Below are 144,179 nucleotides of genomic sequence, written 5' to 3'. Positions count from 1 at the left end.
TTATATACTATATATTATTATATAATTATAGTTTATATAATATATTATATTATATATATAAAAAGTATATATGGGCTGTGTTGGCATGCGGGCCGTAGGCAGCACGACCCGATTTACACCTCTAAGTTCAAGCTCCTTTCCACCGTAACATTGGAAAATATGATCCATTTTTAGATTTCATTTGGGCTCATTTGTATATTTTGTAAGAAGCTGTTTGGAGACTAGTTTTGGCATATTAGGGTGATGTTTGGCATCGATGACGACTCCTCTTTATCGATTATCCACAGATTTTTGGAATCGGTGATTTTTTAAAATCACCAAAAATTATTGTTATATGCCATGTTTTGTACTGCTTCTCAAGGATGGTCATTTTTCCTTGAAATCATCATTTTCTTAGAGACATGTCAGATGCCATGTCATCCTCTAAAAATCGGAATCATCTAAAAATTGGGGAATCACCAAAAATGGTGATCCTTCAAGATGGGCTGATTTCAAGAATTGTTTTTTGTCGATTTTCCAAAGATCTCAAAACTCGACCAACTAAATAGATTGAAAATCACTGATCCACCCAGTATCTAACCCACCCAACCTACCCATTTACTTGGCAGGTTGGAAATGGGTTGATCACCCAACCCGCCCATTTAAACGGGTTGGGTTGGGTTGGGTTGTGGATAACCATTGGGTTAACCACTACATATATAAGTATTAATTCCTTAACTTTTTTTTTTATTTAAATTTTCTTCATTTGAATGAAATAATTTATAATTAATGTATTATTTTTTATTAATTATTGACTAGATTTAGTTTTGTCTCGAATCAACACAGTTCACCCAATTCGAAATAAATCCAAATCAACTTGACTCAAGTCCAGGCTAGCTCAACTTGATCTAAATATGAACAGACCCGATCACCTCGGTCCGGTTCATTTGGATCGGTCAACCTGGTTCGACCCAAACCTGACCCAATACAGTCAGATCCGGTCGACTCAAATCTGAAATGGGTACGGGTGGATGGATCGACACCCTCTTGCTTTACTCTGTTTGGATTGTCCGGGCCGATTAATATTCGCACAACCCGACCCGAATCCGAACAGATCCGATTTACTTCTCTGGATCCACTTCGGGTCAATCGATTCGGTCCCAAACCCGTGCACAAACCTAATATGGGACGGTCCAAGTCAATCCACTCTTGACTGAACCGGTCTGGTCTAGTCCAACTGGAATGATCTAGATCTAAATGGTTCAACCACCCTTGATGTAATTAGCTCAAAGACAATCCAATTAGATAGTTCAAGTTGGTCTGACCGGTTTGAGCCTAAGTGGTTCAGTCAAATTTGAAATCGAACATAGTCAAATGGCTTCGCCGCTTGTGTAATAATAATATACATGTAATGTGATTTGAACCTTCATCACTTGTGTAAATAGCAATTACTATTATCACCAAGCTATGACCAACTTATTTGTCAAGAGAGAGTTAGTTTGTCTTTTAAGTACATAAATATAAGATTAATGGGTTTGGATAGGTTAGATTGGGTTAAAGCAGATTTGGATTAAACCCAATCCATTTAATTTTATATAACTGGGTCATTAATAAGTTGGCGGATTAGATAGATTGGGTAACATAAACCAAGCCCAACTCACCCGCCCAATTGCCACCGCTAAGCAAAGCAGTTAAAAGATAAGACAAATTGCAAACGAATTTTGGAAGTAGTCCTTGTAGGCCATTACCTAAAAGGTTGAGATACTCGAGTGTATGCGTCTTCTTTTAGAACTTTTAATATTCATTAAAGGCATTGCCCTGTCCTTCTTAGACCCAAGAAGTATAAAAATTTGATTCTTTAATCACATATGTTAATTTCTGTAATTGTTCCAAATTTTTATATTTTTCTTCAAATTTCTATTTTTATCATCTTTATTATTCTTCCTGCAATTTTGATTTTTCTATATATACATATATATATATATTCTGTTGTTTTTTATATTTTTTATAATTTATTATATTTTCTGCATTTTTATGTGCTTTCTATTATTTCTTTCAATTTGGATTGAATCGGATCCAATCCAATCCATTTGCATTAAATGAATTGAACTGGATTTTCTTCTATTTGATTTGGGTTGAATCTAAATCGGATTGTTCATAATGGACCTTTATTGGATTGGATCGGATTGGACCAGCCCATTGACAGCCCTATCTGCAAGTGATGGGTTCAATTATATCGAGTGTGAGCTTGATGTGTGTTTCAATTACCATTGAAAAGTTGCATGCATTGGACAGCTCTATCAACCAGAGTGATTATAGAGGCACCATCCCATTATTCGATAGGTTTGCTTGGGTATTGCAATCAGCTTGTTGCGGAATGCAGTCAATAAATTTGATGAACCACTAACACTATTAAAATTGTACAATCAAGAGATCAATGGTGACGAAGAGGATGAGTCAATGGTGATTAGGTCATGCACTGCCACTCATTAAAGTGTGATAGTTGTGTGGTTTAACTAGTGCAATTAAAAAGATGCTCTCTCATGCATGTAATTTATATCCATGGCATATGGTCTATAATTTGTTGTTTATTAATTTATTTGTCAATTAAATTATGTCAGATATTAATGGTGGAGCCACTGCTACCCAAGTTCTGCACTGGAGGGTTAGGGCTCGGTCTTTGGTTGAATATTCATGTGGGACTTGAGCTCAAAACCTTTAGGTATGTTCTTAAGTTTATACCAAACAATGAACATCCCTAATTCTGATGTCTCATCATGAACACAACACAAGTTATCTTCTTTGGTCTAAAACCATGTTGAGGGGTTGATGGGATGTAGTTAATCCTTCCAAAGGAATTGCTTATGCATGTGGGCCTTCAATATCAAAACCCTAAATAATGTATACCAGATAAAAGGCTTGGCTTAAAGAGGATGACATCATCAATTACCAAAATCCTAACCCTTGATTTGGGAGAAGTGATCAGATGGTAAGGGGCGCCCTAAAAAATTGTGTTTTGTATCGTTGGTTGGATATGATCATAAAACCCAAGCAAGCTGAGGACCCACCTGAAGTTGAATTGTGTTTGATTTTATGTGATTCCTTGGTGGGTTGGCAACACAGAGTGGTTTACTGGTTTATAATGCTTGTATGCATACAAATGATGATGTTTCCAGGGGTGTTGGACCATACTAAAAAAAGTAAGCCAAATGGGGAAATAACATATGATAGGTGTGAACTGTGAAGTAGATGATGTGTTTGTACTTTAATTACATTAAAGTCGGAAAAATATCCTAAGTAGAAGAAAAGTAAACTCATTAGATGTTTTAGTTGGGTCGGTTGCACCGGTCTGTACCTAAACTTTTGAACACAAACGTACGTGAATAAATCAGATCATATCTTGCTTGAAAGTTGAAACGGTAGAAAAGGAAAAACCATTTCTAAGGTTGCCAATGTAGCCTCAACAATGCAAACAGAATATATTTGTACAAACCTTCTGACCTTCCTGAAAGGTTTGGGGATGCATGCTAGTGACCATTGGATCAATATATTCACCTATTTTATGCGTGTGACTGTGTGTAAGAAGTGGGGTCCAGTAATCTCTCTCTCTAAAATTATCACTGGTGATAACTGATAAACTGATAATTCTCTCTCTCTCCTCTGTCTCCCATGCACAGACCGACAGATGGATTGTAGTATGGTTACATAAGATGGTATTTAGAGAGTAATACTGCTTGGAAAACAGATGGAAGAGGTGGGGTGAGGGAGAGGAAGATAGTGAAGGTGGAAATAAATTTGTATTTATCATCTGACGTAATAGCTTCATTATTCTCAACCGTCTCAATTACTCTTGCATTAAATTGTTTTTATGAAAATTAAATCCAAAATAGCGCCTTCTTTTCAATGCTCGAACTACCCAACCCCACTTCCTCCCCATCCCCTCCAACCCCATTTAATCATTTTACTTTGATATTTGATAACACCCCCCTCTCTGTCTATCTTTCTATCCATAATCCATCTCTGTTATTAGATCTGTAATTCTTTTTTTTTTCTGCCCCTAACAAAATCCTATATGAATAAATGTCAACAAGAGAGACTAGAGATTTCTTCAAGGTTCAAGGTAAAAGCTCCTGTTTACATTGCATACACATGCTTAACAAAAATAATCTTTGTTTTAGAAAACCATGTTCTTCAATTTATAGCTTTCAAAAAAGGTTTTTATAATTTCTTAATGCAATTTGTTGGTCTATCCTTGTTTTTCGAGAATTTGACTGTTTACCTTTTTATCACTTCCCTAAATATTAAATATTAAAAAACTAAAAATAGATATTATATACATATATACAGAGAGAGATAGAGAGAGAGAGAGGTGTATACGTAACATCTGATGATGAGAAAGTCTGGGCAGTTGCAGTTAACCCATTTACATTATCTTCAGCCAAAGTGGGAGAGAAGCAGAACTAAGTAGAACACTATCTATATTGATATTGCCGATATTCCATGGTTAGATCGTGAGTAAAACAAGAAAAAGAAAAAAAGTAGAAGCCGGCCGTGGGGAGAGAGAGAGAGACTATAGGGACTAGTGATAACTAATAACAGAGGTAGAATACTAGTTCTTCCTTGTCTTTTTGGTATTCTTACTGCTACTGCCGCTGTTGTTGTTATCGTTAAGGAAATCCAACAAAACGGTGCTCTTGCATTTCGGGCACTTGGGGTCGTCTTCCGACAACATAACGTACATGAGACAACGAGGGCAACCAACCAATACCATTGAGGTCGCTTCAGGACTGTTGGAATTGCGGTGGGTCTGTTCTGGACTCTGCTCCGATGACACACAGGAGCTTGGTGGAGACGGAGATGATGACCGGTCAGGCGATTCAACTTGCGGATTGGCTCTTGGTGGTGACAGGTTCAGCTTCAAGTCTAGCTTTGGGCTCTTCCCGTTGCGGCTCATGGCTGCCTCTGCGATCGAATGGCTTTGGGTGTCCTTGCTGGTGTAGCAGATGACGCCGGTCTATGCATACAGAACCAAATTACAGAAATCATCTAAAACAAAGTCACCCCATATCTTTCGATCATAATGAAACAGTATCATCTAACCAAGCACAAACTAATTCAACAAAGATGAAGAGATAATAGTAAGTATGATTGTCTTTGTATTAATAGAAATGGAGACCGTGAGATTCAGTCAAGGCACGTTACCTTGGGGTCAAGCAACTTCTGCCAACCTAAAGGAAGAGGAGGAGAAGGCTTCTGTAATTCAACCGAGGAAGAAGCAAGCTTAGAATGGAAGAGATCGAGCGTGACTGGGATGTTTCGGCCAGGATGGGCTAGGCCGACTGAAGTGGTGACATAACAACCATCAACACCACCAAAACCAGCATCAGTTATGGGCGTACCGCCACTCCATTCAACACCACCACTAGTACCACCAACACGGTCTAGCTGTTGTTGTTGATGATGATGGTGTTGAACCTCTGTGGCCATTATATAATGAGCTGAAGGAGAGAGAGAGAGAGAGGGAGGGAGATGGGTTTTCCTTAAATCTTAATTTATTAATGGAGAGGGTTGGAGGGTATATAGAGAGACAGTAGAGAGAGAGAGAGAAAGGAATAGAAATAGAGAGAGAGAGGGGGGGGGGGGGGAGGGAGGATTGAATTGAATTGAAGGATTGGTAGAAGATGAGTGTAAATTGAGGCCAGGAAATGTATTAATTGTGGAAAAAATCCCAAGATGTTTGCAGAAGAAAAAATGCAGTAAATATTGCAATTACAAGTGCAGGGTGCCTTCATTCATTGCTCACATAGTCGGTGTGTATGTGTAAGTATGTGAGAGAGGAGAATCGAACCCAACGGGCAACGGCTATAAGAGGGAAAACAAAGAGTATATTGAACTCAAATTAAAGGAAGGCAGAAGAGAGAATAAAATAAACCAGAGAAGATTTTCAATTCTTCTCTTTCATCTCAGTGGCTTTTATCTATCTTGCTGTTCCTTTGCATCTTCTTTCGTTTCTGGTTTGGTGTTTTGGTTGTTTTCAATTTGAATAAATACACTGAAGGCAGCTTGTTCCTCTCAACTTGGTCTCACACATTGGCCTTGAGGGGCTCATGAGTCCTAATCTTCCCATCAATATGGTTCTATATCATCAACTTCTCAATTCTCATCACGATATTTTAGTAGTAATTTAAAGTAAGTGTGTTTTTAATTATAATAAACAAAAAAATATCAATATGGGTAGGTATATACTCCAAATATAGGTGATTACTTGCCTACATGGCAATTGTTCTTTGACCATGTATTTATTTGAAAAATTATGGGGCCTATATTTAGGTCATTCATCAATTCTTTTAACTTAATTACCATCTCAAAAGACGAGAAATTGATGTTAGATTTTCATTTCTTCTGTATTTTTTCCATGTTTTTGAGTTTTCTTTACAATGTTAAGTTTCAGGTCATTTTCACAATTCTGTGTTTTAGTTCCTGAGTTTCCTCTCTCTCTCTCTCTCTCTCTGGGACTGTGGTATTGGTTGGAAACATAGTTTTTCTGGGTGAAGAGACATATCTACTCTTAGGTTTTTCTTTGGTAGTATTTACATGCATTGTAGTTAAGGAGGGTTTTTTTTTCCCTTCTTTTCCTAGTAAAAAAATACTGGGGCCGGCTAGCTATCTTATTTGGTCAAGTTATTTATTAATTTTAAGTGGGTTTATTGTATTAATACAAATAGGAATCTTAAATAAGTAAACAGAAATAGGAGTAAATGAGACTGGTTACTTAGTAAATGTATTGAATAATAAGCTGCTTTTTAGTAAATGGTTATTAAAATGGGTTTTTATGAAAGCCACCAAGGCCTAGTACTCGTGGAGCTTCTTCATTTATTCCATCTTATTTCTGGTCATGATGGGATAAGTACATATTTATGTCAGTCATTTACTACATGAAGATGGTATTTTCGTTAAATTATGAGGATTAGAAGGTCATTTTAGTATTAGACGTTGTTTTTTTTTTGTTAGTTCAACTACCTAACCAACGGTTTGGAAAGATAATATCAGCCATCCCATATAAACACCTTAACAAATATAGCAATATATTATCTATGAGAAGTATCCGTCTCTCTATCTACATGGACCAGTAGGGCCATCACGTTCCCAAGAACCAAACCACCCACAAACCAGGGGCCTGGCCACCCCTCATTTTGGCTGAGTCGGGTTTAGCCGTGGCCCCTTAAAGTTTCATCAACTTGGCTAGGTTTCCCAACCACACAGACAGCTTGTTCAACCAGGTTATATCTGTCAGACCAGCCATGGACGGATACATTGAGGATATTACTGATTTCAGTGAATAGAATCAGTTTTCTATATATCAAGGAACATTTCAGCTAATTGTCTAGTAATTCTGAATGGCTGAGATAGGAAAATAGTATAAAGCAAAATAATGGGTAGGGGTTAATGAAGAACCTCTTCATCAAAATGGGTTGACTATTTTTTTTTGTTATTTAATATATATATATATATTGAAGAGAATGGAACATTGCAGCAAATTCTAATTAATATTTGCACTGTTACTGTAATAATAATTCTTGTTTCTATCCAAGAACTACCAGTTCTTCTTGAATGAGGAAATGCTAAAAGGTATTCTCTTTGACTACTGAAAAAAAATAATTGACCCTAATTTTCTGGATCTGGTGAAGTATTTATTTATTTCTTCCAAATATGTGCCTGTTTTAGCAGGGCTAATGTATTTGCATCTTCTCTCTTTCTTTCTCTATTATTCAATTTTCTGTGTTTTCTTTCTTTTGGGTAGAGTAGGATGTTCTTAGTAATTGCAGAGGAGAAAAAAATATCATACCTTTCAGATCTATCTCTACAGAGATCCAGGGTTATTTAAAGCACACAACAGTGATTTACAGAGCTCTAAGGGTAATGTAGTAATTGCAAAGTGGGTGAATTTGTTTTGGACGCTTCACGAGAAAGGGGGGATCCATTAAACACCTGTCTTAATTTTTGGGTTGAGAGGGAGAGGTGAAGGGTGTTTAATGGAGTGGGTAGTGGCCATAGTATATATTGAGGTGTGGCCTTAATAATAATTCAATATATTTCGAGTCAATGTTCAAGCTTGAATATATAAAATATCACCACCTATTAACCCATCACGTTTGGGAATAATACCAACTGCTTGATACATTCAATGTAAAGCTTCTTCCTGTTGGCTTACTGACATAATTGTTCAAACCTTTAAATTTATGATGTAATGATCTCTTTCACTCACACAACACAACAGTAATACATCCATATTCACAGAGGGAGAAAAAAGCAAGGTCCATGGTGGTTAAATCTAATTAGGTTTATACTATTCTTGATTCTATCTTGTTTGACTCTTGGGTTGCTTTCATTAATGAGATAATTAATTTATTAATATGGTTGATTAAATCTTAGATTTATAATTTATGTGCATGTAGCTGGCTGGGTAGCTTTTCTTTTAATTTTAATTAGTAAACAAGACCATGACTTGTCAAGATAGGTTGAGTCATTCTGCAAGTAATTATGCTTATCCTTCACTCAAACTAGTTACTCATTGAATTAAAGTTCCATGTGCTTGTGCTTTTTTGTTTCTTCTTCCCATGTTTTGATTTTTGAAACCCACCAAAGCTTCCAGCCCCTTCCCCCCAAAAATAATAATAATAAATAAATAAAGAAAAAGAATAAAAAATAATTTAATTATTTGTACACGAGCCCATTTTCATTGGGGAAAATGTCATTAATTCATAGAATTCAAATTCTGTACGGCTAGATCCTTGTTTGGATTGGTGGAATTTGATGGTGAAAGTGGAATTGTACACCCTTGGTTCTGCATGGATTACTTCCTCTTTGGGGTTTGGATTTTTTTTTTTAACTGGGGGTTTGTAATTCAGCAACTAGCTATTTTAAGCTTGCAAATCCAACATTTTTGTATGAGTTTCAACTTTCTTATCTTTAATTTTGTGTGTGTGCGGGAGGGGTCTGGATTTCAGGGTTAGAAAAATGGAAATATTGGAATTTAATTGGTTGCAGTTTCGTGAAATTCAAGATGACTATACCCTCAAATGAATATTTCCTAATTCCTCAAAAGTCAGAACTTGAAGATTTGAAATTCATCTTACTGCTACATGTTAAAAATGCACACAAATGGTGGAATTCGGGGACCAAAACATAAAAATCACCATAGCAGCCCACAGTGTTTGTCAGTCTCCATTGGCCTTCTGGGGCTCTATAATCTGGGTTATTGGAAGGAGACCATTAACGCACATTGTACAGGATTTATTTAGGACGACAACGAGGACAAACTCCAACCAAGGATGTGACATGTCACAAATAAGGTCATTCTAGTCATTATGTGTGCAGCAAAGGAGGCTGTTTTGGTAATTACGCACTAACATTATTATCCATCTCAAATTGTACATCACATCAAATCCCAGCTGGCTACCTGCACAAACTGTCACATCCTAATTGGCACCCTTTACTTCGTACTGGTTCTATGCAGCAGGTCTTTATATAAGATTTGGATCCTTCATTCCCACACACAGTTCTGACTTGGGCTTGGGTCCTACTCCTACACAGGTAGAAAGTAGAAACCTCTATCAGTTATTCCCCATTTCATGGGGTGTCGTGCAAAGGGTAATTTGGTCTGGAGGCTAAAAAGTGAAGGGTATTTTGGCCATTAAAGGGACCTGGGTAGTTAGGGTTTTGGGTAGGATAGCCAATTGAAGACCAGAGGAGTGAAATTCCAAACTCACACACTACTTAGCATTTGCATGTTCACTACTGCCTCTATGGGTGCTCTATTCCATTTCATGTTCATGTACTTGACCAAGCTGTGGTCCGTTCTCTCCCTGCCTTAAATGTCTTATTATCTGTTTCTTGGTGCTATACTATCTCGGTAGAATGTGTCGTCAGCTGCAGAGAGAGATGTTGCATTGACCCTTGACAGGAGGGTGAAGTCTCTTGAATTTGAGACCAACCTGGCCTTTGTATGAACATTCAATAATGTTGGCTACCCAACTGTTGGTTGGTGACAAGCCTGGTCCTCTAGAAGAGATAGATACTTTGAGGAACAACTTTTCATCACGGCCTGGTTTTCTTAGTTCGGCTCTAATTACTTCCTCTATTTATGAAGGCAATATCGTGTTGGATTTCTACTTTTTAGTATTCTAGAGCCATGCATCTTTTTAAATTAGGGCTGTTCATAAGAAGGCCCAACCCGATTAAACCGATCTAACCTGAGTCGGCTGAGTTATCTTCAGCATGGGTCAGTTTCGGGTTGTAAAACATTATAAACTGATGGTTCAGGTCGGTTTCGGTTTTCTTGTATAAAAATCGAATTGACCCGAACCGAACCGACTAATTGTCCCTTTATGAAGTTTAAATTAATTAAGCCCCCATAACTAATTCTCCCTCTTCAAATCTATTACATTGGTTAGATTAATGATTATAATTAACTGTCCTGAAGTCTCTCTACAGAATTCACCCAAATCCCAATTAAGACAATTAAACTTCAAAATGAATATATAATCAAAGGGATAGGTTGGTGGTTTTGGAGATAAAACTTAATTACTGAAAAGATATATACCATATATACTTCTATAATAGGCATTATTATTATATATGGGTTTTGCTCTTCTTCTCCTCTTCAAAGTCCAAACTGTGGACTAGAGGTATATCCTGTTTATCAAAAACAAGGCTTTTCCTGCATTCACTACCTCACATACTGTGGTGCCACAGTCCCCACATATATATTGCAATTGAGTTTCTATCAAACATGGTTGAACTTAGAGCCGAAGCCGACCCAAACTGACCCAACCCGACTCAAACCGACTAGGTCGGTTTTGCTTAACACTAGGTCGATTTCGGTTTCAAGTTCAGGTAACCCGACCAGGTCGGGTCGGTTGGAAAAACCTCACTAAACCGACCCATGAACAGCCCTACTTTAAATGGTAGCCCCTCTGGACTGGCATCTTGGTTCATGCTACCCCAACTGTGTGGCTTTAGCCCTACACCATTTTTTTAATGCCACATGACACTTCACCACTCACATTGCGTGGTATTTATTCTGTTAAAAATCTGAAACTAGCCAACATGCATTGTGTTTCTTGTTATGCCATATGGCACGGTATCGAGACCGTCATGTCATAATGGCTCAAGTGACTAAACTGAATGACTTATTGCCAACGTTTTAAAAAATTGACTCGGAAACGGTTGTTCTAATCACCGGTTTCTGGTTCGATGGTCTGATCGTCCGATTCGAACAGACGATCTTTTCTAACAAATAAACTAAAAATATAAAAAAAATGTCAAAAATCATTGAACGGGTCAACAGGTTGACGATTTAATTGTACGAGTCAATGGATTATTGACTTTTTCAACAGTTTTTGACAAAAAACCCAAATTTAAAGTAAAATGGAACCGATTGTCTAAATGGTTCCCGAGCCAAACAGTCTGACCGCAGACCGTCCGAATCAACAACGGTTCGAAAACCTTGGTTTTATCTAATAAAACATTTAGGTATACAATAATTGACCCAATATCCCGTTCACGGTTCAACTGAACTCACACCCTACTAATGACTTATCATTAAAGAGATAAAAAAATTACTTAATTCAGCCACTTCAGATGCATCCATATTCTGTTAAGCTCGGACAATTATGTTTTTGTTCTTTTGATGAAAGTTTGAAAGATGTATAGTTTGAAGTCTACAAGTGAAACACAAGTTTAGTTTATTCACCCGCACGTGACGGGGACCAAGTGCTGGATCAATGTACTCTCACTTTCAGTTTCAGCGTCCTTCATTTATGCAACACGGTCTCTCTCTTTCTCTCTCCATATGATTCTGAACATTTGACCAAGTGATATTCTCTTAAGTTGGTCTCTCCTCTAATTTTGACCAAGTCTTTTTTTCTTTGATAACTTGAGATAAGGAAAGACAAAACTAGCTGAGAAAAAACCTGCCTCAGAAATTTCGGAACTGAACGAACAGGTCGAGAAAAGTTTTATGCCCTTTATTCGCTAATGAGTGGCTCGTGAGGAATTCTATTGGGCTCGAAAAGTTGGGATTGATTGGATATCTATAAGATAAAAATAATACTTTTTTCCATACCACAACCATATAAGAAAAAATAAGAACAAAAATTTCTTAACTAGCCAAGGAGAGATAGCCGAATTTTTGAGTAATTCTTTTGAATCTAGATTTGGATCAGGTGGTTCTGATGGCATTGAAGAGTGTATTGTGAATATTGATCCTCCTATTATTGGGAGGTCAGTTTGTAATACGGTTAAAGCTTTCTTTCACTCAGGAAGAATGAATAGGATCCTTAACAAAACCTTCATTACTATCATTCCCAAAATTTAGAATCCTGAGACTGCAAATAATTACAGGCCAATAAGTCTATGTAATATTATTTATAAGATTATCTCAAAAATCCCGATTAATAGGATCAAGCCTTTCTTAAATGACATTATTTTCCCGTTCTAGAGTGCTTTTGTCCAAAACAGACAAATCACTGATAATATTCTTATAGCCCATGAAAAGAAAAAAAAAGGCAAAGAAGATTTAATGGCTTGCAAAATTGATATGGAAAAGACTTATGATGGGTTAGAATGGAACTTTATAGAAAAGGTTTTGATTAAATTTGGGTTCCATGAAAAGTGGACTGGGTGGGCTATAGAGTGTATTAAGTTGGTAACTTATCAAATTCTTTTAAATGGGACTCCCACCAGAAGTTTTATTCCTTAATTATAGAGGAATCAGACAGGGTGACCCCCTATCCCCGTATATTTATGTAATTTGTGTTGCAGTTCTCACTAGGAATTTGGTTAAGAAATGGGCCCAAAATTCCTATCATGCAATTTGTAGATGATTGTCTCATCTTTGCAAAAACATCGATTCCTGCTTATCTCAAAATTAGGGATCTTTTAGAAAGGTTTGCACGAGCTTCTGACCAATCTCCAAAATTTTCAAAATCTAATATTTTCTTCTCAAAAAAATATCCATCATAGAATAAAAAAATTTATCAAGAGTCATCAAAATTCCGACAGAGAGGAATAATGACCTTTACTTGGGAACTCCAGTTTTTAATAGTAAATTCAACAAAAATACCTTTGAATTCCTAAAGGAGAAAATTAATGGAAAGCTAAAGGGGTGGAGGAAGAACTCTCTCTCCCTTGCGAAAGAATCACGCTAATAAATTCATTTATTAGCATGATGCCTCAATTTATAATGAGGTCGTACAAAATTCCTAAGAGTGTGATTGATGACATCAACAAATACCAAAGACAATTCTTATGGACAAATAATAGTGAGAGGAAACCCTTCCACTTAGTTAATTGGACTGGTGTATGTGCCACCAAAAAATGGTGTGGTTGGGCCTCAAAAACATTGAATGGGTAAATGATGCTTGTCTAGCAAAGTTTGGATGGAAAATAGTCAAAGATAATGACAACTTGTGGGTTCAAGTTGTCACGAACAAGTACCTTAATAAAGAGAATTCTTGGGAAATTAACAAGAGAAAGGAAAATTCTTGAGCTTGGAAAGGAATCCTCTCAGCTAGAAATCTTCTAAGGGAAGGCATTGGATGGGAAGTAGGCAATGGAGAAAAAATAAAATTTTGGAATGATGTTTGGACTGATAATACCCCAATAAGAAGTTGTGTGAATAGGACGCCATATCTAATGAAAACTTGAAAGTGAGTGAGGTGATAGATATAGAAAGAAGAGTGTGAAAAGAACAAGTAATAAGGAACTTAGTTCCACACCAAGTGTGGGAAAAGATAAGGACAATTTTCATTCCTTTGGCTCCTAAAGAAGACAGATTAATATAGAGATCAAATTATGGATGGGGAGTTCTCAATTAAAACTGCCGATTTAAAGGCAAGTACTTGAGATAATATTCCTCTTAGGAGACCTAGACCTAGTGAGATCGCAAATGTATGGAACCTAAACACCACCCCCCAAATACAAGACCTTTATGTACCTCCTCCTCTCTAATAAACTTCCATAAAAAAAGAACTTTCTTAATAGAGGAATGAAGATTGATGGGTCTTGTAGTATTTGTGGTGAAAGTGAGGACGATTTGAACCACATTTTTGTCAATTGCAACCATGCAAAATAGATTTGGCTGATTACCCAAAGTACATTCAAGTTCACAAGTGAGTTAAGTTTTTCAATTCAGGAGGTGTGGAAAAAGTTGAATGATAATGATCTAAATATTTGTCAAAATTCAGATATTAAGGAAAAATTTGTAATTTTACTTTGGCATATTTGGAAAAATAGAAATGAGAAAACTTTCAAAAATAAAATCTTACCTCCGGCTATCATTCTTGATAGAGCTCTCAGCTCTTTTTGGGAGATTAAATCATCTCCCAAGGAAAAGAAGAAAAAGGACAAGAGTTGAATCCTGGTCAAATGGATGAGTCCATGAGATAAATTTTGATGCCTCGTGTGTAAATGGTCACTGTTCTATAGGTTGTGTTGCAAGGGATCACTTGGGAAATATTCTTGACCTAAAAGCCTACAAAATTGGATTTACCACTGTTAACTTAACTGAAGCTTGTGCTGCTTGGGAGGCCCACAATATAGCAAGCAATTTCAGAAACAGGTACATCGTTATTGAAGGTGATTCAAAGCTTGTCATTGACTGCCTCAATGACAAAACCAAACAGTCGTGGAGATTAAAGCATATCATTGAAGATTGCAAGACCATGAGATATAGCTAGGAAGGAAAAGTTCAGTATTAGCATGTTTTAAGAGAAGAAAATATAGCTATTGGTTAGCTAACAAAGCTCATGAAGTTTCTGTTTTGAATGGACTGATTCCTAGACCTTTAACATTAACTTCTTACTTAGATTTTTGGGGACGTGATACCCCAAGAGCTGTGTAGCCCATCTATTATTATCCCAATTTATCAAAAAAAGAAAAAAAGTAACCCACTAGCCAACATTGGTGTATTAATTGGTTTGTTCCAGCAGAGGTACGGATTTGATTTACACTATCACAGATTTTGAAATGAGGATTGTTAATGTTGTGTTACATTATTCATATGGCCCCTATTTGGGATTTGGGTATATCATCAAATACCCAAAGAAAAAAAGAAAAACAGTCAGCTGCTTTAGTTAATTACTCGTGGATTTGCAATGCAACAATATCCAATCTAAGTCTTTGAAAAGGTCTATCCAAACATGACCTTAATATTTGAATTTCTCTACTCTCTAGACATCCCCTCCATGATCCTGACCCTTGGAAGCTAGTGAGTCTCTTTGGCATTTTGCATGGTGTGTGCCATTACTACTACAACTTCCATTTGGTTTTTAACTGCATAGATATATTTAATTGGAATAGTTACCCTCCTATTGCCTTTGTATACATTGACCAAAATACCCTCTTGTAATGCACGTGTCACATCTGGACTGGTGGTGCTACACAAATTGGGAACACCTCCACCCATTTATACTTCAATTGCTCCTCAACATTAACAATATTTGCCAAAAAAAAGAAAAAAAATACATTAACACAATATGTTTCTACCTATATATTTTATACCATAGTACGTAATGGTACCAAAGACTAGTTGGCTGTCTATGGCTGCGAGTTAAAGCCTGACCGAATTCGATATTAGGGATACTTGTAGAAAAGAAAAATTTGATATTAGAGGTGTAGCTTGAGGTTAGGTCGAACCCAATCCGAAAATGTTGGTTGGTTGAAGGTCGGTTAGGGCTGGGGTTAGGGTTGAAAATATGAATCTAAACGTGACTTATTGGGTAAGATTATGATTTAGAATTGAAGCCTTGGGCAACTTCTTATTTGCATAACTTCTTATTTGTATATATAAATATTGAGAAAATCTATGATGCGGAAAAGATATGGTATTGAAAGAGTTTTCATCAATCAAAACCCACTCATAAATTTTGATAAATAAGACTTTATTGGCTACCATGTTTATGATTCCAGTTAATTGGTCTGGCATTTTTCAGATATCATATCTTTTTCATATTATATTTGAACCCATAAACAATATATAAATATGGGTGGAAAATTTTAATATATCTATCTATTTATCTATCTATGTATATACTTGATTGATTATGACATGATATAGTTGATTAATTACAAATTTTTCCAGTGCCATGGTCGAACCTGCATTTCTAAAGTATCATAGCTTTATTCATGTAATTGTGAGCAAGGTTCTAAATATCGATACTCTCTCGGTGTATCGGGCTTTTTTTTTTTCAAAACCGGTTCGGGGGGGCTGGTTTAAGGCTCCTCCACCCCCTGAACTGGTCAGAACCCCAATACACCCTCTATAGGGCATATTGGGGTGCTCCCAATACGATACGTATCAGCCCATACGTGTCAATACTTTGAACCTTGATTGTGAGTATTACTCCAATGGGAAAATCTATGGTGCAGTAAAGATATGATATAGAAAGAGTTTTGACCAATCAAAACCCACCCATGAATTTTGATAAATAACACCTTATTTGCTACCACATTTATGATTTCAATTTATTGGTTAGTTGTTTTTCGATATTATATCTTTTCCATATCATAGTCGAACCCTACTCCAATTTAACCTGATGTCATTGGGTTGGATTAGGTTATAGTTGACCTAATGGACCTTGACCTTCACCTTATTTGATACGAGACCGGATCTGCTCCTCACACTTCGCGCCTTACACGCACATCCGATCATTCATTGAGAACATCTCCTGTACTTATTAGTTATTATTCACGGGAGATATTCTCAATGCACGGTGAATGTGCCTATGAGGCACCCATTTGTGAGGAGCAGATCCCGTCACATCTGATACCCAACTGATCCTTAGGCTGTGTTTGGTTTGAAGGAAATGGTAGGGAAAGGAAGGGAAAGGTAGGGAAACCTATATACTTTTACCTTCCTTTCCCTACCATTTCCTTCAAACCAAACACAACTTTAGTAGATTGGACAATGAGTTACAGGTTCACCGTGCAAGCCCCAAAAGCAGGTGATGTCAATGCCAATATCTTTACTACCAACAATTGCAGCTATGTGGTGTGAATGTAGGATTAACTTGCTAGGAAAAAAACTGATTAGGTGGGTGGGAACACCCCAAATGGAAATTTATAAATTTCTTTTGATAAATTACTGAAACCTCCCTTGAAGTTTTTGACAGTTGCTGAAATCTCCACTGAAACTTGGTGAGTGCAATCATCTCTCCTGAACTTTTTAACATAGTTGCAATATGTTAGAATCTTCTAATAGAAGGCACAAAATTGTTCAAAATACCCCTACAATTACAACTGAGGTTGATTTTTATAGGAAAAAACAATACAAACTTTATGAATAACAAAAGAAAAAAAGAGTTTAAAGTTGTACCTTTACCTTTGAGTGATTGATATGAAGGGAAAATGTGAAAAAATAAATCAATTTTGGAAAAGTGATTGGAAGGACTTGGAGTAGTGATTGATATGAAGAAAAAATTTGAAAAATAAACATTTTAGTCAAAAGTAACTGCTTACCAATAAAGGGGTAGCCAACTTAGTGCAGTGGATGAATTGTCCCAGTGGTGGTGCAGTTTGAATCCCACTATTATCATCTTTGTAAGAAAAGAGCTGCATAGGTAATGTCGTACTGTTCACTTGAAAGGGTAATGACCCCTATGGGGGTATCAAGCAGTGATTAATACAAAAAAAGTTAATTGCTTAGTATTTTGGACATTTTCATGCTTCTTGTTAGAGAATTCTAAAGGAGGGGGTCTACTTACACTGTATTAAAAAGTTTAGGGGCAGTGGTTACAGTTACCAAACTTCTAAAAAGGTTTTAGTAACAGTCATAAACTTCAGGGGAGGTTTTAACAATTTACTTAATTTCTTAACGTGTACTTCAGAATCTCATATACATGATCTACAGAACTTGATTGTGCTCTTTCCACGAAGCTTCCATTCAGCCCTCAATGAATTGCAAGCAAAGCATTAAGTGATGGCCTAGTGATTACCTCTAAGCCTCTGTGTATACCAGAGAGGGAAGAGATCTAGAGAAAGAGGGGGGACTCTAGTCTTTAAGTATCCCATCTAGCTGTTGTAGTCTTTAAGTGGTATCCCATCTATCTGAGAAGCATTGAAGCACCATTTACGGATCAATTGCTTATGCCAACCAAACTCCACCAAGCACGTCAAGACAATTGAAATCCCCAACCAAGCTATTAAGAACATTCATGGGTCCTTTGTATACATATATGTATTCTCCTTTTTTAAATGCATTCAGTGAGAGTGTGAGAGAGACCCCAAATCAGAGAAAGCACTTAAATGGTGGTTTTAAAGCATCCCATCTGTAAATCTTGTTGCATTTTCCTATGAGATCCTTCAATGCCATTAACTGTAACACCAAATAAAAGATACCCAAGTAATGCCAGGCTACAGTCTCTCATATGTGACATTGGAGGTTACACACACTCTTCAACGAGTCGATGTCGTAAATTTCTAGCATGCCAAAGGGTGATTTTGTCATTAACATGAGTCAGTCCCTCATGCTTCTTTACGTGGAATTAAGGAGTTTCAGTTCATTGACCAACCTGCCACCCTGCAATATCTTATTTTGTTTCAAATCAAAGCCCAGACTAGAGTTGGGTGAACTTGGGTAATTTGGTCGGTCTGTTACTCCCTCATTCATTGAGAACGTCATTAACAGAGAGGGATTTCAAGACTCGATCACTCGATGAATGAAATAAACACACAAACACAGCTTGTATCCCTCAAGATGGCCCCCACCAAAATATCTAGACGAGTGGTGTAAGATGCAACAGTATGCAGTACCCGGAAAAGGGGGTTTTTACTGTTCAGTCCACTCTAGAAATCCTAAATCTATACAGTTGGATTGGTGCCGGTTCTGAATTGATGTCAATTCATAGACAGGTATGGGTGTTATAGGTATGGTTTTTAAAACTGATTCAGTCACCGAACCGGTCAAGGGTTTGGTTATCGGGTCAAACGGTCTGACCGTTCAAATTGAACGCCTGGCCCGTTTTGATAGAAAAATAAAAAAAAATAAAAAATGGTTAAAACCGTTCAAACGGTTTGAATGGTTAACCGCTCGATTCAGTGATTTGCTAACCAAAATCAACAGTTTTAGGGGAAAATCCAATTTTTTGGGGAAAATGGAACCGATCAACTAAACCGATCCCGGTTTTTTCAGTCCAACTGTCTGATCCAGTCCGGTTTTGAAAACCAGGATTATAGGTGAGGGTGTTTATAAATTTGAATTGTTATAGGTATGCAATTCAAATCAGAATTCTGAGGTATAATGCAGTCTAAATATAAAAAAAAAAACATTTCTAATGTATATAGAAATTATAATAAATTTGTACCTTTACAGTTGTTCTGATTATGATAAGCATATGGCTGAAACATATTTTGTTAATTGCCTTGGAACTTGGACAAAAGACAAGTTTTAATGTAATAGGTCTTCGATGGGGGATTGGGGAGAATCTTCCTGTGTCATTAACAAAATAAATTTCTGTTTAATTGGGTCAAAATGCCAAATTTTAGACATTGGTTTTCATGGAAAATGATATTTTCTTTGGCCCAACTTTCATTCTTGTTCATTCTTTCCAATAATAAAATTCTAGAATAGACAAAAATGGGTAGAAATAAGTAGAATAATAAAATGTTGCTACAAATCAAATACGTCCTTTCAAAAAGAATTGATTTTTTTATGACACGAATAAGAATAAATTTTGAATCCGTGTAATTAATTACAATTTTTTTGTGGAATCAGTTAACACTTATTTAAAAAAATTAAAAAGAAATTAATTTGTTGAATTGAGAATGCAATTGTGCAAATGATGAAAAGAACTTAGAACTTCAAAGTAGAAATGAAATTTAAAATTTGTAAAATTAAAAACAAAATTAATAACATGAAGTACAAAATATGTAACAATTTCATCAAATTGATAAAAGTATATTCAATAAAGATAATATCATTTTTTTTAAAACTAGACCGGATTGGACTGTCGAACTGGAAAAATCAGGAATCGATCACCTGATCGGCTCCGTTTTACCCCAAAACCATTATTTGGCCTAAAACCATTGATTTTGTCAATGAACTGCTAACCCGAGCAATCGAACTATCAAACCGTTTGACTTGGGAAAGGTTTTTGGCCATTTTTTGGATTTTTTTTAAATTTTAAAACTTTTTATTATTTTTATTAGAACGGGCCATCCGTTTGGACAAAATGGTCGGACCGTTCGACATGAAAACCAGACCCTAGAATGATTCTCTATCCAGTCCAATTTTAAAAACCTTGATAATGTATTAATAAATTCATAAAATCATTCAGTAATTATTTTCATTTCTCAAAGAAGCTTTATGCTGGCCTACGTCTCAAAAACCGCGGGCATAGATTTTCAAAATGCTTGATGGTCAATAGCTATCAATATGTGTTTTTACAATAGACTATTCGCCATCCGTCGATAAAAATCTATGCCGGTGGGTTTTGATATTTAGACCGACAATTTATGATTGTCAGTTGATGAAGGATGATTTGGCCCGACCTAGTAAAAAGGGTACACGTGGACACGACCTGACCAAGAGATGACAATTCAGCCTGACAGCTCAGCTCGCAACAATTGAGCTTGTGTATTTAGTCACCTCGGCACAAAGGTCGCCTCGGCTTAAGGCTCACCTCAGAGCAGGGCCACCTCAGCATCGAGGCATCTCGGTATCCAAGCCAGTTTGGAACTAAAAGACCGAAGTACCAGATCGAAACCAACAACTCGAAGCGCCACGTAACTGACTCCCGCATAACCAACTCCAGAGGTCTCTCCAACGAATCCCGAATCCCTTGAGATCACAATGAGTTAACAGACCCTGACTTTTCCGGGATCATGATAAGGACTTATCCTGACTCCGTCAGAATCAGAGGTGGAACGAGATAAGCCTTACCTGTATACTGCTCTATCCGAAACGGAGCGAACTCTATCTCCACATCCCAGATATCCCAGAACTCTTTCGTGTGCCCCATGACTACTCAACTATATAAAGGCTCCAACCCCGATGGCACAAGGTACGCATGATTTTTCTGCTCTCTAGTTCTCTAGCCCTCTATACTTTCAAAGCTATTCATCTCGCATCAGATTACTAACCTAAGCATCGGAGCGATCTCACCAGGCTAGCCACCCCAGGTTCTCTAATCTTGTTTTGCAGATCCACCTAGCTCACCGTCCAATTGGAAGCCAGAACACCCTCCAGTGGGGAGCAGTTAGATCGCACAACATCATGCAGACCGTGTATATAGAGGACTTACCTTAGCATAGCATTCTCCGGGGGGTAGAAGAGGTCGCTCCTGTAGCACAAGCAGAGCCGAGCTAGATTGACCCACTCGTGAGTTATCTGCTTCACAGGACCCTCCCAGCAGAATGCAATGCAGCTCGAAGAGTAGAGCGCCAGTCGGCTAAGTATGTCATCATAGACGGACAGTTGTACAGGAGATCTTTCATGCTCCCCTACTTGCGTTGCTTGCGACTCTCAGAGGCCGAGCTCGTTCTCCATGATACCCATGAAGGTTTGTGAGGTGGACACTTGGGGGGCAGGGCTCTCGCCCAGAAGGTATTACAACAAGGTTATTACTGGCCCACGATGAAGGCAGACACACTCGAGCTCGTCAAGAAATGCGACAAGTGTCAGAGGCATGCCAACATCCACAACTGACTTGTTGCCGACCTCAAATACCTCACCAGCCCATGGCCCTTCGCACAACGGGGAATCAACATACTTGGCCCATTCCTGCCTGCAACAGAATAGAGGAGATTTCTATTCGTAGCACTGGACTATTTTACAAAGTGGGTGGAAGCGGAACCCCTAACAACGATCACAACCCACAACATACAAAACTTATTATGGAGAAACATAGTGTGTCGCTTCGGGCTACCTCGAGTACTCATCTCCGACAACGGAAAACTATTCAAGGATGTCAAGTTTCAGAATTGGTGTGTTGAGATGAAAATTCAGAAAAACTTCACCTCAGTGACACACCCCCAGGCGAACGGGCAAGCGAAAGTCACCAACAGAGCCATACTCCATGTGTTGAAAGCTCGCTTAGCTCGAGCCAAAGGGTTGTGGGTAGACGAACTGCCCAGTGTGCTCTGTGCCTATAGGACCACCATTAAGACTGCCATAGGTGAGACTCCCTTCAACCTAACTTATGGCACGGAAGCGGTGATCCCAACAGAAATCGAGGTGCCTACACTACACTTGGAGGCCTACGACGAGGAGACAAATAATGACAAGCTCCATACCAACTTAGACCTGCTGGAAGAAGTATAGGACTTGGCATACATCTGGACTATAGCTTACCAACAAAGAGTAACTCGGTACTGTAATGCCCGGGTCAAGAAACGACACTTCCGTGTCGGCGACCTGGTTCTTCGGAAGGTTATGGTACCTGAGTCTGGTATTGGTAAGCTCGGACCGAACTGGGAAGGTCCGTACCGAGTAAGACGGGTATTCGGGAAGGTATCTACGAGCTCGAGACCTTGGAAGGGAAGCAAGTACCTCGAGTGTGGAACATCGGCAATCTGAGAAGATACTACTTGTGATCGCCGAACTGGAGAGAAGACTATGAGTCACTCCCAAAAGCCCAAGGGCCATGATGTCGAGCTAACATATGACCTCAGCACTATAAGCAAGTCTTAGTCACCTCTTCGGCATGGGCAGACAAGTCATAGTTGCCTCTTTGGCATAGGCAAATCAACCCTCATGCCTAAGGCATAGACGGTTCGGGTATAAACCCTATGACGTCTAGCCCACTTCAGCATATAACAACAGGTTAATCCCACTTGAAGTCAAGCCCGACGGCTCGACTCTAAGGGACAACCGACACCTAAACGAGTAGCCCATGCACGGACAGGTCGGGTATATACCCTACAATGTCCGCCCACCTTGGCGTACAATATACTAAGTTACCCCTACTCCTAGTCTAGCTCGTTAGCTCAACAGTTCAGGGTAACCTACACTTGGAAAAATTCTGTTTCGGTCATCCCTACTTGTAGTCCAGCTCGGTAGCTCGACAGTTTAGAGTAACCTACACATTTCTACTCCTACTTGGTTTAGTTCGCCAGTTCGGGAGTTATTTACACAGAACATTTTTGCACAAAGAGTTGAAATGTTTGTATTTCATTGATGTAAAGTTATTGAGTACAAGCCAAAAAAAAAGAGAAATTTCTACTATAAACCGAGCTCGGAGGCCCGGGGTACACTATAGAAGATTGGGAGATTTTTAGTTGTCTCGGGGCTCCTCGCCCTTGTCTGAGGCTTCAGTAGGAGGGTCTGTCTTTATACAGCTCGCATCAGCACCAGTTTCCTCGACGTCATCGAGCAGGTCGCTGTCGCTTTCTGCTTCAGAGTTTGGATCTTCAGTAGCTTCGGCAACCATTTCCTTCGTAATCCTCGAGGTGGTAATAGTACTGAGATCGAGCTGAGGGAACTCGCGCCAGGTCAACCACCTACTGAGCTTGAAGCTTTTGCGGTAGCTCATGGTTCCCACTTTGATCATCTCTTTCCGGTACTCCTCCGGGGCCTTGTATTTCTCGATGGCCTTGACCTTGGCCTCCTCCATAGCTTGAAGGAGTATCTTAGTCTGCTCCTTTACGTGGGCCTCGAGATTCTCCTCCCTCTTCAGCACCGCTTTCTGCTCTGCGAGCTCCTCCTTCTTGGACATCAGTAGCTTGATCAGCTCCTTCTTAGCCCGCCATCCTTCTTCAGCTAGTTAACTTCATTGCAGGCCAAGTTTAGCTCGACGTGAGCCTCATGGGAAGAAGACTCAGCTGTGAGAGCCCGCTTCAGATGCACCTCGGACTGGTAAGTCAGGGCGTGGATAGCAGAGTTCACCTGGCAAGAGAAGAGAACAAGAGTTATCACAAGAGAAGCTAAGTACAAAATCGAAGAAGTTAAGTCAGAAAACCTACCACCATACAGTGGGTAGTTGCTCGTGCTCCGAGCTAAGTGACCGACAGTTCGGCCCAGCCAGTAACCTCCTCGGCGTATACTGCGCTTTGGCTCTTGAGAAGGTTGTATTTCGGAGTCAGAATGCTCCGAGTTGCTTCATCGCTGCCTAAAGAAGCGGCAGCTGTAGGGGCGGGCTCCAAAGACATTGCCTCCTTGGGCGCCAGGGCGGGGAGAGCTTCCTAGATTCCTCCTCGACCAGGTCGATCACGAGAGGTTGCTCGGCGGATAAGGGTTGCTCGGGCTCTGGAACGGCAGCCTACGGAGACTCAATGCGAGCTCTTTTCGAAGCTCGCTTCTTCTTCCCCTTCTTCATACTTCTGAAAATATCGGTCACGGGGATGTCCATGATAACTGCAACCAAAGCACAGTTAGAAACAATACCAAGAAAAAGCAAAGGAAATACAACAAATGACGACCTACCAAGACTCAGACCGGCCTGCACGAGCTTGTCCTCAGTCACATAATCCACAAACTTCAAACCAAGCTCCGCCTAAGATTGGAGCGCTTCCCTTGTCTTCGGGTCTAATCTGACACCGAGGTCTTGGATGGCCGTTCTCTAGTGGGTCGGGAAAAGCCACCCCTCAGTGTTGTGGACCACAAAGTAACGCCTTTTCCAGGCTGGGACCTTGTTTGGGAGCTCGTGCAAGAGTTTGTATCCCGGGCGTGGGGATAGGTAGTAAGTTCACTTGTGTTTGGGCAGAACACAGGACGAGTTCTTCTTTATAGAAAGAATGGAAGAGAAGATATCAAGGTCGAGAGGAAGGTTATAATCGTGGAAAAGGGAGATTGTTCCTACTACATTACGGATGGAGTTCGAGTGTAGCTAGTCAATGGTAATGTTAAAGAGCTTTGTGACTTCGACTATCAAGGGGTGAAGCGGAAGACGAAGACCAACTACGAGCTGTTCCTCAAAGATCATGATCTCGTCGTGATCGTGCTCACAAGGGAAGTTGCCTAGGGGGATACTATAGACTAAATTGTTCGGAAGCCTATATCGAGCTACTAGGGACAAGAGCCTGTTCGCCATCATTGTCGACGGGCCAAAGTTATCTGGATGCCAACCACGATGCAAGGTGAATGCCAGATCACCTAAGACCTCTCGCTCCCACCGGGGTGATTCCACCTCAGGAGGATCACAGACCCCATCTTGACCCGAAGTAACTTCTTCGGTATGGCGATCTACGACCTAAGCCGAGGTACCTACCTCGGCCCCAGCAGATTCATCGCTCCCATCTAAAAAACTATCGAAACTAAAGCTAGACATGGAAAGACACGGAATCAGAAAAGAGAGTTAGGGAAGACTCACCAAAGGAAAGACCGAAGAGAGGAAGACGATCTTGGAAGAACACTGAACTGAAGAAGACACCGAGCTAAAGGATTTGAGTGCGACCTCAGACTGAAGGTTAGCGAATTTGTGGCAAAGCAAATGAGTCTCGGGCCCCCTATTTATAGCCATTGTGTCTGAGAATCAACGGTCGAGATTGAAGTGATCGAATGACTCCTAGGAAAAACGGTTGTGCGACCCCCGAGGTTGAAATCGGTTTAGCGCATGTTTTGACGTCCGCGGAGTTTATAGATAGCGTGACGTCCGTGCGTAGACTAGATGCGACCTGGGTTATTCCTAGTTGAGCCGGGCGGCCGAACATGTCCGTCCAATGATTCGCTTAATAAGCCACCGAATAGGTCCGACCATCACGTGAAACAAAATCCTCCTAGACTCGTCATGAACTCCCCGCACCGAGTCGAGACCCCTGGCTCGGGGAGTGGGGGGCAATTGATGAAGGGTGATTTGGCCCGACCTAGTAAAAAGGGGACACGTGGACACGACCTTACCAAGAGATGACAACTCAGCCTGACAAGCTCAGCTTGCAACAATTGAGCTCGCGTATTTAGTCACCGCGGCACAAAGGCTGCCTTGGCTTAAGTCTCACCTCAGAGCAGGGCCACCTCGGCGCAAGTCTCACCTCGGCATTGAGGCATCTCGATATCCAAGCTAGTTTGGAACTAAAAGACCGAAGTACCAGTTCGGAACCAACAACTCGATGTGCCACGTAACTGACTCCCGCGTAACCAACTCCAGAGGTCTCTCCAACAAATCACGAATCCCTTGAGATCACGATGAGTTAACAGACCCCGACTTTTCTGGGATCACGATAAGGACTTATCCTGACTCCGCCGGAATCGGAGGTGGAACGAGATAAGCCTTATCTGTATACTGCTCCTTCAGAAACAGAGCGAACTCTATCTCCACATCTCGGATATCCCGGAACTCTTTCGTGTGCCCCACAACTACTCAACTATATAAAGGCTCCAACCCCAATGGCACAAGATACGCATGATTTTTCTGTTCTCTAGTTCTCTAGCCCTCTATACTTTCAAAGCTATTCAACTCGCATCAGATTACTAACTTAAGCATCGTAGTGACCTCACCGGGCTAGCCACCCTGGGTTCTCTGATCTTGTTTTGCAGATCCACCTAGCTCGTCATTCGACTGAAAGCCAGATCACTCTCCAACAAAGAGGAGTTAGATCGCACAACATCATCAGCATAGAGATTTTTTTTTTTAAAGAATGAAATAAACAGTATGAAGTACCATTGTTTTTCATGTTATAAGTTAGTTCAATTTTTATGCCATGAACTACAATGAAAATGGCCTTAGTTTTTCCAACTTGTTCCCAGTTCTTAAAAAATGTTTTTTTTTTCAAAACTTAGGTTTGTACTCCGTTCGGCTATTTTATCATATGCTAAAAAGCAAAAAAGAATAAAGGTGGGTGTATTGTTGATAAGGCATTTATCACTTTTTATTTATCGATCAATGTGTTTAATGTTTTTTTATTGACATATACAGAACATACCAAGCATTATACTTAACATACACACTAACTTATTCACGTAGGTGGTGTTGGTGCTTGGATTGGCCGAGCACGACAAGGTAAATTTGTTCCGCTTCATGGACGAGCTGACTAGAAGGATCTGAGCTATGGTCGGATGAGGTAAAGCCGAGGGCGAGGATCAATGATGTCCGAGTAGGGCCGAGGCCGAGGACCGGTGCTGTTCGAAAAAGGCTGAGATCGAGGATTCTATGGAGTATCGAGAACCTGCGAAGCAAGGAATATCAGAGGCCTCGGGTGAAGACCCGAGGTGAGGATTCCGACGATCAAGTTAGTAGGGCGTAGTAGGAAGGGCGGACGAGGTCTGAAGGGTTTGGATGAAGTGGCCTGGAATTGGGAGATAGAGTGCAAGTTCTGGGTCTGGGTCCTAAAAAGTCGTTCCTCAGAAAAGATCCCTTACCTTGGGGGAGTGATGCCCTATTTATACTTGAGGTCACCTAATGGCGGACGCTGTAGACGGTCAAGATGTGATCCGTCCCTGAGTGGGCAGCCATCCGAGCTCGCCACGTGTGGTTGTGCCATTGGTCCCGTGCTGGGCATTGACCCCTACCTTGTCTGACGCACTGACTTGCTTCGAGCCTGGCCACGTGTCGACGTGCCAAAGGCCCGCCAAATGCGCCTACATCACTTGCCTCCCACTCTCGTGGCCATGGTGCGTCTGCCAAGGCAAAGCCGTTGGGGCGCATCTACCAAGGTGAGATTGTCAGGGTGCGCCTGCTGAGGCAAAGTTGTCGAGGCGCATCCGTCGAGGTGAGATCACCGGGGTGCGTCAGCTGAGGCGAAGCCGTCGGGGAGCATTTGCCGAGGTGAGATCATCAGGGTGCACCTGCTGAGGTGAAGCTATCTGGGCGCATCTGAGGTGAGACCACTGGGTGCGTCCGTCGAGGTGAAGCCATCGGGGTGCATCCACCAAGGTGAGACTGCTGGGGTGCGTTCACCAAGGCGCATCTACCGAGGTGAGACCGCTAGGGTGCATCTGCCGAGGTGAGACCGCCGGGGTGCATCCGTTGAGGCGAAGCCATCGGGGTGCATCCGCCGAGGTGAGACTGCCGGGGTGCATCCGTCGAGTCGAAGCCGTCACAGTGCATCCACCGAGGTGAGACCGTCGGGGTGCGTCCATTGGGGCGAATTCGTTGGGGTGCATCCACCGAGGTGAGACTGCTGGGGTGCATCCACCGAGGTAAAGCCGTTGGGGTGCATCTACCGCGGTGAGACTGTCAGGGTGCATCTGCCGAGGCAAAGCCGTCGGGGCGCATCTGCTGAGGTGTTGGAGTTATTTCCTTCAGCATGTTTCTTCAAGTGGGGGGCCAATGCTAGCGCTCAAACTTGTAAGAGAACTCGCTCACATGGAGGGTCTCCCCGAGGTTGAGGCCAAAATCGAGGGCCTTCCCGTCGGCGGCCACCCAAGGGGCCGTGTGCCTTGGAACGTAGTCCAGCCCGAGCATGTAACCTTGGCAATGGTTGCATGCTGCGGAAGGGTGCTCGATCGAAACTAGAACGTATACGCTGAGGATTTGAGGCGAGATAAAAGAGACTTGCTTTATTACGAAAATGGTTTTTACATAGTCGGCCAAAGTCAAGCTCTTGTGGTCACATGGTTCGGCCTGCGGATGCAATCAAGGCCGAGGTGATGACGATGACTGACTATGAGAATGGCCGTTGAGACGGGGTGATGAGATCAATGTCAACAGTGCCGAGCTGCTTCCCATCGTCATGGTCGTCGTCACGGCTGTCCCGTCATTGGTGATCGCCATGGTCGATATCGACGTCGATGTCGATGTCGGCCTCTCCACCTGGGCATTCATCGATCGAGGCTTCTTTAGCAGCGGTATACTTTTGTGCCTTTTCCATAAATTCTGCTTTGGTTTTGGGCGGCGTTTTGGTGACAGAGTTCTTAAGGGCCGACCTGGGGAGGAGGCCTTGGATCGTTGCATGCACGGAGACCATGGGGTCGAGGTCGCGGACCTCCATTTCTTCTTTCTTTAAACGGTCGATGTAGGACCGTAGGCTCTCGCCACGTCGCTATTGGACGGCCATGAGTGAGACGATGCTCTTCTGGTGCTGCCAGCTGCTAATGAAGTGGGTGAGGAAGAGATGGACGAACTGGTCCTAGGAGCTGATGGAATAGAGCGGGAGCCCGAAAAACCATCGTTGAGCTTCCCCCCTGAAGGTTGCCTGGAAAGCTCGACACTTCAATACGCCGGAGTACCCATACAGGAGCGCGAGTGCCTAGAAGCTCTCCAAGTGTTTGTCTGGGTCCAAGGTGCCATCGTAAGTCTCCAACGTGGGAGCTTTGAAATGAGGCAGAAGAGGTTCTGAGGTGATGGCGACGGTGAAGGCACCCATCCTGGTGGGAGGGTGCTGACTAGCCGAGGCGTTGCCTTGGCTCTCCTTGACTTGCCGAATTTTGTCCTTTACTGCACCGATCTATGCTCATATGTTGGTGATCTGATGGCCAATGAGCACCCTAGCTTTGTCTTGGTCTTCATGGTAGCGGGACGGGCCGGCTGCACCTCGGTTCCTTTTGGCTCGTCGGTCGTTGAGGTAGTCTCGGAGGTCCGAGGTGTGAGGCGGTTGGAGGGTCCTCGGTGGCTGACTCACACTCTAGTCTCTTCCGCCCGACATTGAGGGGTTGGCCTTGGGGGGCGCGACAGGGCGCTTAGCCGACTGAGCCCGCGAAGGGCGTCTGCGACGATGCCCCCGGTTTTCAGCGAGGCAGCCACCCTACGGGCAGCCTCCTACTGGTTGTCGCACCTCGTCCAGCCTCTACGTGAGGTCGTCGAGCCGGTCAAGGACTGTTTGGACTTGGTCCTTAGTGACCAATTTCTATGTAACTTTTCTGTGCCTAGCCATTTCGTTGGAAGCTGAGTCGTTGGGGGGAGAGCTTAGTAGTCAGTTCCCATAGACGACGCCAATTGTTGGTGCTCGAATTGGCCAAGGACAACAAGGTAAATTTGCTTTGCTTCCTGGATGAGTTGACTAGGAGGATCTGAGCTGTGGTCGGCCGAGGTAGAGCTGAGGATGAGGATCAATGATGTCCGAGTAGGGCCGAGGCCGAGGACTAGTGGGGTCTGTGGAGTGTCGAGAACCTGCAAAGGAAGGAACGTCAGAGGTCCTTGGTGAAGACACGAGGCAGGAACTCCGACGATCAAACTAGTAGGGCATAGTAGGGAGGGTGGACGAGGTCCGAATGGTTCAGACGAGGTCACCTGGAAACTGGGGAGTTAGAGTGCAAGTTCTAGGTTTGGATCCTAAAAAGTCGTTCCCCAGAAAAGATCCCTTACCTTGGGGGAGTGATTCCCTATTTATACTTGAGGTCGCTTGATAGCAGACACTGCGAACAGTTAGGATGTGATCTATCCCTAAGCGGGCGGCCATCCGAGCTCACCGCGTGTGGTTGCGCCATTGGTCCCGCGTTGGACTAACCCCTGCCTTGTCTGAAGCGCTGATTCGCTCCAAGCCCGGCCACGTATGACGTGCCAAAGGCCCGCCAAATGCGCCTAGATCAGATGGCAACAGTGAGATTTGAATTTGCGTCTCTACTAGGAAATTCCCGGCTAACAAGCAAAGAGAGCCACCATTCAGTTGGTTAAGTTCTATTAATCAGTTTATTAAATAGTTAAACATTCCATCCACAGGGATAAAATGATTAATGCCATTTTTCAATATCAGCATTCAGATTTCAAAACATTTTTTGGTAGTTAGATACTTAGATGTAAGAAAAGGCAAAAAATCATAAAATTTTAAAATAATTTTATGAATTTTTTTTCTGGCTTTTCAGGGTAAAAAATCAGTGTTATAGAAATAGATGGAGCTACTGCTACACAATGCAAATAACCCATCCCCGTCCCCTTTAATTCCCCAACCCTGGTGGTAAGGGGATTTGATACTGCAGCAAAGAAGTAGCGATCTAGAAAAATAAGGGTTTTGTTTTTGTGATTTATGGGGAGTTGGGGACGTTCTACCCTCAAACCCTTCTAAAAAAAATGCAGCGACCCTACCAACTGGACCACCAACCAAACAGAAACTCCATTGCCCCAGCTTGAGGTGGTCCCATGTTCCGATCGAATCATAGCATTCATCCACATCTTCATCTGGTCCGTTGCAAAGGGTGGAGATGTTTATTAGCCAAATAATAAGAAGTCGACATTGTGGTGTGGCTGATATCATGTGGGTCTGATGTGGAATCCTCTCCTATGAGAGTGAGACATTTCATTCATCCTTCCAATTCCTGGGCCATAAACTTTCTACAACATCTCCCCCCTGAGCCCTGAAGAAGTCAATTGTGTTGTGAACATTCAGATGATATTTGGCATTGATGATGAAGTGTTATACAGGTCAATTATGTCGATTTCTGGGAAATCAGCCAAAAATTGATTATTGAAATCAGTTCATTTCAGAAATCACATTTTCTGATTTTTAACTGATTCCGATTTTTGGAGGATGACATGGCATCCAATAATGCATTGAATAATAATTTTAATAAAAAATAATCGCCTTTTGAAAATCAGTACCAAATAAATTCAGAGCCGATTTCTCAAAAATCAACGTATATGGCATAAATGATACTAAACAACAAATTTTGATGATTTTTCAAAAATCACTATTTCAAAAATCTGTGATTTCAGAATAATCAGCAAAGAAAAATCATCATCGATGCCAAATATCACCTCAGTTACCAAGGCTTGAGATTGATATAACAGATACCTTAATTTGGAGCAAAACACCTTATGTGGATTTATGTGCTCATCGGCTCTAAGATCAACATCATATGTGGGATGTTAAAGTCCTCAAACCCTCCTTGCAGTTGTTCTTATGGAGATCTATACATAATTAATATTACTCGCCACAAAGGACATTTTGTTGAAAAGAAATTACCATTGGATCCACTTTGCCCAATTTGTCAAGCCACAAATGAAACTCTTATTCACTCGCTATTTTATTGTCATGGTCCTCAGGCTGTGTGGCTTGGGTCTTGCATGGACTTTCGAGTTGATGATTTTCAGTTCCACGATCTCAGGTGGTTTATTTTACTTTGATGGGAGAGAGATGTGACTTTGGGTAAGTTATAGGATGGGTGCCTTCTTTGAGGAGCAATGCTTATGAAGAGCATTTGGGTAGCCAGAAATAAGGGTCCATTTGATTTTTTGTTGGAATTAGAATCAAAATCCTTTGAAATTGGAATAGTCTATTAGAATTGAAGTCATATAGAATAGGATTTCATTCTCAAGGGAAGGGGAAGGAATGGCCATTTCCTCAAATGGGGGAATGCTATAACACCGGAAATGAGAATAGGCTTCCAATTCTTCCCAATCAAACAGTTGGAATTGGAATGACCCATTCCAATTCCAATTCCAATTCCAATTCCAGACCCCTATTCCTGTGAAACAAATGGACCTAAATGTATTTTTGAGGGCATGCATTTTCTCCACATGCAAGGTTCAAAATATCGATATAGTTCGATATGCCGATAGGGATGTATTGAACTGTATCGTGAGTTGTTCCCTTTTTTTAAGTTTTTTTTCTTCAACCTGATTCAGAGGGGTCAGTTTAAGGCCCATCTACCACCTCAACCAGGTTAGACCCTGAAACACCCCTTAGAGGGGTGTATCAAGAAGCCCTTGATACAATACATATTGATTGATACAACCCAATATGTATCGAAACTTTGAATCTTGTCTATATGCCATCATTGCTGAGGCACATTCATATACGGATTTTTTACATCGGGTGCAGGCCATGCTGATATGCAGTCTATTTGGGTACCCAGTATGACAATTGAATGGTGGAGCAAACCCCCGACATGGAGCTATAAAAATAAATGTGGACGCTGCAATGAAAGATTCTTCATCTGCAGTGGGCTTAGTGTTCGTGATCATACAGGTACTCTATTGCTTGCCCATGCAATACCTATTCATTCTCAATGTCCCAATTCAGCTGAAGCAACGAATTTTCTTCAAGGTCTTCTTCTCCTGAGAGATCTTAAGGTTTGTTTGACGGAGTCCAGATCTCCTGTTCACATAAACTCTGCCCATGTCTACTCATATAACATCATAATCACACATGGAGAATATCTCATCCTCCTACCTGATATTATGCAGGGGAGATATTTTCAATTCATGAGAGTACTGTGTTGTGAGTAGATGTGAGAAGAGTTCTCGTGGACAAGTGATCCGGAGTCTGTTTGACGTCATAGTTGAAGGTGATGATGCTTTTACTATATTGTTCAACTTCTGTTGGTAGATACACTACAACCACCATGTATATGGAGCTGCCCATGCTGTGGCGCGTACAAATGTTTCATAGACCTTTTACTTGGTCATCTGTTCCTTCTTTTCTCTCCAATATATCCTTGTATCAGATGCTTCGTCGAGTTAAGTAATGAATCTTCCTTCGGGCTTTCAAAAAAAAAAAAAAATGTGGGAACCACTATTGGAAATTTATTTCCAAAAGAACCATTTTTTCTTTTCCATCCCATCAGTGTAGTTTGGTTATTCATTAATGGAGTTATCATTTGAAGCTCTCCTTCACTTATCTTACATCCTCTGTCAATGGACTGGTCTTGGGTTGGATCTATCCAAATCAAAATCAATTTGAATAAATTGATTAGACACATTGAATTGGACAAGTCCAGACTTAATGGTCTAAAGTATTTATTAATTGGATTGGACATGGTCCATATGCAATAAATTTATATTGGATTGAGTTGGATTGGACCAATATCTAGTCCATTAAAAATATACGTATCAATGGATCAATTTTGGGTTGGAATCAATTTAAATTAAAACCAATTTGAATAGATTAGATGGTCCAAACATTGAATTTGACTGGTCCAAAATAATCATCAGATTGGATTGGACTTGATCCATTTGCATTGGACTGGATTGGATTGCAACAAATTCAGTCTAATTGGCATCCCTACCCTTAAACTTACCCTCATTGTGTCTTCACACTACAAGAAAAACACCCTAAGCCGGTAGTCGCAAAACCACCGGCTTAGGTCTTCGGCCTGCCGTCTAAGTAGCTGCCGCCTTAGGTCTAGACTGCCGGCTTATATAGAAAAGACCGCCACCTTTGGTAGCCGGTCTAGGGTGGTTCAAACTCTGTTAACGCGGTGGTCTGTCAGATCCGCCAGCTTAGCATTATTAAAGGTGGCGTTTCCAACTACCGCCTTAGATCTGTTCTAACTGCCGGCTTAGGTTTTGTTGAAATTGGTTTGCTTTTCCATGTGGCAGTCTAGACCGCCAGCTTAGACCCTACTTGACCACCGCCTTAGGTCTTGTTTATGACTATGCCGGCGGTTGGGTGACCACCGGCTTAGATCTTTCTCTTTATTTTTCTTTATTTTTATGCTAGGTTAATTTGAACTTCTTTGTACCTGCACTTTATTGATTCATCACTTTAACATCTACTTGATACAAATCTCATGACAATAGATATATGAAGACTTAAACAATTTAAACAAAAAAATATAATTTAAAATAAATTCTATTAATTTAAAGAATTACAATATCTAAAACGAATGGTTCAACTACAATATCCAATTGGCATAAAAAAGTACAAGGAAAAAAAAATTCAAATTATCAAATAATGTAGCACATCTTCCAATGTAAATCCACTTAGCATAATGGTTGAACCTGCAAATCATAACATATAAATTGTTAGGGAATGTAAAGTAAATGAGATATTGATAAAAAATCTTAAAATAAGACATTGAGAGAGGTGGTCAATTTAATTAATTAAATTAATTGGTACAAGGCATAAAAGCGGGTACTTAAATTTTCCATACAATTTAATTAATTAAATTACTATTTTTGTTGAAGAGGAGAAATCAATATTCAACAAATCTAGAAGGTTAAATGAATACTTTAAAGAGGTTTACATAAATCAATAAAAAGGGGGAAATACTTCTTTGAATTTATACCAATACTTTGGTGTGTAGTCTTTCCTTAGATTTTCAAACCCTTTGGAATTGGTTTTCATGCAGACATGAGAAAACATACTTCTGCAGCTATATAGAAGTATACAATTAAACTGAACAAATCATTTCTCAACTACTTGAGGTTAGGAACAGTATCGGGTCTCCTCCAACCTCTCCTCTAGAGTCTCAAGTTACATGGGGTCCTTTTACCGCTGTTTGTAGGTCTCCTGCCTCTTTAACCCTCAAGTTGTATCGGGTCTTCTTACTGCTGTCTGATATGAAGAAGGTTGCATAAAAATTTGAACATTTAATGGTGATGAATACATGCAGATAGTAGAATAATCAACACCAACGTCATGTTCTAACCAGACTGTCAGATGGTGGTACACACTTTATGGTGGCACTAGAATAATATCTGTATTTCCGTTTCTTTCTTATCAGTTGTTTTTTTTTTCTTTTCGATCAAAAATATTATTCTTTGTAAAAGCTAAAAATATAAAAAAAATTACAAAATATACCAACTAGTTGGAGTATCTAGATATGCCAAAGTATCAAGTTTACCAAAATATCTATCTCATGTTTTGTCCATGTTCAGTTCACAAGACATGTGAGTGTCCCAAATTAGCAAACCTCATCCCCTCTTCCAGAAGGGTTGATCAATCCCCTCTCCTTCAAGGACTCTAGTGAAACCTCATCCCCTTCTTGGAACCCAGCATCTGCTATATCTCTCAAGTTCACAGGGACATACTTTGGCAGCCCAACATGCATACCTTTTTCACAATTAGCAAACAAATCAGTGCATGGAATTCAAAAGAAAAGGAAATTTTTTTTTAAATAAACACTCCTAGAATCTTTGCCAAGAATATGCATATCAAACCACATCCAAGTTTGATTCAATTAATAAACACCTATACTAAAGTAGGGCCTAGTAGCCGTTGGAGCATATCTATCCAAGTCAGATTAACCATCTTTAAAAAATAGGGAAAATTGAAAAAAAAAGAAAAAACAAATAAATAAACTACATGACTCTTTGACTTGTGCACCTAAGATGTCTAATTCTTGCTCATATAAATACAGTTTGATATCCATTCTCAACATGAATTATGGCAACCTATATCAGTATTGAAACCTTCACTCTGAATTTTCTAGAGCATAAAACCTTGTCCAAAAACCTTTATCAATGATCTCAGGAATAGAAACATAGTTATTAAAAGTTATGCTCTCTCTTCCAAATCCCCCATAAATGCCTATAAGGAACATTTAACTACACCTGTTGCTAGAAGATCCAATTTCCATTTGGCTATTAAGTCAAGAATATCCTCTTGGGGTACCCAATACCAAACAACAATAAATAAACATATGATTGGCTGATCCATGATTCTGATTTAATATACAGATGGTATTTTTTTTCTCAATCAATAGCAATGTTGTTTCTCCTTTCCTTTTGTTTGTTAAAGTGATGTCCCTACCCATGAAGAGATGGCTTTGTGTGTGTGTGTGTGTGTGTGTTTTTAATAACAAAAGAAAAATCATTAAGAAAGAGAAAAAGGGAATATGGCTTTGTGGACTTAAAAACAAACTTACGGAAAATAAATGGTTGACCATGAATCATGAAATTAGAGTTTAGTGGGTGCCATGACAAGCCAACAATATGGCTGATACCTTGGATAAACAGCCTATCCTCAGGTTCTCTGTAAATTTGCTGTTTTTTTAATAAAGTTTCAGTTATCTATTAAAAAAAACATCAGCCGTACTTCTTTTTAAGTTCAGGTTAAAATTTGTAACATGTTTATCCATAGCATCGCTCATACCCTACAAAGCTTCTTGATAGAATCCAGCTAGCATCATTTGCAAATCAAGCACATGCCCATACTCCTCAAGCACCCGCTCAGCACATAACGCCCAACCCACAACTTTCAAAACTACCTAAAAAGGGAAAATCTATGTGGAGGTGTCTGAAAGCTGCAACAGTATGGACAGTTTGGGAAGAACAAAATTGTAGAGCTTTTCTAGAAAAAGAGAAGCTTTGAAGAGGTAAGGGACACAGTTTTGATTAGAGCAGTACACTGGATGAAGTCCAAAGATCCTTTTTCAAATTTATCAATGGACAATCTGCTCAGAAACCGGAAAGAAGTTGTTGAATCTTCATTACCTAAGGTTGTTTCTAATTACCAATGGTATCCACCAGAAAGAGGTTGTATTAAATTCAAATTTGATGGTAGTAGTTTGGGAAACCCAGGACCAGTGAGAAATTTTAGATATTTTCCCCTACAATTGAATGATTCAGTATTCTAATTTGAAATACTCTTTTTCACTATGTTTTGTCATTCACTGGTTATGAATGGTTATTGGTTGTTTTGGATGTGTAATTCTCCTTCTCATTCTTCTATTGTCTTTCACTTGGAAGTTTGAACCTTTTGAGTTCTTCCTTTTACATTATGATATTCCATAAAAAATTCAGATTCTTTAAGGAATAATGGATGCCTAAGTTAAATCCCTTTGTTTTATTGTTTTTTCTCTTTTCAGTGACTAATTGAATATGGAGCAGTTCCAGTTTTATGCAAATATTCTTTTCATTTTTTTAATGATTACTATCCTGTATTTTTCACTTTAGTTTTGTTGAGAAATTTCAGATGGGCTTCTTCTGTTTGTTGCAATAACTGGGTAGTTCTTCGAGTAATGCCACCCATTTTTCTAAACTTTAATTTGCTGCTCAATTGTTAGTTTGGGTTGAAGTTCTATCTCTTGGAGTACACAGGTGAATTTTCCAAATTTTCTAATGTCTCTAATTTCTGTTTCTTCACAAGGCAGCTTCACCATCCTGTAAATATTAGAAAAAGTTGGGAAAATCACATAGAGACATCTCACTTGGCGCATTAAAATGACAATATAACCTACTAAAAATCGAAATGACAGAACAGAATGTTGGTATATTAAATGTCTTTAAGGTCAGATACATCCTGAAGGCTTTAAAGTCCTTGGTCACCTGGGAATTAAAGAAGTTAAAGAACTGTCATCATCCTTCATCAACAACATTTTCAAGAGGACTCCAACATCAGCAAATTTTAATAGCCTAACCGATGCATTGGCAAGGGAAAGGATCACAAGACTAGAACTGGTTTTGGGGGCATCAGGTCAGGGGGCCAACACTTGAGATGTATTTGTAGTATTCTTATAGTTATGCCTTGTCAGCCATGTGTTTGTAATTGTCTCTATCAATGCTGGTCCTCTAGGGTCTTTTTCTATCTATAATCTCATTAGTAGAAGTTCTTTGATTGCTGTTTCTGATCAATGAAATTATAATTGCATAATCTCATTAATTTTATGAAATTATATGTTATGCAGTACCTATACTAAAAGATCTAACCATAATCTTTTAAATTTAGATATACAACACGAAACTAAATTGCTTATTTCCATGTAAAAAAAAAAACTAAAGAAAATTATATTTTAACATTTTGTCTTGAATCCTTTTCCCCATGCCTCCATTCATATTTTGAAACTTGTCCACAATATTTTTTGGGTTTCCAGGCACTTCTTTGATTTAAAAAAAAAAAGTCTTCTATTTATATGCACTAAAGCTTTACAGTTACCGATTAAAAAATTTGTTTACAATTTATCCACAAAAATCTTACAAACAGGAGATATATTTTAACCTGCAAGAGCTCTTCTGGAGGAAATCCCAGGGAATGAGATCAATAATCTATACAAGAATTGTATCATACCTGTCCATATCAGTCACAATGCTTGAATCCATAGAAGACACCAAAGAAGAATCCTTTACCTCACCACCTAGGGGGAAAACCATGAGTTACTCTCAATTGATAATTTGAGCATGATCCTGCAGGAAAAACAATTGGACTTTTAAGTAAAAATACCTTTGGTTCATCTGGTGCAAGCAAAGAAATTCTTATGAGCACAGATATCATTCCTAGTATAAACATTGTTGTCCTGATGGCATCAAAGACCTGTTTAATAATCAGTAATAAGCTTGTCATCCTGACTTAAGAGAACTCTACAAGGTAAAAGATTGATATGTGCCCCACGTTGACCTGATATTCTTGGAAGTAAACAAATCATGTAAAAATGGAGAAGGTCCAAGCAATCTGAAACACTGGGACAATAAGAATAGCATCGAATAGTATGGATCAAGTTAGTAGTTTGAAAAACTAGTAATTTCTAAGTAGGTTTTACAATGTAATACATATCTGAAACCTTCATATAAAATGAGTTGATTATAAAATCATTACCCAAAATCCAGCTGTACTAAGAAATAAAAGAAGCATGGAGTATGTGAACCAGCTATGCAACTGATAACCACCGGACATGGTTAATCTTAACAAATTGGACTTGGAAAACAAGATCAAATAAATAAAGTATGAATTTTAGATACAAATTCAACTCAACTTGGCCTTAATCCCAACTATTTGAGCTTGCAACACAAATCCTGCCCTGTCATTGTGCTCTATCAAGAGCCATATTACATGTGAAGCTTTATGAACTTTAGATACTGTTTTGAATGCTGCTACAGTAGTCCGAACCAGGAAGAGAAGGAAGGAGAAGAGGAAGAAGAAGAGAAGAAGAAAGAAAATAAGGGTCTGTCGAAATCTGTTGGATTATCCCTACAGTCGACCCCCTTAATCTTCATTAGATTCTAATGATCTTTACAAAGACAAAAATGCCCTTACTTAAGTGTGGGGCAGAGTGACTCTAATAACACTGCCACATAAACAAGCTACTTAACAAGCATAAGAAGACTAAACTACCCCTATTCGGCACACTTTAACACTCCCCCTCAAGTTGGAGAATATATGTCATATAATCCCAGCTTGTTACATAGATCACTTTCCCTGAGCTTAGAGCTTTTGTAAACAAATCTGCCCACTGGTCATTAGAGCCCACATGTTTTGTATTTATCTCTCCAGCAAGGACCTTCTCCCTCACAAAGTGGCAATCAACCTCTATGTGCTTTGTTCTCTCATGAAAGACAGGGTTGGATGAGATATGGAGTGCAGCTTGGTTGTCACAGTACAATCTCATAGGTTTATCCATGTGAAATCCAATTTCTTGTAGGAGATTCCTCAACCACACTAATTCACAGGTAGTGTGCGCCATGGCTCTATACTCGACTTCAGCACTGCTTCTGACCACAACCGCCTACTTTTTACTCTTCCATGTCACAAGATTTCCTCCAAGAAATGTGCAATAGCCTGTAGTAGATCTTCTGTCATTCACTGAGCCTACCCAGTCTGCATATATATACCCAACTACTTCAAGTTTTCCTTCTGATTTATACAATAGCCCACGGCCTGGAGCTCGTTTCAGATACCTCACAATTCTAAGGACTGCATCCCAGTGAGGTATACGAGGGTTCTGCATGAATTGGCTCACCACACTAACTGCAAAGGAGATGTCGGGTCTCGTGATAGTCAGATAGTTCAGCTTTCCCACTAGTCGTCTATACCTTCCAGGATCTTCAAATACTTCTCCTGTATCACTACTCAACTTAACATTTGGTTCCATAGAGGTCTCAGCCAGTTTTGCACCTAACAGTCCTGTTTCTTCCAATAGATCAAGAACATATTTCCTTTGGCACAGATTTACACCTTGTTTTGACCTGGCAACTTCTATTCCCAAGAAATACTTTAATGTTCCAAGGTCTTTTGTTTGAAAATGATTTTGTAGAAATACCTTTAGTTTGCCAATCCCCAATTTATCACTACCAGTAATGACAATATCATCCACATAGACCACTAATAAAATCTTCCCAGCTTCTGAGTCATAGCTGAACACCGAGTGATCAACCTGGCATTGCTTCATTCCAAAACTCTTCACCACTTCACTGAACTTCCCAAACCAAGCATGTGGAGATTGCTACAACCCATAAATTGCCTTCTTCAGTTTGCACACCTTACCATCCTCCCCCTGAACAACAAACCCAGGTGGTTGCTCCATATATACCTCCTCCACCAAATCACCATGGAGGAAGGCATTCTTTATGTCAAGCTGAAAGAGAGGCCAATCATACATAACTGCCAAGGAGATTAGTACACGAACAGAACCAATCTTAGCCACCGGAGAGAATGTCTCCATGTAGTCCACTCCATACAACTGTGAGTAACCTTTAGCAACAAGTCTGGCCTTCAGACGCTCCACACTACCATCTGACAAGTATTTCACAGTATACACCCATTTACAGCCCACAACATGCTTACCAGGTGGGAGAGTAGTAAGTTCCCACGTTTGAGTATGTTGAAGAGCAGAGAATTCCTCCTCCATTGCCCACCGCCATCTAGGTGAACTAAGAGCTTCTTGAACATTGTTAGGTATGGAAATAGAGGACAAAAATGAAACAAACTGGCGATGTGAGGTAGAAAGACGAGATAATGAAACAAAATTGGAAATGGAATAGAGGGTAGAACTGCGTTTACCTTTCCGTAAGGCAACGGGTAGGTCAAGGTCTAAAGGTTCAGCAATAGGAGCCAATGAGAGGATCCGCAGATGAGGTAGAAGCTGGAGGAGGGGCCGGTGTCATTCGACGTGTATACACTTGTCGGATCGGTGGTCGTTCGGTGGTGACCTGCACTGGATGAGGTGATGAGTCTACTCCCACAATAGCATCTGGAAATGGATCATTGACAGGAAGAGAAAGAGGAAGTGAGGGTGAAGACAATGATGCATCAGGATTTGAGAAGAAGGATACAGACTCAAAAAAGGTGACATCAGGGCAGACATAGCACTTTCGGGTAATGGGATTATAACACTTGTACCCTTTTTGAGTCCGAGAGTAACCAAGGAAGACACATTTAATTGAGCGTGCATCTAGCTTGTCTATTCCAGGACTCAGATTGTGGACAAAGCACACACAGCCAAAGACACGAGGAGTTAATAGAAATGGAGATAAAGTGGGAAACAAGATAGAGAAGGGGGACCGACCATGAAGAATAAAAGAGGGCACCTGATTAATGAGAAAACATGCAGTGAGTACAGCATCACTCCAAAACCGTTTAGGAACATTCATGTGGTGAAGCATAGACCGAGCAGTTTCAAGAAGCTGACGATTCTTCCGTTCAACTACCCCATTTTGTTGAGGGGTGAATGCACATGAGGTCTAATGAATAATGCCATACTATTCTAAATACTGTTGAAATGAAGTAAGAAAGTATTCATGACCATTATCTGAATGGAGAACTTTGATTGGAACACCGAATTGTGTGTATTTCAGCATGGAATTTTTGAAAAATGGAAAATAATTCACTTATTTTTTTCATTAAATAAATCCATGTCATTCTTGAACAATCATCAATAAAGGAGACAAAATACTTGTACCCATTATAAGACTCTATTTTGATTGGACCCCAAACATCTGAATGAATCAAAAAAAAAGGACTCAACATACGACTCTCAACTCTTGGACTGAAGGACACACGATGATGTTTACCAAACTGACATGACTCACATTGCAAAACTGACAACTGACTCAATGACGGAACCAACATCTTGAGAGCCTTGAGAGATGGATGCCCCAGTCGGCAATGCCATTGTAGAGGAGTAAGTGAAGTCTGAAGAGCAATTGAAGATCCACCATCGTCAAGGTAATACAATCCACCAGCTTCATGCCCCCCACCAATCTTCTTCCCCGTCTTGAGATCCTGGAAAACACAAGTGAAAAGAAAAAAGGTAACAGAACAATTAAGAGCTTTGGTTATTTTATTAACAGACATAAGATTGAATGGAAACTTAGGTACATATAAAATAGATGATAAGGGCACAGAAGCCATGTCAACATTACCAACACTATAGATGGGAGATGAGGACCCATTGGCAAGTGTAATAATTTGTGATGTGGAGGTTTCAGAAAGAGAAGAGAACACACCTGGAGTCCCGGTCATATGATCTGAGGCTCTAGAGTCAATAATCCAAGGAGAGGTTTTAGATGGCATGCAAGCAATACTTGAATGAGCAAGTGTGGCAATGGTATGCTGTGAAGTAGTTTGAAAGAACCGTTCATACTCATCACGCGGTACACTCACCATCTCCCTCCCAAAAGTAGATGCAGATGTGGGAGGAGTTCGGTTTGCTTGTTTACAGTCACTGATGTCAACCTCACCTGCTACAGCATGATTAGCCCATTTAGAGGGAGGGCCATGTAGGTCATAACAGAAATTCACTGTGTGTCCTTCCCTACCACAACGAGTACACTTCCTTGCAAAGTTATTCTTCCCTCTACCATGGCCTCCCCCTGAGTTACGACCACCCCGACTAATCATGGAACTGCCACGGCCTCCTCGGGAGGCATGTCCTCCCCCCTTTGTACTGTGACCACCTCCTTTAGCAATCACAAGTGCTGATCTATCAAACTGCGTGGGATTCTCTGTCTATCCCAAAGAAATTCTACGAAGCCGTGAGAATACTTCCTCAAGTGTAAAAAGGGTGGAGCTCCCTAATATTTGGGCTCTAACTGGTTCATACTCTGATTTCAGCCCCACCAAGAATCTTGTAACATCTAGTTGTTCCCTTTGCTGTTGCTGAACTTTAATATCTAGAGTGAGGGGATGATAGACATTGAGTTCATTCCTTATATTCTTCATGCAGGCATGGTACTCTTCTAGCGTTTTGTTTCCTTGTTGCAAATCAAAGTACTTCTGATAAAGTTAATATACTCTTGTTGTATTATCTTGTCCAGAATACAACTTCTTAGCATGTTCCCATATATCCTTAGCTGTATCAAGAAACATGAAGTTGGCACTGATTTTGGGTTCCATACTGTTTCATAGCCAAGTCATGATTTGAGCATCTTCTTGTTCCCAATCATCAAACCCTGGGGAGTTAGCTGATGGTATCTCATCGTTTATGTGCTTCACTTTCCTCTTTGCCTTGAGAAAAACTTCCGTAGATTTAGCCTATGGAACATAGTTCTCCCCATTCAGTTTAATTGAGGTCATCTGTACACCTAGGTAGTCAGAGGAAACCACCACACTAGGTTTCTGATCATTATACTCATCTCCTATTGCTGCCATTGTACTCTTTCACAGTTGCCTCTAACCTGAATTCTCAGCAACAAGTTGACTGTTGTTATTCAAAAAATTAATGTTCCAACACTTATAGCAACTCCTAAACACAACAGTGGGTACACACGCCTTGTTCTTATTCACAGTACTGCTGATTTCACAACACCACTGACCACATAAGCATCAATTAAACACTCACTAATCACATGTAAGCCCTCTTACATCCACTCAATAGGGATTGTGCAACATAAGCACCACAACATAGTTAAACCTGTTACACCCAGTTCAGACTAGTTTAACAGTTTTAAGAGGGCACTACACACCCACAAAAAAACTCAGCTAGGTCACAACATTACACCTTACACCACTCGGCCACTCACAGCAGCCCTAACACCACTCAACAACTTATAGCAGCCCCTACACCATTCGGCTACTGCACACATAGCCCTTTCTAGGGCAACAATGAACCTAGTTCTCTAGGTTATGATCGATACTAGCAGCTTCTTGTAGGGTTTCTACCTAGAAATATCAGTAACACAAGAAGAAGAGATAACCGACCTTCCTTTGAGAATATCAACCAACCATTCACTGCTGAAGTCACTTTTCTTGATGAAGAAGGTTATGCGCAGCAGAGAGAGACCTGTGATGTTTTAGACCTAGGGCGAACTAGTTCTCTCCATAGACTGACTAGAAATGAAGGAGGAGAGTCATGAACACTGCTGAGGTGCTTTACCAACTGAAGTAGGTCAAGAGCATGGCTCTGATACCATGTTTCGAATGTTGCTACAGTAGTCCGAACCAGGAAGAGAAGGAAGGAGAAGAGGAAGAAGAAGAGAAGAAGAAGAAAGAAAATAAGGGTCTGTCAAAATCTGTTGGATTACCCCTACAGTCAACCCTCTTAATCTTCATTAGATTCTAATGATCTTTACAAAGACAAAAATGCCCTTAATTAAGTGTGAGGCAAAGTGACTCTAATAACACTGCCACAAAAGCAAGCTACTTAACAAGCATAAGAAGACTAAACTACCCCTATTCGGCACACTTTAACAGATACAAAAATAAGGAAAATTTACGGGTGTTGTTTCATCATTATGTGAAAAAGGCAACTTACAAGGATTTTGCAAACAACACCGAGCATGATCCCACAGCACCAGAGACAACAGCATAGGAAAAAGGCAGCAACATGTTACTGTACTTCTCTACCAATTGCTCTGGTGTATAAACTGCAAAAGAGAGAGAATAAACGGATTTTTCATCAACTGAGGAATCCAACATTAGCCCATAATCCACATGAATATGGAAACTTGTTACATAAATGAATTTCCTACTAGGAGACTAACTACACTAAACATTTACCTTATTAGATGATAGTGACCATAACCTCTATCATTTTCTTGCTGATCAAAAAAGGAAAGAAAAGAAAAAAACTATCATATTCTTCAGACAGCAACCTTAATGGGGGAACATTGCAAAATCAGAAAAGTATAAGGATTGATGAACAAACGACACATGGGTCATATCCTTCAGCAGCTACTGTGCATTTCCTCTCCAAACAAATGACACATGGGTCATGGCATGTGGGTTGTGAATCACTGCTCCTCCATCCACATTCCCTGAAACAAGAGAGAATTTTAATGTGATGCAGAATAAGTTCCAGCTGTAATTTTGTGGCCTGACTCCTTTCACAGCTAAGTTAAGATGGTTGAAGAAATTTTCCTACAAAAGGTGTTTCTTGAAACACCATAAATTCTAACAAAAGTCATTAAAAAAAAAAGACCTAGGTCTCCATGATTGCAAAGGTGAAAAGACATCTTCTGTAAGCAGGTCCTATCAATCATAAATTCCCACAGTTTTTGTGCTAATGTCTTAATTAATAACTCGTTTCAGTTGACATATGGAAACAAGATTTTTGTGGCTAAACAAGGCTATATATAATACCGAGAGAAGGAAGACAAAAATTAGAAACAATAAGCAAAAATTTTAATGCAAAATAATGGCCTTAAAACCCATGATATTGAATATATAATACCGAGAGAAGGGAGAGAGAGAGAGAGAGAGAGAGAGAGAGCAACTGCAACTCTTAACTACATCATCCTGTACTAGAAGTAGCGCTGGATTTGAACACAATTGTTTATCCAAAACCTAGGAAAAGGAGAACACTACGTCTAACAAAATTCCCGTTGAACCAAATGTAGGTCAATCATGAGTACAATATTAAAGATTCTGAGTCAAATCCATACCCAAAAGATGATAAACCAAACGTAATCCACAGGAAGAGGAAACGAACAATACTAGATCCGATTGTTTAAAATAAATTCAAAGCTAAAAGTGATGGAAACATGCAAATTTATTTATAAAAGAGCATAGCCAATATATTTTGATCAGGGAATTAAAGGAACAACGATTACAAATAAAATAAAGAAGAAATCCGAACAACTTCGAATAGAGGAGTTGAAAGGGCCTACAGAGAGGACGAAGGGAGATGGCACCAATCGTCTATGCTCTGCTTCGAACGTCAGGCCTCTATTAAAATTTAATTTTCATTCCTCAATCCTTCTAGGGCTTCTCTATATCTCCTTGTTTTGAGTTCATCTTGTTCTCCATCTACTAGGCTTCTAGGTCAAACAAAACGCAAGGATCGATGCTGGAGCTTTATCCATTGGTTGATTCACGAAAATAGTGGAGCCTTCTCAAGCTTGCAATGCCGATTTTTCACTAGTTCTTAGGCATTTCCTCGGTCAATCGTTCTCAGCAGAAAGATGATTGTCTGAAGCCTTCATGAATATGGAAAGTAGCAGAGGTATTCTTCCTCCTTGATCGATCTCTTGGATTCCCTTTGGATTAAAAGTTAGATCCCCTCTCTTTGAACTTGAATGCAAGGCGCGAAGGAGCGGTTCAAATTTGGTTCAAACTTATACACGACGGAAAGACCGCTATCCAATACCTTTTGTTCTTTATGGCGGCGGCCGGCTCTAAACCGCTGCCTTAGGACGTTTATGTTGTAGTGTAAGTGGAGTCTGGATTGACTCCCCATCGCACGTTGCAACTGTACATTGGGAACATCTCCCGTAAATGGCAACATATATGTACGAGAGATGTTTCCGCAATGTCTTTTAGCCTGAGGGGAGCCAATCCAAAAGGCCCTTGTCACATATTGCTGTTTACCTGTTTATTTTTTGGGAAGTTATTTACTTGGGTAAATAAATTTATCTGAGAAACATAAAAAATGCATCTATTCATATTCTTTTATTTTCTAGGTAAATAAGACAATGATTGTTTAATTTTTAATTATAAAAAACTATTATCAATTTTGTCATATTCAAGTTTTGACAATGTAAAAAAGTTATTTATTCACGAAATGAGTATTAGTTATAAGGGCAAATGATACCTAGGAAAAATGAACATGCACTCTCGAAATCTACAAACCCCAAAATTTCCCCTCTCAAAATCCTAAAAAGGAGCACACTCTTAGAAGACAGTGGAATTTGTAAGATTCAATAATCCTTCATTAGATTCTTTTAAGATCTCAAATAAAGATAAAGGCTCAGTTTGAAAGAAGTACAAATGCAAATATGTAAAATGCAAAACCTTTTATTTTATATTATTTTTATATATATTTGCATTTGCACTCATTCTAAACTGAGCCGAAGAGATGATAACCCCAAACCAGTCCAAGGTATACTTCCTAAATAGTTGGCCCATGAAACTAATTAGGTTCAGGGTCTGATATTAATACTACACTTAAATCGCGTCAATACATTATAAACCGAGCCTACCTTCCAGTTGGATTTCAGATCTTCAAACAGCACATTTAATGCCTTTTAATAAAGAGAATGTGAACCAAACGACAGCCAAAACTATCACATACAGGACATCAACCTAGCAACGCTGTCAGCTCAAGCCACGTAACCACGTTAGTAGGAAATCACTTAATCCCAGATTTATTAACCTTTCACCAAGAGTGGACAATTCACACCCTAACTTGCCAAAAATATACAGTATCAAGTGTAATGTTTGCTCTTTTACATTTATATCTGATATCATATTATTACACTTACACATGGTAGATATAAAATAAATAAACCCTGATATAACTAAAGATCAGGGTTCGTTCAATTCAATGATAAAAAGTTGAAGTTGAAACTTACAAAGAAAAATGCAGATATATACTAGCCATTAGCTCTGCACTTCATCTTTTTAATCTCTCAAAGCAAATAGCTTCATTTGATACATCTCGACCTGTTTTGTCTCAAACAACAAATTTCGATAAATGATACAGAAAAATGCAAATGCAGTAACAAATTGCATGACGGATGGTTTCAAACTGAGAGGACAAACCAAACAAGCTTTTCATCAACGGTTGATGGATATGAAAGTACAGAAAAGTAACTCTAACAAGAAATATGGCAACAGAACCGGAAAAATCAGGCAAGAGGGGAGAGAAATATGCCGGAGAATTTTCAGTGGAAGAGTATGGGTTATTAAAGAAATTGTTGGGAGAGAGGGGATGCAAGTAATAAAAAACTATTTTGGTTGAATATTCCTTTGACATGGTATATTTATTAATATTAGAGTCTGTTTGATTAAGTGACTCGCATTATAATTAATTAATTAAAATTTTAGCATAAGACATGGATGGGCCCATGTTTATCCATGCTTCAAGCCCAATAAGCTTCCACATGAGGCCTGTTAGAGAATAGAAAAAGAGAAAGACATTGTGTTCAATTGAATTGAACAGTTGAAAGAGATTGCTACTATAGTTGCTACAACTTGACCTAGCTTTCTTCTCATGGCTTATCATATGGATATGGGGTAAGAATTCAAACGAAAATAATCTTGTAAAACTATGATTATAGGTTAAAACATTTTTTAGCTCAACCAAAATGATGGTGGCTCAGTTGATAAGTTCTCTTGCTGGTTGTAGCATAGACTTGGGATCAAGTCCCGTTTTCACTAGGGATGAGGTAACCCCAACCGGAAATTTTTGTCAGGTGCTACCATCATTAAAGTAAGAAAACTCAGAAAAAAAAAAACAGAAAAACATTAATATAAATATTCATTATTAACCATTTCCTTTTCCCACTTTAAGTTCTTTTTTCGAGATGGGATTCCGAATATGGTGCTCACACCCTATTCACAGCCACTTGCAGTTGTACATTGAGAATATTTTCCCATAAATAAAAACATACATCTAGGGAGATATTCACAATATATGATTGCAAGTGGCTGTCAAGATGGCGTGAGCACCATTTTGAGAGGACTGAATCCGATTTCTTTTTTTTCTTTGTCCTCTCTCTCTCTATCTATCTTTTGTGTTGTATTCTTTACTTTAGACTGCTTTTACGCCAAATCCAACTTTTGTTTCAACCTTTTAATTAAATTAATTTTTAAGATTATAAGAGAGAATTGGAATCACCTACCAACAAAATATGTTCCAATACCCTCCATACATGATCCGGAATTGCACATCTCACCATGAAACAGGGACCCGTCATGTATGAAATGTGGAGTATTAAATTATATTGGAAGGGTGTTGCAACATATTTTGTTGATAGGTGATTCGGACTCTATAAAAGGTACCTATGCTTTTAATGAAATTTGATAGTTTTACGTTTGGGACAAATCTTTATATATTTTGAATTGATCACACAAATTTATTTAATTGGAGTCAATTTTGAAAAAAGGAATTTAAATCTAAAGTAAATTGTGAATAATCTCCAAAAATTTTAGAAAGAGTTCAATTGCTCACCTCACGATGTAATTCGGCCTATGGTTAAAATCATTATCTAGTTTTGGGTTCCACGAGGACTATGGTTCAGTCAATCAATGCCGGCCACACGTTATCTTTTTGTTACGGAGCAACGGCATGGGAAACATTTAGGGCATTTTTATCATAAAATTGCTTTGAGAGGGTTTGTTTGGTCATTCATGGCTAGTTTTTTCATTAGAAAAGCAATAATGAAAAAGGTATACCACTTCTGGCATGACAACTAACACTGAAGGCAAACTGGCCAGGGAGTTGATGGCTGGAATTCACTATACAATCAAAAGATAGAGTTTCTAAGTAAAAAAACTAGAGTAGGCATGACAACTAACACTGAAGGCAAACTGTTCTGTTTTATAGACATTTGGAAGGAGTATATAATTATGATCGACGTAAAATTCTATTCCAGTTTAGATTTGTTGGCGTTTAGATGGAATAGAGTTTTATATTGTGAATCGATGTAAAATCTCATCAAGCATAAAGTTTTACCTCGATAATTGATGTAAAAACTATATCAATTTTATCGATGTAAAATTTTACAATTTTTTACACTGATTTTCAAAATATAACGGTCACCTATATATGACATTTTACACCAGATCCAAACGAAACCTTAAGAATTAATAAAGCATGTTTGGCCAACTTCTGAGCAACTTGATTAAAAGAATGTTGAATCCATTGAACTGAACAATGAGGGATTCTAGAAATGATGAGTCTGCAATCTTCTACATAGTGTGTCCGATCTTTGAAGGAGGTGAGAGATCATATATCATATATCAAATTATTTGTTAGGGAGAGGGTAAGGTCATATATCAATTTTTTTTGAAATAAAAAAAAAATGTGAAGCAGAGTTTTAAATATTAACTTATTCTCACAAAAAAATATTTTTTCGTGAGGAGCATCGACGGGAAAGATTTTGGTGGCATTGGGTTTCTTCATTCGAAACACATGAAACGATAAAAGGGTAAAATGGGTATTAAAAAAAAATGTATCAATCAACTGTTTTCCGTCTAACATATTAACGAAAGAGAGGTTTGTGTTTAGTTTTTCAAAAAATTCAGAGGAGGTTTTTATGATTGTCAGAAACTTGAAGAGAGGTTTTTATATTTTACCCTAATATTGGTGCGGATCAATTTTTTGTTAGGTTGGGTTAGCTAGGGATGAAGTTTTTGACAACCCAACCTAATCTATCCTGACCCAAAGTTCAAAACATCAGTACAGTAAGTACTTGTGTAAATACTTGTGTTTTATATCAACCCCTCAACCCTCGTGCAGGTGAGATTCAACCCCAAGTATTTATTACAACCAGCAGGAGACCTTATCCACTGTGATGGGATTTTCTACAAGCAAAAACTCTGTACATACTCTAAAAGTATAGAAATCTGGCAGAATTTTTTGCAAGCAAAAACTCTGTACACACTGTAAAAACATAGAAATCTCACCCTATATACATTGAGAATATCTCCCCATGAATTTAATATAAATGTATAGGAGATATTCTTAATGTGCAGCTAGATGTTATGTGAGCAAAGTTTTTTCTTTGCAGGAGACCTGGGCTTTGGCAGAATTTTTGTTTTCAGAGCATTCTCAAAAGAAGTTGCATTCTCAAAATGCTTATTTCACTTTCCAAAACACTTGGAGAAAATTTGATGGTGTGAATAACAACATTGGGGCTCAGTTTGGAAGCAATACAAATGCAAATATGTACAGGGTAAATACATACAAAATATAAGGTTTTGCACTCTACATATTTGCATTTGTACTCCTTCCAAACTCAGCCTAAATAATAGTCTTGGGGGGGGGGGGGGGGGGGGGGGGGCGTCTGGTTCAAAGCCATCCCTATTTATAGTTCTAGAACCACAAACAATCTTATCTAAAACTAGAAAAAAAAAAAAGATAGAAAAGAAACTAGTTTTCATTTTCAAAACCATCCAGAAACAAAACTCATTCAAGAGGTAGTAGGACCCAACAGGCAACATAAATCACCTGAACATGACCTCTGCTTGGTGACTCAGACCGTCACAATCTCTCTATGGTCCTATCAGTAATAATGTTGACAAATCAAATTGCGCCCAGCGAAAATTTGAAGCACATCAAACTTGTCCGTTGAATTGAAAACTTATGATACTAGTCACTTCAATTTAGGCCATGACCATTAATGGCTTCGGATTTGAACAATGGAAACTAGAATGCATCACCCGATCCTTTCATGATAGAAGTGTTAGGATTGTCATGAATGATTTCAGTTAGTGATAAATATGATTTCTGACTGCAGATACTACATACAACTAACTTAACGAAACAATCTGAACCAACTCTACATGAGTAATGGCCTCTACAACTAACTCAATTTAATTAATTATCAACAAAAACTTACTTAATTCCTATCTTCAGGCTTAAAGAAAAAGATGGAGAAAGAAAGAAACTCCTATTCTAAATAACAAGTTATTTTATTGAAGTGGGCAATTAAAAAATTAAAAAAAAAACAGAAAAAGAAATTGACTACAATTATTCTCATAAAGCAGGGGTGCAATTTGACTGAAACCCATCATGATCAGGTATATATGTATGTATGTATACACATATGAACATACATATGCATTATGTACACAATTACACATGCATGTTTGTTTATATGCAAAATATACCAAATTCCTATTTGAAGATTTAAATTTGTGATACTAAATAGGTTCATGCAACTTTTTAATAAATTTGGCCTACCAGGATATTTGTGATACTAAATAGCCTGATTGACCAACCCAAGCCTAGCTTAGGCCCAACCTAAGTATGTCAAATTTTAGTTTGGCTAGGCCTGTTTGAGAGTGATGAAGGTATGATTGAGCCACTTTCCAATTTCACTATTACCAAGTTGCTTTGGAGAAGTCACTAGAAGAAGCTTGAGTAGAAAGCCGTACTTTTGGCCATAAAAAAGCTATTTTGGGATTTTTGTGGTTATCTACCAAACATAAGCTGTCTGAGTGGGGCCCAGTTCATAAATACATGAAAGCTTAAGAATGGAAATGGGGCGGGGCGGGGAGCCTCTCCCCATCCCTGTCCCTGCAAAAACCCCCATCCTCATCCCTGTCGCCATCCCCACTAACGGGGACAAGATTATCCCCATCTCCGTCCCATCCCCATTTTCCGTGATTTTTTATAATGTTAACCATTTTATTTTTGTTTTTTATTTTATTAAAAAAAATAAAAATAAAATAATTAACAGTTACAATCTTATTAAAAAGATTCAAACATATTCAACTATATTTTTAAAAATATTAATATATAGATGTATGTGTACATATATACATATATAACATATGCATACATATATATTAGTAGGGATCCCATGGGGATGAAAATTTCTCTATCCCTATTCCCGCGAGGGGAAAATCATCCCCATTGGAGAAATAAGAAAAATTGCTATCCCTATATCCCTATGAAAGCTCTACCAAACGGGCACAATCCTTGAATAGTTGCAATTGATACTTGGAATAGAATCTTGCCTTTACTATGGATAGCTCAATTGCCATCAAAACAACAACAAAGTGAACCCGTGTTAAAATGAAACATCACAATTCACAAGTGACATTTTTGTAGTTGTTTAAGTCTTGAATGTGATTTGTATGCACACTTTTTAAAACGTGAATAACTGAAAAGTAAGTAAAACATGTAACATTTTTAATATTTTTAATATGATTTTACTTTGTTTGATTGTGCAGCTTATATACCCTAGTGGGGCTTTACTAATAAATTGAAAAAGAAAGAAATCCTTATTAGTCATTGCTTTCTAATTCTTTGCAAAAAGTGTGATGTCCAAATTGATAGTAAAACCATAGTTCAAAGTATCAAAATATTGTACACAATAATATATATCATTTTTCAAGGTCATCAAAACACTAAATACAAAGATTTAAGAGGTCTCTGGATTTAAACGTTATTAACCCTCCTAGTAATTTATCTTTAATTAATAAAAAAGGAAGTATCCATGGCTTTAAGTAGGGATGACAATTTTCTCTATCCCTGCCAAATAGACCTAGCAAAAAGTTGACCCAACCCACGAAATCGACCCAACCCAACTCAAAAAACAGGGTTAGGGTCTCATATTTAGCTACCCAAATGTGAAAATGAACGACCCAACCCGACCCAAAAAAACTGGGTTGGGTTGGGTCATGGGTCAAACCGCTGACCCGATTGTCAAGTCTAATTAGGATTATTTATGCATTGTTAGAAGTTTCCACTATTTAATTTTTTTCTATTTAGCCTTTACTTTTTATTGTTTACTCTTTAATTTGTTAAATGTTCAAGTTCTTTATTTTATATTTGGAATTTTAAGGTTAATTCTTTTAATTTTGATATTTTTCATGTAAATTTTCTTTATTTTTTTAAATTTCAATTATTTTTTTAGACGACCCGAATTGAGCCATGGGTCAACCCTAACTCGAACATATAGGGTTAAGGTCTACCATTTGACAACTCAACCCAAAATTCAACCTGACCCGAAATACCTTGACCCAACCCGAACCTGACCCACCCAACCCAATTGCCAGGTCTACTGCCAAGTACCCAATTTCCCCAACTCTGATGGGGTCAAGGATGGGGAGTGAATTCCTCCTCCCACCCCGATCCTAATTATATATATATATATATATTATTTATTTTATATATAAAACATATTTAAAAATTTTGTTATTTTAAGTAAATCTATTCTCTTAAAAACTATTAAAAATTTTGGGGATTCACATCCCTGATGGGGAACCTATCTCCTTCGAGAATCAAGGATAGAGGGTCATTTTTATCCCCATGGGGCGGCTATCGTGGAATCTCGTTCATGAACTAAATGAACTTACTCATCTTGTCATCCTGTTAATTTTAATCCATGTAAAATTTTGTTTTTGCTCTTTTTATTCTTCCCTCGTTTGATTTTTTTCTATTTGTTTCTTTTTTCTTGTAAAGTTTTTTAGTATCAAGCATCTAGTTAAAATCTCTTGGCCCCATGAGAAGCACTTTCTTGACAATAGGCAGAAAGCTTGAAGAGACATGAACTTCCAAAATGCAAATAAACCACAACAACCTAAACGTAGCTTTAAAAAGCCAAAAACTGTATGTCCATAGACTCATAAATCCAAATACATGCACATTGCAAATTTGAAATTCTTTATGCACAAGAAAAACAATCTAGTTAGCACTTAGCATGGACTAATTTAATTGATCTTTTGGCCTACCAAATATTTTTATCGAATTCTTTATTGCATTTTCATTTTAGGAATTGAGGGTTCATTTGGTTTGTGGGAATAGGGGTCTGGAATTGAAACCAGTATGGTCCATTATGATTCCAACTGCTTGGTTGGGTGGAATCAGAATCCCATTCCCATTCTTGGTGGAATGCCTGATATTCTTAAGTTTTGAAGGATAGGAAAACCCAACTATCCTATCTAATCATAAGACATGCATTGACACAACTTCTAAGTGAAAATATAATTAATAATTATTTTTTTATTTTTAAATATTACAAAAAATAAAAATAAATAAACATTGTATAATATATTCAAAAAATAATTATTGAAGAAGAAATTTCAATTGCTCAATGGATATGGATATGATAGATCATCCATAGATCTATAATATATTTAATCCTTATGATTAGATCATAAAATATAATTAACTATTACTTATTTTTTAGTTCTAAAAATATAAAAAATCAAAAATAAAAAATGAAGAAGAAATTTCAATTGCTATATGAATATTATAGATGATCCATGGATCTAAAACATACCAAGTCTTTATAGGTATGATAAAAAAAATATTTTCAATTTTTTTTTGTTATTTTATATTTTTTCCAAATCTACATAAAATTTCTATAAATCTATTCATAACACAAAAATGTGATTTTGAATATAATAATTGTAGATCAACATAAATTTAAACATTTCCAAGCATTCAAGTAAAAAACATCACAAGATATTATGTAAAATTGGAAAAACTTACTTTTTGTAGTATTTTTCAAAACTTGAAAAAACTTCAAAAGCATTGATGATTCACTTGTTTTTTTGCCTTTTTTTTCTTTTACATATCTAGCACCCTATAAATGTGGTTTGGAGTTTTAAAGTCATTTGGGGGTGAAAAGAAGGCTTATTTCCCCTTTTATGTTTTTTTTTTTCATTTTTTATCTGCATCTTTTTTGTTGTGTTTCGATCGAATATACTATCGATATGCATAATATACCAATACACCCTCGATACAACCCGATATGGTCCAATACAGATCCAATATGGTGGAAAAAAAGACAATACCACTGATTTTCCACTATATTTCATATCAGGCATTCAAAAATACGATACAGTACACCCATATCAGGCGTATCATATCGAAATTTGAAAACTTGGTGAGGACCATTCTGTGAGGAAATCCAAACTCATAAGCATGGGTTGGGAAGCACTCGGCACTCTAGATGGCGGAACTCTTTATTTCCAAATATTTGTATCTTATGAATTCTCCATATTTGTTTACAAAATAATTGCCCCATATTTGAATGGATGGAGAGGAATAATCATTTGAACTTCATCAAGCCACCAATCTAAGTAACCAATCCACAATTGACTTCCAAGGAGAGTTCTCCGTACGGATGTAAAGCCATGACCCAAACCATATTTCCCGTGCCCCATTGCAAAAGAAAATGTAATGAGCTCTTCCCAAATCATACATATACTATACCATATATGTATTTGTAATTACGTATATATACCCTGTATATTTAAGAAACTACTTAAACCTACTTATATATATATATATATATATATATATATATACCTTATTGACCTTTCAAATGATAAGTCTAACAGATAAATTGTAAAAGACAAAAATGTCCTTAACTGTTCATTAAATTTTCAAAACAACTTTTTCTTCTTCTCAGTTGTATTTCCATAACAGTAATGGACGCCTTGCTTAAACAAAGATGATTGTTGGAAGTCCATTTAATTTTGGTTAGCAGCCAAGTAAGAGACACCCATGATCAATAGAGTTGAGAGCAAAGGCCAGCAACACTTGGCTCTTCCCTTAGGGTAGGTTTTGAAAGTTCAGGGTAGACACAAGTAGTTTCCTAAAACAGGGTATATAACTATATATAATTAACTCTAATAATTATGGACCCAACCAGACCTTATTGTGCTGCGACTGTATAGATGGAAAAGTAAAAGAAAAACCAGAGTGTTGATCTACCATCTTCTAACTGAGAGCCCATTTGGAAGGGCTTCGGTTTTGATTGAACTTCATTCACTGAGCCACTTTGAAGAAGGCAAGAAGCTACTGAAACTAGATTCACCAGAATACTGGTTTGTGTTATCTCAACAAAAATATATTTAGGCTTTCCAGTTTTTCACCAAATATAGCTTCTGAGCTTTTCGTGTGGAGCCCACCTTGCAAACATGCACCAAGTGCTCTTTTGGGAGAGGGGTGAAATGCACAGCTTTTGGCTTTCTGAGGTAGGCCCCTCATTGACTGACATTAAGTTATTTTTGCTGAAAAATCCTGAGTTCAAACTGGCTATCCACAAGGTTTAAAGTATTGATTCATATCACGCTGTATCACGTGTATCATATTGGTGTCCAAGGTCACCGAGACTCAAAATACCAAGAGTTAGGGAATATTAATGCTTAACATTCATCTTAACAAACTCATGTAAATATCAAAGTGAGTAGCAAGTTAAATGGGCGAGTGGAAAAACTAGAAAGGATGGGATTATGAATGAAGTCAAAAGAAGTCATCCAAAGGAACCTAGGAATAGCCCTAATATATGACAAATGAGAGAGTAGACTAGGACGATTTGGTCACATGCATAAAAGACCACCGAAAACTCCAGTTAGAAGAAGTGATTTGTTACAACTTGAAGAGACTAGGAGAGCTAGGGGTAGACCAAAAAGGATATGAATAGTAGTAGTAAGAAATGAATTAGGCACTAATAATTTAACAGTGGACATGGCTTTAAATAGAACAGATTGGTGAAACAGGGTTCATCTAGCCAACCCAAAATAGTTGGACGAGGCATGATGATAATGGTGATGAAATATCAAATTGTAAAAAAATAAAAAAAGAAAATCGACCATTCCAAACACAAAATACACAATTTTTTGGTATCTTGCATGTTGATACTTTAAACCTTGACTGTCCACTGTGACTTTTGGATGGATTAGTAGTCCTAATCCACCTTTATATGCAAGGCACAGAGAAAACCCAAATGAATTTGAATGTAGAAACTTCATTGTCACATTGCAATGATTAGAGGAAAGTTGAAAGAACTCAATGATCATATCACACTAATGCTACACAAATTTATGTAATGGTAAGTAAATTACAATTCTGTCTGCCGGCCATTTCCGGGGCTCTACTGGTTTGTTGATTATGCATTTCCCCATTTTTTAGGTACTCTCAAAAACATCCAAAAAAAAAAAAAGAAAATTCTCCCTAAAGGAGGAAAGAAAAAGAAAACATGAAAATTAAAGATGAGCCAATGACTATCTTGTTCTAGATATCTATCCCCTACTTGATCTCTGCAATCCAAACACCACTTTTTTTTCCTGAGCAGTTTTTTTTCCACCCACCTTTCCTAATCTCTTTTATAGCCCTTTAAGGCTAAAAATTGATGCTATTGGTACAAATACAGAAGAAAAAAATAGAAATTTATGGGCAGAAAATGCATACTTCATTTGATTTTGATTTCTGCAATGACCATGACGCCCTTCACTAGTGACCAAGTTCCCTTTAACCTTGGAAAACCTAAGACACCAGCACCAATACGAAAATTACCAAAAGGGAAGTCAGTGACTCAATCTGGAAATAGTAGATAACTACCTTTTAAAAGTACTTACTCCACAATTAACTTAACACGCAAATGACAAATACAACCCACCAAGAGCAAATAGGTATGATCAAGATCATATTAACATGAATTATAGCAACATGCAAATTGACACCTCTAGGCACAGGTATTTGGAAGTAATTCCTAAGATGGTAATCAAGAGCTAGCACCTTACAAGAAAAATGAAGATCAAAGCCACCAAAGAGGCCCCACTATCCTGGTGAGTTGTTTAATTTGTATCACATGCATATAAATTAACTAGTAACAGGTAACAACATCTACAACCTACAAAGAACAAACAGGCATGGTCCAAATTATTTTACCATCAATGGTTGCAGCATACAAACTGAACAGATTTACCAAAGAAACATACAGCTTGACACTTTCAGACTTAAGTACAATTTTTTTTTTTTTTTTTTTCAATCAAGGGCTAGAACCTCCCCAGCAAAAAGGCAAACATCAAAGCCAACAAAGAGGCCCACTGCCCAGCAATGGGATTATTTCACAGACCACAATCCAACTAGTCCAGGCCTATATGGCTAAAGAAGTAATGACTTGCCCAAAATTTCTTAGAGAGAAAATCAGTTATGACAGGATTTTGATATCTCATATTTCAGAAGAATGGAGAATGCTGCCATATACCATAAAGATATGTCTAATATACCCCAAATGGATTGATTGGCATCCGAAAAGGAAATCAAATAAATATAACCCATCACACTGGGTAAGAGGCTCTAAATGCAAACGTTAGTAAAGACTTAAAGAACTTGTCAGATAACTCATTAGATAGAGTGGAGTAAAATTCCTTGTTATACCAATGTAGAGAACATTGATGTGGGCCCCACAGCTGTGGTCCCACTCTGTCCGTAGGGTAGAATGTATCTAGTCACAGCTGTGATCATTTTGCTATTCTGTTATTCCTAGTTTCAGTTTTATATTGTTTGTTATGTGTTAGCAGTTATGATGTAAACACCAAGGGCAGATATGTCCTTTCATGTAACTAGCATAACATATATATATATTAACTTAAACTGGCGGCGGCAGAATATTGACATTCTGTTCTCCTCAAAATCTGTGTTCTACTGCTCTTTCACCACTCTTTCTTCTACTTCTTCACTTTCTCTTCTCATCGAATCTGAAATCTCTTAGTGTTCAAGACTGAATAGCAGTCTTGAAAACCTACATGGTATCAGAGCCAAGTTAGGGTTTTTCATGTGAGTCTAATACCAGCCAACCACATGAGAATCTCTTAGGACTGAAAGCTGAAAAGGAGGAGTTCGCAGACTGATTCTTGGAGATCGCCAGAGGTGCTAGCAGCTGTTGGAAACTTGCTAGGGTTGCAGAGTGTTGGTGGTCAGGAAGGATCAGAGAAGACTAGGGTTCAGGTAACCCTAGAAGGCAGCGAACAATTTTTCCTTGTAAGTTGTTTACTTTCTAAGAGAAGTTCTATCAGAGAAGATAGGTTGGACCTATCTGGAGGGGAAGGCCGAACCACTCTAGTTCTTTCTCTTTTCGATTCACTAGGGTTTTACAGCAAACCCTGGACCAAACTGTGTTTCTCTCTACTCTAGGGTTTGAAAGTGATCTGCGGCAAGCCCTAGTGTTTGACTGAACCCTGTGATCTACCTAGAGCTACTCTTAAGTTTATTGGTAGGTCCGATCAGATTCTAGGGTTTCTTATTAACCCTACTACAAGCTCATCTATACAGTTTGGATTGTGTGACTGAATTGCTTCCTTTCAGGACTGATTAAAACCCTACTGCAAGCTCATCTATACAGTTTGGACTGTGCGACTGAATTGCTTCCTTTCAGGACTGATTAAAACCCTAACTTTCCCTAGCATATCTGTTTCTCTTTTAAGCTGTTCTCAGAGTTCTAAGGGGTTAGAGATCTACGGACAACTACTGCTGTGTTGGCCAGTTGGTTTCAGATCAGAATTATTTCAGTTTTGTGCACATACACTGAGAATACAGATCAGGCCTATACTGTTTTGATTGTGATTGGTGGTTCAAGTGCTGTTTTGAGACTTGACAGAAATGGAGTCTTAAATTTAGGCAGAAGGCAGCCTTGGGAACATCAATTATGGTGGTATTTCTGAGATGGGTGGTCAGATTACGACCGTAAAGTTTGATGGATCAAACTATTTGGAATGGGCCCAATCAGCCATGATGGCTATTGGTGGAAGAGGTAAATTAGGGTACCTCCTGGGAGATATGAAAGAACCTTCCAAGGGAGACCCGACATATACCAAGTGGCTGCAAGAAAACTACTTGGTTATGATATGGCTGTATAATTCTATGCAGCCTCATATTAGCCGGAATTATTTGTGGGCAAAGACAGTTAAGGAGATATGGGATGTTATGAAAGAAACTTACTCCCAACCCCTTAATGTTGCCAGAGCATATGAATTGAAATGTGAAGTGAGCACACTTAAACAAGGAGAGAAACCGGTGTCGGTCTACTTCTCTACCTTGAAGTCCCTGTGGCATGAGATTGATCACTTAGAGACTCTTGAGTGGGAGAGTCCCAATGATGCTTAGACCCATAGAAAGCACATCGAGACAAACAGAGTGTTTGAGTTCCTGGCAGGACTGAACTCAGAATATGATATTGTGAGGCAGCAGATTTTGACTAGAGACAGTGTGACTCTCTCTCAGGCTTACTCATTTGTACACAGTGAAGAGACCAGAAGGAAGGTTATGATGCAACCTCACACACCCACATCAGCCTTTGTAGCGGCTACACCCAAATCAGGGGGTGATTCAGAGAAGGACAGGAGGAAGGAAGACAAGAAGGATGTAGTATGTGAACATTGTAAGAAACCCAAACATACAAAAGAGACATGTTGGAAACTGCATCCCCACTTGGTTCCTGCGAAGTTAAGAAACAAGAAGGGCACTGCTCATGTAGCCATGAACACTGATTCAGCATCCTCATCTGGCACAAAAGGAACATCTTTGGAGACCTTAGCTACAGTTCGGGCTGTCCTAATACAGCTAGAAAAGGAGGTTGGAAATTCAGCTCAGCCACCGCAGCCTCCATCAGCCCCTGTCACATCTGCCTTCGCCCATTCAGGTACTCGAGCTTCAGCCTATCATGCCTCAACTCTGGGTACTATTGAACCTTGTTGGGTAATAGACTCAGGTGCATCTGATCACATGATTAGCTTGCCTTCATTGTTTACTACTTACCATTTGTCTTCTGGTAGGGATAAGGTATCTATTGCTGATGGCTCCCTGGTTCCTATTTCTAGGAAGGGTGACATCAAAATTTCAGATACTATCTCCCTATCATCTGTTTTGCATGTTCCTAAACTTGATACTAACCTTCTTTCAGTCAGTAGTATTACCAAGCATATGAACTGCTCAGTAACCTTCTTCCCTGACCGATGTGTTTTTCAGGACTTGGAGACACAGAAGGTGATTGGGACTGGCCGTGAGACGAATGGGATCTATCTGCTCGGGGAGCGGTTCCGTCAGGGAGAGTCAGTAGAAAAGTTGTCTTTTGTTTCTCAGAGTGTGAGTCCGGTTATGCTTTGGCATAACCGATTAGGTCATTTGTCTTTTCGATCTTTACAGAGTTTGTTTCCCACTTTATTTGAGTCTATTGAGTTGTCTCGGCTACAGTGTGAAAGTTGTGAGTTTGCTAAGCATTGTAGAAAGCCTTATTTATTGAGTAATAAAAGGAGTGATAATTCTTTTGATATTGTGCATACTGACGTTTGGGGGCCTTATCATATCCCTTCCATGGGTGGGTACATATATTTTTTGTTATTTGTTGATGACCATACCCGTTTTTCTTGGGTTTATCTCATGCGTTCACGAGATGAGGTACCTTCCCTGACCCAAAATTTTCACCAAATGATCCTAACCCAGTTTGGTGCCAAGATCAAAGTTCTCAGATCTGATAACGCAAAGGAATACTTTGCTAAATCATTGACATCTTATCTTCTTCATCATGGGGTTATCCACCAGAGCTCTTGCCCTCATACACCTCAGCAGAATGGAGTTGCCGAGAGGAAGAATAGGCACATTTTGGAAGTGGCTAGAAGCCTCATGTTTACTTCCAATGTCCCTATTCGCTTCTGGGGGGATGCTATCCTCACGACGGTATACCTTATTAATCGGGTCCCTTCCAGGGTCCTTGATATGTGATCTCCTTTTTCCCTTCTACACCCACGTGAGGACTTGTTTTCTATTCCCCTTAAGACATTCGGTTGTATTTGCTTTGTTCAGCTTCTCAGACCCCATCACTCCAAGTTCGAACCCAAAGCCTCCAAATGCATCTTCCTTGGTTATGCACAAACTCAAAAGGGTTATTGCTGTTATGATCCTGTCTCCGGGAGGAAGTTTGTCTCCATGGATGTCACTTTCTTTGAGGGGACACCCTATTATCCTCGGGTTGCCCCTCAGGGGGAGAGTAGTGAGAGTGGGGGTTTGAGTTCTTGTCTTCAGGGGGAGAGCAGTGAGAGTGGGGCAGTTCCTTTACCTATTCCATTGGGTGATGAGAACTGCAATGGTGAGGGTAGTCAAAGGGATCAGGAGTTGAGGGAAAGCTGCAATGGTGGGGGTGGTTAGAGGAATCAGGAGTTGAGGGTTTATCACAGGCGATGCAGGCAGGTTGATCCTGATCATCAGTAGTCTAGACCAGCTCCAATCTCATATGCAACTCCAGGTCCAGATACTACAGTCCCAGAGCCCACAGAGACTTCCCCTACAAATGATCTTGACCTTCCAATTGCAGTCCGTAAAGGGAAACGACATTGTACCACATCCACAGCCCACTGTATTTCCCATTTTTTATCCTATGATCGCCTATCTCCTACCTACAGGTCCTACCTTAGCTCCATTTCCAATGTCCTTATTCCAAGAACAGTGCAAGAAGCCCTATCCGTCCTTGAATGGAAAGATGCAATGCAAGTTGAGATGGATGCCCTGTTGAAAAACAACACTTGGGAGGTAGTTGATTTGCCAAAAGGAAAGAAACCAGTTGGATGCAGATGGGTATTTACGGTGAAGCATAATGCAGATGGATCTATTGAGAGGTATAAAGCTCGGTTAGTTGCAAGAGGGTTTATACAGACTTATGGCATAGATTACTTGGAGACATTTGCACCAATAGCCAAGATGACTACTATTCGAGTCCTATTGTCCCTTGCAGCAAGTCACACTTGGCCTCTATACCAAATGAACATGAAAAATGCCTTTCTGAATGGAGATCTACATGAAGAAGTTTACATGCGTTTTCCTCTTGGATTCTATGATGCAGAAATAGGTAAGAAGGTCTGTCAGCTCAACAAGGCTTTGTATGGTTTGAAACAATCACCTAGGGCTTGGTTCGATAGATTCAGACTAGCACTTGTGAAGTTTGGATATGTACAGGCCCAGTCAGATCATACCCTATTCATCAAGAGGGTGGAGTCCTCTTTGACACTACTAGTAGTATATGTTGATGATATTGTGGTCATAGGGAATGATAGCCATGAGATTGAGTCTCTTAAACAGCTTCTTCACCAAGAATTTGAGGTGAAGGACCTTGGTGTACTCCGGTATTTTTTGGGTATTGAGGTTGCTAGATCCAAACAGGGGATCTTTATATCTCAGAGGAAATATGTCCTAGACCTGTTGGCAGAAACTGAAAAGTTAGGTGTCAAGCCTGCAAATACACCAATTGAACAGAATCATAGGATTAGTGCCGAGAGTGGGGAGCTTCTTGAAGACAAAGTTATGTTCCAGCAACTGGTAGGAAAGCTCCTATATCTCTGCCTCACTCGGCCAGATATTACTTATGCTGTTAGTGTTGTCAGCCAGTACATGCATTCTCCTAGAACCACACATCTTCTTGCAACAGAAAGAATCTTAGCCTACTTGAAGAGATGCCCAAGTAGGGGTATACTATTCAAGAACAACGATCACATGAAGGTGGAGGTCTATACTGATGCTGATTAGGCTGGGAGTGTTGATGACAGAAGGTCTACCTCAGGATATTGTGCCCTTGTGGGAGGAAACCTTGTCTCCTGGAGAAGTAAGAAACAAAGTGTTGTTTCCCAGTCAAGTGCTGAAAAAGAATACAGGTCCATGGCCAATGGAGTGGCTGAAATCCTATGGCTAAGATCTCTACTTGAGGAGTTGGGTATTGAGTATGAGAAGCCCCTGATGCTGTACTGTGATAATCAAGCCGCCATTAATATAGCACATAATCTAGTACAGCATGACAGAACCAAACACATTGAAGTTGACCGCCATTTTGTGCAATAGAGGGTCTCATCTCAAGAAGTATGCCTCCCTTACATCACATCTAGTATGCAACTAGCAGACATCCTCACTAAAGCCGTATCAAGAAAGAAGCTAGAGGCGGATCTATCCAAGTTGGGAATGATGAACATATACTCCCAACTTGAGGGGGAGTGTAGAGAACATTGATGTGGGCCCCACAGCTGTGGTCCCACTCTGTCCATAGGGTAGAATGTATCTAGTCACAGCTGTGGTCATTTTGCTATTCTGTTATTCCTAGTTTCAGTTTTATATTGTTTGTTATTTGTTAGCAGTTATGATGTAAACACCAAGGGCAGATATGTCCTTTCATGTAACTAGCATAACATATATATATTAACTTAAAGTGGCGGCGGCAGAATATTGACATTCTGTTCTTCTCCTCAAAATCTGTGTTCTACTGCTCTTTCACCACTCTTTCTTCTACTTCTTCTTCACTTTCTCTTCTCATCGAATCTGAAATCTCTTAGTGTTCAAGACTGAATAGCAGTCTTGAAAACTTACAACCAAAACCAAGTCAAAATAACTCATTGCACCTAACTCAAAGCAACAAACCAAATGACAAACTTGATTTCTAGGATTCCTAAACTAGTTCTCCAGAAAGGCTTATGCTTGGTTCACATATAAATAATGTAACACATACTTCACAAAAATATGGAACTAAAGAAGAGACAGAAAGATAATAAGAATGGGATGATTTTTTGTTTCTGTACATCAAAATTTATAGCTCTCTCTAGGATACAAACTAGGTAACAAATCTCCCTAAATAAAGAAAAAAATAAAATTGATTTCTTAAAATATTTGTACAGCTCACAAATCTCTCAACTACCTAAAATAGCACATAATATAATACATAATTATCGAAATATTCCAACACTCCCCCTCAAGCTGGCATGAATATATCACTCATGGCAAGCTTGCTAACTAAGTTCTCATACTATGCCCTAGGAAGCCCTTTGGTGAGAATGTCTGCTACTTGGCTCGTGGTGGGTATGTAGGACATGCATATCACACCACTGTCTATCTTCTCCTTGATGAAATGTTTATCCACTTCTACATGCTTTGTTCTGTCATGTAGAACTGGATTATGAGCTATGGAAATAGCTGCCTTGTTATCACAATAGACTTTAATAGGTGTTGGTGTAGGAACCTTCAACTCTTCTAGGAGCCTTTTGATCCATAACACTTCACAAAAGCCATGTGCAACAAAGCGGAATTCTGCCTCTGCACTACTCCTTGCTACAACACTCTGGTTTTTGCTCCTCCAGGTGACCAAATTCCCTCCTACCAAAGTGCAGTAACCTGAAGTAGATCTTCTATCATTTATATTACCTGCCCAATCTGCATCTGTGTAGGCTTCGACTTGGAGATGACCCCTATTTTTGAACAAGAGTCCTTTCCCCGAAGTTCCTTTCAGGTATCTCAAAATCCTGAACACAACTTCAAAGTGAGTAGGTCCAGGTGAATGCATAAACTGACTTACTACACTTACTGCAAAGGCTATGTCAGGTCTTGTGTGCGACAAATAGATTAGTCTTCCAACTAATCTTTGATAACGTTCTTGATCAACCACCTCATTTGTTGTTGCTGCTTTTAACTTCATATTTGGGTTCATTGGAGTTTCTACGGCTTTACAACCTGTCATCCCTGTCTCCTTGAGCAAATCAAGAATGTATTTGCGTTGGTTGATAAAGATTCCCTCCTTGGACCTTGCAAACTCCATTCCGAGAAAATATTTAAGTTTTCCCAGGTCTTTAATGTCAAATTCAGCCTCAAGCTTATTCTTCAACTTGTTGATTTCAAATAAATCATCTCTAGTCATGATAATATCGGCTACATACACTATCAAAATAGCTATTTTACCTTCGGTGGAGTGCTTGAAAAATAAAGTATGATCAGCTTGACTTTGTGAGAAGCCGTCGCCTTACTACATCCCCAAATCGTTCAAACCAAGCTCTTGGTAATTGCTTTAGCCCATATAGGGATTTTTTTAACCTGCAAACTTTGCCTCTTCTAAGACTTTCTTCAAATCCTGGTGGTAGATCCATATATACTTCTTCCTTTAGGTCTCCATTCAAGAAGGCATTCTTGACATCGAACTGACAAAGTGGCCAGTTAAAATTAACTGCAAGAGAAAGAAGTATTCTGATAGAGTTAATTTTAGCAACAGGAGAAAAAGTCTCTTGGTAGTCTATACCATGAGTTTGGGTAAATCCTTTTGCTATGAGTCTTGCTTTGTATCTCTCCACACTTCCGTCAGCCTTGCACTTCACTGTAAACACCCATTTGCACCCGACTGTCTTCTTGTCATGGGGTAGATCAATAATACTCCACGTATTACTTTTCCTAAGAGCATTCATCTCTTCCATCACAACTAACCTCCACTTCGGATCATCTAATGCTTCTTGAACAGTTCTTGGCACATACAAATTAGAAATCCTAAACACAAATGCTTTATGAGTATGTGATAATTTCTCATATGACAAGTATTTTGCAATAGGATGTTTTGTGCAAGCTCGGGTACCTTTTCTTAATGCAATTGGAATGTCAAGATCTGAAGAGGACAGATTAGGCAAAGACGGAATAGGAATAAGAGTAGAAGGATTACTCTGAATTGTAAGACCTTCACTCGGTAAATTGGATTGGACTTCTGCTGTAGGAACAACTGGAACAGTAATACTTTTGTGAAACCTCTTCCTGGTATAAAACTGAAGCTTAGGATGAGGATTGTGATCCGTTTGAAGTACTTCTCCCCCTGTCTCTGATAACGTAGTATCTGGCAAATTTAGATTAAGAGTACTATCACTAGGTTCCATTCTTTCAACAATTGTTTCCAAAACTTGCTTATCAGAATTAATCAAAGGTATAAATTCTTCTAGAATAGGTAAAGTTTCCCAAAAATTATCTTCCTTACTTATGTTTTCCCCCTGAAGAGAATTTTTTTGAAAGAAAGGTTGGTCCTCAACAAAGTGTACATCCATACTCTCAAAAAATTTCTTTGTAATTGGATTAAAGCATTCGTACCCTTTTTTATTAGATGCATAACCAAGAAACACACATTTTTCAGATTTTGGATCCAGTTTTGATCGAAAAACATTTGGTATATACACATAACAGATACAACCAAACACTTTTAAAGGAAGACCCGTGGTTATTCGAGATGTGGGAAAACAATTTTTCAGATTTTGTAAAGAAGTTTCATATTTTAAAACTCAAGATGGCATTCTATTTATCAGGTAACATGCAGTTAGGAGAGCATTTCCCTAGAGGTATTTAGGAACATTCATAGAAAACATGATGGCTCTAGCTACCTCAAGAAGGTGCCTATTTTTTCTTTCAGCAATCCCATTCTGTTGTGGTGTGTCACAACAAGTTGATTGATGGATAATACCTTTTTCGGCCAGAAATGCTCCTAAGTATTTGTTAAAGTATTCAGTCCCATTATCTGATCTTAGAATACCAATTTTGGTTTGAAATTGATTTTCAATCATTAGGAAAAATTCTTTAAATCTTTGTTCAACCTCTGATTTCCTTTCCAACAAGTAAACCCAACATACCCTTGTATGGTCATCAATAAAAGTCACAAACCATTTTTTTCCAGAAAGTGTGTCAAACTTAGATGGGCCCCAAACATCACTATGTAACAAATAAAATGGTTTTGAAGCAAAATAAGGTTTTACTGGAAATAAAACACGATGATCTTTAGCCAAATGACAAGCCTCACAATGAAGTTTTGACCAATCAATTCCTTTAAACAATTTAGGAAACAAATGTTTGAGATATGGAAAACTAGGATGCCCTAATCTTCTATGCCATAATATAACTTGATCACAAATAGAGATTGAACTCGTACTACTTAAACCATGAACTTTTTTATTACCAAAAGCGGTTTCATCAAAGTAGTAGAGTCCATTTATCTCTCTAGCAGTTCCAATTGTCTTCCCCGAGTTCTGGTCCTGAAAAACACAAGTGGAAGGAAGAAAAAGAATGGAGCAGTTAGTATCTTTAGACAATCTGCTGACAAAAAGAAGATTGCAGGCAAGTTTTGGAACATGTAAAATAGATTTTAGAGTAAGTTTTTCTAAAATTTTAATGTTTCCTTTGCCTGCAATAGATGAAAGACTACCATCAGCTATTCTCACTTTTTCAATACCAGAACAAGGATAATAGGAACTAAATAAATTAGAGCAGCTTGTCATACCCCTGAATCTATGATCCAAGGACCGGATTTTCCTAGAATTGAGAGTGCCAAAGAATTGCTACCTGTTTGTGCCATAGACCCAACAGGAGTATTAGGTGACGAATAGGATTTTAGTAGTTTAAGAAGGTGATCTATTTGCTCTTTACTGAATGGAGATGATTCAGCCTCGTTTGCTTAGGTATATTCTGTTCACCAGGTTTGTTCGCCCTGCCATTGGATGGTCTCCCGTGCAGTTTGTAGCAATTCTCTCTGGTATGGCGAGGTTTCCCATAGTAATCATAGCGCAGGTTATTCTTGTCTCCAACCCGCTGATTTTGGGATGACCTTCGACTGACTTGGGCCTCGGAAATAATCAGAGCTGACCCTTCCATAGGTCCGGTTGTACCTGCAGCCTTCTTTCCAAGCATCACTTGTCTCCGGCTTTCTTCTCTACGTACTTCTGCAAATACCTCACCGATTGGGGGCAGAAGGTTTCTTCCAATAATTCGGCCACGAACCTCATCGAATTCAACGTTTAAACCTGCAAGAAACTTGAAGACTCGGCTAACATTCACCATCTTCTTGTAATAAGTACAGTCATCGGGTGACTTCCACTCGTAATCATTGAATAAGTCCAGGTCCTGCCAAATTCTCTTAAAGAGAATTAAAATACTTAGTCACAAAGTTCTCACCTTGGCGAATATTTCCGAGTTGTAGAGTTAACTCGTACACTTGGGATTGATTCCCTAAATCAGAGTACATTTGTGAGACATTGTCCCATAATTCCTTGGCTGTAGAATAGCAGAGATAATTTGCCCCTATCTCTTTAGTCATGGAGTTAACCAACCATGTCATCACCATGGAATTTTCAACATCCCAAACAGCATAGGCTAGATCCTTCACATCAGGCTTCTTCGTGTCTCCTGTGATATAGCGAATTTTCCCTCCCTCTGAGATACATGCGAACAGATTGTGACCACTGGAGAAAGTTGTCACCATTTAGTCGGATTGTAGTGATCTGAATAGGGTGATTTTCAGGCAGATTCCGGACAATCTGGGGCTCAGGCTGATAAGGCTGAGGAGGCTGAGAACTGGACGTGACTTCGGACATTTTTTAGGGACAGAAACGCAGAAACAAACCCTAGGTCTTTTCTGCTCTGATACCATAAAGAAGAGACAGAAAGATAATAAGAATGGGATGACTTTTATATTTCTGTACATCAAAATTTATAGCTCTCTCTAGGATACAAACTATGTAACAAATCTCCCTAAATAAAGGAAAAAATAAAACTGATTTCTAAAAATATTTGTACAGCTCACAAATCTCTCAACTACCTAAAATAGCACATAATATAATACATAATTACCGAAATCTTCCAACAGGAATAATATGCAATTATTTTGAAAAACATATAATACACGAGTAATACTGATTTTCAGAAAGCATGGAATATCTTATTTTTAATGTCTTTATATATACGGATATGTTTATAGATATATTTATACTTTCATATTTATATTCATATGCATACATATTAAATGTTATAGATACATTTGTGGATAAAATGTCATATCTCTAAATTCATACTTTTTAACAAAAATGTGTTACTAATCTTTTTACCATATCACAAACTAACTAAACATATGAACTATTCTTTTATTTGAACCACTATAATGTAACTTGAACCCTATAATACTTGTGTTGCATACATATTTACTAAGGACTAGAAGGTCCATTGGGATTGAAGTACAACATTTGATTCATATTCGTTCATATCTGTTTTTAGCTATGAAGAAATAATAAACATGAATATGAAAGGTACACAGTTCTTCCACATCATCCTGTTGTATTTAGGGCTGCAAGTTGGGTTGCCCCAACTTGAAGAACTTCAACTACATCAGGTTTGGGCCTATCAAAAATGACAAAATTCCCAACCCAACCCAAGTTGCATACTTAGTTGTTATTGTGATATCATAAAGTATTGGTATGATACAAGATACCTCTTCCTCATCTGTATGCTAATAATCATGCTCAATTTGTTTCTCAATGGTATCTTAGTTGTGAATGTACCCTAGTTGCATCATGGGACCACAATAACTTCCCACATGTTTCATTTTTTCAGGATCAAAACCTACCATATAGGTCCCACTTAGGCCTATAGCAAAAATAGTATGGTTCAAATGACTTTTGATCATCTGATTTTATGGAATTTGTATGAGATCGAATACTTGAACTTTTCCTTATTGACAACAACCAAAAATATTATAAATGTGCTTAAAAATGAATTACAAGAAATTTGCCAAGCACCAAAGCTACCTTCCAAATCAGTAACCAAGGAATCAATGAGATCAGTAGCAGCAATGATCTCAACCCTCTCCTGGAATTGAGCTTGAGTTTCCACAGAAGTCCATGATCCAAAGCATAGAGGCAATAGGAAACAAGAGACATTTTATTTTTTCTAAGGAAAATAGTTAAGAAAAATAAGTCTTTCAATAGATAATTATCCCACCAAGAATCTAACCAGAATTTGGTCTTATCTCTAGAGAGACTTGATACCTAATGCGCTAGGTAAAGGCTTAGTGATGGCAAACATAGCTATCCAGGGTGAAGCATAAGTCCAGTAAACATGCTTGCATATGGAATTCTGTTTTGCCATTCCACTTCAGCGCCATATCCATTGTCAAATTATGAGCACTTAAATCATTTCATACTACTTCAACCTATGTCCTTTTTTCCCTACCCCTAGCTTTTCTAACCCCTTCAACTTGTAATAGATTGCTTCATATCAGTGCTGTAGATGGTCTTCTCTGCACAAGACCAAACCATCTTAGTTTACTTGCTCTCATTTTATCACCTATTGGAGATACTTCTAGGTTCCTTTAAATTCATTTATGAGCCTGTCTGGTGCAGGAGCTGAAGAGTCAAAATTGGAATTTTATGAAATTTTGTATTTTTGGACAGTACGGGTATTTCTGTCATTTTGCAATTTTCTGTGGGGTGGTCCAATGATAGGGTTTAATTTGTCTAGTTATAGTTTGTTTATGTTTAAAATTTCAGAGTCATTGCATAAGTAGGATTAGAGTTATTGAGTCTTCTTTGAATTGAAATAGGATACGACAGATTTGAGTTCTACTAGGATTTTGAGTCTAACAGTGACTCCTAGGATTATTATGACTTTAGAGTCTATAAATATGTATGGACATTTTACACAAAGGCAATGAAGCTTATGAGTTTTCTTCAGCTTATGCTAGCTATGGTGAGTGATTCCCATGCCCTAGAGTGATTTTCTAGGCACCCTGTGAGTGATTCCAGGTATTTTCTCTCTTCTTTCTCTCCCTATTTTCTCTCTTATTCCTTCAAGAAGCCATTACAGCCAACAACAGCCATAACATTCTGATCAAAGAAGACCATTCAAAGGACTAGAACTGAGTTGGTCCTACATCACTGTCCTTCCTAGTTTTTCCAATCATCCATGTCAACATTCACATTTCTACCAATCTCAATTTTTGGGCATGTTGGTTTTTGACTGCCAAAGCTATGCAGAATTCTCTTAATCACAGCATGCCACAAATTATCAAGCTCCAAAGGGAAACACTACAAGTATTTACCTAGATGAGAAAGATTCCTAAGGAAATGCCAACCCATACCTAAACCTCTTTAACATTTACACTTACACACCATTTCCCAATATTGTAACTTCTTTCTTATTCTTTTCATCACTGTTTAAATATGTAATCAATCATGATCCAAGCTGATTTTTGTTTAAATTAATCTCCTTGTGGGCACATGGAGGACTATACGGTTTTAATGAGTCCTCTAGCCCTGTTTTTCTTATGAAGGGAATATGTTTCAGTTTGAATAAATTAAAAAAATAGTCTATTTTTGGAAATTAGTTTGTTTTAAAGTGCAAATAAATGTGGACAAGTCATAAATTAGTTGATACAAATAAAAGTACTGGTATAGTTACTAAACAATCATTAAGTGAAGTAACCAATGATGAAATTAATATCAACAATTAAAAGCGAAACCTCTATATCTACATTTTGTTCATACATGCATTATAGCTCCTAAATTTGTAGATGGTTAAAGTGTATTTTTTCTTTTACATTTTCTTATTATTTTTAATATTTCAAATACTAGAACTAGTATCCCCATGTATCTGTAAAATTTACTTTCATTTCTTAAGTTTATATCTCCAACAATTGATGCATGATTTCCATGTTTAAAAACAATATAACTCTTAAAATTGATTTATTGATAGACATACTGATATTGATATCTCACTCCTTAACTTCAAGGAATCCAAATTCTGAATTTGTTAGGAAAGCACGTAATATCTGTATCCACAGGTTTCCCCTAGGAAAGACAAGGGGCTGGGATGAAGAAGCCCTTTAAAACTTCCAATTTCTGGTCCATCCTGAAAGCTCACAACTTAAGATTCTCAAGGCCACTGAAACTTTTCTATTGGAGAGAAATGGTAACTAATATTCTATCATTATAGGCAAAAAGTGTACATCAGAGGATGCATGACCATATATAAAAGATCAGAAATAACTCCTCATTAAAAAAATTACAAGGGTAAGAAGATATGGCGTATAAAGAGTGTCCTTTCAATGGTTGACTTGAGTTGGAACCCACCTAGTCTGACATAGATAAGCGAAATGATCTCTTTAATGTCATTAAGATAATATGCCAGTCTCCGTGGTCTCTTTCTCAGGTAATACTCCAAATAATAGTGTTGGCAGAATAATCCTCAATAATCCAAGGGATGAACTGCCTGTATTTAGCAACCCTTACCCCATGAGAAGAGCCACTTCTTCAGCTTTGGCAGAATTGGCATCCCCAGTCAGACCATCAAAGACCCACATAATACTGCAATAAAAAAAGGGGGGGGGATGCATCCCCAGTAAATTTCTTCTAAGAAATCCTTAGCAGTCAATACCCATTAGTTTAGAAAATGAAGAGCATAAGTTTAAAAGGGAATAGAATCTTCCCCTTAGAGTATCAAAGGACTCATGCTTGTTTTCAAAAATGCACCTGTTTTCTTCAAACTGCCCATATATCTAACTGCATGGATAGCTGCTTTCCAGTAAATTTTGCCTTCAATTTAACTGAAACACAATTAAAGTTTTTTTATGTAATGATCTCTGACCTAGGCTTTATTGCCTTATTCCAAGGACATGATGACAGTCCATGTTATGAAGATACGGTGATGCTTACTTGTTGACAAAGAGATGGAAAGGTGTGTTTAATATTCTTATGCTGTTTGATCTGAAAGCTTGTTGGTGAAAGGAATGCTCCAAGGGCCAAGTCTATATGAAGTTCTTCAATAATTCCATAGTTAGGTGTACAACTTGGGTAGGCTCAGGTTGAGCATTTGTTAAAATTTGAAGAGTCCTGGATTCAGTGTAATTTCTTCAAATTGGGCATGCAACTTGGATTCCTGGTCATGGTTAGAAAATAGGCAGAGAACTCTCTGCTTGATGCTGAATTTTGGGAACTTAATGATTCCAAGAGCCAAGGTGTTTGCTTGGACAGTAGCTTTGGAGAGAGGTTTTACCTTTGATAATCAATGTGTGCATGTGTGGGGAAGCTAATGAGAGTGTCAGAAAGATTTAATGTGAGAAATGACCATGAGATATCACATGGATGGCCATTTGGGTGGCTCTCATGTGAAGATTTTTGGACTGTGACCCTTTTTGTGAAGGGCATGGAAGAAAAGAAATTGAAGGGCCTTTGACATGATTGGAAGAAACACTTTTAGGCATCTATGGCTGACATGGGATTTTCCTTTTTATTTTGGGATTCTTGATTGGACTGTCATTCTACCTAATTTTAAGGGAGTGGACATAATTTTCTTGGGGATATAGTGGAACTAGTTAGTACTGTATATACAAAGTTTATCTTATTGTCCCAACACCTCTTATTGATATGTCCTTTCTTCTTTGATAAATATTCTGTTATGCATCAAAAGAAAATCATTCAGCTTTCATTTTTGAAACGTTTCAAGTTCTTCCACAGTTTTGTAGACCTCTCAGTAGAAACATGCTGGAGCAAACAGAAGCTTCCTAAAACTGTCCACTCCAATCAACTTAGGGGCTATTTGATAATGGCTTAAGTGGCTGATGACTTGTTAGCTTGTTTGATAGTGGACTAGAAAAAAAAGCAATAAGTCACTCGGTCACTCAGTTCAGTTTCTCAAACAGCCTCTTAAGAGACCCAACATTCAGATCCAGCATTAAAGATGTAATTTCTGAAACATGTACAGAACACCCAAGAAAGGATAGCACAACTTCCCAATATCTTCACAGAAACATTTTTCTTCTGGCTTAGTTAAATGTTTTGAAATCACTCCAAGAAACATAAACTACCTAAAATAACAAAATGCCTCAAAAAAATGAGTATATTCCAGTTAGCAAAGAAACCATATTTCATTGAAAGTTAATGGAAAACAATAACCACTTGGTGAAGTCTTATTGGAAAAAAAAACAAGTATCTAATTTCCTTTTTGGTAATGAAACAAGAATCCAATATAGGTGCATAACAAGTAGCATATAAAACTCAAAGAAATAACTTAAATTTTCAAGTTTTCTCAGATCCATACCTAAGATTAGAGCTGGGACTTTCATTTACAGCAAACAGCCACATGGACATGTAATCCAGATATGGTCAGGACACAGCATAGATATGGAATTTACACTGGATATTGAAGCAATATGGAACTCATCTTGTATTGCTCTAATGTAATTCACAACATGTCAATGCAAAACATCATTGTGCCCTTTCTGTTGCTTGTCAACTAAAAACAGAATCTGTGGGCACTTATATCATCATTCTCTCCATCCTCTTCATCATCACTGTCATCATCATATTCGCCAACATCATTCTCACTCTCATAATGTACACCATTATCATCGCTCAAATATGCACCATCATCTCTGGCCATCTGACCATAATTTTTATTAGTAGTGGTGTATGAGTTCCAAGCAGGAGGAAAGGTCTTTTGCAAGGCTTCTGTAAGCTCGCCACCTGTCCTCTCAATCTTGCGTAAACATTTTGACCAATGAACCGCAGTCCCCATATCAACAGTCAACCCTAGTTCTACCATTTCTTTACAAACAGACAGAATTCCTGAGTAAATGTATTCTTCAGCAACAGTAGCCCTTGAAAGTAATGATGTCATCAGACAATGGTAAACAGCTTTGTCAGGCTTCAAACCGGCCGACTTCATATCTTCAAAGCATCTCAAAGCCTTCTCTGGGAGGGAGGCACGGGCCCATCCATGTATCAGTGTAGTATATGTTTTCACATTAGGCTGCACTCCAATAACTTCCATTTCCTCAACTGTCTTAGTTGCTCTCTGCACACAGAATTCTTTCCTTGGAAGTTGAACTGTACAAATATATTTTCTGATAAAATATAACACATGAATAGTTTGACTAATCACCTAGGGACATACCTGCATGTCTCCAGCCTTGCAGCATGCATTTATGAAAGAGGTGTAGGTGTGGATATCAGGAAGAACCCTTTCTTGCCTCATTTGTTGCATCAGATCAGCAGCCTCCCATACATCACCCCTTCGAGCCCACCTACATAACAGAAATACTATACATGGATAAATATGGGAGAACAACTAATCTAAGAAAGCTAACTTTGAGTACAGAGACACATATAGGAGGTATGTAATAAACAAAGAGATGCAGATGCAGAAGCTGGGGTAGAAGGGGAAAGGGGATAGACAATACAGTTAAAGTTTCAAGTGAAATGCAATTGGAAAAAAAATCAAGTGAAAGGTAGGGGAGGTGGTTAGCTGAGGCTAAAGCCTTGTCCCAACTGTATGGGGTTGGCTACATGAATCCTGTTTTGCCATTCCATTCTGTTCAGTGCCATGAGAAAGGGTGGTTACTTTCATAGGGATGAGAGTGATTGCAACTGAACCAGATGAATGAAAGAAGCTGGTTTCTGGGTGTTACTTTTGTAAGAAGGTTGTTCTTGGCTAGTTGTTTAAAGGAGCTTCATGCTTGGCATTTTAGTTTAAAAGAGGGGTTTTATGCTTCATATGGATTTGCAAGGGAAGGTACTACCATATAGGGAAGGGATGGATGTAATTTTTTTTCTTTTTTCGCTTTAGCTCTTTTGGTGATTCACTATAACCTGGTTTTGTATCTTCATTTTTCATTAATAAATTTTCCTTTAATTATAAAAGGAAATTATTCTATACAATGTAAAGTTATCCTACCCATCAATTAATATGTTGTAGACAAAGGTGTTTCTTGGAATTTTTTGAGCACTCATTTCCCTTGTTACTGCTAAAGCACTTTGCATCCTGCCTGACTTGCAACATGCCTTGAGTAGTGCCTGGTATGAAAAAACATCAAGCTCTAGCCCTTCCTCTTTTATTTTGGTGAAATACTCAAAGGCTTTTCCAGTATCTCCCTGAGAAGCATAACCATGCATGATGGTTGTATAGGTATGCTCATTAGGATTTACACCAGCATGCAACATCTCATCAACTACTTCAAGAGCCTTTTCCATCTGCAATAAATAAGATCATAATAATGTCAACAAGAAAACAAAAGGAGAGACAAATTGCAATAGCTCTGTTAATTTCTTGAATATGAATAGTGTCTATGGTGCATGCTGTTTGTATGCTCATTGTTCTAACTTCTAAAATGTCCAATTGATGGTGGCCACCCTTGATTGAACAATCAAAGAAGTCACTGAAAATAGACCAAAAAGGAAACCTAAGGATAGGAATTAACATCTGCTTGTTTTTGTTGCTTCATGAGCAAACAAGAGATTATGCATTCATTGGAATGTCAACATCCCTGGGAAGCATAACCATGGATGATGATTGTATAGGTATGCCCATTAGAATTTACACCAGCATGAACATCTCATCAACTACTTCAAGGGCCTTCTCCATCTACAATAAATAAGAACAAAATAACAACAACAAGAAAACAAAAGGAGACATAAGATCCCCTAGCTTTATTAACTTCTTGAATATGACTAGAGAAAAGGAATTGGTGATGTTTTCAGAAATCATTTTGGAAATATCTTGATAGTGTTTTCAAGATGTAATGGAAATGCAAATTCCATAGTTGTTGAACTACAGGCAGTGATACAAAGGACTGAAACTAGCTTTACAATCATAATATCAGGACAGGCGGTGGAAGAAGACTTGAAAACAATTTTTAGCTGGCTGAGGGAAGAAATGGAAGGACCATGCAGACTTAGACATAGAATAAGGGAATCCAGATCACTGTGTATAACATTACAGGCAGAAAAACATTGGGTGCCTAGATGTGCAAAGTCGATGTCTGATTCTTGGTCATACATACATACATACATATGTATGTGGTGCTGAAAGGGACCCTTGACATAGCAGCTTATATTGTAATTTTATTCATCTTTCTTCTATTTCTACTCTCCTTGAAGTACACCTTGTACATTTTTGTTGATATGGAAAAAAGTTTCTTTTATCGATACATGCATACATGTTGTTTGTATGCTCATTGTTCTAATGTCCAATCAATAGAGGTCAATACTTGATTGAACAGTCAAATAAGTCACTGAAAATGGACCAAGAAGGAAACTTATGGTAAGGAGTTAATATCTGCTTGTTATTGTTGCTTTATAAGCAGGCAGGAGACTATGCATTGATTGGAAAGTCAATGTCCATGAGCATTTTCACATAGCTAGAAGTATTTCATGTACATTTTAGTAAAATTGCCCAGGCTTAACACCTTTATCTCAAGTAAAATTACCTGTCTCTTTTCAACAAGGCCAAGAACTAGAGCATTGAAATTGTGCACAGTTGGAATGCATCCACATCGCCTCATCATATTGAAAACCTGTAGGGCTCTTCTCATCTCTCCAGCTTTTGCAAAACCATGTATGATTGGCATAAATGTCCGGGAAGTAGGCCTATGCTTCTCTTTCTGCATTTCTTCGACAATACGAATGGCTCGATCCATGTTACCCATCCCACAGAATGCTCTAATAATGTTATTGTAGAGCACCACATCAGGCTTTAATCCTGTTTTCACCACATCCTCAAAAATCGCAAATGCATTTGCCCAATCATTTAGTTTCAAAAACCCATTAACCAACATGGAATAGGTCTTCATATTATGTTTTATGCCACATGATTCCATCAATTTCCCAATCTCCAAGGCTTTGGATACTTTTCCAATCTGAAAAAGTGTATGTACATGGAGTCACATGAGTATTTAAATATCAACATAAAAAAAACTACATGTATCAAGACAAATGATAGAACAAGAGCATGTAAGGACTAAACAGTTAGAAAAGGCATGCACTTGTAGCATACTTGATGAGAATGATAATGATAATCATAATCATAATAATAATAAATGCTGTGTAACTTTATAAAGCCCTCCAAATAGTAGCTTAGTGTAGTACAAGAAAGAAAGAGAAAATCCTATAGAGGGTTTCCCAAAAAAAACTTTAAAGCTTTTCTGCCAAAACTAGAAAAAAGAATCTTTTTTATAGGAAACTAGAAAAGAAATCTTCTTAATTGAATTGAGTTCCTTTCAAAGAACAAGTTGTCTGACCAATTGGTAACTTTTATGTTGACTACTTTATCCCCTACCAAGTAAATTTTTAAGATAAGCATGACCAAATATGACAATCCGTCCTTATCAATAATAAAACCACATGACCATAAAACAAATTAAGTACATTACAGCAGAAGTCCGAGCTTCTTTAGGCCTATATTGGTGGATCTTGAAGGCTTTGGTTACATTTCTATATGTTTCATAGCATGCTTACAGAAGTGATGAGTCCCTTAGGAAGATCTACAAGTTCCCATGTGCCATTTTTATGAAGGGCATTAATTCCTTTCTTCATAGCATCTGTCCATTCGGGTACTGAAAGAGCTTCTGCCACATTCTTAGGGATTGGGACACTATCAATGGAAGTAAGAAATGCACGAAAAGAGGGTGAAATGTTCTCATAGGAAACAAAGTGGGAAATGGGGTGTTTAGTGGTGCACAATCTAACACCTTTCCTATGAGCAATAGAAAGGTCAAGGTCATTAGCAATAGAGGTATCAATTGTAATGGGGTCAGGGACATCATTGGGAACCAAGGTACCTGAGTGAGTATGATCCGCCCCCGAGGAGTTTGATGGCACTGGAGGTACAACTTCTAGATTCTCCACAGCTCTTGAATTTGGTTGGCCTTTGCGACGACGGAAGAAGACACGAAAAGGCGGAGGATCAGGAAGAGGAGGGAGCTGAACCAGTTTCTCCTCATTCCTACACTCCTCATTCCTACACTCCCCCTGAGGAGAAACAGGGAAAAAAAGGCTCATTCTCAAAGAAAGAGACATCCATGGAAACATAGAATTTCTGAGAAACAAGACCAAAACAACGGTATCCCTTCTGAGTGAAGGAGTACCCCAGGAATATGCAAGGAATAGCACAAGAATCCAATTTCCCATGAGTGGGAGACAGATTTTGGACAAAGCACCGACAACCAAATACGCGAGGAGGAATGAGAAGAAGGGGGGCCTTAGGGAAGAGAAGCTGATGTAGGGCTTTGCACTCTAACCAACGAGAGGGCATACGATCAATGAGGTAGGTAGAACAAAGAATAGCCCCAAGCCAAAAACGTTTGGGGACATTCATATGGAGTAATAAACCCCAGGCCACTTCAAGGAGATGGCGGTTCTTTCGTTCAGCAACACCACTTTGTTGTGGTGTTCGGGTACAAGAGCTACGGTGAAGTGAACCACGCGAAGCAAAGAATTCCGTGAGATCACTATGAAAATACTCTTTCACATTATCTGACTGAAAAATTTGGATTTCAGTTTGAAATTGAGTGAAGACCATCCGCTGAAAATCTTGGATAATTTTTGGTACTTCCTGGTTCGCATGGGATATACCCAAGTATATCTAGAATAATCATCTATGATGGTGATAAAATACTTGTAACCACTCTCAGATGGTAAAGTAACAGGGCCCCACACATTAGAATGAACAATGTGAAAAGGAAATTTAGATTTACTATTTTTTGGAAGAAAATGAATTCTACAATGTTTACTCAATTGACACGTTTGACAAGAGAAATCTGAAACGGACACTGACTTAAACAGATCTGGAAACACCACTTTCAATGACTTAAAAGATAAATGACCAAGGCGACAATGCCATAAATAAACTTGACTCTTACAGGACTGACTCTTAGACTCTATAACATGAAGACCAGCCTTATTCTCCAGCATGTAAAGTCCATCAACCATACGTCTTCTACCAATCGTCCTCCCCGAGGCCAGATCCTGGATCACACAGTAAGAAGGGAAAAAGGTAACTAAGCAGTTTAAGGAATTAGTAACACTACTAACAGAGAACAAATTAATGGGAAATTTTGGAACATGTAAAACATCAGAGAGGGTAAGGCCAAGGGGAAGAGAGACAGTTCCTTGACCAGCTATGGAAGCATATGATCCATCAGCTAGTCTCACCTTGTCTCTTCCAGAAAGAAGGTGATAGGTTTGAAAGTAAGAGGACATACCCGTCATGTGTTTTGACGGTCCAAAATCAATGATCCATGGAGAGTCAAGGGTATGAGAAGCAACATGGAAAATTGTGGCAGAGTTACCTGATGTAGACGCAAATGAGGTTGAGGGAGGAGCATCCATCTGACGAGTTGCTCTACCATAGAGCTCTAAATGGTCACGGAAGGAATTCATAATATCCTCCCTTGGGTCGGATCCAGATAAATGTGTCTGAGTCACAGTATGGATGGGGGGCTGATTCTCTCGAGTAGCCATGTTGGCCATAGTGTGTTTCTTTGTACCTTGCTGTCCTGACCTTTTATTCACATCTGAACTTTGCTTCTTATTCAGATCTTGAGCCCATTTCGGCTTTCCATGAAGATCCCAGCATGTATCTCGGGTGTGTCAGGGCTTTTGGCAATGAGTACACCACAATTTATCTTTGTCATCTATTTTTTTTCTGAAGATCTCCTTTCTTGGAAGAATTTCCTCCACTAGTAGTAACACTCCCTTTCGCGGCCAACACAACTGCATCTCCACCAGAACTGTTCATCAAATTCCTTCTGCTTTCTTCAAATTGTACAAGAGCATAAACTTCTTAGACTGATGGAAGATCCTTAGAACCGAGGAACTGGACCCTAATAGACTCATATGTAGGGTTCAAACCATGTAAGAAAGCAAACACTCTCTGCTGGGAGACGAGTTTTTTGTACAGTTTTGCATCTTCATCACACTTCCATTCCCCACTCTGATAATGATCCAACTCCTTCAAGACAGAAGTCAAGTCAGAGTAATATACAGATAGACACCTCTCCCCCTGTTTACAAGTAGACGATTCTGCCTGTAGTTGGTAGATTTTTGCATAGTGTCGCAGTTCTGAATATGTTGATTTTTCTTGTTCCCAGATCTCATTTGCCGTTTCAACCCACATGAAATTCCTCCTTATTTGAGGTTGCATAGAGATTAAAAGCCAAGACATAACCATGCTGTTTTCCTGATTCCATCTATCATATTCAGCACTCCCAGAATGTGGTTCTTTTATTCTCCCATTAATATAACCTATCTTCCCCATTGCAATGATGTATAGCTTGATCCCTCTTGACCACTCTAAATAATTTAAACCATCAAGAGGGACAACAGCCATGGGAAAGGATAGGTCCACACCCCCACTCATTCCATTCAGCATTGAGGAAACTCCGGATGTAGCAGAATCTTCACCACTCATGATTTCAGATTCAAAAGCAACACCCAAAAGAGGAACACAGCCTTAAAAAGTTGTTACAGAAGGTACCAGCCACTTCCAGACCTTCAGTCCACCAAAAAGCTGCTGTTGCAGCACATAAACAAGGTCCTTACGACCTACGGTTTCACAGGGATCAAACAACCCCACAAAAAAAAAGGAAAAGAAAGAGGTGCAGCTCACCTCACATCCAATTGGCAGACCTAGAACAGGTCCAGCACAGGCACACGGCCAGAAAGGAGAAGAGAGTAAACAAAAGGTACCTCAGTCGAACATCAGGACAGCCGAACAGCAGATGAGAACAAAGTAAAAGAAGGTTACTTCAGTCGAACATCAGGGCAGCCGAACAGCAGATGATAACTTCTGAAAGTCTGTCACCCTCGAAACAAAGTCTTCTACATGCTGGAAAAGGAAAAGACAGACTGCTCGACTTCACCTTTCAGATCTGGACGTCCTGCTCTGATACCATGTTGTACAGGAAGAAGAGAGAAAGGGAGAGAGGAGAGGAGAGACGAGAGGACTGAGAGCCCAAAAAGATAAACTGCAGGCGGCGCAGTATGTTATATTTATACTAGGGCGACAACAACTAAACATAAAGAAAAGGAAAAGTACAATAGTACCCCTGCGGTACTATACATATATAAAATAACATTTGTTAACAATAACCATCCTCCCTTCCCAGTCGTTCTTTCCTCCTTCCCATAGGATCTTCAGTATTGTTACAGAAGTAGATATGACACACTCTTCTTCTTCACTTTCATTCTCCCTCCCTCTTCAACTCTCTTCCCTTTATCTATGTTTATTCGAGATTCTTCTCCAGGATGTTTGGTATTCCATTTTCTCTTACCTCTTCGTATTTCAACTGGAAATATTCAATGACGTTAGCCACTTTCATCCATTTAGCCTACTCTCTGGTAGGCAAATCATGAAGTCTATTTCCTTGGCCAAAAAATTCTGATAAGGTAATATACCAACGCCTGCTGTTTCTTCTACACTCAAGCAGGAACTGCTTTTCTCCTCTATCTATCTTGTTCCTCTAGTTCTCTTTCTTCACTGAGAAGATCAAACCATCTATGAATCCTTTGAACCATTTCAGAGCCACCAGATCCAAAATAACTGCTGCTTGTTTATTCTCTCTAATTTTCAGGTTTGTTTCTCCTTTAAACTTAGAAGCCTCCAAAAGAAACCTTTTCTTCTCCATCTTGTCACTGGAAAGAAGTGCCACTAGCACACACATTAAATTAAACAACAGTTGCACTTTTTCTTTTTCTCTGAGTTTCCATCTTTAACTTTTATCATACAAAGTTATAACCTCCTTTAGTTGCTATGAAATTAATATATTTAAGATATTTTTATCGTTTAGATATGATGATTTGCCATGTATTAAGAGGAAATTTAATGTTCTTAATAAAAAATTGCTGTTTTTTCAATTAAATTCATGCTGAATGGTATATAAAACTAGGGAACTAACCAAGAGTAGGTTCTTTATTTTATAAAATTCTTATTGCCTAGGCTGACCTAGTTGACAACCAAATGTCACCCTGATTTTAGGTTGAACATGGGGGCTGCGGCCTTTGGCTCCAATTAAATCATCAAATAAAGAGATTAGAAGGAATCCACCAGAATGATTTAAACGGAGTTGCCCAGAGAATGAACTCCGAGAAAGTAGAGTAGAAATTCATATAATAAGTAGTAAAAATGAACAAACATGTTCAATAAAAAAAGATTTATTCTTCTTTCTAGATTCTTTTTTTTTCTTACAATGCAATCTGGATTCTCGGATTTTTCAAACAAAACATCAATATGAGTTTTAGTTCAGATTGGAATTTTGATTCAATTGAGAAGTAGGCCTATTTATTTCTGGTTCTAGGACCAACAGTTCTAGAGGTCGACTTGGTTATTTCAAATTGTTTCTCATTATTAAGAAAAGGTAACGAAGAAAAAATACAAGGTTGTTTTATAGCAATAGTAATTAATCAAAGGGCTATGCATTTGACAGCACTTGCCATAATACAAATAGAAACAACAGAAGTTTAACTAATATATCATAAGATGATCAAAGTCTTCACAATTGAATTGAAAAAGAAAATTCCTCTTACCTTTGTATAAAGATTGATAAGGCAACCAAGGCTTATTACTGAAGGCCTGAAACCACATTCCTGCAGCAATGTTTATAGAAAAGATCAGAGCAAATGACTAAAGAATGAAAAATAAAATAACATCTATAATATTAATCAATTATCTTGAGGAATCATTTAAATTAGCTGGCCTTCTTCTGACATCATATAATACAAGGCTTTCTAAGTTAAAGTGTACAGCACTTTACAGCTATGTTACACAGACATGTCAAGGACATGGTAGTAGGCAAAGCGTCACCACATCAGATCATCAGATCATACAACCTAAAAATTCAAGTCTTTGATGACACAATGTGCAGCCATTTGAAGTGCCCCTGCAACATAGCTTACAGGGCAACAATAACAATAGTAGGTTATATTTGCTACCAAAGCAGCAAACATGGAAGCACTAGTTCCAAAGAACAGCATGGAGAATCCATAGTATATTCCCTTTGAAAACAAAGTCATCTTTGAGAAGGATTAGGATAGCATTTAGGGGCATACATTTCTTGTATGTTTTTATTTTTTTCAGGTGGCAATTTTAGCATCCTTTCTTTTCCTTTGTTAAATATTTTGATAAAATCCCGCTTGTTACAGACAATAACAATAATTATGATAATAATTTCTAAAGTACATTCTGCAATATTCTCTTTTCAGACAACATGATCAAAAAATCCAAACATACTAAAAACAGACTCATCGTCATTTTTCTTTCTCTCTCTTTCTTTCTCTTCTAATCAGTAAAATGAAGAGAAGACCCTCTCATACAATCTCTGTATGTGCCAGTGTTTGGTCCAAACCTATTAATTCATGTGGAATCTTGTTAATATTTGACAAGAAGGTTTAAACTTCATAATCATGTTTCAATTGGTTCCAATTTTGAAATGCATACCAGGCTTCATATACATGCATTATGTCCCCAAATGGTTCTGATGTTGTTGATATAATGACATTACGATGATGAAACTGTGATGACAACAACATGATGACCAAGAATAATATGATGATGCTGATAGTTGTGACTTGCAGGTTTTACTGTCATATATATAGACAGGTAGGAGCCAATATTTCCTAGTGAGATTGGTAGCATGGGGGGGGGGGGAGACTTACCAATGAAGGGATGAATCATGTGGAAACGACAATAGCAGAAACTAGAGCAAAGTGACAGCATCCTGGCAGGATGGCTGTTACCATCCTCTTTTAACCAATCCCCTCTCATATTATTTGTATACATGAATATAATCTAATATCTTGATATAAGAGTCCATATTTCACTACTTAACGGTCTCACCCATTCAACCTGAATAGTCAAACTGATGACCTGTTACTAGAAAGAAAACCAAGCCAGTCTCCAGTTTTTAAAATATTGCAACCGACAATTCTCACATAGTAAACTTGACACTTCAACTAATTGAAACAACTTAGGAAACAAATACCCTTTTTATTAATAACAAATCAAATTTTATCTTATAGTAGGAAATGGGTATACATTCAGATATACATAGCAATGCAGAAAAAAAAAAAAAAAAAACATCAAGAAAGTACATAGCCCACACCTGCTCCTGCTCCCTGAGAGCCCCACCCCCAAAGTACAAAGTACAAGAGATCAACCCTGTAGACACGAGAAAAGTAGAGGGATGCTCACTCTGTAAGCCCCAAACTTCTTAGAAACAAAATCGCCCAGCTAGGAAGACCCAATGAGTCTATAAATACCTCAACACCATCTTCATAATTGCTCAGGAATGTTCTAAAAAAATTTGCAAAAAAATATCTAGCTTTCCTGTCTTCTGGATAAATCTCCAAGAGCAGGAACAACCATTCAAGTCTTTTTCTTTCTTTTCTTTGTTTTTTTTGAATGGCAACAACCATCCAAGTCTTCATACAAAAGCCTTCCTAAAACCCGCCAACTGTGTATATTGATCATCCCTTTGAGATCTCATTGATCATATAGCTAAATTGGCTTCACCCTGGAGTCAATTACTCTGATGCCAATTTGATTAATTATTTGTAGATTTTTTGGTCTGATAAAACTGATTTAGATCTATCACAGTAGAAAGACGGAAAGAAATATAGAAAAGAAGACAAGAAAATAGGTTGAAGAGAAGAACTTTAAGGTGTGATCCACATTCCCATTAGTTATACCAACTTACAGTAGCAACAACAGACTAGTATATCCCTGGTTGCATATCCTCCATAACCAAGACATAAACAAAAATATAATAAAATAGAATACACAACCCCCCCACCCCTAAAAGAGTCCTACTTAAACCTGAATACTGATGAAACCAGAAAATATACACACTGTTTAACAATTATGTAATAATCTATCTTGCTGAGTAGAATAAGAAGCATTTTTTTTTTATAAATGAATAAGAAGCACGTTTTCATCCATGAAATAATAGAAAAGTGAGAGGAAGAAGAGAAGGAAAGGAAAAGAAGAGAGGATGGTTTGGGAGGCAAAAAGATAGGCTGGCGGCACCCCTTCTATTTATATTAGGGTGATAAAAAAAATAAGACAGAGTTACAATATTACCCCTGGTGGCACACTCTAATAAAAGAACAAATAAAAACAAATAAGAAAGTATGCTGACAGCAACTGAACTGCTACATTCACAAAGAAAGGCACAAAACAGCAACTGAGCTGCTCAACAAAGGTCAACCGAACTGCCAAAACTAAGAAACCATAGCTGTACAGTAAATTGTAATTGTTTCGAGTCCACATACACTAGGACCTAATCACTCCCAGTCACATACACCACGTGGCAAGGATAATTAGCCCACATATACCCTACAAAGGAGTCACACAACTCCTTACCCATACAAGTAAGAAAGTACACACCCAATGAGAAAACTTCACTGCATCAAACTGTCACCACTTAATCAACTTAGTGTTACAACCAAGAGAGAACAGAAGAGGAGAAATAAACTGATCTGATCAGGCCAATTAGAGATCCTTCACTCCACAGTCCAAAAACAAAGAATTCTGGGCAAGAACGATCTGAATGCTCCTAGAGCACAACAACCAGCTCTGATACCATGTTTTCATCCAAAAAATAATAGAAAAGTGACAGGAAGAAGAGGAGAAGAGAGAAAGGTTTGGGTGATAAAAAAATAAGAGATAATTACAATATTACCCTTGGCAGCACACTCTAATAAAAGAAAAAATAAAAACAAATGAGCATGCTGACAGCATAATGACAGTAACAGTAAACTGACAACAAAGTAATAAACTGATCTTGTGGTATTGTTTCAGGCATTAGGACAAGATCATTAATTTTGCCTGCTCTTTCACTTCTTACAAATGCTAAAATACAGAGAAGCAAAACAACAAAGATACAATTGAGGTAGAGGTACATTTGCACATCCTTTCAGTAGAATGTTTATTTCCCCGTTTCATTACCAAACAGCTTTAAAATAACAATTAAATGATGTATATACAAAACAAGCCCCTGCATCACAAAACCAACAAATGTCTTTTCTAAAGAGCATACCTTAAGTCTTTCAAACACTATCAAACATTTTTCCTCATTGCCAATATTTGTATAACCATCCATCATGGTATGATATATATCAATGGGAGCATCAATCCCTTCTTCTTCCATCTCTTTTACCAGCTCTTCAGCTCGATCCATATTACAGGTTTGACTGCATTTTTATTTCCAAAAGAAAAATTAGCATCAGAAAGGACCTAAGAGGAATCTTATATCTCCACCCAAGATATGCATGTTACAATATATTTTGAGAAGCCACTAAGAAAAGCACATAATGAAAAAAGAATCAAAAGCAAAATAAAATTAAGCCTCTAAACCTGGAACCAGTCAACCCAAGAATCAGACCCATCAGCAAGCTGATTTAAACCTAGATTCAGACATGCTCAACCCAAGCAGACATAGCAACCCAGTTAGTAACTGGACTAAACAAGATCTGGCCCCACCAATGTATTTTATTCAGTGTATTGCTACTTCTCCTTTCAAAAGTTCATTTTCCTACTAATTAGGAAGAAAACAAGGACAAAAGACCCTAGCTTACCAAAAATAAAGTTGTCCAAGAAGAAGTTAGTAATTGGTCCTAGGGCTGTAGTCAGGTCGGATCCAGCCACATCTGAATCCCATCCAATTATTGAACATTGAAACCCAAGATCCAAAATTCAATCAGATCTAGAGATCTAAAATCTGATTCAGATTTAACCCAGGTCCATTTTGTATTTCCCTAAAATAAAGAAAAATAAAAAATAAAAAAGCTAATTATCTACATATGATAAACATATCAATATGATATATTGAATTTATTTTACAAATAATAATATTTGTAAAATCCCTGGATCCCACAAGAAATCCCTCACCAACTTTTCCAATTTTTTACTCACTCACTGGCATCTTAAAAAACAAACATCAAATACACAGGCAAATTGACCAATGTGGCTCTTATCAGTGTGATTCTTCCCCCTAAAGATAGATAGCTTTTCTTCCAAGATGTGAGTCTCTTGACAAATCTTTTTTTTTTTTTTGATAAATAGTCTCTTGACAAATTTTTCTACTACAGGACCCCAAAAGCTACTCTTTTTTGAATTATCTCCCAAAGGAAGCCTAAATACCTCAGTGGCCAATATGACACATCACTAACCCAAATGTTAGCATACTCCAGTATCTCCCCTTCTTCCATGTTAATACCTACAATACAACTTTTGTCAAAATTCACCTTAAGGTTGGAAATTAACTCAAAAAGTTATACAGTCAACTTGAGATTCCTAACCCAGTTTCTATTTCCTCCTTCGCAAAAAAGCAAAGCATCATCTACAAATTGCAAGTGTGCAACTAGAACACTGCCATGACCATTTTTCTAGCCCCTTAACAACTCTTGTAAATCTACCCTAATAATAAGCATTCCAAGGACCTCAACTATCAAAGTGAATAGAAAAGGAGAGAGGGGATCTCCTTGCCTAATCCCTCTCAAGGCCAAGAAGAAATCCACCATAATTCCATTCACCAATAAAGAATAATGACAGGTCTTAACACATCCTCTAATCCATTTACACCATCTCCCCCCAAATCCAAAGCTCCTCAAAACTTCCAATAAAAAGGACCAATCCACCATATCATAAGATTTCTCCAAATCCAATTTACAAACAAATCTTTTCATTCCAGCTCTTTTGAAATCCTCTACACATTCATTGACAATTAGGATTTGGTCAATGATTTGCCTTCCCCTTACAAAAGCACCCTGATTTGAGGAGATAATGAGAGGGAGAGCAACCCTAATCCTCAAAAATAGAACCTTAGCAATTATTTTATAGAGACTTCACGAAGACAAAGGGACAAAACTCACGAGATGTGTTGCATCACTTTTCTTAGGCACCAAAGCAATGAAAATCAAATTAAAGCCTAGATTAATTACTCCCCTTTCATAAAACTCTTCAAGCACTCCCAACATACCTTCTTTCAAAATGTCCAAGTAATCTTGGCAGAAAGCCATTGTGAAACCATCCAGTCCTAGTGCTTTGCATCTATCCATTGAGAAAATATCCTCCCTAATTTCCTCCTGCTCAAATCTCCTCTCCAACCAATTCTTCATTTCACCCAGGATCATCGACCAATCAAGTCCCTCAAGCCATGCTTTTTGCTTCAAAGGTCTTCTATAGATTGATCTAAAATGTTCTTTAAAGGCCCCAACTATCTTATTCTAATATGTCATAGAAATCCTATCAACCACAAATCTTGAGATATTATTCCTCCTCTTCCTACCACAAGCCATTGCATGGAAGAATTTTGTGTTCCTATCACCCTCCTTAATCCACTTGTGCCTTGACTTCCATCTCCAACTTATTTCCTCCTTATGAAGAATACCTTCCAATCGCTTACTCAGGGACCACCTTGATTCTTTGTTACCTTCCTCAAAACCTCTCCTCCTTTTTATCTAATTCATCTATTTTGTTAACCAAAGATTACTTTCTCTCTTCAATCCTCCCAAATTCCAAATTGTTCCAGTACTTGATTTTGATTTTAATTAATGCAATTTCTTGTGAAATTTCATCCCTTTCCATTCAACTCTTGGGTTGCTCTCCCCCCACCACTCTCTAGTCTTTTGTATAAATCTCGGATGACACAACCACATGTTCTCAAAATGAAAAGGAGTCGGTCCTTTACCAACAAAATCCTCCTTGCAGATGGATATAGGTCAATCATCCGAGGTAAGCCTAGGAAGAGTTCTAGACATTAAACCACACCAATGCTCCTCCCAATCCACTAAGAAAGGAAACCTATCTAGTTTGGAGCAAATTGAGCTATCTTGGGGATTGGACCAGGTGTAGCTACTAAGAATAAGAGGCAACTCTTTAAGTTCAAACACATTGACAAACTGATTGCATCTTCTCCTACTTGTGGTGATACCCTTTCTCCTATTATCTGTTTATTCAATGAATCTGATCACATTAAAGTCTCCACCAATGCACTAAGGTCCCTCTCACATTCCTCTTATATCTCCCAATTCCTTCCACATTTCATTCCTCTCCCTATATCCATTCGGACCATACAGATTTCCCATTCAAAACCATCCTCCACTCGCCAAAATTTTATAGATACCATGAATTTGCCCACAAGTTCTTTAATTCCAGTCCTCTCCACAAAGTAACCATACCCCCAAAAGACCCCAAGATGGAGACATGCCCAACTCACTCCCCTAGCCCTCCATACACTTCTTGCCCACCTATTATCAAACTCTACCAATTTGGTTTCCAGAAGGACAATTACATCTGGGTTCTCTTTCCTAACCACTTCCTTAATAATTGCTCTCTTTCCGGAACTACCTAGACCATGGGCATTCCAGCTTAAGATCTTCCTGCTTAATATCTCTCTACTCCCCTCCTATTAATCCTCTTCCTACTTTCTCTCCTTTGTCCTTTCCCTTCCTAAACTAAACTCCTTGTCTCCTTCAATGTCCATCTTCAATCTTTCAACTTCGCTCAATTTTCTTTTTCTCACCTTTCCTTCACCCTTATTCTTCCTTAAATAATTTTGCACATTGATTGGCTCCTTGACACTACACCCAAGTTTTCCAGAAAAATCCACCAAATCCTCATTCTTGACATTTTTCTTCTCCATTGTACCTGCTTTATCTACTTCTCTTTCACTCCCACTCCCCTCTACCCTCCCAACTTCAGTGCCACACTCCTTAATTCTATTAATGTCATCTTTTCCCTCAAATTCTTTTCTCTTTAACTCCTCAAATAGAGCCTCTATCATTTCCCAAATTCTTCTACCTTCCTCCACATCCAGCAACTTAATTGTCCCATCTCCTTCCTTATCCTCAATCTCTCCATTCACCCTTTGATCAACAATCTCACAATCTTGCAACACTAACGGCTGTAGAGAACCTAGAGGACAGCTGACATGCACAAAGCTAATAGTTAGTATCCAAAACCAAAATGACCATTGTACCTGAACAAGAATGCTGAGAAGGCTGAAGCAAAGGTTCATCAGTAGATTTCTGTTGGGAACATCCCCCTATCTATGTTAGTACTCGCTATTCACCCTTAGGAATTTGTTGCTTATCCCCACTTAATGTCTCTCTGCTAGGCCTTTGAAGATCCTCAACACTTACGGACACCCTATCAGTAACTGTTGTTTTGGTCTGGATTTTCTTTGTTCAGGCATCAAAGGTTTTCCCTAACGACCATGTGTGAAATTTCTTTCTAGCAACTCCTGTGAGTCCCTGTCCAATGTAGGCCAGTCTAGTTTGATCACCTCCAAGCATAATGAGATGTTGGATCTGCTGAATCTATTACAGGGCCAAAATATTGACATGCTTAGTGAAGATAAGTGGGTATGAAAATGGAGTAAGGATGGTAATTTTTCAGTCAAGTCCTTATCATTTAAACTTGGCAGTTTTGGGCTGGTTATCTTTCCCTGTAAACAGATCTGGAATGCAGTTTCTCCATCTAAGTCAAATTTTCTGGTGTGGACTATGGTGCTTAGTAAGTGCCTATCAAAAATCAGCCTGGAAAGGAGGAGTCTGCAGCTCTCAAACCTTGCTTGTGGGCTTTGTGGACTGATGCCTGAAAGTACAGATCATCTAAGTATACACTGTTCAATTTCTTCTAGAGTGTGGGAGCATTTTTTAAGTCTGCTGGAGTTTGTTGGGTCATGCTGAGATCAGTCAAAGACCTCCTATTTAGCTGGAATCAGGCAGGGTTGAGGAAAAAAGGAAGAATAGTCTGGAAAACAATTCCTGAAGCAGTACTGTGGTCCTTGTGGTCAGAAAGAAACAATAGAGTTTTCTCTAACAAGTCAAAAAGCCCAGATGAGCTAGTTAAGCAGTCAGTCAGCAAGCTGATCTCCTGGGTGTCGGTTACTGCTGATTTTAAGCACCTGAATGTAGCTGAGTTGTTTAACTCTCAGTCCATTTGGAGTCTGTAACTGTAGTTGATTCTGGGCTTCTTCTGTCCAGGAATCTGTTGTACTTTGTTGTTTTCTTTGAAATAAAATCTTACCTTACCTTTTCAAAGAAAAAAAAGTATCCAGCCTCTTATGTTATAAATTGATTTAAATGCTCCACCAACATAGCTGCAATCTCTTCTTGGTTTGTGACCTCCATCTTTCATGAGTTTAGATATAAAGTTCTTTTTTCTTCTTCCATTTGCCACAGCATGAAAACACTTGGTATTTCCATCGCCCACTTTTATCCATTTGTACCGTGATTTCTGCCTCTAATAAATCTACTCTCTCAACAATGTATCCTCTAATTCCATTTTCAATTTCCACCTTTGCTCTTTCTCTTCTTCACTTAAATGATCAACTACTTCCTTACCATCCAAAATGATCTTTCTTCCACTCCTTTGTTCTAGCTTTCAATCTTTGTAATCTCCTATGAAATTGCGTTCCCTTCCATTTGACCCTAGTTAGTTCTTCTTTCCATCACTCTTAAAATTATTTATGAATCTGGGATGGATCAACCACATACTTTCAAATCTAAACAGTGTTGGGTCTCTTGCCACCACTTCTTGACCTAGCTTCATTGGACAATGATCTGAGGTAATTCTAGGCAAGGCTCTAGCCACCAGCCCTTCCCAATGGGATTCCCAATCCAAGGAAGAAAAGAAATCTATCCAGTTTGGAACAGGTTGGAATGGCTTGATAAATAGTCCAAGTGAAGCTGGTCTGAAGCAAGCATAGTTCCTTCAACTCACAAGAGTTTATGAACCTATTGAAATTCCTTATTCTAGTGGTCATCCTCTGATGTGGCCTTTTTTGTTTTTTTGAAGAGGTAAAGTAAAGACGTATTAATCAAAAAGAAAAGGATTACAAGTGTGACTGTTCACTGTAGAACAAGGCTCTATGCATACTAACACCTTTCAATCACCACCCCAAAAAAATCAACCTCCAAAAAAGGAGAGAAAACATCCTGCTCAAAAAGTGGATTAACACTTAACCAGCCTCTAAGAGTCTCCACTATTAGATTTCTCAGCTGCTCTTCTTGAAAGAGTTCCTGCTCAAAAATCCTTCTTTTCCTTTCGCCCAAATGACCCACAGAACTGCCGGAGGCAAAGTTGACCATTTAATTTTCCCTTTCTTGCACATATTCCCCATATTCCAGATTTCTAGCATGGATTTGAGAGATCTAGGAATGCAACTTTGGAAGGAAATTACCTTGAAAAAGTGAACCCAAATTCTGAGAGAGAACTCACAGTGTAGAAATAAGTGATTGGAATTCTCTACCTCCTTGTTACATAAAACACACGAACAGTCTGGAAGGCTCTTCTGCAGCTACCTAAGAAAATACCTTCACTTTGGATGGAGCAATCACCCCCCCCCCCCACACACACACACATACACACTATTTTAACTGGGAAGGAGCTGTCCTCTTCTGATCTCAGGCCACTGTAAAATGATTTCACATAGAAGGCTCCAGACTTGGACCAAATCCAAACTCTTTTGTCAGGGATCTGTGGATTAAGCCACAGGTTTTGCAATCTGGATAGCAGATCAGCAATTTGGACCACTTCCCAATCATTAAAATTCCTCCTAAATACTAGGGATCAAGTCACCATGTTCCCATCTCTGACAAAGTAATCAGCCACTAAAGCTTCTTTATCCACAGCTAGAGAGAATAATTTTGGGTATACTTCCAAAAGGGTACATTGGAGCACCAAGAATCTTTCCAGAATTTCAATCTAGTGCCTTTCCCCACCATGTACCTGATCCCTTTCAGGAATTGAGGGAAAGCTTTGGAGATTCCTTTCCACACTCCACAACCATAAGGGCAAGTAGAATCAACTGCATCCCATCCATTATTTTGAATGCCACATTTCTGAAAAATGACCTTCCTCCACAGCTCATTCGGTTCATTAAAGAACCTCTAGAACCATCTACCCAGAAGGACCTAGCTGAAGAGCTTTAATTTTCTAATACCCAGACCCCCACTTTTAAGAGACTTACAAATTTTATCCCAGCCCACCAGATGGTATTTTTGGAAATCCTTCCAACCAATCCACAAAAAATCTCTAATTGCTTTTTCAATCAACAAAGCTACCTCTGTAGGGATAGGAAAGAGAGACATGTAATAGACCAGAATGCTGGCCAGCACACTTTTTATCAAATGTTAACTTACCACATTTAGACATGTTAAAGTTCAGCCTGCCCTAGAAATCTGTTTGGCTCGTTAGTTGTAAAGTAAACAGTAAGAAGGAAGAAAAGAAAGAAGAAGAAGGAAGAAAGTAGAAGGAGAAGAGAAAAGGTCTGGTTCGAAACTCAGGAAGACAACCTAGATTCGGCCAGACCTGTTATTATATTATTAATGTGACTGGAAAAGACAAGAGTGCCCTTATTTAAGTAATTGGCACTCGAACTAACATAATAGTACACATCAGCACTCTCAACAGATGTACAAAGACTAAAATACCCCTTCACTAACACTCCCCCTCAAGTTGGTGAGTATATATCATATAATCCCAGCTTGTTACATATGTAGTCCACTCTCCCCCAACTCAAACTTTTTGTAAACAGATCTGCCCACTGATTTCCTGTATTAACATATGCAGTCTCTATCACTCCATTCAGCACCTTCTCTCTCACAAAATGACAGTCAACTTTGATGTGCTTGGTTCTTTCATGAAACACTGGATTGGAAGAGATATGAACCGCTGCCTGATTGTCACAGTAGAGTTTCATTGGAGCACCGACGTCATATCCTATCTCCTGTAGAAGATTCCTTAGCCACACTAATTCACAAGCAGTATGTGCCATGGCCCTATATTATGCTTCTGCATTGCTTCTTGCCACAACTGTTTGCTTCTTACTTTTCCACGTTACCAGGTTACCCCCCAAGAAGGTACAATAGCCTGTGGTAGACCATCTATCAGACATGGAATCTGCCCAATCAGCATCAGTGTAACCTTCTACTTCCAGCTTCCAACCACTTTTGTACAGTAACCCACGGCCAGGGGCTCCTTTCAAGTACCTCACAATCCTTAGCACTGCATTCCAATGTGGGACCAAAGGTTTCTGCATGAACTGACTCACCACACTAACCGCAAATGAGATATCTGGCCGAGTAATGGTTAGGTAGTTTAGTTTTCCTACAAGACATCGGTATCTACCAGGGTCTTCAAATACTTCACCTATATCACTGCTCAACCTCGTATTGGTTTCCATAGGTGTCTCAGTTGGTTTAGTACCCAACAAACCTGTTTCTTCCAGTAAATCCAGCACATATTTCCTCTGACACAAATTAATGCCATGCTTAGATCTTGCTACCTCTATGCCCAAAAAATATTTCAATTTGCCAAGGTCCTTTGTCTGAAAGTGTTCCTGTAGGAATGCCTTCAATCTGTCAATGCCCATTTTATCATTCCCAGTCACAACGATATCATCTACATACACCACCAGTAGTATTTTTCCTGCCGGAGAGTCATGACTGAAGACAGAGTGATCAACTTGGCACTGTTTCATACCAAACTTCTTGACCACCTCACAGAACCTACCTACCAAACCATGCTCGAGGGGACTGTTTAAGTCCATATATAGCCTTCTTAAGTGAGGATACCTTACCATCCTCCCCCTGAGCAACAAACCCTGGTGGTTGCCCCATGTAGACCTCCTCGAGCAAATCACCATGCAAAAAAGCATTTTTGATATTGAGCTGATATAGAGGCCAATCATACATAGCTGCAAGGGAGATGACAACACGAACTGACCCTATCTTAGCAACCGGGGAGAATGTCTCTGTGTAGTCAATGCCATAGGTTTGGGAGTACCCTTTCGCAACCAGACGCGCCTTCAGGCGCTCAACATGACCATCTGGCAAGTACTTAACGGTATACACCCACTTACAACTGACAGCCTGCTTCCCAGGAGGAAGAGCGGTGAGATCCCAAGTGTGATTATGATGGAGTGCAGAGAGCTCTTCTTCCATAGCACGACACCACTCTGGAGAGGTAAGGGCTTCTTGGACATCCTTAGGAACAACCACTGAAGATAACAAGGAGATGAACTGGCGATGGGAGGTGGAGAGGTGAGTAAGGGAAACAAAATTGGAAATAGGATAAAGGGTGCAGGTGCGTTTACCTTTCCGTAAGGCAATAGGGAGATCAAAGTCGGAGGCTGGTGTCGGATCTGAAGCCGGATCTGTCGACGGTGATGAAGCCGGAGGAGGCGCAGCCGGTACACATGGGCGATGTGTATACACGTGACGGATAGGTGGGCGGTCAACAGACGGTGGCACCAGAGGCAAAGATGTAGGCACGACTGGAACCAGAGGAGGAGGATCAGCCACAAGAAGGGGAAGAGGAGGAGGTGATGTGGAAGACGCAGCATCACCGAACCCCATGAAGAACGGAGTAGACTCGAAGAAAGTAACATCAGCACATACCAAAGAACGACGAGAACTGGGATGGTAACACTTGTACCCTTTCTGAGTCTGGGAGTAGCCAAGAAAGATACACTTACGGGATCGTGCATCTAACTTGTCAGTCCCGGGACCCAGATTATGGACGAAGCAGACACACCCAAATACCCGAGGAGGAAGCGGAAACGGAGACATGTTGGGAAATAGGACACTAAAAGGAGAACGACCATCAAGAATAGACGTGGGCATCCGATTAATTAAGAAACAAGAGGTGAGCATTGCATCACTCCATAAGGGTTTGGGAACATTCATGTGATGCATGAGTGAACGGGCCGTTTCTACAAGATGTCGGTTCTTTCTCTCAGCAACCCCATTTTGTTGTGGGGTGTAGGTAAATGAAGTTTGGTGTATAATGCCATGTTGGTCCAAGTATTCTTGAAAAGATGAAGACAAGTATTCACGACCATTATCAGAACGGAAAATTTTGATGTGAACACCAAATTGATTGCGGATCTCAGCATAAAATTTCTGGAAGATGGCAAATAGTTCACTTCTTTCTTTCATTAAATAGAGCCACATCATTCTTGAAAAGTCATCAACAAAAATAACAAAATATATGTGTCCATTATATGACATCACTTTATAGGGACCCCAAACATCTAAATGAATTAAAAAAAAGGACTCGACACACGGTTATCAACCCTATAACTAAAGGGAACACGATGGTGTTTCCCAAATTGACACGACTCACAATCTAGAACAAAAAGTTGACTCAACGAAGGGACCAAGGACTTCAGCACTTTCAGCGAGGGATGACCAAATCTACAATGCCACTGGAGAGGAGAAATAGATGACTGAAGGGCCGTTGACGTTCTTCCACCACCATCAAGATAATACAGTCCACCGACTTCATGCCCTCCACCAATCTTCATCCCCGTCTTGAGATCCTGAAAAACACACATAGAGGGGTAAAATGTAATGGAGCAATTAAGGGACTTGGTCAGCTTACTAACAGACATAAGATTAAATGGAAGTTTAGGTACATATAAAACAGAGGATAGGGACACAGGGTCTAGGTCAACGTTACCAACACCACGAATAGATGATGTGGAGCCATTAGCAAGGGTAACAGATTGTGATGTTGGGCAATGAGTGAGAGATGAAAACACACCTGGAGTTCCCGTCATGTGATCGGAGGCTCCAGAGTCAATGATCCAGGGGTTGGGTGTGGATGCCAAACAAGCCATACCTGAGTGTGCAAAGGTAGTTGTGTTCTGTTGCAACGTGGATTGAACAAACCTTTCATACTAATCACGAGGAACACTCACCATCTCCCTGCCTGGACCATCTGGAGAGGTAGAAGGCATCTGGTCAGTTGATCGGTTCTCTTGTCTAAAGCTGGAACTGGTATCACTAGTCATGGCATGGTTGGCCCACGTCGAAGGTGGACCGTGTAAATCATAGCAGTAGTTAATAGTATGTCCATCCAAACCACAATGAGTACACCTCCGTGGACCCGAGCCACGTCCTCTACCACGTGCTCCCCCTGAATCTCTGCCTCCAGTACGACCACCACCACGGATATGTGTAGGACCACCACTACCACTCTGACCATACACTGGACCACTAGTGCCACCTCGGCCAGGCTGGGCTCCTCGAGCTCCACTTCTGCCACCTCGTCCTCTCGACACTGCAAATGCTGATCTATCTGAGATACTAGAGGTTTCCATAGATCCAATGGAAGTCCTCCGAAGACGAGCAAACACCTCCTCTAGAGATGGAAGAGCAGATCCTCCTAGTATCTAGGCTCGTACTGGTTCATACTCAGACTTCAGCCCCACCAGAAACCGAGTCACATCAAGCTGCTCTCTCTGTTGCTGTTGAACCTTGACATCGGAAGTGAGAGGGTGATAGACATCTAGCTCATTACGGATATTTCTCATACTGGCATAGTACTCCTCAAGGCTCTGATTTCCCTGTTGTAGATTGAAGTATTCCTAATACAGTTGATATACCCTAGTTGTATTATCCTGACCAGAATACAATTTCTTAGCATGATCCCACACCTCTTTGGCTGTGTCAAGAAACATGAAGTTCACACTGATTCTAGGCTCCATACTGTTCCACAACCATGTGATAATCTGTGCATCTTCCTGTTCACTGTCTTCATACTCCTGAGAACTAGTGGGAGGTTTCTCCTCTCTTATGTGCTTTACCTTCTTCTTCGCCTTCAGAAAGACCTCTACAGACTTGGCCCAAGGGACATAATTCTCTCCATTCAATTTAATGGAGGTCATTTGGACATTCAGATAGTCAGTAGATATCATCACACTAGGTTTACTATCACTGTTATCTGCCATTGTCGAATTCTCTTATCACTAAAACTGAGAACTACACACTGCACACTACACACAAATACTTCACCGAAATCTGCACACTGATTCAGTTATGACAAAGGCTGAAAGCTGTATTTGTAACACCACAAACTCTACTCTACAGCTACCGGAAGTTTCACCATTAAGTAGACACTACTTCCCTTCAAATCACACACAAACCAGCATAAACTCTAGCATAAACCCTAGCACCATCATATGATCTGTACCACACCTCTCATGTGTTCCATGACAGAAAATATGCATAAAAAAAATCTCCTTACCTCATCGCCTGAAGGCCAACCACATGAAGGAATGAAACACCACTGCACCACACACACCAGCCCTACATTAATTAGGGGAGGGCTTAGAAACCACAGCAACCGATCACCAACAACACCACCGGAGGCATAGAAACCTCCAAGGGAAGAAGGCGATCACTCCTTTTCAGCCCTTTTCCCACTCTCCAACCAACGGCTGAGAAATCTAAGAAAACCCTAGTTCGAATGCGCAGAAAACAGAATTCTAGCAGGACTGATTTGTTTGATGTGGCTCTGATACCATGTTAAAGTTCAGCCTGCCCTAGAAATCTGTTTGGTTTGTTAGTTGTAAAGTAAACAGTAAGAAGGAAGAAAAGAAAGAAGAAGGAAGAAAGTAGAAGGAGAAGAGAAAATACCCCTTCACTAACAAGAGTGCCCTTATTTAAGTAAGAGGCACTCGAAGAAAAGAAATCTGTTTGGTTCAAAACTCAGGAAGACAACCTAGATTCGGCCAGACCTGTTATTATATTATTAATGTGACTGGAAAAGACAAGAGTGCCCTTATTTAAGTAAGAGGCACTCGAACTAACATAATAGTACACGTCAGCACTCTCAACAGATGTACAAAGACTAAAATACCCCTTCACTAACAAGACAGATACCTTGCTTTCCAAGATAGCTTTTTGTTAACCCTCTCCACAACTGGATCCCAAATACTCTTAAAGATACATTTTACCCCTAAAGGCAAGCCCAACTATTTTAACAGAAAAGAAACAATTTTACACCCCAAAAGATCTGCCAACTCAGTCAAATTTTCCACTTTCCTTACAGCCACCATCTGGCTGTTTGCCAGGTTAGTCTTCAGCTCAATACCACCTTAAACCAACAAAACAGGTACCTCAAAGTCAACACTTGCTCTGCATTCGCATCACAAAAAATAGGGTGTCATCTACAATTTGAAGGGAATTCCTTCCCCACTACTTCCAACATCAAAGCCTTTGAGGCAACCACCATCTACAGCGCAGTCATCTTACTTAATCCCTCCATCACTATCAAAGATAACGAGGGTGACAAAGGATCACCTTGTCTGATGTCAGTTATTGGTTTCGTTTGAAAAAGCAACATTTTTGGGGACACAAATGTGTTTTCCAGCAAAGCTAGAATCCTTTCTTTGGAGTTGGCAGCTGAAAGGTCTCAGCAGAAAGGGAAAGGGTGGGGTGTACCCTACCAGAGCTTCTTGCTATTGTAGGGAGTTTTCTTCTTTTATTCTTAATATAATACTTTACCATTTTCTCAAAAAAGTTAAAATCAACTATATAGATAATGCTCAAATCAAATGGTTAAAACCAGTGTTTAGAAAACCAGACTGGACTGGACGGTTGAACTGTGACCCGGGGCCCTAACCAGTTTGGTCATACCCCGATAACCGGACTTGCTCAAAACCCATTGAAAACCGGCTAACCGGCCGGTTGAACCAGAAAACCGGTGAACTAGTCCCGGTTTCATGAAACCGCTCGGGTCCATACAAAAGTGATTTTTTTTTTTTGATAGATAAAGATTTTAAATCTCAAATAATATGCCCATACATAAGTGAAATTTTAAAATGTTAACAAGAATTTGAACTCAAGACCTCTTATTTTCACAGATTACTTAATTACCACTAATCACCTCTTTACTTATGCTAATTAATGATTATTTATTATACATATTACATTATTATGCATGCATTTTAAAGAAAATGTAAGTTAAAAGGCTTGAAACCTAGTTATTTGTTTTAAAAATTAAGAAACTTGTCATCCATCCACCATATTTAAGTACATTAAAAGTTGTAAAATATATTATATATAGTATTTATATGACCCCCGTAGTATATATATATATATGCCACATCATCACGGTCGACCCCAGTCGAACCTCTGACCCGTGAACCTCTCCCTTCTCCGGTTCTATGCCCAGTCCGGTTCTCTGAACATTGGTTAAAACTTAAAAATGAGCTGATTAGACTTGTTTTGGCATGATCATTATTTTAGTTGGGAACCCATTCAACAGTAGCTCCCAATTCTTGATACAAGACAGGTGACAGATATAGGGAGCTCAAGAGTCAAGACCTGTATATGTGTCTTCCCCTGGACCAAAGACATTCCATAAGTTTCATTCACAGAATCCGAAAACATTCAAACATCAGAAAACAAAATGTTTTCATTTCTACGAAAACTAACCAAACCATTTTTACATCTTTCTTTATTGCTATAATTGCATATGTTGGGGTGCTTGATGCAAAACAAAAACCTGATCCTATATGTATATGTATGCATGTATCTATGAGAGAGATGACAACGGTGGCTCTTATCACAAGTCAATAAAACCACATACTAGGTGTGAAATGGTGCAACCATAGTAATCAAGATGATGCCTAGGTGACCAGGCATCATATGGGGGCTTGCCTACAGACCACCTTTTCGGCATGCACATTGGGCATAGGCTCCTTATTAGATATTTTGGTTATGTTTCCATACAGTGATATGCATGGAATCAAAAAATATATGTATTACAAGTCTTTATTGTACTTTTATTCAAGTTTACAATGCAAGTGGAATACCTAATGATGCTTGATTGATAATCTGCTTAATCCCTTCTAAATTGTTTTTGGATATGCCTTTGCTGCAATGTTTAAATTCTTAGAATTCATGCGCTATCCATTGCTTATTTGCTTGGATTCTTTCTGCAACACTTGTTTTCTTGGATTCAATGCATTGCTTATTTGCCTTTTTTATTCCATTTCATTACTATAACACTCATTTTCTTCAATTTATTGACTTTCTGCCTTGCTTTTCTGCCTAGATATAATAAAAATAAATTTGGTATTAATGTACTGTTTGCATATTGCATTGTTTTTCCACTTACATTTGTGCTATTATGGTTCATGATCTTTTGCATGCCTTATTGCTTTGTGTGTACAAGTGATTTTATTCTTTAGAACATTGTGATTTATTACTAGGAATGATATTGGCTTATGAAATAATAATGTGTCTTGATTTCAGTATTATTTTTAATATAAAATGGCAAGAGAATGAATATATGTTGTATACCTATAATAATTCTATAAACCAGAGTAAAACCACCACCTAAACCACACCTAGGCAATGCCTAGGTGTGCAACTAAGCATTTAAGCGACAAGGCAGTACCTTGTCTATTAACCCTGCCTCATACCTTGATAACTAGGGGTGCAACAATACATTCAAGTTGTGAAAAAACCCTAGTTCATTCTAGGTTAAAGCAGAGAAGGAAGAAGAAAGAAAAGAGAAAGAAGGAGAAGAATATTCGGCAGACTAGAAGAGAGAAAAGTGAAAATCACTCTCCCCTAGCCAACCCACTTGACTTTTATTCATAAAACTTAAGTCACAAGAAAGACAATGTTGTCCCTCATAGAAGATGGGAGACATAACTTAAACTCAGATACAATAGACATTTCACTTTCAATAAGATACACCAGAATGACCAAAATACCCCTGACTCGAGCATTCTAACACTCCCCCTCAAGCTGGAGAGTATATATCATATAGTCCCAGCTTGTTACAAATGTAATCTATTCTTCCCCGAGACAATCCTTTTGTGAAGAGATCTGCCCACTGATTTCCTGAGCTCACATGAGATGTAGTTATTACCCCACTTATCACTTTCTCTCTCACAAAGTGACAATCCACCTCAATATGTTTAGTTCTTTCATGGAAGACAGGATTGGATTAGATGTGAACAGCAGCTTGATTATCACAGTATAGTTTCATGGGTTTGTCAATTGAGAAACCCATCTCCTGTAATAGGTTCTTCAGCCATACTAGTTCACATGTGGTATGGGCCATAGCCCTGTATTCTGCTTCCGCACTACTTCTTGCCACCACTATTTGCTTCTTGCTCTTCCATATTACAAGATTGCCACCCAGGAAGGTACAATACCCTGTGGTTGACCTCCTGTCTGATATAGAGCTAGCCCAATCAGCATCTGTGTACCCTACTATCTCAAGAGTTCCTCCCTTTTGGTATAACAAACCACGACTTGGAGCACCCTTTAGGTACCTAACAATTCTCAGAACAGCTTCCCAGTGAGGAACCCGGGGATGTTGCATAAACTGACTCACCACACTCACAACAAATGATATATCTGGTCGGGTAATGGTCAGATAGTTCAACTTTCCCACCAACCTTCTGTATCTTCAAGGATCATCAAACTCTTCACCTGCATCCACACTTAGCTTGGCATTGAGTTCCATAGGAGTCTCTGCTGGTTTAGCACCTAATAACCCTGTTTCTTCAAGTGGGTCAAGAACATATTTCCTCTAACATAGGTTGATCCCCTGTTTTGACCTCGCAACTTCTATTCCTAAGAAGTACTTTAGCTTCCCCAGATCTTTCGTATTGAAGTGATCCTGTAAGAATTTTTTCAGTCTGTCAATTCCATTGTTGTCACTTCCAGTTATGACAATATCATCCACATACACGACTAGCAAGATTTTTCCATCTTTTGAGTTATAGCTGAACACAGAATGATCAACCTGACACTATTTCATCCCAAAGGCCTTCACCACTTCACTGAACCTACCGAACCATGCACGAGGAGAAAGTTTCAGCCCATAGATTGCCTTTTTGAACCTGCACACCTTACCAGCCTCCCCCTGAGCAACAAACCCTGGTGGTTGCTCCATATACACCTCCTCAACAAGATCACCATGTAGAAAGGCATTTTTTATGTCAAGTTGTAGGAGAGGCCAATCATACATAGTAGCCAATGAGATCAACACCCGAACTGAACCAATTTTAGCCACAGGAGAGAATGTCTCCATATAGTCCACACCATATAACTGAGAATAGCCCTTGGCCACCAATCGTGCTTTCAATCGTTCCACACTGCCATCAGGAAGATGCTTCACTGTATAGACCCATTTACACCCAACAGTGTGCTTACCAGGAGGAAGGATGGTGAGTTCCCACGTGTGTTATGTTGTAGAGCAGAGAGTTCTTCTTCCATGGCTTGCCTCCACCCTGGGGAGGTAAGGGCTTCATGTACAGTCTTGGGAATGGGAACCGATGAGAGTAAAGATATAAACTTGCAATGAGAAGTAGAAAGGTGAGTAGTGGAAACATAGTCTGAAATGGGATGAGAAGTACAAGTACGTTTACCTTTCCGCAAAGCAATAGGAAGATCAAGATCTGAGGGAGGAGCAATAGCAGGATCTGTCGACAGGTGCTGAAGAGGAGGAGGGGCCGAAGCACTTCTACGGGTATACACTTGAGTAATTGGCGGCCTCTCTGTAGTAACAGGCATATGATGTGCATCTGCAGTAGGAATGGGAGCTACGGGAAGAGGGTCCATAACCGGTACAGGAAGAGGAACCACAGAGGGAGAAGAAGAGACCCCGACATCTGAGAAAAATGGAACTGATTCAAAGGTGACATCAGAGCACACAAACGATTTATGAAATTTTGGGTTATAACACTTATACCCTTTCTGAGTACTCGAGTAGCCAAGAAAAATAAACTTCGTAGCTCGAGCATCTAACTTGTCTACTCCAGGCCCCAAGTGTTGAACAAAACAAACACAACCAAAGACTCTTGGGGTGAGAGGAAAGGGAGACAAAGTGGGAAACAACACGGAGAAATGGGATTGACTTCCAAGGATTGACATGGGCATCCGATTTATCAAAAAACAGGATGTAAAAACAGCATCACTCCAAAAATGCTTTGGGACATGCATATTGATCATCAAGGACCGAGCAGTTTCAAGAAGATGTCTATTTTTCCGTTCAGCTACACCGTTTTGTTGCGGGGTGTAGGCACAAGAAGTTTGATGAATTATTCCATGATGTTCTAGGTATTGCTGAAATGGTGAGGAGATGTATTCTTTGGCATTATCGGAGCGAAGTATTTTCAAATGAACACCAAATTGAGTGCGTATTTCAGCATGAAATTTCTGAAAAATAGAGAACAATTAACTACGGTCTTTTATAAGGTAGATCCATGTCATCCTTGAAAAGTCATCAACAAAGATTACAAAGTACTTAAACCCATTGTATGACACAACTTTAACTGGACCCCAGACATCAGAATGAACTAAAGCAAAGGGACTAGAGACACGACTATCAATTCTTGGACTAAATGAGACTCGATGATGTTTTTTTCCCAACTGACATGACTCACAATCTAACGATGAAAGATGACTCAACGAAGGAACTAGCAGCTTCAAAGACTTGAGAGAGGGATGACCGAGTCTGCAATGCCATTGGAGAGGAGTAAGAGACGACTGAAAAGCCACTGGGGGGCCACCACCATCAAGGTAATACAAACCACCTGCTTCATGCCCTCCACCAATCTTCTTCCCCATCTTGAGATCCTGAAACACACAAGAAGAAGGATAGAAGGTTACAGAACAATCAAGAGACTTGGTTAATCTGCTAACAGACATAAGATTAAACGGAAACTTAGGAACATATAAAACAGATGCTAAAGACATGGAGGAGAAATCAACATCACCAACACCACAAATAGGAGATGTAGAACCATTAGCAAGAGTAACTGACTGAGATGTGGAGGAGCGAGAAAGGGAAGAAAATACATCAAGAGTCCCAAACATATGGTCCGAGGCTCTGGAATCAATGATCCAGGGTGAGGCTTTGGAAGCCAAGCAAGCCATACCTGAATGGGCAAGTGTAGTTGTGTTTTGCTGAGATGTTTGAAGGAACTGCTCATACACTGCCCGTGGTACACTCACCATTTCCTGCCCGGAAGCACAAGCGGGAGTGGAGGGGGTTGGGACAGTTTGCTGGCTTTCAGTAATGGTGCTACTACTCTTAGATGTAGCATGGTTAGCCCAAGTATTGGGTGGACCACGCAAATCATAGCAAAAATTAACTGTGTGCTCCTCTAAGCCACAATGTGTACATTTTCTCTGAGCATTACTCCTTCCTCTTCCACGGCCTCCCCCTGACTCTCGGCCTCTAGTCCGGCCACTAGCCCGGTTAAATATGTGTCCACCATGGTTGCTTGGAGGGCCACTACTGCCACCACCACTTCTACTTCCACGGCCACTCCCTTTAGTCACTACCAAACCAGATCTATCAGAGAAGGAAGAATGTTCCACCGGCTCAATGGATGTCCTTTTGAGACGGGCAAAAACTTCTTCAAGTGAAGGGAGAGCTGATCCCCCCAATATTTGTGCTCTGACATGCTCATACTCAACCTTCAAGCCCACAAGAAACCTAGTCACATCAAGCTGTTCGCGTTGCTTTTGTTGGATCTAGACATCTGATGTTAGAGGGTGATACACATTTAGCTCATTGGGGATGTTCCTCAAACTTGCATAATATTCCTCTAAGCTTTGACTTCCTTGCTTCAAATTGAAGTACTCTTGGTACAACTAATATACCCCAGTTGTGTTGTCTTGTCCAGAGTACAACTTTTTAGCATGATCCCAGATCTCTTTGGCTGTATCTAGGAACATGAAGTTCACACTAATCTTTGATTCCATGCTGTTCCAAAGCCATGTCATTATCTGTGCATCATCTTGTTCCCAATCACTGAACCCAGGAGAATTAGAAGAAGGTTTCTCCTCCCTCACATGTTTTACTTTCCTCTTGGCCTTCAAGAACACCTCCACGGATTTTGCCCATGGTACATAGTTCTCACCATTCAACTTGATGGATGTCATTTGAACACTTATATAATCTGAAGAAAGCATGATGCTGGTTTTGTTGTCATTCCCATCTACGGAAGAAGCCATCTCCATTATTTCACCTTCAAGTATACACCACAACCACACACTCTTTCACACAGCTTATCTCACTTATAGCACCACCAATCCCAGCTTTAAATATACATTACACACCACACACTAAGGCTGAAATCACTCAGTCTTCACATCAAACACCTGGGCTGCACACTGCAAAACCATTCACCACCACACACTAAGACTGAAACCACTTAGTCTTCACATCAAACACTTGGGTTGCATACTGCCGAATTGATTACACACAAGGTCTAGGACCCAACCACCACTACCACCAATCATCACGACACAACCACCACCAATCTACTGTTGTTGTGAACCTCAGCAGTTGACAACTCGTCTTTCAACATACATATGAAGAGGAATGCAGAGGAATACGACTGAAATGCATATCAGTCACACCAAGCATCACCACAACCAACTTTTGAAGCAACAAGAAAACATTTACAGTCCCTTACTTGGACAAACAACAGTAGTGTTCATACCTGTCCACATTCAGCCCTCTTCGATACTGAATAGAGGGTTTAGTATGCCACTTCAACGACCACCACAACAACGATTGGAGGCATTCTCACCTCCAGACCCATAAAACGACAGCTACTTTTCAGCCCCTTATCAAACCTCCACTCAGGTCAATCGAAAAAGAAGAAGACGACTGTGAAAGCTAGCGGCGAACCCAGAAAGAGAACAGCAACAAGAAAAAAAAAAAGGATACAACCTTACAGCTCTGATACCATGTGAAAAAACCCTAGTTCATTCTAGGTTAAAGCAGAGAAGAAGGAAGAAGAAAGAAAAGAGAATGAAGGAGAAGAATATTCGGCCAGACTAGTAGAGAGAAAAGTGAACACCACTCTCCCCTAGCCGACCCACTTGACTTTTATTCATAAAACTTAAGTCACAAGAAAGACAATGTTGTCCCTCATAGAAGATGGGACACATAACTTAAACTCAGATACAATAGACATTTCACTTTCAATAAGATACAACAGAATGACCAAAATACCCCTAACTTGGCTTCCAAATCTTTAGAGGACGATGGGGAGGAAATTGACGAGACTTGAGAAGGAAGTGACCAAGAAAACAAAGCAATTCTTGATGAAGTTTACCACAATGGAAGAACAATTGATCTGGAGAAGGTAGTAAATACAGAAATGGAGCTTAGTAAGATGTAGGGTTTATTTTTCTTGGGAGGAGACGATTTTACAAGGAAGGCTTTTAGAGAATTAGAAAAGGGTTGGAAAAAGAGTAAGGCAGCTTTGGAAGAGGTAGAGGTTATTGTTAGGGTTGAAGATAATATTGATAGAAGGAAGTCAGTGGGAGAGGCAGGGGATGGACTCCGATGGAGACAAAAGGAGGGTGAGGTAATTGCAGTCCAGACTTTAGAGAATAATGCAGTGTTGGATCTAGAGAGGATCAAGGCGATCAACAACTCCAAGGATCCAAAAGACCCAAAAAAAAAACACTCTAATGCAGTAAGATGCGTCAAAAATCAGAGAGATGTCTAAATTGTTCTGGTCTCAAAAGTGAAGAAAACTATGAAAGCTCCAAAGAGAAATAAAGAGGTTCTTCTTCAAGCCACTGGAGGAGCAGCAAGTTACAGTGAAATGATGGTGAATGTGTTGAGGACTGTAGTGTTTTGGTGTCTGTGTTTTCTTCTTTGGAAGTTCATGGGGGTTATAGCGTTCTAGATTCGGGTCGATACAGTGGCCTGTTATTGAGAGTATGCAGTTGACAGTGGTAGATGAAGGGTATGGCTGAGGATTTGAGTGTGTTGGAGGTTGCTTTGATGTTTTTCCTCTATTGGGTGACTTCTGGTCACCTTTCGTTTACCTTCTTTCTTCTTTTAATAAGTTTTTATTTTATCTTCAAAAAATAAAAAAAAAAGGCATCACATAAACTGATGAGCCAAGATCTTATAACAGAATACTCACCAATGGGCATAAATTATGTTACCATATATGATAGCATTCAAGGTTGTATGCCTCTCTTTGGCTTCCTTGAACCATTTATCTGCAGCTCTTCCAATAGAAAATAAACAAGTATTAGGGAAACATACAAAATCACATACCTATGATTGTTTTATCATCAATAACAAAGCATATACCCAGGCTTTCATCCAACCAATTCCACTGCCTAAAGATTGTGATGATATAAAAAGATAGGCTGCTCCTAAAATAATGTGTTTACAAGAAAGATAATAATAGAGATTCCATGACTATAAGTAATTTTAACATGGGAGTGGGGACTTTCATGTCCAATGAACAGCTCAAAGGATAATAAGCAACTGCAAGTGAATGCATGTAATTAATAAGTGCAAGAAAATAAAAAGAAACACCATAATCCTACAAGAATGATACTTTGGTTATATGTGGCAAACCCAATTTTTCTAGTTGAACTGACAAAAGTAGATATTTTGGCTATATATAGATAGGGCACATCAACACATAGATGCAGTATCATCACCAACAATTTCTAAATTATTAAAACATCTTCCAATACCCAAAATCTAAAGACAAAAATATGCCTAGGTACTAATACATGTCTGCTGAAGACTTCATTCAAGTTAACAAGGAACTACACTCCAAGTTAATTAACTCCTGTAGAGAAGATGGGCCGAATGGCCCATAGGCTGTTTATCCTTTTTTATCTTTTATGTTCTTTGCTGTAATGGGCCTTATTCTGGGCCTATTCTTTCTATGTTATGTTCTTTTAATTTCTTGCCCAACTAAGGGCCTCTTTGTAAATTATCAAAGTTTAACTTAATAAAATAGTGTTAGGGGTGTAAGAGTGGAGATTAAGGTTCGAAACTCTCTTACTCTGAACTCCTATTGCTGCCATCTTCTTCTTCATCTTCTCTTCCTTAGAAGAATGATTTCTGTTATTTTATTTTGATTTCAGCATCTGTTCTAAACAGTCCTTTATTCTCAAAAGACTGTTTTTCTTCTTGGTATCAGAGCAGGCTCTCTTTTCCCTTTTTTTTTTCACCCTCTTTTCCCATACACAGTGTGTATGGAGAACTGAATCGTACGGACTGTTAAAGAGACTTTGTTCAGCCCAGTTGTTAGTGGTTTCTGGAGAGAAGAGGACTGACTTTGTCGCCTCCTTGGCTGATTCAAGTGTATTGCCCGAAACCCTAATTTTCTGGAGAAATTTGTTTGCGGGCCCCGTAGGGTGTTTGGACCGAGCGCTCAGTGTCTGGAGGCTTTCTGATTTTCCTTCTTGAAGATCGAAGTTGTTTGGTGTTTCGTGTAGTCTACAAGGTGCGGCTCCTTTTTTTTCTGTTTCTCCCAGCTTCCGGGTGTGACTCAAATTTTTGGTACTGTTGCATAGAGGTAGGCTCACAACACAATCCTTGTTTTATCTTCATTTGGTGTCCTTTGAAGTTGGTTGAAATCTTTTTGAAGTGTTTAAAGAGATGAACTCCTCAAAGATTGAAAACAAGAATGTTGCTGAATCCGGGCAGGTTCCGGGAGCTTCTGTTGACTCTCTACTGACTGTGACCACAGTCAAGATGGATGGAACTAATTATCTGGCATGGTCACAATCGGTAAAGATTCATATATGTAGTAGAGGAAACTGGGGTTTTATCTCCGGGAACAAAAAGGCTCCCTCAGAAGAAGATCCATCTTATGAGAAGTGGATGCAAGAAAATTATACTGTTATTGGGTGGCTTGTGAACTCAATACAGCCATAGATTAGTCAACACTATTTGTGGATGAATTCAGCAAAGGAAATCTGGGATAGTGTTGCTGAAACCTATTCCCAAAAATTAAATGTGGCCAGAGCTTACAAGTTGAGAAGTGATGTGAAGAATTTAAGATAGGGGGAGAAACCTTTAGCTGTATACTTCTCAACACTAAAGTCTTTGTGGCAAGAAATAGATTTGATAGAAGTTGTAACCTGGGACACCACTAATGATGCAGAGACCTACAGAAAACTGGTTGAGAGAAACAGGGTGTTTGAGTTCTTAACTGGACTAAACCCAGAGTATGATATTACAAAACAAAATATTTTATCCAAGGATAGTGTCTCACTGTCACAAGCATATGCCTTGGTAAGTAGTGAAGAAACCAGAAGGCTTGTCCAGGTTCAAGGGGCTGGTCTAAATGATCACTTTGCTAATATGGGAGTGAAACCCAAAGGGGTTGCAGGGACTCCAAGTGGCTCAAGGAAGAAAGAGGTTGTCTGTGAGTACTGTAAAAAGCCAAAACACACTAAAGACAGTGCTGGAAATTACATCCTGAGCTTCTACCTCTTCGGTTTCAGAAGAAGCATGATAATAAAAGGGCATGGAGTGCTAATGTTGTTGCTGGTCCAAATAGTGACAAATACCAAACTGAAGAGATGACAGCTAGTGTGTAGTTAGCAGCCATGAAAACAGAATATGAGAAGTTTGGGAGGATGATCAGTCACCTAGAGGGTGTGACTTCTTCTTCCAACCCTTTAGAAAATTCAACATCTTCTACATTTGCTCATTCAGGTATACGGGCTTCTGCCAATCATGCAACCATTTCAGGTAATCGTAGGATCCCTTGGATTATTGATTCAGGTGCTTCTAATCATATGACCAACCTTTCTACTTTGTTTCATATGATTTACTTCCTGGACGTGACAAAATCACCCTAGCCGATGGCTCTCTTGCCCCTATCTCCGGCAAGGGAACCATCAAGGCTACAGACTCCTTGGTTCTTCCTTCTGCTCTTCATGTACCTAAACTAAATACAAACTTGTTATCTGTAAGTAGTTTAACTAAGTCATTAAACTGTTGTTTAACCTTCTTCCCTTCCTAATGTGTTTTTCAGGATCTGGAGTCTCAGAAGGTGATTGGGAGTGGCCATGAGGCGAATGGAATATGCCTGCTTGACACTCCGGGACAGTGCCCTGAACAACCTGGAAAAGCTGCTTTTGGGTCTATATCTACAGAGTCTATCAGTCGAGTCATGTTATGTCATTTTCGTTTGGGTCATCTTTCTTTTTCTGCATTGAGTCATTTATTCCCCGAACTGTTTAAGAGAATTAGTTTGTCCAGTCTTCATTGTGAGTCTTGTGAGTTGTCAAAGCATTGTAGAAACAGTTATCCCTTGAGTAATAAAAGATCTTCTTCTCCTTTTAATATTGTGCACTCTAATGTGTGGGGGCCTTACCACTTACCCTCTATGGGTGGCTACAAATATTTTATCTTGTTCATTGATGACTTTTCTTGGTTTACTTGGATATTCCTGATAAAATCCCGTGATAAAGTTCCCAAACTTGTGAGGCAATTCCATGAATTTGTCCTAACCCAGTTTGATACCAAGATTAAAATTTTCAGATCTGACAATGCAAAAAATATTTTGAGAAGAACTTGTCCTGCTATCTCACTGATTTAGGGGTTATTCATCAAAGCTCCTACGTTAGGATCCCAGAACAGAATGGAGTTGCTGAAAGAAAAAAGACATATTGTTGAAGTTGCAAGAAGTATCCTGTTTGCCTCACATGTCCCTACAAAGTTTTGGGGTGATGTTGTTCTCACTGCTACCTACCTTATAAACCGTATGCCATCTAGGATTTTGGAGTTTAAGTCTCCTTTCAGTCTCCTTCATTCGGACAAGGAGCTTTTTTCTATTCCTCTTCATGTCTTTGGTTGCACCTGTTATGTACATATCCCTAGTGTCCAAAGACATAAATTTGAACCAAAAGCCCACAAGTGTATCTTCCTTAGTTACTCCCCCACACAGAAGGGTTATTGTTGCTTTGATCCAAAGACTGGTACTCGATATGTCACAATGGATGTCACCTTTGATGAGCTTTCTTCCTTTTATGGTTCCTCTCTGAAGGGACATTGTCCAAAGGGGGAGGATTTGTCACAGGTCTTTGCTCTTCCTCTTCCTGTCCCAGTTGAGTCTTTTACTGAGTCTCTACCTCCTTCAAATGAATCAAGGGAGGATCAATCATTCCACTCTTCCTGTCCCAGTGTTCTTCCCCCTTTACCTCATCGTCCTCTTTTTAATCCCATGATGTATCAAAGGCAAAGATCCAGAAATGAGCAAGTTGTTTCCCCTACAACACATGAGCCTCATGCACTTCCAGTTACAGATGAGACAACAGGTACTGTTTCAGCCCCTTTGGAGCCATCCTTCCCAGACCTTGATATCCCCATTGCTATTAGGAAAAGAAAAAGGAAGTGTACTGCACATTGCATTTCCAAACACCTTTCTTATAGTTTGCTTTCTCATTCATATTTTGCCTACCTTTCTTCTGTTGCGTCTAACCCAATTCCCAGGTTTGTGTCAAAAGCTCTTAATATTCCAGAATGGAGGGATGCTATGAGATCATAAATTGATGCCCTACACAAGAATGACACTTGGGAAGCGGTTGATTTGCCTGAAGGGAAGGATTCAGTTAGCTGTAAGTGGGTCTTTACTATCAAATATCATGTCGATGGCACCATTGAGAGGTACAAGGCTAGGCTGGTTGCAAAAGGTTATACACAGACATATGAGATTGATTATCTTGAGACTTTTGCCCCTATTGCCAAGATGACTTCTGTGATAGTTCTTCTATCTTTGGCTGCTCACTCAGACTGGCCACTTTATCAACTGGATGTAAAGAATGCATTTCTGAATGGAGAATTACATGAGGAGGTTTATATGTCTCTTCCTCCAGGGATGTATGAAACAGATATGAAAGGAAAGGTATGCAAGCTGAAGAAATCTCTTTATGGACTAAAACAGTCCCCTAGAGCATGGTTTGAGAGGTTTAGGGCTACCCTTGTTAACTTTGGCTATGTACAGACACGGTCTGATCATACTCTCTTTGTGAAGAGGAGAGGATTCCTGGCAGTGTACCTGATTGTGTATGTTGATGATACTGTTGTGACTGGTAATGATGTCTCAGGAATTAATGATCTCAAATCTTTTCTTCATACAGAGTTTGAGATCAAAGATCTGGGGGAATTGAGATACTTTCTTGGCATAGAAGTTGCTAGATCCAAGGATGGGATTCTTATCTCTCAGAGGAAGTATGTTCTTGATTTGCTCTCTGAAACAGGGAAAATGGGTGCTAAACCAGTTGCTACTCCTATTGATACGAGTCATAAACTCTCTGCTTCAGATGGAATATTGTTAGAAGACAAAGGACTCTTCCAAAAACTCCTTGGAAAACTTACTTATCTATGCATGACTCGGCCAGACATTGCATATGCTGTCAGTTGCATCAGCTAATTCATGCATGCTCCCCGGGAAACTCATATGGCAACAGTAGAGCAAATTCTGTGTTATTTAAAGGGCTCCCCTGGAAAGGGAATTCTGTTTGCCAAGCATGGCCATATGAAACTTGAAGCCCATACAAATGTTGACTGGGCTGGAAACATTGATGATAGAAGATCTACTTCTAGGTACTACAGCTTGGTGGCAGGTAATATTGTTTCTTGGAGAAGCAATAAACAATCTGTTGTTGCTCGATCTTCAGCAGAAGCAGAATACAAAGCCATGGCACATGGAGTTTCTGAACTATTGTGGCTAAAATCATTGATGGAGGAACTGGGGATTGAGCATGATAAGCCAATGATGTTATACTATGATAATCAGGCCGCCATCAACATTGCTCACAACCCAGTACAACATGACAGAACTAAGCATATTGAAGTTGACAGACACTTCATTCGAGAAAGGGTGGCTTCTGGTGAAGTATGTCTACCTTTCATCACCTTTGAAGGACAGTTAGCAGATTTCCTCACCAACGGCATTCCCAAGGCTAAACTTCAGCATGATACTGGCAAGCTTGGCATGATTGACATCTATGCTCAACTTGAGGGGGAGTGTAAAGAAGATCGGCCGAATGGCCCAAAGTCTGTTTATCCTTTTTTTATCTTTTATGTTCTTTGTTGTAATGGGCCTTATTCTGGGCCTATTCTTTCTATGTTATGTTCTTTTAATTTCTTGCCCAACTAAGGGCCTCTTTGTAAATTATCAAAGTTTAACTTAATAAAATAGTGGTAGGGGTGTAAGAGTGGAGATTAAGGTTCGAAACTCTCTTACTCTGAACCCTTATTGCCGCCATCTTCTTCTTTATCTTCTCTTCCTTAGAAGAATGATTTCTGTAAATTTATTTTGATTTCTGCATCTGTTCTAAACAGTCCTTTATTCTCAAAATACTGTTTTTCTTCTACTCCAAAAAAATAACTTGGTTTTTGGATGGTGATAATAGCTGTAAGTTATTAGTTCCATTTCAAAACTACTCTCAACTCTTGTTTATAATGTTTATATAATTACTGAACTTCATGGAAAAAAGCAATTGTATGAAAAAAGGGTTCTAATGTCTATATTATCTATCATCTAAGATTCATATGGTGCATGTGTGCAAGGAAGATATTTTCAAAGTGTACTCGTAGCTTTAATAACAACTACTAAAATATCCAATATTTTACTCAACCTCATCTCCCAATCTAAAAAGAGTTTTAAATAAAAAGATGGCAACCAAAACAATAAGGTAATTCTAGTTAGCCCCACAAAAACAACTTAGTTTTTTGAATAATGATAGTATCTATATGTTATTGCAGTCAGTCTGATAATGGTCGAGTGACACTGCTTCTTCAGTTCAAACCAAGAAATCCCTTCGATATGATCCAAAATGGATCTTGTTATATCATTGATTAGAGATTTCTACATGAAGAATACGAATCGGAATTTGAAGGGAAAGGTAGCTCTTAACCCACAACAAATAGAGGAGGATTTATTCAATCACATAATTTGGGCTCCTAAAATATGGCACCCATGTGGCAGTCTATTTGATTGTATCAAAAGACCCAATGAATTGGGATTTCCCTAATGGGCTAGGTCATTTTTGGGAAAATGAATCATTTACCATAAAGAAGATGAGCTTCAAGAGAATAATACAGAGTTCTAGCAAAGTTGAACCATGCAGTACTAGGCACGAGATAGATCTTCCAAAGAATAAGGCTTTTTTCGAATAAACGGATTCATTTGGAACCCTGGAAATAGGGTTGGAAATTTTGACCCCAACCCATTTGACCTACTCATTTAAATAGTGGACCAATATGTGTCAATTGACCCACTAGGGTCAAGGGAAAAGGGTCAGGGTGGGTTGGGTCATGGGTACCCATTGGGTCAAGATGGGTAAAGCTCACCACTCATAACTTCTTCATCGGTCACCACCAATAGTGCTTTGCCGCCACTTTTCTCTTCTTCCTCTCCACTAGAAAAGCAACCTTTGTTTTCTTCTAGTTTGAGCATTTCATCTTCTTCACTAGTGACCACTAACAACGCTTTGCCACTCCTTTTCTTCCTCTCCACGGAAAAAACGATCTTTGTTCTCTTTTTGTACTCCTTCAGTACAAAGAAGATTGACCCCCCCAACCCTCGACATATCACCGAGATTGATCTGACTATGGTGTGGGTTGACCTGACCAATGGGCCTCTTCCCTCTTTTTATTCTTCTCATCATCGGTAGCTCAAGCAACAAAATAGGGTTCAAGGATGTTTTGGTATAGAGAAGATAGAACCCCCCAAAATTGCCAGGGTTGATCTCATCTTCTATTAGTGCTAGTTGACAGAGGATGTCAATGCTACTTGATAGAGGATGCCCAATTACTCTAGAATTTTGAAATTTTTATTTATGGTTAATGTCTCATGCTAGTTGACAGAGGATGGTCGATGCCACTCGATAAAGGAGGTCGACTTCTGCTACTCGTCAAAATACTCTAGTACCAACAATTTTATTTTTGCAATTTTGAATTTTTTATCAAATTTTCTTTATTTGTAATTTATGTTTTTGTTGAAATTGATACTTGAAATATATATTTTTTTGAATTTTTTATCATTCTCTACAATTTCTACTTTTTCGGTCATATATATTAAATTTTTCTCATTTTCTTTTTCTTTTTTTTGTAATTTTTTCTTTTTTTTTTGCTGAAATATATAACTTTTTGAAAATTTTATCATCTTTTGCATTTTCTACAATTATTGTTTTTTAGTTGAAACATATACTTTTGAATTTTTTATATTTTTATGTGTTTTTTGCAAATTTTTCTTTTTTAGTTGATATATAAAGCTATATATATATGATTTTTTATCATTTTATGTATTTTTTCTACAATTTCTATTTTTGGCTAAAAACATATTTTTTGAATTTTTTATCAATTTAAGTAATTTTTGCAATTTTCATATATACGGGTGACCCGACCCATATCTACCATGTTGAAGTCATGAAAAAGGACAAATGGTTCTCTTAGATTTGATTTTTGGATATACGGGTTGACCCTTGACCCAACCTAGTTGTGGCATTTGATTGAAAAAATGTAAAAAAATAAAAATAAAACAAAGGAAACAATCATTTATATTTGGTGAGGGTCAATACAGGTGGGCAAGGGTCAAGGTGGGTTGTGACCCACTAACAAGCATTTATAGTGGGTCATAGTGGGTTAGTGGGTCAATATGGATGGGTTGGTACACACCCAACACACCCATTTGCCACCCCTACATGTAGATCATTTCTTTTTTTTTTTTCTATTCAAAGATCAGCCCTCTGTTCTTTGTGTTTTCATGTGAGAATTCTTTGCAAATGAAGAGATATCAAAGGGGCTTCTTACTTCCCAAACAAATCCTCCTACATCTATATATAAACATTGGTTCATCAAGAATATGCAAGAAAAGCACTTCAAATTGTTGATCTATCGCCAAAGATGACTTAGAACCAATAATCTATTATCTAATGGATCTTTCCATTCTAATACTCTCTCTGAGAATTATCAATATTTATCAAATCTCTTCCTATCTAACAGAAAACTATTGGTTCAAATGACAAAAAGAAACATTGTTGAAACCATAGTGTTATCCTACCTTGTGTGTTTTAGACCTAAAGCAGCTAACTTTTCAGTTTTTAAATTTGACTAACAGGGGATGCTAGGGTTGTGGAGGTTGAGTGCCCCTGGAGGAATTACATCCCCAAAGAAACTGATATGACCCAGAAATTTGACACGCAGTTCACAGACATACAGCAGCGTTCACACACTCGAACATCAACAAAAGAAACTAGTATTCATTCAGCAGAAAACATTAACAGTTGGTCGGTTCTTCGAGAGACCGCTGGCTCTCCCAAACACTCACAATATTCTTTACTCAAAGAAAACATACCACCCCCATCCCCCAAAGCCCCTTCTTATACTCTACTGATAGCATAACTGACTCCCTCTATAAATGCCCAGCTGGCCTAGTTATAAATGCCCAAAAACTCTTCTTATTCATAACTGACATAGCTATAAATGCCCCAAGACTCTCCTTATTCCCTCCAGCTATAATTGCCCTCATGTGATTAATTGTTCAATTATTTCCCCCCCTTAGCTGATTGTTGACCTTTCCTCTTCCTGGCATTAATTGGGGCCTATCAGAAACATGAAATAATACCTCATGTATTTGCACAAATTGATGGAACTGTGAAGTACCAAGCAATAATTTTAAGCCACCATGTGGGCTGCATGCTGCATTTAACATAATCAAGATATCTCTAATAAGTAGTCATCATGCTTCCAATATTACCTATTTGGGTCGGCCATAAGCTAGAGTTTTCACTTTTTACCACAATGAGGACTGGATGGCTTTTACTTGGACTTGTTTTTTTAGAGTAAAAATAAACTTTATTAAAAGAAAAAAGAAAAAGGATCTACAAGCAGAGCAGCCACCAAAAATAAAAGGCCCATTTCCCACAATAGACATGTTAAACAGAACCATCCCAAAGCCCAACATACCCAAAACACAAACCTCCTAAAGCCGAACCAAAATGACCCACTTAGAAACACCAAAATCTTGGCCGACCATTGCCATAACCATACCCAAAAGAACCACACCTGTAACCCTAGAATAACCCACATCAACAAACAACAATCTTGGAACAACTTGCATTGAATCTCAAACAAGCCTCTGCTACAATACATAGCTTTGATATGGATTTGCCTCCTCTTCCACCCCTTCCTCATCCCTCTGTGTTTTTCAGGCCTCTTCCTTTTTTAACCAAGCAATCAATGTAGAAATCTATCATATGCTTTACCCTCTTACATCTAGGAATGCCTCCAAGTTTGTAACTTGCTCATATCACTATCCATAAACATGCTCTAGAAGATGGATGTAGAAAATCTCATTTTTAGTGTGGTTTGTCAAAATTGAATGAGACACTTGACCATTTAGAGAGTTTCACCTTGTAAGACAACTACATACTCAGTGTTTTTCCAGGAAGTATTCCATTTAGAGGTCAAAATTGTCTCCATCACAATGTTTAAGATACTTCTTGCCAACTTGTGTCATAGTTTGGATTGACCAACAAGGAAATTCTTACATGTTATAGAGTTAGAAGATGGACGGGCCATTTGATAAGCTTAAGTGCAATGCAATGGAAGTGAATGACTTGCTGCTTTGTCTTTAATGGATAAAACAATTAAATAAGTAAATATTCAATGGTGCAGTTGTCAACCTAACTTCACCTTCAGCCATTAAAGAGATTATGAACCTCTTTAAAAGACAAAATAACAAGTCATTCAGTTCAACCATTTCAGCAGTTATCAAACAGCTCTTAAGTTTAGCCCCCATGGTAGGAGACGTTATGATTGAAATTGTTGCAAAGATAAAATTCAATCAAGCATTGGAGGTCATGTTATGACCTCAACAAACAACTCTTTGGGTCAACCATCTAGGTCAAATGGGTCAACCCATGAGGTGGTAGGAGACATTATCAAACAACTCAGTTTGTTATTTCTTGACCTATAGTGTTTATATAATTACTAAACTTTAATTAGAAAATGGATTGTGCAAAAGATGCTCCACTGCTTATGGTTATTTCTACTATATCTAATATATATAATGTTCATACATACAAGGAGGGTATCTTGCCTTCAGAGGTTACTCTTAGATTGAATTGAACTATAAAAAGATTCCGCCTTCCCACTCAACCATGGCTAAATAAAGGAATTCTAATTAAAAGAAGCTACAAATAATACAGTAATTAAAAACAAAGGGCTAGTGCATGCTTTTATAGCTTACTTAGAAATTTGAAGTTTTGATCAAGTTAGCAACTCTTAATATGTGATAAAAACAAAATTGTCAAGGATACACCTAGGCAGGTGCCTAGGTGACAAGGCGCCCTGGAGGCTTTTCTCGCCTAATCACCAAGCAGTTTTGCACATTATGTTATAAAATACTTTTATATTCTAAATTTTTTGAGATTATAATTATATAATAGACATTATTAAACAAAAATATTCATTTTATGTGTTTATATACTAATTTCTTTTTTTTATTTTCTTATTTGTTAGGGTTTAATCACATTGCTAAATGTTGTATTTAACCCTAAAAGACTTCAAAACCTGAACCAATAAGGAAGAACTTAAAATTTTGCCTAATCAGATCATTATCTTGTTCAGTCCCCATATCTTTTGAATTTTCTTTTCTTCTTTTTCTTATGAATATGTTGATTTTCTATACTTTAACATGAACATTATACTTTTCTTATGAAAGTTATGGATAATTATTAAGGAAATATGGTTATGGAACCTAGGGAACTACCCTAGGATATATGTTTTTTACTTGAAAAAAAAATACATTGCCCAGTCGACGCCTAGGCAACTAGGCTACAAGGCACTCCCCTGTTGCCTAGCCTCACCTAGGAGTCTTGAAAATTTTGTAAAAGAAGGGCTAACAACCAAATCCCAATAACATGTACTGATTACTGAACCTTTATACATGACAAAGAAGGGCTAACAACCAAAGAGGCTTATTATGCTAAAACAATATAGGAATAGGACCAGTCAAAATGCACAGCTTCCCTCCAAGTTAATTGGAATTGCTTGTTAAAAAAATGGAGTGGATGACAAAAAAATATCAAGGGGATAAAGGTGCACAACATCCTATATATCATTCCAATATCTACATCAGATCTAACTACAAAATAAATGTCCCTGAGAAAGATAGGAAACTGTATTACACTAACCAACAAATGAAAACTAGAACATTTGAATTGCAAATATACATGTTTTACTTACTCAGCATCACCAATTTTGGCAAATCCCCCCACAATAATACTATACGTCACCAAACTCGCTTCGATGCCCTCTTCCTTCATTTTCCTTAAACAAGATAGTGCTTCATTCATGTCTCTACCAACTGCATAAGCGTGAATAAGGCTGCATGAAATGAACTACCTTTAATCTCAGAAGACAACAAATCCCGATAACTTAATAGGTAAATTACTTGTACCTTCCCTCGGGTTTACCTATTAACTTACTCACCCCTTATATTTTGGAGTTTGAGTTACTTATTCCACCCCTCCATTAACTTGCTGTCATCTTCAGTGGAAAGTGTTCGCATGACATTTAGAATTTTTTAAAATTCTGTATTACCCTGTATGTTATATGGATAACCCTCATTCATATTTCTTAAAAAAGGGGCAAATTAATGTTAAGGTGGGAATGAAAAGTTGAAAATAGGTTCAAGAAAAATAAAATAAATTAAAATTTTGAGATAGTAAACTCTATTTAGTGTTTAAAGATGAGGTTACCTTTATCAACATCAAAATATATTTAGAGACAAAGCTGGTATTTTATTATTAAAGACATTTTGGCAAAATACTTAATTCTGTCTCTTCTGTTAACAAACCCCCTATAGTTTTATGGTCAAGGGGGTAAAAGCTAATAGGTAAACCTAAGGGAAGGTCCTAGTATTTGATCAAAACCCCACAGGAGGTATAAGTAGTTTCCCAAACTTTGTAAAAAAGCACATAAAAGCGCAGCCAACTATTACTTGCACATAAACAAATTAACTATTGCATCACTATTATAAAATACGTAGAGAGAGGAAAAGAAACAAATGCACTTCACTGAAGTTCATTAGAGAATATCAAATGATGAGATGGTTAAACAGCAGTTGCTATACTAAAATCGGAACAAAGTAAATTGAAAAGAATGCAGATAGGTAAGGACTAAGGAGCACATACTTCGTATAGACATGTGAGGTTGGTTCTATTCCCCTTGCTCGCATTCGCTCAAAAGCTTCACGTGCATGATGCATGTCTCCTCGACGTGCATAATAGTTGATCAATAACCCAAACTCTCTTCTAGAAGGCTGATAATCCAAATACAGAAACCTTTATTTATACAGGACTTGTGTTAAAGTTAATATAGATGTTTACAACAGGAGAAATAATCCACATTATTCCATTGAGTACTGAAGACTTAGATGTTGTACATGTACAGAGAACCACTGCAAGCCTATAGTTGGTGCCTAAGGGTTGGGGCCTCAAAAAAACCTAGGCGATAGTTGACTTGTAGGTGAAACTTTAACTACACTTTGGAAAACACCTCAAGGTTCAATCTTGAGGCTTTCACTTAAAAATATAAGGCATATTCCTCAAAATCTGAGACAATGTATATATTTATGTTTCAACAAATTTAAAATTGTTTCAAGATATCTTACATTTAAAGCTTGGTTATGGTTTATTAACAATTTATAAGACTAGTATGAGATTCTCTAAAGATACTTATTTCGTATAACCCTTATTTATGTGATCATTTATTCACCTATTTGTTCTTCATGATTCACATATAGAAAGTCAATCATATTGTGCATATTTCCATACTTTTCCTTATTTTAGTTTCAAATTGTTCTTAATGAAACTCATGAGATGAGGCTTATGCCTCACACATCCAAGAGCCTTGGTGCTTGGTGTAACACCTCTACATTTTTTTTTTTTTGATAATTTGTAACACCTCTACATTTTTAAAATTGGTATTACAGACAAATCCATATATACATAGAAAAGGATTGGGTTCACAAATGCAGGTTCTCTCTCCTCACTATTGTTCTTCATGACCCTCTCAAAAAAGTGTTTTTTTTTTAAATAAAAAACCATGAAATAAATACAATGGTATTAGAATTAAGTGTCCAATTTACCTTGGAAAATGAAATTTGGTATGCCTATTAAAATTTTGTCAAAATTTTATCAATGTGTGTACTAAGTCTTATGTCCTTAACTCTCTAATCAATCTTCTCTTGATCAACTACTCATTAATTATCACATAGAGCATTTTAACTAGGGCAATGGAGCAGGTCAAGCCAAGATCCAAACCTGTAACATACCCACAGAATTAGAGAAAGAAGGACAATATAGAAGTGTGTAACTTCAGTCCAATATGAGAGAAGAATACTGTTGAGTTGGGCCTAGTTGTTTTTATTCTTATTTTAAGTTATTTAGTTAGGAAGTTGTTGGGCTTTAGGCCCATTAGTTTATGCTTTTAAGTTGTGTCTGTTCAGCTACATTAGTAGCCGCCCTACTAAGGGCATCCTTGTAATATCTCATCCTTTAAGTTAAGTATAAATTATAATGAGGGGTTGGTGGCTAGGGTTTATTTAAGAATCCTGGTTGACTTCCTACTCTTTTCACCACCTCTTTTCTTCTCTACTGCTGAAATCTTCATCTTCCTCCTCTTTCCCTTCACAAGAAATTCAACTAAATCTGCAATCAGTGATTTCTACTTGGTATCAGAGCAGGCCGAAGGTTCCTTGAGTTGTTTTCTCATGCAGTCCTAGATCGGCCGACTGCAAGGTGATTTAAGAGGCTGATCAAAGATCTCAGGTAAGCCCAGTTTTTGGATTTTTTTGGTGGATTTGTTTGCCCTGTAGCTGGTCTAGGGTTTCTCATCAAAATCAGGAAAAACTGGAGAAAGGGGAAGAATCTTGTTTCTATTGGACTCTTCAATTTTGACCTAGGAAGTGGCACCCTAATTTTTTAGGGTTCCTTGGAGTTTTCTGTAAGGGGTGGTTCAAGTCTTGCCTGATTTGGAGGCTTCTAGAGAGAGCGGCTGCCTCTTCTCTCTCTTCTCCCGTCCTGCAGAAAATGAATCATTTGTGGGAAGACAGTTTAGGACACCAGAAAGGTGTTGTTAGTTCCAGAAGTGTTTCGTTTGATCTTCTTGCATATTTTAGTTATTTTCTTTACACTTTTTGAGAAGCATGGAGGGTCACGGAGTTGAAAATAAGCCCAATAGTGAAATGGGACCAGTGAGAGGAGATGTTGGAGACCTTTTCGGGGTTGGGACCATTACAACAGTTAGGTTGAATGGTGCAAATTACTTAGAATGGTCACAATCTGCAAAGATGGCCATTGGTGCTCGTGGGAAATTAGGGTATATCACTGGTGAAGAAATGAAACCCGAAACTAGCAAATCCCGGTGGGTACAGGAGAATTATATGGTGATGACTTGGTTGTGTAATTCCATGTTGCCCCATATAAGTAAAAATTTTCTATGGGCAAATACAGCTAAGGAAATATAGAATGGGGTTGCAAAAACCTATTCACAAAGGGAGAATGTTGCTAGGGCTTATCAGTTGAGAAATCAGATTATTTCTACAAGGCAGGGAGATAGACCTGTTGCAATTCAACCCTTAAAACCCTATGGCAGGAGATTGACCATTTAGAGACATTTTCTTGGGAAACCACTAAGGATGCAGCTACCTATCAGAAACATCTAGAGAAGTATAGAGTGTTTGAATTTCTTGTTGGCCTTAATCCTGAGTATGATATTGCAAGACAGCATCTTCTTTTCAGGGACAGTGTTACCTTCTCCCAAGCATATGCCTTTGTGTCAGAGCCAGGGGAGGAGAGCAGGAGAGATGTGATGATGAAAAATCCTGTTTCTGATCAATCTGCCATGATGAGTACTGTGAAACCTAAACAAAGTGGAGATCGGGGTGGCAGTGAAATCAAGAAGGAAGATAAAAGGGATTTGATCTGTGACTACTGTAAGAAGCCTAAACACACAAGAGATACTTGCTGGAAGCTTCACCCACATCTTGTGCCGACTAGACTGAAAAATAAGAAGGGAAATGCTCACATGGCATTACTGGTAACATTCCGGCCCCTCCTACTATAGCTGCTTTGGAGTCTGTTGCAGTTGCTGCAGTAAGGGCCAAACTTGAAAGGTATGGGCAACTTCTGAACCAGTGGGATACAACTAGTTCCAGTTCAGCAGCAAACGGGCAGCAAGGTACAAGTGGTACTGGTGGAGTCCACTCTACTTCCTTTGCTCACACAGGTAATTCACATGTCACTGCAAATTATGTTTCTACTTCAGGTAAGGAGAGACCTCCTTGGATTATAGATTCTGGAGCCTCAGAGCACATGACCCATAGCTCTACTATTTTTTCTTCTTACCAGCTCTATTCTGGCAGAGATAGGGTCTCCACAGCTGATGGATCCCATGTTCCCATTGCTGGGAAGGGATCTGTCAAGATTAGTGATTCTATTTCTCTACCCCCCATCCTTCATGTTCCCAGATTGAGCACTAATTTGTTATCTATTAGTAGTTTGATTAAAAACCTGAACTGTTCAGTAATTTTTTCTCCTGGTCAATGTATCTTGCAAGATCTGGATTCAAAGAGGACGATTGGGAGTGGTCGTGAAGTGAATGGAATCTACCTCCTGGATGTGCTTCCTCCTCATCAGAGTCATCATGTCAGTAGGGATAGTGAGTCAGGGTTTGTGGGTTAGATTATGCTTTGGCATAATCGTTTGGGTCATTTGCCTTTTCCTTCTTTGAGCCTTTTGTTTCCAAAGCTATTTGAGTCTGTCAGTTTGTCAAGTCTGGAGTGTGAAGGTTGTCAACTTGGAAAGCATTGTAGACATTCATTTAAACCTAGTAATAAAAGGTGTTCTTCTTTTGATGTTATTCATTCTGACGATGGTGCTATGGGAGGCTATCGATATTTTCTCTTATTTGTGGATGATTTCTCACGATACTCTTGGATTTACCTGATGAGATCCCGCAATAAAGTACCATCCTTGGTGAGGCAATTTCATTAGATGGTGCTAACACAGTTTGGAACAAGAATAAAGGTGTTCAGATCAGACAATGTCAGGAAATATTTTGAAAAACACCTTGCCTCATATCTATTAGAATATGGTGTTGTCCATCAGAGCAGTTGTCCCTACTGTCCACAGCAGAATGGTGTTGCAGAAAGGAAGAACAGACACATTGTTGAGATTGCAAGAAGCCTGATGATCACATCTATAGTTCCAGTTCGGTTTTGGGGTGATGCAGTTCTCATAGCAGTATATCTGATTAACAGGGTGCCCTCTCGTATACTTGGATTCAGCACCCCATTCAGTCTCCTTTTTCCTGAGGGGGAGATGTTTCATATTCCTCCCAATGTGTTTGGGTGTGTCTGCTTTGCACATATCCTTGGTCCTAACTGCTCAAAGCTTGATCCCAAGGCAAAGAAGTGTGCCTTCCTTGGATATGCAGAAAATCAAAAAGGGTATTGCTGCTATGATCCAATCTCTGGGAGCCGGTATGTTACCATGGATGTCACCTTTTTTTAATCCACATACTTCTTCTCAAAGAATCCTTCTCAGGGGGAATGTTTTGGGGAAGTAAGTCAGTAGTATTTTCCTCTCCCAGTTCCAGTCCCTGTGTCTACTCCTATGCTTGACCTTCCTGTGTCACCTACCTTACCACCTCCTTTGCGTCCTGCTTCTCAGCATTACTTACGACAAAAACTTCACAAGGAGGTTGATTCCACTACAGCATACTCACATCACTTCCTGTCGGTTCCTTGGAGACTCTAGACTCAGCTGACATGGATTCAGGTATTCTTCTTGGTCCCGCTACTGTTTGAGTTCCCATTGATTCTACTAACCCTGTTACAGATAACCTCAATCTTCCTATTGCTCTCAGAAAAGGGAAGAAAAAGTGTACTGCTCATTGTATTTCATAGTACTTATCCTATAGTGGACTTTCTCCTTCCTACCGTGCTATTCTTTCCTCTCTTGACTTTGTGTCTATACCCAAGGGTGTTAGTGAGGCTCTCTCCAAACCTAAGTGGAAGATAGCTATGTAGGAAAAGATAGCAGCTTTGATTAAGAATCAAATATGGAACATTGTGGATCTACCAGAGGGCAAGGAGAAAGATGGATGCAGATGGGTTTACACAGTAAAATATAAGGCAGATGGAAGTATAGAAAGGTACAAGGCAAGACTTATTGCAAAAGGGTACACACAGACCTATGGCATTGATTACTTAGAGACCTTTGCACCAGTTGCAAAGATGACCTCTGTACGGATACTTCTTTCTCTTGTTGCCTCATACTCTTGGCCCTTGTTTCAATTTGATGTGAAGAATGCTTTCCTAAATGGGGATTTGCAAGAGGAAATGTATATGGATCTTCCTGCTGGCTTCTACAGTGATGCTGAAAAGGGAAAGGTATGCAGGCTTAAGAAGTCACTTTATGGCTTGAAACAATCTCCCAGAGCATGGTTTGACAGATTCAGAAAGGCCTTGATTGCTTTTGGCTACACTCAGACTTAATCTGATCATACCTTGTTTGTGAAGCGAAGGGGATCTTTGGTGTCAGTCCTAATTGTTTATGTGAATGATATTGTTGTCACAAGGAATAACCTAAGTGAGATTGATTGTCTGAAAAGGAATCTACATAAAGAATTTGAAATTAAAGATCCTGGAGAACTGAGATACTTCTTAGGCATTGAAGTTGCAAGATCAAAACATGGAATTTTTATCTCTCAAAGGAAGTATGTCTTGGATCTTCTTCAAGAGACAGGGAAGCTTGAAACGAAGGCAATCAGTACCCCTATTGATCAGAACCATAGAATCAATGCATTAGAAGGTGAGCCAATAAAGGACATTGGGAGATATCAGAGACTTGTGGGTTGGCTGCTATACTTGTGTATGACAAGACCAGACATTTCCTATGCAGTAAGTGTGGTAAGTCAATACATGCATGCTCCACGAGTCCAACATTGGGAGGCAGTTGACAGGATTCTTGCTTATCTGAAGGGACACCCGGGCAGAGGCATATTGTTTACTGATCATGAACAGTTGAAACTAGAGGTTTATACAGATGCAGATTGGGCAAGATGCCTTGATGACAAGAGATCAACTTCAGGAGTGTGCACCCTTGTTGGGGGTAACCTTGTCTCGTGGAAGAGTAAGAAGCAAACAGTGGTGGCAAGATCAAGTGCCGAAACTGAATGCAAGGCCATGGCACATGGAGTTTCAAAACTTCTATGGATCCGTTCCCTATTAGAAGAAATTGGTGTACAAGCAAAAGAACCTATAATGTTGTACTGTGATAACCAGGCAACAATTAACATTGCTCATAACCCAGTCCAGCATGACCGAACTAAGCACATTGAAGTGGATAGACATTTTATCAGAGAAAGAGTGACTTCTGGAGAAGTTTGTCTTCCATACATTGCTTCTGATCTACAGCTCGTTGATGTTCTCACAAAAGGTGTTGCAAAGAACAAGCTAGAGCATGATCTACGCAAGTTGGGAATGTGTGACATTTACTCCCAACTTGAGGGGGGAGTGTTGAGTTGGGTCTAGTTTTTATTCTTATTTTAAGTTATATAGTTAGGAAGTTGTTGGGCTTTAGGCTCATTAATTTATGTTTTTAAGTTGTGTCTGTTCAGCTACATTAGTAGCCACCCTACTAAGGGCATCCTTGTAATATCTCATCCTTTAAGTTAACTATAAATTATAATGAGGGGTTGGCGGCTAGGGTTTATCTAAGAATCCTGGTTGACTTCCTATTCTTTTCTCCTCCTCTTTTCTTCTCTACTGCTGAAATCTTCATCTTCCTCCTCTTTCCCTTCACAAGAAATTCAACTAAATCTGCAATCAGTGATTTCTACTAATACTACTTGCATTAAAAGAAAATTAAAAAAAAAATGATTATAAGGCCAGCAACATTCTACAAGCAGAGTGTTGGGCAATCAAGAAACAATATGTCCAAAAAATCAATGTAGCAGAAAATATGAATGTTGAGATGGATGAGTGGGAAAACTACAAACAATAAGATAAAAAATGAACATAATCAAAGAAACATCGGAGAAGCTCCAATAAGTGATATACTGAGGGAAAGTAGACTATGATGGTTTGGTCACGTATAGAGAAAGAGAAGACCATCTACAGAACCAGTAATAAGGAATCTATTATAAGTTAAAGGATCTAGAATAGCTAGGGCCAGACTAAAAAGGGCATGAATTGTAGTGAAAATGATTTTAAGAGCACATAACTTACAATGAATATGGAACTCAACAGAGCAAAATGACAGAATAGGATTAATGTAACCAAGGATCAAAGTATCGGTATCGGGTATCATATCGTATAAGTCGGATACGGATATGGATACGCTTTGGAAATGCATGGATATGAATGAAAGATATAAAAACGCTTGGATACACAAGTGAAATTCATACAAATCACATAAATGCATTAATCATACTAAACCAAAAGCTGAATTATCTACGAATAAGGTATAAGCACATGTGAAATGCATACTTCAATAGGTTATATGAAGAAAAATATTACAGCAAACAATACTGGGACTCTAGAACATTCAAACATTGTACAATAATTATCACTCTTTCAATTTTATAATTATAATTTTCAATTTTTATTAATTATGGGTATATTTATTAATTTAGTATTTTATTTAAATAATAACTATTTTTTAAATAATAAATATGCTTTCGTTTTTAACATATAATGTTTTATTTTACACATAATTGTAAAATAAAACAAATAAATCATTTAAGATAGATAAAATAAATTATATTTAATTTTCAGTTTTTATTAATTTTTTTGGGAAAATTAAATCTTAAGTTATTCGTTTCAGTTTGTATAATTATAATTTTCTGTTTTCCATTAATTTTGTTGGGAAAATTTATTTATTTATAATTTTTATATAATAACTCTATTTTTTCAAATAATAACTATGTTTTCATTTTTAACAAATAATTATGTGTAAAATAAAATATATAAATCATCTAAGGTAGATGAAATATATTATTAATATATTTTTTAGTTTTTATTAAATTTCTTGGAAAAATTAAATCTTAAATTATTTATTTCAGTTTTCATACTACTGTTTTTTAACTTGTATTAAAGATGAAAAACAATCCAAAAGTACTCAATGTACAATTTTGTCAAACTAAACACGGATACACCTCCATATCGGTGTGTATCGGACCATATCCATCAATACGGTGCGATACGGCCCAATACGGAGGCGTATCATACTATACACAGGACTCACAGGATACGTATCCAATCGTAGCATATCCTGTATCCATTGTCATGGATACGGATACGATACGCCTCGTATCGGGAGTATCGTATCGATACCTTAATCCTTGAATGTAACCAATCCCATATGGTTGGGACAAGGCTTAATGGAGTTGAGTTGAGTATCAATAACATAGTATTTTATTAATATGAAAATTAAGCATGGTACAACAGAAAGCTATGGGGAAGAGGTAACCTCCCCAAGAAACAAAAAACAGGTTACAACCCAGCCTAGGAGGCCAGAACATTTGTTCCCTTCCCACCCCTTGCTTAGCAAGTGCATCCACAAAAGAATTGGCACTTCTCTTTACCCATTGAATCTGAATCTCTACTCACTGAGTTAACCATATCGAATTGAGTTGAGTGTGTTTTAAATTTAGCTAGGGAACTTAATGTCAAATTAGGAATTTTTACTGTTTTATTTTTTGTAAATTTTACTATTTTTGAACTAGAAATTTGGAGTCTATAAAAATGGTGCTGTAATGGCATAAACCTATCATTACATTGAATCTAAGTTTTCTATTGAGAATTTATAAGTTTTTCCTTGTCAATTTAAAAGGCCTTCTTGCAAATTCAACAGTTCTCTTAACAGGGGACAAGACAGCAATCTTGTTCTCTATCCTTTCATGCCTACCACTATGTTAAAAATAGCAAAGAAGCATCTAGTGGTTATCTAACAAAAAGATCCCAAAAAATAACAACACCAATACCTAGTTTGCTAAGCTAAACTTTGAGTCAAATTAGAATTCTGGAGTTTTTAAGTATGGCACTAAACTGGCGCAAATCTAGTAATGAACGACATTTGAGTTTTTGATTGAGATCTTTCCAATTTTATATTGTGAACTCAAGAATTCTCCTAATAAATAATAAAATAAATATCTTCAGACTCTAAATATGCTAAATGGTCAGAATACTAGACCACGTATAGTATTTTGGCTTTTGGGCAAAAAAGGTGATATAGCAAGGGCTCTTCATTTTCTGAAACCCAAGCACACTAACGAACAGACACAATTTCATAATAACATGCCATATTTCTATTTAAACAATTTTTTTTATTAAAACACTACAAACCTCATCTCCTTTTGATACTGTTGCTAAAATATCACTCATACAATGCTAGTTTGTTCTAAGAAATTCTCTATCATATTCAAAATTTACATGAATAAGCTACATAAGGAACATATCTTTCAGAAATACAAATGGTATTACCTATCTGCATTTTGGGTTTTCCAATGTCAGTAGTGGCAGGAAGCCAAGAGGAGCCAACATAAAGAATAAGAAAATACATCCCACTTGTATGGAAACAGATAAGAGAATCAATCACAATCATTCTATTAATAAAATTAAAAGTAAAATAAAGAATGATGCAAGCATCCCCTGCATCATTGCATTATAATAGTCCTACGTAATTTATGTCCATAAGGTGATTGAATTAGCAAGTATATAAAAAAATCTGGAAATTCATCCGAATAATGAAATTTGAGTTTAAAACTTGTCACAGATTGGTAGGAATCCTAAAATGTTGACAATTCAAAATAGCTTGCAATTGGAACCTTTCAAACTACAATGAACCAAGACGAAAAGCTACTCATATTCATATAAGTTGTACAGTTATCAACTACCAAGAACCAAGAAAGAAAAGACGCTATTATAGAATTATTCTCAAAAAAAAGGAAAAAAAATAACTATCGTATTGTACAAGTAGCACCCAGACATGTCCTGTCCCGTCTTAATGAAATCAAGTTTCGCATTCAAAAGTATACTACAAAATCCTTTCAGTATAACCTACCTTCTTAATCTTTTCAAAGGACTGAACAACAGCCTGCCAATTCTCCGGTTCAGTCTCAAGAACCTTCCTGAACTCCCTGCGGGAAATGTCCCTCTCTTCGTGCCACTTAGACCTATACTCTGTTCCGTCTGACCCAGCCACCCATCTCGCTCTCTCCGCTGACCTTGCTTTCAGTCTCCTCCCATCGTCCAACTTCACGGTCAGAATCCTCCCATGAAATTCCACACCGTCAAACTCCACTGCCTTTGAAGCTGAGTTCGCAGATGTTGGGCCACCATAAATGATGAAGCCATAGCCAACATTCCTCTCGGGATCATCATGGCCTTTTATCAGTATCACATTCTTAATGGGCCCGAACTGCCGGAAAAATTCTGCAACTTTGTTTTTCTTAATCCAGAGGGGTAGGTTGCCAACAAATATTTTACCTTCTTGCCTTAATTCAGGGGCCGAGGTACTCTCAGAGCCTGCATTGGCTGAAGATTCATCTTTTACGTCTTCCCCATCAATAACTGGAACCGCTTCTTCTATTGGCGCCGGCGGGGGAGGAGGAGGAGGAGAGATTTTGCTGGAAAGCCATAGTTTGTTTGCGAGGTTGTCTTGATTTTGAGAGGTTTTGGATGGACCTGTGAAATTCCGTAGTGGGTTGGTGGAGATTCTAGACTGTAGAGGGTTGGGTTTGGCGGGGGGAGATTTGAGTGTTTTGGGGCGGCGGACGTTATCAGAAAGGCGGGAAGGGTTGGCAGATGTCTCAGATTCCGGAGAGAATTTATTCGATAGTTTAAGGGTGAGAGGAAATGACTGGGATTTTCCGGCGAAGGTGGAGGGAGAGAAGGGTGAGGAGTGACACTGGTGTGTGGAAGAGATTGAAAAAATATCCATCATCGTTTGGTCATGGACGGAGAAGAGGTACAACAACCTCTACTTCGCAACTGTTTTATAAAAGGAACCTTTTGCACATCCGTTTTTTTAGATTTTTCCGGTTTCAAGTCTTTGCAGCATCATTTTTTCACTTCTAAGATCAGCTTTGCTTTATCCATAAAAATTAAATTAATAAAGTTTTGCATATTAACAAAATCGGATACATTTTCAAAAAAAAATTGCAAAAACAGCGAGCTGTCACGGGGGTAGTTCGCGGCAACAAAAATGTCTGTTGGGATCAAAATGCCCTGATTTAAAAAGCCCTCCATTCTTCTCTTAAGATACTCTTTCACTCCTTCGTTCTTGTGTTTATGGGTCGGATTCGGGTCGGATTTTGCTTCTTTTTAAATAGAAAATTACTGGACCCGAATCCGAACATGATCCAACCATTGGGCCTAGATCTTGAGACTAAATCTAGCCCTATATAAAGCCCGAAACTCAATTTGATAGGTATTTTATAACATATTAATTATATATTATATTATATGATATTTTATATATTATATTTTATACATTTAATATATGTAATACCTTTTTGCTATTAATTTTATTATTATATAATATATATTATGTATTATTAGCATATATATTATATTTTTGTTATATATTTAATATTATCAGGCTGGGCTTATTTGCGAAAGCCCGATCCCAACTCGAAAAATAGTCAGGCCCGATTTTTAGAGCCTGAGTCCAAATTTTCGGGCTTAAAATTTTATCTAAACCCGATTTAAGAAGGGTCAGGCTGGCCAACCTGTCGGACTACCCGGCCCATGAATAGGCCTACCTCCCACTCACTAAATCTGTTATTGTTCTTGTTTAGGATCTTTCTCTAATGATGGGTGAAAAAGGTTTCCGTCAAGGTCAAGTAGACATCCGACCTCAAACACCCGTTCAAAGTGTAAGTCGAAGATGATTTCTTTCTTCTCTTAATTTGCTATTGATTATTGTTTCTTCTTCCTTCCTTTAGATTTGATCTTCAAATATCTAAGTTTGTTTATACCAATGCCTAGGGGTGATTTGGATCGGGCCGGCTAGGCTTTGCACTTATAATAAGGGCTATAGCTTAGGTCCAGGGTTTCAGGCCTGTAACATAAGCCCTCACCCAGGTCTACACGGGCCCAGACTGGGCCTAATTCCAGGCCAATGTCTTTCATATATAAAACATTACATATCTATAATATTTTATATTAAATGACATAACATGCATATAAACTTTTATTTTATATATTATATAATATAAAATATTACATATAATATAAATTATACATGTCATGTTATAATATTTATATATATATAATATAATGTAAAATAACAGGTATACATATGTATACATTATACACAAAATGTGTAAGTTTAAATATATGTGGGTCGGGCTGGGCTCGAAGTATTAAGCCCAAGCCTGACCCTAAAATTTGCGAGCCTTATGTGGGCTTGGGGCTGGGCCAGGCCTGAACACAAAACCCAGGCCCAAGCCCGAAATTTTTGAGCCAGATTGAAATGATCACCCCTACCAATGCCATCATTTATAACCCAATTCTCCCATCTTTTTGATTGCTTAATGATGTCATGCAATTTGGAAGCTCCCCCGTGTCTGATGACTTCGGATCCGACTCGGATGTCTATTAGGCTAGGCCGAGCTATTCTAGGCTGAGCTAGAGATGACCGAGCTGTTTCATTCTGCAAGAGAGACAGTTAGAGTGCCCGGGTGTCTTTTACCCAGGGAGGGCACTCCGGTGCTTAAGTCAGAAGATGTTTGGGGGTTCTTGAGAGATTTAGAGAGTTCAGTGCGCATACATTTTCAAGTGGGATTGGGTGCTTTTTATATGTCGTAGGGCTCAAGGCCTTCAGGGTAACGGATCTGAGCACCCTACGGAGCTGTTTCCGTTTTATCTAGCGTGCTAATGTGTTAATTGTGAGATCCTTGTGGAGGTTACAGTCTACTAGAGTAAAGTCGAGGCGTACGACACAGCGGACCATTCTGACAGTCGAGACACCGGCGTGTTACAAGGGGTGGTTAGCGAGCTTTCTCTTGCATGTCACCTTGAATCTCTTTAGCTCGATCGACTCCTAGGTTAGTTTATTGTAATCTTACAGGATCTATGGTCTTGCTGAGGTGGAGGTTGGCCTGGGCGAGGTGCTCCGAGCTAAATTTGTCGACTTGGTTTGCTGACTCGGTCCCGAGGTGTCGACCAGAGGCCATGTGTCACTATTTGATTGAGAGGACCAAATTACCCCTCATCAATTGCCCCCCACTCTCGAGCTAGTGTCGGCTCGATGAAGAGAGTAGTTCTTAGTGGGGGTAATTGGTCTGGTTAGTTCGTAGGTCTTTTGGCTCACTTTATTAGCTCGATTTGAGGTTGGGTGGACCGTGGCTTCTCTTTCAGACTTTGAATTCGGAGAGAGGAGAGAGAGTGCGGGGAAAATTTTCAAAGAGTCGCATGACTTGTGCATGTGCAACTTTTCGAATTTTGAAAAGGTCGCGCCCATTGAGCGCACGAATTTTGGAATTTGAAAACGTTTTGTGCGTGCTGCTTGCTGTAACCCAGCTGTAGGCACACCTGTACCGTCGATCTTCTCACTTTCCAGGTTATAAATATGGGGTCCCCCACCGAGGTCCCGACACACTATTTCTCTTTTGAAGTTTTTTGGGTGGTGCCTGGTCAGAGGAGGTTGTGAGCTGAGTTGGTTTGTTAGTCTGAGCTCCACTCTCTATTGGTCCGAGTTCCTCCATCGCCATCTTCAATCTTCTTTCATTTCTCCAGTGAGTACCCTGGTCTTCGTAAAGTCTGATAGTCCATCTAGAGGTAGGCTACTCGATCATAGGTTAGATAGCGAGGTGAGTTCCTTGGGGGAGGACTCATATGGAGTGTATTGTGCTGATGCTTTGGTGGGGAAGAGGCATGAGGTTGAGAAAGTCATAGATATGTTCGGCCCGACCGAGCTGTCTGGGGAGCAAATAGTCGAGCTATGTTAGAGGTACCAAATCCTTAATGAGTATAGATGGATCGAGCCGAATGCTGACAACTATCCTTGGGACCATGACCATGACGTGTTATCTGTCTATGAGGAGACGTTGGCTACTGGTCTTCACTTCCCCTTCATCCTTTCATAATTGTTGTCTTGAGGCGTTATCATATATCTCTCGGTCAGCTCGCCTCCAATGCAGTCTGAACTTTGGTGGGGCTGATCAGCTTGTGCCACCATCATAACTTTCCATTGAGTTTTGAGGTCTTCTCTTCTTTGGTTCACATGAAAAAAATCTCGGGTCCCTTCTGCTTCTGTCTTCCCTTTCGCAGCGGGAGGAAGGTACTAGTAGATTTCCCCAACAAAGTTAAGGGGTGGAAGAAAAACTTTTTCTTTCTTGCTAAGGACGGTGGCTGGGGTGTGGACATCGTCTAGTATAGTAATTGTCAGAGTGTTGCTGAGAGCAAAGATGTTGAGCTACAGGCCGCGCTTCAGGAGCTCGTCCATGAAAAGGTTTAGGTAGAGAGGCTTTTGGCCGAGCACATGCTTGTACAGGCTGGCCTGAGTCATGTAGGTAAGTGGGCCATTGGGGCATGGCATCTACACTTTTGTATTTCCTTCGCATCTAGTTTGGCGGTCTAACTATTTGTCTTTTCTTCCAATATGGCGAGCTTGGCTTCCATGATGGTGGTTGACAAAGAGAAGAGGTCGTCCAAGAAGAAGCAGAGGGCAGATCATCGTTCTTCTACGAAGGGGACCTTGGCCAGTGCCGAGGTGAGGATTCCTAGCTCCACCCCTCCCATCGTCAACCTAGAGGGAGACGGCGAACGATGTGCATTGATCAGTACCTAGGCCCTGCCACCTTCCAACCTCAAGTCGGCCAGGAGGAGCACGAGGTCGGCCCCTATGTCAAGGACATTCCTCCCTTTGTTCCCTACTCCCTTTGTTCCCCACGTCGTCGATGTCTCAGTGATTGATTGCACGAACAACCCTCGTGTAGCTCTCTGGGTAGCTAGGGGTATGCTCCTCCCTGAGGATGTGCGCCACTACTTGATTGCACGAACAACCCTCGTGTAGCTCTCTGGGTAGCTAGGGGTATGCTCCTCCTTGAGGATGTGTGCCACTACAGCGAGTTAGACTTCACCGATGTTGGAGCTCGGATGACCTAGTGCAGCATCCAGGTTTGTCATTTTATAGATTCTTTGTCTTTGTTTGTAAAGTATCTTATTCCGATTGTGATTTTTATAGGAAAACCCTTTCAGGCAAGTCTTGTTGGATTACATTCATTCGGGCAAGGAAGATTTAGCATGCAAGCAAGCATCAACTCGCTTCAGGTTGAGATGCAGAAGCTTCGGGTCGATTCTGAGGAGGACTGTCAACGCTTTTATGAGGTGAACCAGAAGTTGTAGTGCGAGCTGACCGAGGCACAACGCGGGCTGGAAGAGCCTCAGGCTCAACTGTAGGAGGGGTGGTCAAAGTATGCTTAGGATCTGCTCCGAGCTGGGGAGGAGGTTGTTGCTCACTTCTTGGAGTCATCGAAGTACGAGAAAAAGAGGGCGGAGGACGGCATCCCTTCAATGAAGAAGGGTTTCAAGCTATGTCGCCACTATTTGAAGGTGCTACATCCTTCCTTCGACTTTGGTTCTTCCTCCATGCGTAATGTATCAGGTGACCTCATTACCTAGGTGGACGAGGAGCCCTTGACCCCGAGAAGGAGGAGGATGACGGCAAGGAAGGGGATGAGGAGGGCGATGACGACGATGTCTAGGGCGGTGACAACGAGTAGCTCGGCTGGTCTATTGGTGGTGATCTTCTATTGTTCCATGAGCGGGTGTGCTCCTGTAAGTTCTTCTTGGGCTTGTTCCCTGTTAATGTTTGAACTATTGAGAGAGTATTTTTATAGTATATGTATGGCCATCAACCTTCTTCTACTTTTAATGAAACTTGGTATTTTCATAACTTTAGCCTTTACCACTATTATTTAGCTCGGTTGAATTGTTGTCACATTGGTCGAACACATTTATGTAATTTCCGCTCATTGATTTTGCCTTCTGTGCTCCTTGACCAAGCTGTCGCCTGGTCTTGGGGTGCCTTAGCGAGCTTCAAAGGTAATACCTACGCAGGATACTCTGTAGGGGCCTTCCTGATAACCCTGCATTTTGATGCCTTAAGGGCATCAATTCAGGGGTATTTTTGGCCTTAGAGTAGTCAAAGTGTACCATTTTCCGAGTTAAAATCAATTATGTGACATCTGAGGGTCTCTGTGCAAATTATGTAGAAAATTAGGAAGTTTTCTAGGCTGAAATGTAAATTTTGGGAAACTAGTGTGTAGACCAGTTGAAAGAGGGGGTGTTTTTGTAAAGAACTGAGGATAGGAGGGCGCCTCCTATCTGCTAAACCCAGTTGGCGCCCATCCTATTGTATTACCATGCTCCCCTCTCCTTAGCAAACCCTAGGGAGCCTTTTTAACCTAATCTTTTCACAATCTTTTCATTCTTAGCAAACCCTAGCCGCCCCTAGGTTCTTAATCTCCACCCTCCACCTCTTTTAATTTCAACCACTCATTTTAGGGCTCTCCTTTATAGCTTTTAAACCCTAGGGCGCCACCTATTCTACTAATCTTTACCATTCAGCCCCTCACCTCCAAATCTCAGTCACTCCCTCCATCTTATATCCCAACCATTCAATCTTGGACACCACCTATTCTTTTAATCTTAACCCTTTAACCCAAGATGTTCTAATCTACACCTTCCATTTTTGGGCGCCCAAATCTCAGCCCTACATAATATTGGGCGCCCTTTCCTTTTATTTTCAGCCATAGGATCACCTCAAAACCATCCTAACCATCCATTAGAAACCTTAGGGCATCCCTAACTTTGCTAAATCCTATCTGCCACCCCCATCTTTTTCCCTATTTCTACTTGTGTCCACCATTCTCTATAAAATGGGTCCTAGGGGCTCTATAGAAGGGGCTGGTCAATTCATCCAGTTAACAAGGCTAAGGTTTTTTGAGGAATTCAAGGGTTGTAGAAGGGAAGGATGCCCAGTTCTTGTCAGGAGGGGTTCTTGCAAGTTGTTCAACCATTCTACAACTATCGCCACTTGATCTGATCAACCATTCTTTTATTTTCTTTATTTTGTTTTCTAATATTTTTATTTATGCAATCTTTTGCATATCTAAATTCGTTTGGTTCAAGGCTACGATGTCTCAAGGGGTTCGATGGTTGTAGAAAGGACAGACGCTCGGTTCTTGTCAGGAGGGGTTCCTGCAAGCTGTTCAACCATTCTACAACTACCGCCACCGGATCCAGATTCTGGATCATTTTTTTATTTGTTTCTTTTATTTTCTTTGTTGATTTCCATACTTTATTAAATTCTGATTTTTATTTATTGTCTTGTTTAAATTCAAAACATTTAATTTCAGCAATAATAGATTTTATTTTCGTATTTTCTGCCATTCTCGATTGCATTCTCTTGTCCGGATCTAAGTATATATTAATTTTTCACTTGTTTCCCTGTGGATACGACCCATTCTCACCCATTTACTATGTTAGTAGTTGTTTGAGAAACGGAAAAACTTTATAAATGTTTAAACTGGTGTTTTGGAGTGTTTAACGATGCACTTCCGGACACACCACTTCCCAATTCGGATTGAGCTTTCCTATACCGGGCTCGGACACCATAACTTTCTTGAGTACCAGGTCGCCAACCCTAAATTGGCATTTCTTAACTTGAGCATTATAATATTAAGCCACACGTTGCTGGTATGCTGCGGTTCGAATGTAGGCCTGGTCTCTCACCTCTTCTATCATGTCAAGATTTGTTCGTAGATCTTCTTCATTGGTCTCTTTGCTGAATGCTTCAGACCACAGTGTTGGTACTTCCATCTTTGTTGGTATTACCACCTCGATTCCATGCGTCAAGTTAAAAGGTGTTTCACTAGTTGCTATTTTGACAGTCGTTCGGTAGGCCCATAGCACACTTGGTAGCTCATTCACCCACAAACCTTTAGCTCGGGATAGCCAAGCTTTGAGGCCGCGGAGGATGGCCCTGTTGGTTACCTCAGCCTGACCATTAGCTTGGGGGTGAGCAACCGAGGTGAAATTTTGCCTTATTCCCATCTACACACACTAGTCCTGGAATTTCATGTCTTCAAACTACTTCCCATTGTTTGAGATCAGTACTCTTGGTAGGCCGAACCTACAGACGATATTCCTCTAGAAGAAATTTTGAACGTTGTGAGCTATTATAGTGACCAATGGCTTGACTTTCACCCATTTTGTGAAATAGTCTACTGCCACTACTAGAAACTTTTTTTGACCCTTCGCTGGTGGGAAGGGGCCTAGCAAGCCTCTCCCCCATTGCACGAACGACCATGGGCTGGTTAAATATTTCAGGTCGGCCGCTGGCTGGTGTAGTATGTTGGCATGTTGCTGGCATTTATAACATCTCCAAACCAGCTCGACCGCATCTACTTTCATGGTGGGCTAGTAGTACCCTTGTTGTAGGGCCTTCTAAGCTAGGGCCCTGCCCCCAAGTGTCCTCTATAGAGCCCTTCGTGGATTTCATGTAATACCCAGTTTGCCTCAACTAGGTGTAGGCACCGGAGATATGGCAACGTGAAAGACCTTTTATAGAGTTGCTCACCTACTATCACGTAGTGAACTACTTTGTCGTTCTGTCTGCCGAGTTGCATTTTGTTCTTTTGGCAATACACCTTAGGTAGTCGAAAATTGGATCTATCCAGCTCGGCTCTGCAATTGATATTTGGACGACCTCTTCTGTCCCTTTCTCTATCAACGGGTAACGTAGCTCTTCTATGTGGACTGTTCTTTTGGTCGAGTCTATTGCACTCGCCAACCTGGAGTGAGTGTCAGCTTCTGTCTTTTCCTATCTCGGAATTTGTTGGAGATGCTAAGAATGGAAGTTGGGCAGGAGTTCTCTCACCTTAGCTAGATAAGCAGACATGGCAGGTTCTCGAGCCTTATACTCATCATTTACTTGGTTTACCACAAGTTGGGAGTCACTGCAAACCACGGGATGCTTGGCCCTAACTTCTTTTGCTAGTGCCAGCCTAGCTACAAGTGCCTCATACTCAGCCTCATTGTTTGAAACTCAGAACAAAAATCAGAGTGTGTATTCTAGTTTCACCTTGCTAGGTTCGTAGAGTATCAACCCAGCTCCACTTCCACTCTAGTTAGACGAGCTGTCCACATGAAGTATCCAGGGCTCCTCATCCTAGCTCGTGACCTTATGAGTTGGAGCTAGTGCCACACTAGTTGAAGCTTCTGACGTGTTTATGAGCTCGATCACTTCGGGGGTTGGCGAGCTAAAGGTACACTCGGCAATAAAGTCTACTAGAACCTACGCTTTTATTGATGGTCGTGGCTCATAATGGATGTTGTATTCGCTGAGCTCTATTGCCCATTTTGTCAGTCTCCACGAGACCTCAATCTTCTGAAGGATTTGCCTCAGAGGTCGATCAGTCAGGACTACGATGGTAAGGGCCTAGAAGTAGGGCCTTAGTTTCCAGGCTACCAATACTAGTGCAAAGGCGAGCTTCTCTATGTTTGGGTACCTCGTCTCAGTAGCGTGCAGGACTTTGCTCACGTAGTAGATAGGCCGCTGCACTTTATCTACTTCTCTTATTAGGACAGAGCTAACCACATCGTCACCCATGGAGAGGTAAAGTTTGAGCTCATCCTCGGTCTCAGGTTTGGTCAATAGGGGAGGTGAGCTGACATATCTTTTTAACTCATCGAAGGTGAGCTAACACTCCTCGGTCCATTCAAAACTTTGGCTTTTCTTTATAGCTTTAAAGAAGGGTAAACATTTCCTAGCTGACTTAGACATAAATCGGTTTTGGGCAACTATTCGACCAGTTAATTTTTGGGTCTCCTTAACCGAGCTAGGAGGTTGCATGTCTAGGATTGCCTGTATTTTTTCTGGGATCGCCTCGATACCACGTCGATTAACAATGTACCCAAGGAACTTACTCGAGGTCACCCAAAGGCGCACTTGTTTGGGTTAAGTTTTAAGTTATGTTATCTCAAAACGTTGAAAATGAGGTCTAGGTTGGTGAATAAATCATTTGAAAATGAGTTTTAACTACCATATCATCAACATAACACACCATTTTATTTCCAATTAAGTCAGAAAACACATGATTTACAAGTTGTTGGAAGGTTGCTCCAGCATTTTGTAGTCCAAAGGGCATGACATTGTAGCAGTACAAGCCCATTTCAGTTACAAAGGCCATTTTTCTTGGTCTGCCAGGTCCATTTGAATCTGGTTATAGCAGGAGTATGCGTCCATAAAACTCAACAGCTCGAATCCAGAGGTCATGTCCACCAGGCGGTCTATCTAGGGCAAGGGGAAGTTGTCTTTGGGGCAAGCTCGGTTTAGGTCTGTGTAAATGACGCACATGAGCCACTTGCCGTTGACCTTTTTTACCAGCACCGGATTTGCTATCCAGCTTGAGTACTTCACAAAGTCCGTTGTCAGTAGCTTCCCCACCTCTTCATCTACTACTTGCCATCTTTCCGGGGTGAGGTTCCCTTTCCTTTACTGGCTTGGTCTACCTGTTGGGTCAACATTTAATTTATGAGTTATAAGTTCAGGGTCTATGCCAAGCATTTTTGTAGCTGACCAGGAGAAAACATCCAAATTATTAAGCAAAAATCTTACTAGCTTGGAGCGCGTAGGGTTTGTCAGGCGAGCTCCTATCTATAGTGTCTTTTTTGGCTTCGTTTTGGAAATCGGAACCAAAATGGTTTCTTTGGTAGGTCGAGCTCGCCCATCTATATTCTCAAGTGGTGGCTCCAAGTCGATGTCGATGGCAATCTTGCCTTTTGCCTTCAAGGCAGCCACGTAGCACTTATGGGATTCCTAAAGGGATGAGAAATCCATCCCATGGATGCCCAAAGATTGCAGATTAAGGGGCGGATTTCAAAAATTTTTCTCTCCCTTCAATTGGGAATCACATTCCCTATTTAGAAAATCATATTTTCAAGGATCATTCTTGAACCTTAAACTGAATCAGATCTGAACCAAAAGGAGCAGGAGAGAATTATACCTGATACGGAGAAGTAGTATCTCCCAACGAAGGTGTTTACGCCCAAGGAAGGAACCAAAGACTGCTCCCACTGAAGATGGCGCAGTGCAGGTGGAGCAGAATCAGTAGTGTTCTTCTCCAAGAACTTTGTCCTTCGCAAGGATCAGCAAAATGGTACGTGAGCACAGCTTCCTTTCAATCCTTTCTCAAAGAACTGATGTCAAGATCCAATCTTGACTTTTCCCACAACTGGAGATCGAACTGGCAAACAGGACAGCAAGAACAGGGAGGCGGCAAGAGAGTACTCGTAGGGAGCAGAATTCTCTCTTCT

General features: G+C 39.1%; 2 protein-coding genes and 1 long non-coding RNA gene across 17 annotated transcripts; all 3 read right to left on the bottom strand.

Moving 5' to 3' along the window:
* Window positions 1–4,367: 4,367 nt before the first annotated feature.
* Window positions 4,368–5,571, bottom strand: LOC104601352 (protein GL2-INTERACTING REPRESSOR 1-like). 2 transcript variants are annotated; one of them, XM_010264639.3, is made up of 2 exons: window positions 5,182–5,571; window positions 4,368–4,993 (listed from the first exon to the last, which is right to left on the bottom strand). In XM_010264639.3, the coding sequence occupies exons 1-2, from the start codon at window positions 5,464–5,466 to the stop codon at window positions 4,589–4,591; spliced, it is 690 nt and encodes a 229-aa protein (XP_010262941.1). In that variant the 5' UTR covers window positions 5,467–5,571; the 3' UTR covers window positions 4,368–4,588. The 2 variants fall into 2 exon arrangements, with proteins under 2 accessions (XP_010262941.1, XP_088755040.1); XM_088898914.1 differs by having other exon boundaries at window positions 4,368–5,089; window positions 5,182–5,319.
* A 28,772-nt stretch (window positions 5,572–34,343) lies between these two features.
* On the bottom strand, window positions 34,344–46,876 carry LOC148802289 (uncharacterized). 6 transcript variants are annotated; one of them, XR_016081979.1, is made up of 8 exons: window positions 46,269–46,876; window positions 45,160–45,416; window positions 44,915–45,026; window positions 38,845–38,906; window positions 38,671–38,760; window positions 38,518–38,584; window positions 35,354–35,562; window positions 34,344–34,508 (listed from the first exon to the last, which is right to left on the bottom strand). It is a non-coding gene; the product is annotated as an uncharacterized LOC148802289 (long non-coding RNA). The 6 variants fall into 6 exon arrangements; XR_016081982.1 differs by having other exon boundaries at window positions 38,671–38,743; XR_016081981.1 differs by lacking the exon at window positions 38,671–38,760 and having other exon boundaries at window positions 38,518–38,633; window positions 38,812–38,906.
* A 10,990-nt stretch (window positions 46,877–57,866) lies between these two features.
* On the bottom strand, window positions 57,867–133,880 carry LOC104601350 (pentatricopeptide (PPR) repeat-containing protein). 9 transcript variants are annotated; one of them, XM_088898692.1, is made up of 14 exons: window positions 132,913–133,879; window positions 122,974–123,101; window positions 122,024–122,164; window positions 109,929–110,015; window positions 88,242–88,395; window positions 84,733–84,792; window positions 78,639–79,067; window positions 77,108–77,403; window positions 76,328–76,457; window positions 75,473–76,228; window positions 73,507–73,740; window positions 68,951–70,024; window positions 68,568–68,643; window positions 57,867–58,333 (listed from the first exon to the last, which is right to left on the bottom strand). In XM_088898692.1, the coding sequence occupies exons 1-10, from the start codon at window positions 133,792–133,794 to the stop codon at window positions 75,668–75,670; spliced, it is 2,868 nt and encodes a 955-aa protein (XP_088754818.1). In that variant the 5' UTR covers window positions 133,795–133,879; the 3' UTR covers window positions 57,867–58,333; window positions 68,568–68,643; window positions 68,951–70,024; window positions 73,507–73,740; window positions 75,473–75,667. The 9 variants fall into 9 exon arrangements, with proteins under 9 accessions (XP_088754818.1, XP_088754819.1, XP_088754822.1 ...); XM_088898694.1 differs by lacking the exon at window positions 57,867–58,333 and adding an exon at window positions 65,369–67,126 and having other exon boundaries at window positions 67,212–68,643; XM_088898693.1 differs by lacking the exon at window positions 68,951–70,024.
* Between the last annotated feature and the right edge of the window lie 10,299 nt (window positions 133,881–144,179).

Source organism: Nelumbo nucifera, chromosome 2, assembly GCF_055504915.1.
Source record: "Nelumbo nucifera cultivar China Antique chromosome 2, China Antique-T2T, whole genome shotgun sequence".
NCBI classification, from domain to species: Eukaryota; Viridiplantae; Streptophyta; class Magnoliopsida; order Proteales; family Nelumbonaceae; genus Nelumbo; species Nelumbo nucifera.
This window is presented reverse-complemented; position numbering and strand designations above follow the sequence as displayed.

What these genes read in the sequence shown, in the direction of transcription:
- LOC104601352 (XM_010264639.3), bottom strand. Translation starts at nt 5,466, where the DNA reads ATGGCCACAGAGGTTCAACACCATCATCATCAACAACAACAGCTAGAC. An exon ending in AGAAGTTGCTTGACCCCAAG is followed by an intron (nt 4,994 to 5,181) that starts GTAACGTGCCTT and finishes CTGTATGCATAG; the next exon opens with ACCGGCGTCATCTGCTACAC.
- LOC104601350 (XM_088898692.1), bottom strand. Translation starts at nt 133,794, where the DNA reads ATGATGGATATTTTTTCAATCTCTTCCACACACCAGTGTCACTCCTCA. An exon ending in AACATAATTTATGCCCATTG is followed by an intron (nt 88,396 to 109,928) that starts GTGAGTATTCTG and finishes ATAAAAATGCAG; the next exon opens with TCAAACCTGTAATATGGATC. An exon ending in TACAACATATTAATTGATGG is followed by an intron (nt 76,458 to 77,107) that starts GTAGGATAACTT and finishes TCTGTTATGTAG; the next exon opens with GTGGGCTCGAAGGGGTGATG.